At 39.1% G+C, this 122,565-nt stretch overlaps 1 protein-coding gene across 1 annotated transcript; it reads left to right on the top strand.

Annotated features, from left to right (window-relative positions):
• Nucleotides 1–42,915: 42,915 nt before the first annotated feature.
• LOC150075234 (myosin-2 essential light chain-like) lies at nucleotides 42,916–121,834 on the top strand. The gene is made up of 6 exons (XM_090388305.1): nucleotides 42,916–43,013; nucleotides 58,161–58,188; nucleotides 75,172–75,312; nucleotides 102,899–103,063; nucleotides 115,125–115,202; nucleotides 121,687–121,834. The coding sequence occupies exons 1-6, from the start codon at nucleotides 43,011–43,013 to the stop codon at nucleotides 121,713–121,715; spliced, it is 444 nt and encodes a 147-aa protein (XP_090244431.1). The 5' UTR covers nucleotides 42,916–43,010; the 3' UTR covers nucleotides 121,716–121,834.
• Nucleotides 121,835–122,565: the final 731 nt, after the last annotated feature.

Here is a 122,565-nt window from a genome sequence, read left to right as displayed (position 1 = left end):
TAGGCTAAGAGATAAGCATTTAGGACAGATTAAACTTAAAAAGGGCAATTATATTACTGTTAATTAATTTGTCAATTAAATTAAAGATGGCTACAAGAAGGGCACATAGCAGTAGGGACAGGGAAAGAACAGAAAATAATGGAAGGGAAGAATCAGTGGAAACAAGTTCTAGCATAGTGAGTAACAATAATGGATCCCTTAGATTAAGTAAGTTCTTAAAAGTTTTTAGGGGCGAACCATCGGAAAGTGTAGACTATTTCCTGCGTAAACTGATAATGATAAAAGAAAAGGAAGGGCTAACAGAATTAGAGGTAGTCACTATGGCCGAGTTTAAATTAGAAGGCGCAGCACAGAGAAAATATTTAGAAACTACGCAGTCCACAGAAGTTGAAACTCTCGAACAATTCGAGAAAATATTAAGAAAGCTATTCTCTGAGAAAATTACCTTCCTGGAAGGAATCAATAGGCTAAGCAACATAACACAAACCAGTCGCGAAACCGTGGAAGAATACTATAAGAAGTTTAGAACAATTAAACTAAACACCGAAGTTTCCGAAAATGAAAATGGAGCCTTCGATAAAATTCTAATGGACCAGTTTTTATCGGGAATTAGAGAAAGATATAGGCGAGAGATACTAAGGAGAAAGCCAAAATCCTTAGCAGAAGCGGCAGAACTAGCCGTCGAAGAGGAGAAACTAGATTTTCACGGTAGGGGGAACACTAGAAAGGATGTTAACATATTAGTATCCGAAGGGGAAACAAAACCCGAAAACAGTAGGGATAAGAAATTAGAAGGTTTAGAGAAACAGATCGCAGGGGTGGAAGCCAAATTAAACAAGTTATTAGAAGAATTTAATACCAAGAAACAAATAAAGGAAGGGAATAAGGAACAGTTAGGCGAGAATACGCGGACCTGGGGAAGACACAACCACTTAGAGGAAAACGGAGATGGAAGGGAAGGATGGAGAACTGGAGAGGCTGACAAGGGTAGAATTCGTAGGTGGTGCTATAGATGCCAAAGGACAGATCACTGGACCTGTGACTGCAAGGGAGGCGAACTAGCAGAAGGATTCGAGGGGAGGAGAGAAAAACGGGGTTATAAAAATAACTGGGGAGATTATTGGGATCGAAATAGAGACTATCGATTGAGTAGGCCAAAAAACTCAGAACAGGTAAGGGAGGAAGCGCGCACTAATTATAGAAAGGGGAGCCATTGGCAGGAATACGGTAGGGAGTGCTGGTACAGAGATAGGCATCACGAGAGCAGAAATGAATACTGTCACAACAGGGGCACAAATCAAGGGCAGCATATAAGCATAAATGCTCTGCATCTTAGACGCTGGAAAAATAATTCCTGTGAAAAAAGGAGCAATAAATCAGGCAGCACAAGGAGGAAGCCACACACACATAGAAGTGAGTTTATAAATAGAGAACCAATAGTTGTGGCCACCCTAGGACATAAATGGAATCATCCAAGTCAAGTCAAGTGTTATAGGTGTAACAGATATGGGCATATAGCTAGATTTTGCCCAGCAAGAAGAGTACATCACAGAGATGAATATAAAGCTGATGATCCAAGAAATGAATGGAAACTGAAGAGGGGTCGGTTCTATCCATGGCGACCAACAAACCTGAAATCCGGGCCAAGCGAAAACGAAAGTAGATCCCATAGGAGCGAAGTTGGTTATCAGATGAGAGAAAATGATGTTAAATGTAAGACACCGACTGCAGTGGTGGAAGCGAAAAGAAACATAAGGAAAGGCAATGAGAGGCAAGTGCAAAGAACGAGTCAAAAATTACCGCAAAAAAAAAAAGATGTTGATAAAGTTCTGATTGCGCAGGAAGAATTAAGAAGATTAAGGAGAAAGAGAAGAATTATAGAAAATGACGGAACAAGGCAACAAGCAGAAAACAAAATAGTGAATGTGGAATTAGTAGAATCAACAGAGAAGGTTAGGCAAAATTCAGGGCAAATAATATCTCAAAGGGAAGAGAAACTAGAAAATAAAAATAGCAAACCTCGAACGGAAGTAGCAAACCGCGGTAGAATCAAAGAACAGTGGAAAGAAGGACTTGCGAATCAAAGTGGAGAAAGGGCAATTAAACTGAAAGAATCAAACAGACTCCAGCAATTATATTTAGTGGGAGGATTAATTGATGAGTACATGGGATGGGAATAGTTTTAGTGAAGCCCAAAATATATATTTAATTAATGTACATAATTGTAAATATTTGGCATCAGAAGGTAGTATAAAATAAGTGGTTGTATATTAGAGAGATGTAAATAGATGTAAGGTGTTGAATTCCAGGGAAAGTGATGGAGTATGGAAAAAAAAAATTTTACACAGGTAATTTTTTTTGGGAGAGGAGCGGCAATTGTAAGATCTGAAAATCTTACAAAAATAAAATATTTTTTTTGACTTCTGAAGTTAGTTTTCCTTTTTGGATTCTTGCCGTTGGGAGAAATGTTAATAGCGTCAGTTTCAATAAACAAGAATTATCCAGTAAGGATTGTAAAACTTAAAAGGTAGGAAGAACGAAAAACAGGAAAATTAGCTTTGCATCCGTCAAAACAGAAAACTGACGGAGAATACTATGACAAACCCAGCAGGGGGTCCGGCGCTGCAAAAACAACTTAAGTTTTATGAGGGGTCACGCACCGGAAACGCATACGGCAAAACGCACACTAGTTTCTAAAAATAGATGCTATAGTAGCTAGTGTCACAATTTGTGGTTTTTCTGAAGTGCTATAGAGACAAGCTGTGATGACACAGGAGGAGGTGTTTTGATGCATTCGGCCTACATGAAAGAGCTCAACGGATGTTAACAGGTAGGAAATAAAAAAGGAGAGGGGTATTGTGAATCACGTGCCACTAGGCTGGCTGACCCGCCAACAAATGAAAGGATAAAAATGAATATAGGAAAGAGGTGATTGGAAGAAACCCACTGTGGGGAGGCGTGGAAAATTCAGGAGTAAGAGATTGTTTTTGGTCGGGTGAGTGGGAGGAGAAGTGCGGAGGGCAGGAAGAAGAGAGTGGGTCAGTGTCAGTGAGTTGGGCAGCAAGATGAGAGTGGGTGAGTGTCAGTGAGTTGGGCAGCAAGATGAGAGTGGGTGAGTGTCAGTGAGTTGGGCAGTAAGAGGAGAGTGGGTCAGTGTCAGTGAGTTGGGCAGTAAGATGAGAGGGGTTCAGTGTCAGTGAGTGGGGCAGTAAGATGAGAGTTGGAGAAGAAAAGAAAGGAATGAGTTTTTTTAGATAGAGTAGCCGGTGGAGAAAAGTGGCTAAGTTTAATGTGTAGTCAGTATGAGGGGTAGATAAGCTTTAAGTGAACAGTTAAGTCAGTGATCTAATAAGTAGTGAGAGAAGCAGTCGAGTAAGTGGAAAATGAAGTTGAGGTGCAGAAGTCGGTCAGACAGTCAGTCAAAAGTAGACTGAGTTTTGAAGTGAGAGATGAACACGTGCCATAGAAAAGAGGGAAAATTTTTCAAGATCCTTAAAGTAGATGAGAAGGAGTCAACTCCATTATGAAGGAACGAGATTGCCTGATATTCTGAGAGCAAGTACGCTGGAGCTGATGAAATCCGAAGCCGGACAAAAAGAGTACAGCCATTCTGATCAGATGAAATTAATGCGTCCATAAAGAAATACAAAGGTACCCAGGAAGGAATCCAGCATCTTATGTCGAACGCCCCCAGTGATTGTGAGATGCGACCCAGATAGAAAGGATCCCCTACTCGCTTAGAGAAGGATGTACCGTGAAGTCTGCCAAGTTATGTCAGTAAGTGATTAGTTTGTTTAAGTACTCTCACCATCACATCGATTATAGACACTTGATAACCAATTTATCAGAACTTTTGATTGAACACATATGTATAAGTAGTACTATATTATAATGAATAAGTTAGTGAATGTTATGAACTGAAGGACATTACCCAGGGCAAGTCAATATATATAGATAAATTTTGGAAGGGAATAGATATAAAATTTTTGAAGTGATTGATACTTGTTAATATTTGGTTAAATAAGTGAATGACTAAGTATGAATTTTGAAAGGGGATAGACGGATGTCAGTAACCCCCGAATGTGCAAGTAGTTAATTGTAGAAATTTGATAGTATTGATTACCTAGATTAGAGAAGGTTGTAGGCTATAATCTGTTAGAAACCAGAGTAATGATTTATACTGAAATTAAGAGTATCGGAGCTTTATCAATTTGGAGTAGGAATTGTTTTGTAATGAAAGGAGAATGTTAATAGATTCTTTTGAAAGTTAATTGAACTCAGGAGTAAGGAAGTAGAAACATTTTGTTAGTTTAAAAGAGGAGATAGTTGTTTATGATTTATGTAAAGGAAATAGCCCTCCTTGAGTTTGCTCAATAGGCAAATTACTTTGCTCATTTACATTCTGTTATAAGAAGATGAAATTAAATCTATTTGGTCATGAGTTTAATAAATTTCTTTTGTTTGATGTATCTATGTAAAAGTGTCCAATAAACTGTATTTTTATTATACAACATTTGTGTGTCTCTTTGTTATTCTGAGAAAAAGCCTATCCAAAGGGAATTAAACTCATCAAGGAGATTTTCCCCTAGAACTTGGAAATTTTCTGTGAAGTAAAATAGTCAGATTGCGCAAGTGGGGAGTTATTATAAAGGGGAGTTGTTAAAAGGGGAAATAAGAATAATATATAAAATAACATTATCATAAATACCCCCCCCCCACAATTTAAAGAAGAGGCTGGGATTTTGCTTTTTTGGAGATATTATTTCCCTAAGAATTCTTTTATATCAATTTTAGCTACTTCATTGCAGTTGTATTATAAATCATAAATCGTTTGTTTTTAACAGACGCTAGTAATGTTAGTGATATAATTAGCAGGAAATTTGACATTTGTAACTACGTACATAAAATAATTAGCATATGGTTTTAAGAACTTATATAAAAAATTATATAAGATTCAATTGTCCATAATATTTATACAAACAACTGAAGCATTAACGATATCTGTGGAGAAATTTTCAGGAAAGAGATGTAGTATAATTAAAAAGAACACTTGGAATTAAAATTTACAGCATTCACGATATTCGATACACTCTTTGGAAAGTAAAAGATAGAAAAAGGTTGTACTAATTATCGATAAACCTATGAAAAACAAAAGTCTATAGTAAAAAATAAATAGCTATAGCTGGTGTTTTGGACAATTGAATTGTCCAAATCGGTGGTTAGTAGTTCAATAAGTACTGAAATTCAACTGCTGGAAGAACACTTGGGAACATGGTATATATTGCTTCTGTCCAATCTTCAGCGAAACTGTATTTGAGATATCTGCTAATCCTTCGAACTGTCAAAATAAAATTGTATAAATTATGTACAAATAATTTAAAGATATAAATAATGAGATCACGCCCTTCAACTGCGTATCTCGCATGATGCCACCAGACTTAAGATAATTAAGGCTGAGAAAGAAAATATTCACGGTCGATAGCTTCCAAGATGTGATTTTATGAGATATCAGTTAAACCACTTATCTTGCAGATCTTAAGAGGACAATGTAAAGGATTAATGTGTTACAAGATATTTCAAATACAATTTGGGTGGCTGTTGGATAGAAGCAGTGTGAATGGATAATTTCTTGGCGCTTGTGTTTTATCATTATTTACAGATAGTTTATTGCAAAGAGAATGAAATTATTATCATAACGATATTTAATAATCAACCAATTATTTCATATTCTGTTAATCGTTGCAATAAATGAAATGGAATAGAATTTAATATGTTGTAGTCACATTTTTTTTCTAATATACTATATTTTTAAATCTCCTTTGCTCTTAATGTTTTCTGAACTATTTCAGGAAAAATAGCCCAATTGTATTGACGTCATTCAGAAAAATAAAAAGTGTTTTTGTTCATATTGCTATTTATGTATTTTAAATATTGTGCAAAGAAATCGAATCTGGGGTGAAGGATAAAACTACTAACTTCAAGGCTGCGTGGTTATTATTTAAATAGCAAGCAAGCGTGTTATTCCGTAATTTCTAAACCCAACAACACTGTCACACTGAAGGCAATTTCCAAAGAGCAGAAGCGCCATCATATGAACATCTAGGACATAAATGTATACTGCATGTAATCTCAGCGCAGATTTTTAACCTGGCAGTAGGAACTAGGAAATCCCGAAAGAATGGCAGTTCTGTAAATAAATAAACGAGTCATCGTACTTGTAACTTAAAAAATTCAGGTAGAGAACTTCGCGTTTGATTCATCTGTTCAGAAAGCTTCCAATACTGGTCATATCCATGAAGATTACTCATTTTGATATGAACCAGTACAAGTATTACGAAATTCTTAATGAATAATATCAAAGAAAATTGTGCATTAGTGTTATAAAATTTAGAATTTCTTCGTTCTTTTTAATAACCAATATTTTTATTATTATTATTATATTTTGAGACAACTTATTTCAGAACGAATACATTTAAATGTTAATTTATATATTAGTCAAGTTCGCAAAATTATCTCCCTCTGTCTCGCGTTATGAAGAAATTATTGATTTATATTTTTATATTTATATCAATAGATCGATATCACACATAACGTGCATCAAGTTTTTAAAATGTAATTTTATTATTATATAATTGGACAAAACAAGAACATCAAAGGAAGCAAACTCTTTTTTTAGATATAAGTAATAAAATTATTGTTTTATCATAATATTAGTAAGTTTTTTCATTGTATGTTGCATAAGTCAAGATTCAGCAGCGGTTCCCAAACTACTGAGATTTACGAACCCCTTCAAAAATCAAAACATGTTTGCGGACCCCCCTTCAAAAAAGAAAATCCGATATGAACACTGGGTTTTCTGAAAATAAAATTAAAAGTTTAGTGTGTGAAACAACTCAACTTTATTCTTATTTTTATACAAATACATAATAATAACTTTATTTATCAATTTATCATCAATTTGCTATACATAGAATCAGGGGCGGATTAAGAATGAAATAAGCCCCCGACCATATTTAAATTTGAGGCCCCTGTAAAAAAATATATATGTATCGTATTTTTATAATATTATGGGGAGGATTATAGTAAGATAATCATATTAAGATATATACCTAGATCTATAGAAAACGCATAGGATAATATAATGTACAAAAGTTAGTATACAAAAGGATAATATACGAAACTGATCGTTGCTTACCCACAATCTAGATAACTTCGTCAGGGGTCAACCACCCAAATTGAAAATAAAACAAACAGAGCGAAACAGAGAACCCCTAATCGCTGTTTTACTTTCAATTTGGGTGGTTAACCCCAGATGAAGTCACCTAGATTGTGGGTGGGTAAGCAACGATTAGTTTTGTATATTATCCTTTTGTATACGTAGTAGCATCAGCAGTGGAACACCTTGCTATGCATCCTAACACGTTCCTTAATCTTGGTGGAAAGTATCGAATGTGTGATACGGGGATCATCAATAGTAAGTTTTCTGTTATTCATCTAGACCCTCGTTCCCAGCCCATCTAGAGTAGATTGTAAAGTGCATATTGGTTTGAAGGAAGCTCATTCTCCTTTAGAAACTTTAGAAAACGGACTTTCTTAATAATAATAAAAAAAAAAAAAAAAAATTTATTAGCAGCAAGAAATTTACATTCCAAATTACAAGTACAGCTGATTAATGATATATAAATACTTAATAATACAATCAATAGTAAATGTACGCTATTAGCCTCCTTTCTGCATCACTTCAACAGATTCTTGAGTTGTCCATCCCCGATTCAAGCAAGCATCCTGAACGAAGCGGTTCTCAATCTAAACGTCCGTTTGAAAATCCGTAATCAACTGATGCCTAAAGGAAGAAAACAATCCGTAATTAGCGAACCGGATCCGTAGATGCGATTGCCCTTACGGAAGGACACCAGCACAAACAGATGAGTGCACCGTATACCTCCCCTCATAACGGGCAAACGTCTGCGCACTAGTGCCCCCACCCCATCGTCTGGATCCAGTTCATCCATCTTGAATAAGCCCACTCTCTCCCCTGTTCTTACAACGCAACAGTTTTTCGGTTTCTCTCCTTAACTACCCTCCCGATGAGCTCCTTTGATGGACACGTTGGGTTTCCACTACGCAGCACCCTGTGTAGGAATAATGAACGTGCCTCCATCCTCCTCACGGGCATCATCCATACAGCAAGATGCTGCTCAGTTGGAATCCAACACATCCATCAGCCACCACGTTTATACTCCCTAGACAAAAAAAAAAGAAAAAAACCAGAAAACGCATGCCACCACGTTTATACTCCCTAGACAAAAAAAAAAGAAAAAAACCAGAAAACGCATACTTACGAACCAATATTACTATATTAGGAAAAGGTTCTAATTATCATAAGAGATAATTATAATTTTATGTAATAAAAAGTTTTTAATTTGAAGTATTAGTTAATAGCTAATTATCAATAATAGCTAACAGGCAACGGAAAATTATTAAATAGTTGCACTAATACTAATAATTATAAATAATTTATTTAAATTATTTTAAAATCCGTTTTAATCCACGGGGAGATGATACAATCATCTCCCAGTTGAGTAAATATCCTCGGATGGACGGTTGCAATATTACGTTGCAGTCTTTGCTGTTTTCGACAGCAAAGCAGTGGTAACTTCCATCGGAGGATATTTGATGTTTTACCCACTTTCTACACTGCAGTTCCTCTTGGGTAAGAAGGGACACCTTGCTGATGATACTTCGTAGACCGGGTCAATGCTCCAAAGTTGTAGATCTGAAGATTTTTTAGTCAATTTGAAAGCTAATAGAGCCAGCTAAAGAAATGCCGATTACTCTGAAGTACTTTAGTGGTGTTTACCAATCAACATGGAGTTTTCATTACGATTTCACCCACAGTAGTCACAATTAGTGGATTGTTAAACGTTTCAGGTTCCTTATAAGAATGAAGAGAAACATTCGAACACTGAAGGTAAATTATATTGTTAGAAAATCAATGCCACAACGAAACTACAATGGAAGAATATTTTTAACTAAAACATAGTTTTATCGATGGTTCCACGATAAATCAAATATACTGTATAAATAAATAGCATGGTGTGTACGTGTATATTGTTTTAAGGGTGAACGTTGTTCAAATTTCTTAAATTTGATATGGAAAATATTTTCAAGCCAATTTCAGGAATTTAAATTTTGGTCAACATTCTCTGCTCATGCTTTGTTTTTTTTTAATGTTCTGTTCATTCTACAGTCCGGCATGAAATTTTTGTAAGCAGTGCAGACAGGCTGATAAGTCAGCTCATCGGGTTCTGTTAATGATATACTATAATTTTTCCAGCAGGGACAAGATGATTATCCTATTGTATGAGACGGCGGTTAGGCTGAATCCGGAGCCTCACCATCGTCATCGGTTACTGCATTTCAAGAGGGACATGGATCTGTTATTTATTTTTTGGTTTTTTAGGAGCATTAGCAACTAAGGCCATATTGCTCAGGGGATATGCGGTGGTCACTCCCTGACCTTTCCGCATCCTCCGTATTTGGTAGTCACGGGCTTGAACCCCGGTCTAATCAAGAAGCGTGTGCTACGCACTGTTGCTCCTGCCCACCTAGCTACGGAGGCGCCATGGATCTGTTTGAATGGATGCAAAGACCAGTGATGGTCTTTACACCCGCTATCTAGATGCTACCTTAAACTTTTGCATTAGACAATTTGGGAAAATAGACTGCATATTTTGAAGGGTCAAATTGATCATCCTTCAGCATATAGGAGAATCTTCAATGGATATTCCAATTGAAATTCTCCTTGAGGATCAAATGCTTTAAAAAAATTGCTTGATACGGAGTGATGAAAGTAAGGCTGTTTCTTTGAACCAATTGATTGATTACTTCAATCTATGGGCCAAGCTGTAATTCAACTGACAGACTATTCTCTTCTACTCTGGTACGGATCTACTGCCCTGCTGCTCTCGTAGAGAAAGCAGAGAGATTAGGGGAGTTAGAGAAACCACCGTGTAAACCCAGAAGGAACCACAGCATCTTGAAATTTCACACAGACATTCCATTTATGCTGGTCGTACTTTATCATCTCTAATCAGTGCTTCACATTTCCGTAGTCTTTTTTCATATGAACACAGTACGCAATAAATGGGCGTACTGTATATTCCATTGTGAAGCAAGCTTATATATTGCGCACATAGAAATACTACATAGGTTTTTAAAAAACTTGGGTTTAGATAGTTTTATTCATCCATACATGTTTTTCTGTCATCCGTAAAAACTATTATTATTAGAAATTTTTATCAAAACTTTAGGAAATATTTACACTGAAAATGAGACCCCCCCGGCTATGGCCGGTTTGGCTGTAGCGTTAACGCAGCCCTGCATAGAACAAATAATTTGAAATATGTATACAATTTCAAAACACTAATCGTATGGAAAATAAGTAATGTTCTATGACGAAGTTCGTTCTGATTCTGTTAGTATATTTTTTAAGAAAATAAACACATATTACTTGATACCTTCTGAGCATTTCGCACACCTCCTGGAACTGGTCTGGGCCCCACTTTGGGTGACACACACACACACACACACACACCAGTAACTTACTTGTATATACGGCATATATATTAAAAATAATAAAACTATAAGTCTTTCAAAAACCAGAAGGTATACGCTATTCATCTAAAAAAAATCCAGAGGGCATACGGCGTATACGCTCCTCTACAGCCCTGGTTGTGTTACTAGGCCTGTAGCGGAACTAATACCGGATACACATACTGTACTCTGCATCCAGCGTTATTGCCTATTGGCCGTTATATATTAACCCCTTCATTTAGTGAGTATGGGCTTGGCACACCCAGGATCCTCAGCTGGATATCGTCATTCTTCTCTTTCTTGGTGATCCTTGCACTTATATGGATAATAATAATAATAAAAAACCATTTTTGTCAGAAGAAAACACAAGTACACGTTGGCTCCATTTTTTCTGCATTTTCGACGCTGTATTTTAGTCATTTGAACCAACCCTCCTATTTCTGTAAATATAGGACAGTTTCCGAGGTCCTGACCAGGCCCGGAACTAGGGGGTGCACAAATGAGGCACTTGCCAACAATCTCCGCCTAAAATAAGCGTTGCTAGATGCGCTACTGCATATACACTGCCCTACCATTAATATCCGGAAACTTTACACAAAAAAGAGCTATTATTGTGTAATTTAATATTTTATGCTGAAACCTTTTGCTTTTATGACGGCCTTCAATCTTCGCGGCATGCTCTCAACCAGCTTTTTATAAATATCAGATGATATGTTCCTCCACTCGGCCTTTTATTCTTTGGGTCTTGTTCTTTGGGCGATCTCGACGTGCCCGTACCCAACGATCCAATACATCCCAAAGATGCTCGATAGGGTTCAGATCAGTACTCTGGGCTGGCCAATCCAACTTTTCCACACCCATGTCCTCCTCAAACCACTCTGTTACGACCCGAGCAGTATGGCATGGCACGTTATCTTCCTGGTACAGGTATGGGCCTTCCCCGAGGTATTGCCATAATGTTGGAAGTGCATAATTGTCCAGACTGTCCTGGTATTGCATAGCATTCATGGTTTTGTCGATAATGGCTAATGGGCCCAAGTCAAACCATGAAAGGAGCCCCATACCATGACACTGCCTCCACCAAACTTCATTATTGGGAGGATGCAATCAGGAAGGACCTGTCTAAATTTAAACACATTACCTATAAAAATTATAGATCATTATTTTTGAAAATAGAAACTTTCTATTTTCAAAAATAATAGAAACCATCACTTTTTTATACCATTAACCACCCTTTGATTTTGGGCACTCGCTTTCGAGCTTAGCTTGGATTAAGCGAACGCATATGCATTATTAGCGTAATATTTAACAATTTTGCAGCAGAAAAAAATTAATTTACATTTGGAGTTAAATAGGTAACATTATTTGTAATTAAAATTTAGCGTTTCATTGTCACTGTTGAGGTTAATTAATTGTGAATAAATCGCACAATATCACTTCTATCACTGAAAATTCAATCAAGATCAATGTTACACTGAAGTTCAGTGTAACATTGATCTTGATGGACGAGCGTTGAAAAATCATGGCTGTTATATTGTCTTTTGAAATTTAGAGACAGTCTGTCTTTACAATAAAGGGGAGGAAAAAACCCCTGTACTATTAGGACCACTTGAGAATTAGCACATATACATGTGTGTATCATGTCTATAAATTATATGTGTTCTGTATTCAGTTTGCCTATTTGATGGACGAAAACTGATAATTATTATTTGTAAATGCCTGGTGTTGTCGATTAAGTTGTTCAGTACTTTACTGAGGGACTAGGCCGATCCTGTCTGCTATCATATTATGTATTTAACTAAAATGCAAACTGAAATACCGGATATGAGTTCGATTACATTTAAATTAAAAATTTTTACAATTGTACGGTACTGTCACTTTCGCATTCTTCATAAGAATGAGAATAAGAATCAATATTGTACCACCAATATACTGAATAAATATTCCGTTAGCTTGAATATGCAGATGGCAATACTTTGACTTTGCAGTTGCCCATCGAGATGCATTGAGCAAGAAGCAATAGGCTTACCAATATAAAAGGAATAACAAAAAAAACGGAACTGATATGCTTATAAAATGACATAGGAATTCTAATCAAATCTTCATAAGTAAAGAATTGATTATCAGAGCCACCTTCGGAGTATAAAAAAAATTATAATAATATTTTATGCTCCAAACTGATACTGGTGCTGGAAACGCAATGAGAATTACATACTGCTGATATTTGGAAAGCTTACTACACTAATACAGGGCTGGCTCAAGGATATGTGGTCCCCCTAGACCATATTGACTGATGGCGCCCCCTAAATCTTGGCCAGTGTCCACTCTGCGTTACCCTAAAGCCAGCCTTGCTAATACAGTAGGATCTCATGGATCGAGCATCCACAGGATGCAGGTCATGCCGGATTTTTAAAATGTTCTTCTTAAAATTATTTAAGTAGCCTAAGTATTCGAGGATAATTCGTATTCTACGCTGTAACTTGGAATTGAATGTCCCACAAAATAATGACTTTTTTATGTTGCAAATGCATAGTAACAATGACGTGCACTGTAGAAAATATGTAAAACAGAAATAAATTGCCTGGAAATTATTAATGGAACTTTATTCGTACATCCGGAACCCGCGGTGCTTTTTTAAAACCGGTAATTTGATTTCCGCTCTGCCCTCGTGCGGGCAGAGCGGAAATCCTCGGAGAAATTTTCAAAAACACTGGGTTTTGATAATGCCCAATTTTTGAATGGGGAATTTATGAAGGTTTATTATATTTGTGTATAGGGCTAGAAATTAAGTGTTAAATACGAGGTGCTACCAAAAACTCGTGAATCAAGGAACAAAGCTACAAATTTTTCTAGTTGGGTGATTGATTATAATCAACCAATTGTAGCCGAGTGGTCAGGAGCGGGAGTGCAGTAGCACGCGCTCTTTGAGTAGACCGGGGTTCAAGCCCCTGACTGCTAAATACGATCGATCTGCCAACCCGCACTGGACCAGCGTGGCAGATTATGGTCCATTTCCCTCAGCATGAATTGTTGAGGAGGCTTCCATCCTGCAGTGGGTTGATAATGGCTGCACTTTACCTTTTTTTTTTTAACCTATAATTTTACTTTGGCGGTAGTTCTGTCTCGTCGACGATGGGAGGAATTTTTATGGGCCTTTTTTACAACGTGGCTGAGTTAGTCGGTCTCAGGGGAGGGTAGCATGATTTTTTCTCCCGGAAAATCGGGTTTTTCGTCCAGCAAACAGAAAATCGACCTCAGAACACATGCAGTTTACAGACATCATACACGGAGCAATATGGCTTTAGTCGCCGATACTCCTAAAACCCTACAACAACAAAAACATGTTAACTGAAGACGTTGTTCTACAACGTGATTTTTAAATGAGTAATTCAAAAGAACAGCATTTCCATGATATGTTACTAACAGCCTTTGGAGAAGATGCTTTATGAAAACACAAACGCTGAAAAGACAGTAACCCATCCACCCGACATATTCTGGTGAAGAACCAAATTCCCTTGGTTCTCCCAATCACTTTTACTTTCCGAACTCTGCTTCTTGTGACTTTTTGTTTCAAAGATGAATTTGAAGCTCAAAGGAAAGAGATTTAATGATGTTTTGAAGCTTCTTGTAACTTTGGGCTAGCACTTCTGTTTTTGGAAGTGGAAGAGGTGGGAGTAGGCTTTTCTCAATGTGTAATTTTAATGTAGTTCTTGTAGCCAGCCAATGAATTGCATTTTAAAAAAATGAAGGTAGGTTTCCTAGTTTCTTATTTATTCCGTTGATAAAATGTCATAAACCTACACCACACTGTATGGATTAGGCAATTCTGCAAAGTACAGCATACGACATAATTTCCTGAGTATATCACGTCCTCTTGATCACATAACAATTCTTTACGTGTGAAAAAACTCAAAATACAACGAAGCACAGAAAAAAGTAAGCTACTGTAGAATAAAATTTTGAAATAGTGTTTCAGGAACTAGACATGGTAGCTTAAATAACGCTGTTAACAGATTTATACTACTAAAATAACACACTAATAGTTGACGAATTTATACCACTATTTTTTAAAACTCTTATTAAAATAATTAAAAGAAAGTAGCAATAGGCTTGCTTACCAATATTCAATATTTGATTTGGGAAAATCAGTTTCCGATTATCCATTATATGAATAATGTGAATATAACATCATTTGAAAAGCAATAAAATGAAAATAGACATTTACACAAATTAGTCTACATGCCTTTATTTATTTATTAGATGAAAGATAAAAGGCCACATCTGAATTCAAAATGAAACACAATTTAACCAAAGCATATTCCACATATAAAACCTGTTTCTGCGCACCTGCGTAATCTTCATGACACCACAAAATGGACATTTGTTACATTTATCTAATATCAGATATATCCATCCAGTATTATAAAACCTCAGTATCCTATATATTAGGGCACGAACACATGTCCCTCGCACACCATTTTGTTAAATTTAAAAAACATCACAAAAAACGAGAGGGGCATCTTATGACAATGGGCTACATACTCAGACGTATAGGTTTCCACAGCAGACCACCCAAAAGACAACCTCTTCTCACTGCTGATCAAACTCCCTCGTCGATGGCGAATGCGGTGGTGTCAACAAGACGCCGGTTGGATACTGGAGAACTGGAAACGACTGTGCTAGCCGGATGAATCCAAATACCTGGTGCAACACGCCGACGGATGCCTTCATATGTGGCGCAAGCAACACGAGTCAATGGACCCATCGTGCACGTTTCCCACTATTCAGACAGTTGGCAATGGTTGCTTAATATGGAGCACGTTTTGCTGGCAAGAACTAGGAATTCTGGTGCATATGGACCAAAGCTTCACTAATGAGGTGAACTGGCAGCTCTTAGGAGACCATGTGCATACTGCCATGTTGCATTTTTTTTTTCAGGACAGAAAGGGATCTTCAAACACGTTAATGCGCTATGTCATCGGGCCCGCACTTGTACGAGTGGTTCGAGGAACACAGTGAAGATATCATCCATCTTGACCTCCAAATTCTCCTGGCATTAATCAAATTGAACACATATGGGATGTTTTGGTTAAGGACACGCAACTGTCATCTATTCCGACACTGTGGAAAGCCTTTCAGGAATCTAGGTGCAGATCCCTACGAACATCTTCCGACATTGTTGTTGTTGTTGTTTGTAGTTTTGTGGTGCAAAAGCTGCTTCGGCTATATTGCGCCTGTTCAAATTTTGTTATTTTCAGTTATGTTAACACTAATGCTAGAATACGTTATACGCGACTGGTAAAGTTCATTAGACTGAGGTAAGGTGTAAGGTGTAAGGTGTGTTGGGGGTCTAACGGCTCCTGGGGTTTCCCCATCTCCGCGTATTTTCTATGTTTCGGGCAAGCCTGAGATTTTTTTAAAAAATATATATGGTTCATGAGCTATGTGGCGTGTTGCGCCCTTTGTTCATCTGGCCTATTAGCTACCAGGTCCCTAGTGGGACCTGACGCTTCCACACCCTGCCACGGAGAGGCTGGCCGGGTGTACCCAATGAGGCTATTTTACTCTGCCGGGTCCTGCCACTTACTTTCCTGAGATTTCAGTGGCTAGGTTAAGTTAGGACCTTAAAAAATATATATATTAAAAAAAAAAAAAAAAATATATATATATATAAAATAACATTGGAGAAGTCGCGAGCGTAGTTTAGTTAGTTAAGGTTCTTTTAAACATCGTTTGGGGTTTACACTGAAAGTCTGTAAGGCCTAAAAGGTCGGGCATAAATTTTGGTCTGTCTTAAATTTTGATGTTGGGCTGATCACTATGTAAGATGACAGTTTTGGGTGGGGACGCAGAAGACTGGGGGTGGAAATAGGAAGCAAAGGGGTCGATAGAGAAGATGATCCCCCGTTTTTCAGTGGAGCATGCCCAAGCCCCACCAGAGGGAAAGAAGGATGGCAAGGGGAGAAGAGGGTTCTCCCCCTGCGAGGAAATGGGGTTTAAAGAGGCTCCTGCAGGTGCAGGATCTGAGAGCCAGATGGCGCTCTACTCTAGCTCTCGGACGCTTCAGTGTTGGTCTCTTTCAGGAATTTCGTCAGTGTGACGAGAATTTGTCTTGTCTGGGGTAGTTTTCCTCAAGATAGTTGTTTTCTCCTTTTCCTGTTAGCAACTTTGATTAGACTTTTAGGCATTAATGGTGCATTTTTCTGTACTGTTGAATTTTCTTCTTTGATTCTGGTTTGTTTGAGTTTCTCCGTTGTTCTGGTTCATCCATTCCTTCTAAGTTTAGGCTTTTCTATTGAGTGTTGTTGTCTTCCTGCTGGACAGGTTGTATTGCAATAATTGTTTTCCTTCTTGTAAATAGTTGAGTTGCAAAGTTGGTAAAAGCTACAAACTCTTCTTGTGCATTCAGGAGTCGCGATTCTTGGTTAATTGGATTGTACTGGATGTTTGTAATGAGGCTCGCTCTTATGTCGTCATAATTTTCACATTCATGCATGACATGAGTCCATGATTCGGGTTCTCCGCAAGTACAATTTCTATCTTCTGTTATGCCTAGATTGTTTAGTTTTTCCTTAAACGGACCATGACCCGTTAGTAGATACGTAGTGTTAAGGCCAGGGAAAAACCACGGTGGGGCTTTCGGGTGCATTTTTGTCACTAGTGGAAGAAATTTATGGGTTATTGCTCCTTTGGTGGTTTCATTCCACCTTCTTTGCCAGGTTTCTGTTAGGAATTCATCTATCCTTTTTTTGTTCCCTCTTCCAGCCACTAGTCATGTCAAGAGTTATGCCACAGGTTGTTATTGGGATCGCTTTTTTGTGATAATACACTAGTCTCGTGCGAGAAACTTAGACTGAGGTGTAAAGTAAAGTGTAAAGTGTATTGATGTCTAACAGCACCAGGGGTTTCCCCCATCTCCGCGTTGCTTTCATTGCAGGTGTACTAGTTCACTGGGAAGACCAGAGATTTAAAAGTGTATGGATTTTGTATAAGTGTAATGTTATATATCGTTGTTCATCTGGCCATTTAGCCGCTGGACCCCTACTGAGGCCCAACGTTGCCCACACTTGGCCCCGTGGAGGCAGACCAGGTACACAGTAGTATGGAGCTTTACTCTGGCAGGCCCTGCCACCTAGTTTTCTGAGATTTCAGTGGCTAGGGCCTATGTAAAAAAAAAAAAAAAAAAAAAAAAATGTAATGCAACACGCGGCGATTTTCAGGGTAAGACGCTAAGAGATTATTAGAGGCCAAAAGGGCATGAGTGACTTGATTTGAGCAATTAAAATTTTGGTAGTGTGGAGCATACGCTATGATATTTAGTCAGAGTGAGGAAGAGACTGAAGGCTGGGGGGAAAAGTCAGAAATATGGGGTCAATAGGGAAGACGGCCCCAGAGAAGGTCAGTGGGGCATGTCCATGCCCCACCAGGAGGAATGAGGTAAAGTGAAGTGTAAAGTGTAAAGTGTGTTTAGGGTCAAACGGCACCAGGGGTTTCCCCCATCTCCGCGTTGCTTTCATTGTGAGTGAACCAGTTCGCTGGGAAATGCCAGAGATTTAAAAGTGTATGGATATTGTATATGTGTAATGTCATGTACCGTTGTTCATCTGGTCGTTTAGCCGCTGGACCCCTACTGAGGCCCAACGTTGCTCCACTTTCGCCCCGTGGAGGCAGACCAGGAAACACCAGTAGACTAAGATTTACTCTGGCAGGTCCTGCCGCTTAATTTCCTGAGATTTCGGCGGCTAGGACCTAAAAAAAAAAAAAAAAAAAAAAAGAGGAAAAGAAGTTAAAAAATAAACTAAGATATAAATATATATATATATATTTTTTTAAAATTTTTTTTTTGGTAAATTCTATGGGGAATAACGCTAAATTTTTGAAACGCCGAGTGTATGGGCGAAAAACGTAATTTGGAGATGATTAAATCAATTCCGATGTGTAGGGCATTCGCTTGCGTATGTGCAGGTAGAGTGGGTGGGGAGACTGAAGTCTGGGGGGAAAAGACAGAAGTATGGAGTCGAGAGAGGAGGCAACTCCAAGTCACAGTGGGGCATGCCCATGCCCCACCAGAAGGGAAAGTGGGAATGGCGAGAAGGGGATGAGACAGTAAGACCGTCTCTCCCCCCCACCGGGGATATGGGTATTAAAGATGAAGGAGGCTAGGGTGCCCTCTTCAAGTCGCCAAATAGCGTTTGGCAGATGTGCTGCGTTAAGTCTCTTTTCTTCAATATTGAGTCGACTTCAGTCCAGTCGCTCATGGGGTAAGCTCCGTCCTTGTGTTTTTCACTCACTTGTCTCAAGGTTTTTCTCTGTAGTAACTCTGTTGATAGTATTTTATGGTCTTGTACAGTTTAACTTGTGGTGATCTTTCTTCAGACACGATTTATGGTAATTAGCAGTTTTCTCCTCTCGAAGAGGTCCTGCGCATATTGAGAAAGTGCTCTGTATTCCTCTTCTGTGTCAATGAAGTGGGATTCCAGTCCTTTCGGAAGGTAGTGTATCTTTGTGATCAGGATGCCTCTGAGATCTTCGTATTCTGGGCAGTCGTAGACCAAGTGGTTCCAGTTCTCGATCCCCCCACATGTGCAGTTGGGGTCCTCAACAAGGCAGAACCCAAGCAGCTTCTCCTTAAAGGGACCATGAGCAGTAAGGAGCGAAGTCAAATGCTTCCCCGGAAAGTACCAGGCTGGTTGCTTGGGATATATTTTGCTGAGGTTGGGAAGGAATTTTCTTGTGATTTCTCCTTTTGTTGTATCGGTCCATCTTTGTTGCCACTCCCGAAGTAGGTAAGCCTGTAATCGGACTTTTTCTGTTTTTGTACTACTCGCTGGGTCAATTATGAAATCCTGGAAGGTGGCAGCAACCCCCCTGGCATGCAGGAAGAGCAAGCCAGCTTTTACAGTCTCCAAATCGAGGGGGAGCGCTCCAGCAAGCACCTGCAACGCTGGTGTGCTTACTGTTCTGCATGCTCGTGTGGTTGTTAGTAAAATGGTCCTTTGTATCGTATCCAGAGTTCTCCTATTGACTGCAAGCGTCGTTTTGCTGTACCACACTGCAGCAGCATAAGTTATCGCAGGGATGAAGGTTGCCTTATAATACAACATTAGTGCTGTTTTTTTTAATCCCCAGTCTTTTCTCGTAACCCTCACCGCTAGTGCCGAGTAACGTCTTATCTTCGTCCTTATATATTGTAGGTGAGGTTGAAAGGATAAGTTTTTGTCTAGGATAACTCCTAGATATTTCATTTGGTTGGCAAGTTTAATGGTCACACCTTCTATTTTAATTTGGGGTGGACGCCGTATTTGCAGGGTTCCTTTTAGTAGAATAGATGTGGTTTTTGTCAGTGAAATTTTTAACTGGTTTCTTGTAGCCCAATTTTGTATTTTCTGCAGAGCTTGGTTTGCGGTAGTTTCCAGTTGGGCTCTTGAGTCAGCCTCAATGGTAAGAATAAGGTCGCCTGCAAAGGCCTGGGCTCCGATCAGCCCCAGGTCCAGGTTCAGGAGCTCGTCGAGAACCATATTCCAAAGGAGTGGCCCCAAGACCAAAAAGTCACAAGATCTGTATACAGGGGCTGCCCTGCGGGCAGCCCCTGTATACAGATCTTGTGACTTTTTGGTAGTTAGCATTTATTTCTACTTTCCTGCAAGATAGGTAGTCCTCCATTACCTTGTATAGGTTGATAGGGACTGCAGCCACCCTTAGTCTGGCTAGGACGCTCGGCCACCATAGTGAGTCGAACGCCCCAGCAAAATCAATTGAAATGACTAGTAGGTATTTTTTTCTGCATTCCTGTGCCTTCCGAAGCAAGTTTCCAAGTGCATCCACTGTGGAGGAACCCGGCTTAAATCCGAACTGATTCCTAGCCGCCAGGTTTGTCCTCTCATAGTGGTTTTTGATTCGCTTGTGCAGCAGTCTCTCATATAGTTTGCTGACCACTGAGAGCAGTGCAATAGGTCTATATGACTCTGGGCAGTCCGGTTTTTTGTTAGGATTTTTAAGTAACAACTTGGTGTTTGCAGTTTTCCATGCTGTGGGGAATTTGCCTGTTTCCAGGCACCTGTTGTAGAGAGTAAGTAGTAAGTGCGGTGCAAATTCTGCAGTTTTCTTCAAGATCTCTGGTTCGATCATGTCCAGTCCTGGGCATTTGCGATTTCTGATCTTGGTGGCAGCCTCACTGAGCTCTTCCAGGGTGAAGGGGGGTTCAATTGTCGAGGTGTTATAGATTGCGTTGTCCTTGCAAATTTCGTGTTGTTCTTGCATGGTTAATATTGCTGGTTCCTTGAAGATTTTGTCCAGTATGTTGCCCATTGACTGCTCCCAAGTGGTCGTTAGGTTTCCCTCCGGTGTCCTGGTAGTACTAATGACCTCGCCCCTGGGAAGCTTATTGGTTATCACCTTGTAGACTATGCCCCAGGGGTCGGTGTTTCCAGAAGTAGACACTAGGCGCTCCCAAGAACCCTTCTTACTTTTTTTTATGGTGTCTGTGTAACGGTTCCTAGCTTCTCTGTAATGTTGTCTCAGGACCTCCACCTCATCTTCAGGCCAGGTTCTGCGAGCTCTCTGGAAGTCTTTTCTTGTTTTTTGCATTTGTCGTCGTAGTACTGCAATTTCTGGTGTCCACCAGGGTACTGTGCCAGGTTTTGGGTTTTTTTTTTTTTTATCACTCGATCACTGATGTTTAGTAATAATTTTGTAGTTTCCCTCTGAAGGTCATCCGGGTCGCTCCGGGGGTTTATGTTTTCCAGATTGTGTCTAATTGCCGTGGTGAGCAACTCTCTATACAGTGTCCAGTCTGCATTTGCGACTGCATATCTCATTTGTGGTTGGTTTGTTTGAGTTATTCTTGTTAGTTGTCTTTCAACTGAAAAGGTTATTGCCCGGTGGTCCGAGGTGGTCCATGCTTCCTCCACCCTCCAATTAGTCACATGTCCGGCCATACTCCTGGTGGCCAGGGAGACATCAATTGTGGCCTCCCAGAGGGTGCTCGAAAATGTTGGCAGATGGTGGGGTCGATTTAGTACAGTTAGATAGGATCCTGCAAGGTAGTCTTCTAAGAGTTGTCCATTTCCTCGCCTGTCTGGGGTGAGGCTGTGCCATGCCGGGGAGCGACAGTTGACATCAGCTCCAATGATGACTCTTTGATTTGGTAGGGTGTCCTGTAGGCATCGGAGGTAGTCGATTGCAAAGCCTATATCTTGTCCCGGTCTGCAGTAGAGTGCCACGACATATAGAGATCCTAATGCTGTGCCAAGTTGTGCACAAGCAGCCCATGGAGTACACAGCTGTGTGATTTTAGTTGCGCTGATGTTGGTGTTTCTTACCAGAACGGCAGCCCATGGGGTGTCGTCATCCGTGTGGATCACTTTATAATTGTATGGGTACCCTGCGACCTGCTTTAGATGTGTATACGGTTCCTGGACTATAATGACATCCAAGTTTTCATCTTCGGCTTTGGTCCGTAACTGGTCAGCCACTGATCTGGCCCGTTGTGCGTTAATTTGGATTATTTTCAGAATATTTGTGTTATAATTCTTAATTCTCGTTCCCATAGTTGATCCTGCTTTGGTATAAGGTCTTGGTTCGTTGGTATGTAGGGCATTTCGGGTCCCTAAGTGAGTGCTTGTGGTCTAATTTCATAGTCTTGCAGTTAACGCAGGTGGGTTCCTTATCTTTGTGGGGGCAGGCGTTAAAATCGTGGCCTTTTTCAGAACAGTGGCCACATGTTGGGGTGGTTTGCGCACATGTGTGTGTCGTGTGGCCAAACTTACAGCAACGGTAGCATTTCAGTATGATTACTCGTTCGTGATAGCGGTAGCTTCCACATTCAATGAAAACCCTTGTTTGGTCTTTCAGGACCTTCCAGGCCTCCGGGGTAAGCTCAACTACCCAATTTTTATTTATTCCGTTTCTCGCTTGTATGAAGTATTTGGGTATTACTGTTTCTTGTGGGTCCTTTCCCGGGATTTTGCTCTGTAAGTTCCTGTGGTACAGCTCAGACGCTAGTTGGTTAGGTGTGACATCCTTGCCCACGTCATAAATTATTATCGCCGGACCTTTTCTTTTTGGTGGCTCAGCTGTTAGGCCCAGGGCAGCAATCTTGGGGTTTTCAATTATTTCTTGCATCTCTCGCTTTGACTCGGTTTCGATCACGAGTCCTACGCTCCTTAGTTTGCGTATTCCTCTTATTCTTGTTTGCTGGAAGTCGTCCTTCATAGTGCTTATTAGTTTGGTTTTGATTTCGTCACTTGTACCAATTTCCTCGGTGTTTTTGGGTCTTAGTATTACAAGGTTAGGCGTTGGGAGTAGCGTTTTTTTCTCTGGTTGTTCCTTAGCTGGTATATTTATTACAGTTGGTGGGTTCCTCAGCGCATTTGCGTAGGTAGGGGCGCGCTGTTGCATTTGTGTGCCCCTACATTCCAGGTAGGCCTCTAATTTGGCCGCGTTTTTTTCTGCCTCGCTGTTGACCTTGTGGAGGACTGTTTCTAGTTTAGTCCAGATTCCCACAATCTCGCCTCTGAGGGCTGCAGTGATTCTGTTCGTTGACTCTTTTAGTTTGTTTTCGAGCTCTACCCGAAGGGCCAGTACCTGGTCTAGCACAGAGCCTTCCGGCAGCCTGGGGTCAATGTTTGGGGATTCAGGCTGTTTGCTTGCTTCTTCGTTGTTTTCTGTTCGTACATCCTCTTTATCTTGTTGTTCTTTATGTTCGCCTTGAGATCTTGTCTCCCTTCCCAACTTCGGGGTGGCGTATTTCTTGTACTTCTTTTTGGGCGTTGGCTGTGGCAGTGCAACGTTGCAGTCTCCACTTTGCTCTATTATTTGCAATTCGTCGTTTTGATCTTGTTTGTGATGTCCTCTTGTTAGTTTTTCTTCGTCCATAGTTTGTTCTGTGATTTTCTGATTTGAATTGCTCATTTTGTCCCAGTTGGTGTCTGACTTCGGATCCTCGAGGCTGTTGCGGATTAACGAGTTCAGGACCTCTCCGTCCGGAAGAGCCTTTGCGATGATAGCAAATGATGCCGACCGTGAGTCCGTGGCGAAATTTGTTGCCTGACAACGTTCAGTTCAAGTTTTTAACTTCCCCCGTTACAATTTGGTGGGGGGGGAACGCCCGAGAGTGAAACTAGTCTTTGAGAGATCAAACTAATTTCTGTTGGGGTTTTCTATGACGGAGGTTATAATGGTGAACAGTTTTTACACTAATGGTGTAGTTACGATGATTTGATCCGTCCATGAGAGTCTATGGCAGATGGGGGGGGGGGAAACACTAGAATCATTGTTCCTTGCATTTAAGTCCACAATAAAGTTTCAATTTTGGGGCAGAAGCACTATTCACTGTTACTCTGATTGGGACACCTCCCCAGTCAAGTGCAAATACTCTGTAGTGCCTTTAGATGGATATTCGCAATTAGTGAAATGCGGCAGTCAAAGTCACAACTGAAGGAATACAGAGATGTGTTTACTCACTAAGTCCTGCGCCGGAGGGGAATGCTACACATTCTTGTCACACAAGGGGGTATACATTCCATTGTCACACGAGCCTCCCAAGTCAAGTGCAGGGTATTTGCGTGGCAACACAGTGTAATTGGTGCCTCTCTATAGCCCTGCTGTCAGCCGCATGGTGACCAGTACGGTCTGGCAACAAAGGATACAGATAGAAAACGCAAATAACCTGCAAAAGTTCCCAGTAAATGAGCAAAAGTTTCTCACCCTGAGATCCACTGTAGTAATTCTTCTAATTAGTACACTTTTCATTAACTAACAGGCACTGTAAACACATATTCAGAGACAAAACCCAGGAGCGCGGAAAACGTGCGTCCACACTGGACGGTGTCAACTTCTTCCCCACCGGAGGAATGAGGATGTAAAGAGTTCATTTACTTCTGAGTTTTCTCCCACAATGAGTTCAAGGCTTAATGGTTCATCTCTTCGCACGGATTCCAGTCGCTATTCGCTATGCCTAGGCGAATAGCGACTGGTATCCGTGCGAACGATGGCCCAACGATGGTATTATGTAGGTGGTCATAAATCAGTGATCACTCAGTGTAGATCACATTAGCTTCCACATATCTTTTACTTGGAGTATCAGCATTGATCATTGATGCAACTAGATTAAAATTTCAAAATCTGATATTTTAATATTTTGGGTGCTGTAATCATAAGGCAAATTTCTACAGAACTGCAACTTCACTGTGAAAGCTTTTGACATTAACTGGCGATTTGAGATTCTTAAAGATCTTTATAATCCTCAACTGCATGGAAACTTTTTATTCATCCAAAATCGATCAATTAAGTCTGTTACCAATGCCTGCCATGGAATTTTACGATAGATTCTTAGTGCCAACTTATTTGCTCTTAGAATAACTCGTACTGCCGCGCACCTGACCTAGTGGTCAGGTGCGCGGGTGCATAAGTACACGTGCCTTGAGTGACCGGGGTTCAAGCCCGTGACTGCTGAATACGGTGCTGTTTCTTGTATTCTATCTATCTTGTTAACTCCTCTGACTGTTTGGTCGTCCTGGAGTATAAACAGAAAATTTATTTATATAAGAAACGAACTCCTTAACCAGGGCGGGATTTCCCATTAGGCACCATAGGCACAGTGCCTAAGGCCTACGAAATTTTTAAGGCCAACGAAGGAAGGCAAAAATTAAAAAAAACAGTTCACTCTTTTCACTGTGACTAGCGAAAAACGGGTTCAGAAAACATGTGCTCTATAAGCTTCAATTCAATACGCATACGCTATCTAGCGACTGTTCTCGAAACTAGAAGAATCGAAGTGATGATCACTCTGTCAATTGAGGCGGTTTATCATTTATTATAGTTTAAACTTGAGTCGCGTTAATTGACATGATTCACAGTCGGTGTTAAAATAGAAGAAACATTTTACCCTTTTTTTAGCACATTTCGGAATAAAAGTGCCTAGGGCCTACGAACACCAAAATCCAGCCCTGTCCTCAACACAGTGGAAACCTACATCTATGCAGATGATTTTTCTGTTTCTTCCAATGTAAAGTTATGGGTACCATAGAGAGCAACCTCGAAACTCATTAAACAAACTTCTTTTGAGCACCGAGCATAAATATTTGGATTATCTCACCAAAAACAGCAATAATAAACTTGTATATATATCATAGACAGGATACCATTTCTTCTTGGTCATTTGTTTACACTGCATAAAACACTTCATATCTGACAGAAGCCCTCGTCGGTAGCACAATTTGTATAATTGCCGTTTCCCCCGCCCCACACTGGGTGGAAAATACCTGAGTTCGTGGCCCGTCGATGACTGGAGGAATTTTATGAATCTTTTTCACAACGTGGCAAGTTAGTCAGTCTCAGGAGAGGGTAACACGGTTTTTTTTCTCCCGGAAATTCGGATTTTTCTTCCAACAAATAGAAAATCGACTTCAGAACACAAGCAATTTACAGACAATGTATACACGGAGCAATATGTCCATAGTCGCTGATGCTCCTACTACAACAACAACAAAGAACTGCCTAGCAGATTTCCAAATTCATCAACTACATGAAGCCCATCTCCAGAATTATTCCATGCACAATTACACCGATAACAAAAAATCTACCATGAAAGTTGGTTGGAGGCTACTTTTCCAGACATTGCTATATGGACCTACCTTCCAAATGAATTCAGGAACTTTACTGCTGAATTATATGTCCTTCAATTAGTACTTGAAAACTTCAGCATTGTACCTGACTAAATTACGTAATTTTCATTGATTATTTAAATGAAATTAATATGGTACGAACAGAATCTACCAATAAATACCCCATCGTGAACCAATTCAGAACTCAGTTGAAAAACAATTTAGGAAAACTAAAAGTATGTAACCTTTAGCTGGATTCTAGCTCACCCTAGGAAATGAGTATGATAAGGAGACGGCGAAAATTCGAACAAATACCGACATAACCCATCTTCTGTGCCATTGTCGACTATTGATCCTCAATACAGAAAGCTTATCATATACAGTGGAAACAAACAATCTGCGCAGCTAGCACAGTGGTATCATCACCGTCCTCCCCACATCGAGTGGAAAAGGCCCGGATTCGAATCCCGTCGATGACGCGAGGAATTTTAATGGGCTTTTTTTCACTCCGTGGTTGAGTTAGTCGGTCTCAGGCGTAGATAGCAAGGTTTTTCACCACCGGCAGCTCTGGTTTTTCGTCCTGCAAAGCAGGCAAATCGACCGGGGAACACACTCAATTTATGGACGTAATACACAATGCACGGCAGATGAATTTAATTATTCGGGTGGCCTAAAAATAATAGTAGTGGAAACAAACATGGCATACCCTTACAAATAATAAACTAATGTAGATCAAACAATATAGGCAATTTTGAATATCCAGTTCACGCCCCAAACAGACAAAAAGTTGTTCTTGTGAGGGCATTTATTGTACAGACACATCATATACATCTTTATCTGCTAACTAGAAATGAACCCTCCTCCCTCAATGTACTTATTGTAACTCCACCATCACAGTCAAGCATGTGCTTGTTTAATGTCCACACTATTAGCAAGATAGAAATACGACTTTATTATTCACTTCAGACTTACAAGAACCTTTGACAATGTAGCATATCATTGGAGAAAAAGCCAATCTCAATAATTTCTTTCTTCGGCTTCCTGAAATGAATTAATCTATTCGCTCATTTTAATAATAACGTTGACAAGTGCAGTATGGTCTTTGCTCCCTTAACTCCATAACAACTTTGAACAACTTAACAACTCATTACAACTATGAACACTACAGGGTAATGTAAAATATTAAAAAAAAAGGGATATCCGAATTTAGGAATCCGTCTGATAATAAGCTAGTTTCCAATTTGCATGTCAGGGGATTAATATTGACCTCGAAAGGTTACGCTTTCTGGTTCAATATTAATATTGCGGTCGTAAAGTAATCATTTTTAATAATTATCTTCAAATGGAAAATGCTGTCGAGAAACACTTTTTTTAAAGGTCTTGTTGTCGTTGTTGTTTCAGACTATATACCTGTAATATATTTAGATTCGCTGCTGAAAAGACAGATACACTGGTGTTCAAAGAACACCAGTGTATCTGTCTTTTCAGCGGCGAATCTAAAAATAAGGAGGTGTGCATCACCCCCTTAAAATTGTAATTGTCGTCCGAATAACGTACGTATATGGCAATATTTCTTACAGACTGCATCAGATAAGATTGACACGCGTAAACGATGACGTAATATTGCATCAACTGTTACTTTCAGCTGTATAAGCACGCTCTGCAAGAGTTGCAGTCATTCTTTGCTTGTGTTAGGATAGCGAGTTACTTGCAGTTGGCGCCACGAAGAAAGAGTGTTATTGTTGTTTTACGTGAGGAAGGATGTTCTTTCCATCATATTGCTTATAGAGTGTATTGTAATCAGTCGACAGTGAGTAGATTTCTTTCCAAACTCAAGAATACTGGTTCTGCTGATAGGAAAAAAGGAACCGGACGCAAACGAGTCTCTACGCCAAAACAGGACCGCGTTTCGTAGTGCTTATGCCTTAAAAACCGTAAAGCTTCTTCGTCTGAGCTGAAAAGAGAATGGGAAGAACATACAGGAGTGGTAGCAAGTGCAGTAACAGTCAGAAGACGCCTCTTCAAAAATAGACTTGTACCCCGTCGTTCTAAGAAGAAGCCCCTAACACAAAAAATGAAAAAGGCGTGATGAATTTGGTGTAAAGAGCATGTCAAATGGACCCCCGAGCAGTGGAAGTCAGTTATTTTCTCGGATGAGAAGAAATTCAACCTGCATGGGCCTGATGGGAGACAAACGATTCGCCGTAGGCGTGGTGAAGAATACCATCCAGACTGTATGGTATCTACAGTGAAATTCCCTACCAGCCAAATGATATGGGGGTGCATTTCGTATCGCGGAGTAGGTCACCTGCAGTTTATAAAAGGTTCCGTAAATGCCAATGGATACCTGGCTATATTGGAAGGCAAATTGCTGGCAACCATTAGAGACCATTTCAACCTGCCAAGCAACTGCATCTTTCAAGACGACTCTGCTCCTTGTCATCGGGCGAAAAGTGTAAGCAGGCACTTCTGTAGTTACTTTAGCTTCATTTCTGCATTAGAGGTTCGACATTAATGTGTTTACATTTGTTACAGGTGAAAAAATGGTTGGAAGAACGGTCCATTACAACTCTTAGCTGGCCAGGAAACAGCCCGGACCTGAATCCTATAGAGAACTGTTGGCATCGTGTGGAATCTGCAGTTGCCAGAAACTGAAGACCTTTCGTGAATTTCAGGAAGCCATAATTCGTGTTTGGAACCAGGAACTATCAGTTGATTATCTTCAGAAATTTATCTTGTTAATGTTAATGCCTCGACGTTGTGCTGCTGTCATCGAGGCCACAGGCGGTTCAACTAAATATTAGTTTGCACCTGGTGAACTTTCCATTTTGTTTTCCATTTAAAATGTTAAACTGAAGCAAATTGGGGGCGTCTGATAATTGTCGCCATAATTGTCGTGTTTACCAAAACTGTTGTATAAAGGTTGCAAATGCTCACTTTGGAATATTTTGAGAGGGCCTGTCAAATATTCTTAGCTTTGCCTTAACTATTAATAAATCTTTTGTTTATATTTCTATTTGTGATGCTAGTCACTGCTCTAACATACCATTGCAAAAAAGGGTTAGAAATGTGAAATTCCTAGGTGACGCACTTTCTTTGAACACCAGTGTAGGACTTTTTGATTTCATCAGAAAGGAGTGCAACTGCATTAAGGACCACTGATTTAGTTATTTCCAAATGATGTTCTTTTCTTAAAACTATATCATTTTTAAAGACTTAGAGCTCTCAGATAGTAAAAATAAATTTAGTATGTTGTCATGTAGTTCACTAATATTGTTAAGACTATTTTTTTTTTTTTTTGATTCTTCGATTATTGATTTAAGAAATCGATAGTCTTTAGTTGGCTTAATGACTATTCGGTTGTAAAAGATGTAGGGCAACTATACTTGATGAATCACCTTCTTAATAGATAAAAAATTACATTTTAAGTCTGATTCTAGCAGTGCCAAAAAATTTAAAAAATTAAGCTTGTGCATACCGCTTCTTTTTATTTCATAGGAAGAAATGACCAAAAAAATGGCAGAAACAACTCCCGACAACGGGGTAGCGACGGCTCTTCTTCGGAAAGCAACGAGAGTACGAGTGAAGCCTATGGAAACTCTAGAGAAAAGAGTGGGTTCTCATCTGGAAATGTGAGAGACAGGTCTTCCAGTTCCAATAGAAGCAACAGCACTAGTGGTAGTTCGCATAGCAGTAGTGGAGAATCAAATAGACCTTCTGGCAGGACATACTGATTACTTTTTGGTTCTTGTTCTATTTTCAAAAATTTAATCTAACTGTACCTGGTACATACTAATAAATAGCAAATTTGTTGTCTCCTTTTCTCTTCTTTGGCAATGAATTCAATTTTTCATTACCTTAATGACTTGTAGAGTTATTTTATTACAGTTTGTGAATACAGACAGAAGACACATGGCCCATATTAAGAACAGTCGCCCAATATGGAGAAGGATCAAATGGTAGATGACTATGAAAGGAAGCGGAACTGCTTCTCAACCCACAGCTGCGGTCGTGAAGTAATCATTTCATTATATTCAAGTTTGGAACAAGTGTCCCAAAATTTTTGATTTCTAAATTTTCTTCCACGGACTTTATTGAAAAACGGTTTTGATAATAAAGAATGCAACTCTAAAGGCTTAAGAATGCATCTCTATTTGAGCCAAGGCCAAACAAATTACTATCAGATATAAAATTTTAAAATTTAAATTAATATTAGTATTATAATGGCTAAATAACATAAGGAAGTGGACTTTTTCGGCATCTGTCAAAAAAAGGAAAAAAATTCTCTATCACTAATAACTTTTCCTTCACCAAAAAGTGAGTATCCAGTTTCCGCTTTGAATTTTACCTAACTCTTTGCCTCAACCATTGTGGCAGACTATTCCAATGATCTACAACACACTGCCCATAAGTAAACTTCATGAGGTCCAGCCATTAAAGTCTACCTTCCTCATTCATTTTAATAATTCCCTCAGGGCCTTATTTACCTCTATCGGGTCCCTCCCTAAGATGTGTGTAATTGCTAAACTCTGCAGTCCATACCTTCTAGGCCCTTCTTCATAACATGTAAACATATATAGTGTCTTATGCAGGGTAGCTCCAGAACTTAACTTCAACACCGCTGTGGTACACTGTAATGATACAGAACTCTGCAAAAGGCCAGAAAGGTACGTAACGTTGTGTTTATTCAGTAAAGTATTGTTGTGTTGTCTTTGTTTCTGGCTAATTAGTCACCAGGAAGTCGATCACCTAGAAAGCCTGCCCAGTGTTCATCTACACCGCGGAGAGGTGGGCAACGAACAATATCCTGCACCCACTGGAGGTAGTGTAATACGAATGGGTGACAACCGTCCCGTAGTATAGACAGTACACGTCTCAACTACCAGCAAAAAAATAATAATAAAATTAAAAATAAATAAAAATAAATAAATACATATAAAATAAAAAAAAATAAGATAAATAAAATAAGAAAGAAGGGGAGAAGAAAAAGAATGGAAAAATTAGACATTATAAAATAGAAAAGCCACGCGAATCGCAGACGCAACTAAGCAGCGTTAACCTAACCAATACAGTACAATAATCAGATAAGGTCATTAAGTCTAAATCAATCAAGTGGGAATTACAGACATCGGGTTTAGACAAGTTATATACAGAGAATTAAGATATAAGGTCCGTGTCACAGCTGTCGTGTCATGTGATTTAAAGGATCAAATAATTAAGCTGTGATAATAGAATTCACAGACAAATCTCAAAAGTTTAGGTGACTTTGGTTTACAAGAGTGTTTTATAAATCACAATAATCGTACGAAGCATTGCATAAATCAAAGCTACAATTCAATTTGTAGTTTATGAAGAACAAGGTTGTAGCTTGGTTGGTAGAAATAGTGCCTTTCGTAATGAGAAACAATCAAGAGCAAGATCTTGCAGTGTTTGAAAACTATTTTTACAGGACACGAATATATTTTCTTTATCGGGTAAGACATGTCTTACCTGATAAAGAAAATATATTTGTGTCTTATCTGTTACCTATATTCGTGTCTTATCTGTGATCTTGTCTGTTACGCGAATATATTTTCTTTATATATTCATATATAAAGAAATATATTTTCTTTATATATTCATATACAAGCACTAGTCCTGTCTTATTTATCAGATAAGACAGGACTAGTGCTTGTAAATAACCATTGTGTAGACTATAGAGGATTCGTTAGCTGGAGAATAGAATAATATATGGGAGAATAGAAGCGGCCCCAGATCTATCAGCGCCCTGTGCAAGATTTTTTGGTGCGCCCTCTCCGGCTTGAAATTTACAGCAAATCAGTGAATTTTCGGGAATTTTGTGCCCCCTAAATTTTGCTGCCCTGTTCGGGGGAACCACTTTAAGCCTGTTTCCCCGAACTACTTTAAGCTGGCCCTGTGGGAGAACGTCCTCAGGAGCGCCACAAAAAACAAAACTGTGCTGTGGAAAGGTTGAAATAAAATAGCTTGGTATTAATTAAGCCATGGCCGGAAAGGAAATAACAAGGGCGTGAGCCCGGAGTAATAATAATAAATTTTTCTGTTTATACTCCGGGACGACCAAACTGTCAGAGGAGTTAACAAGATAGACAGAATACAAGAAACAGCACCATATTCAGCAATCACTGGCTTGAACCCCGGTCACTCAGGGCACGTGTACTTATGCACCCGCGCGCCTGACCACTAGGCTACGGTTGCCTTCAAATCACTGCAAAGTGATTTGAAAACTTTGCAAACTTTGATCTGAAAACGGAGACGGATGGAAAAACTTATAAGTAATTATACTTTTGGATGAGGAAAGTTTCTGCCAACGAGAAATTAAAATTTGGAAACAACGAGATTTTTCTTTAGGAGATGCTTCAGTGTAAATTAAAATGCAATCAAGTTCATAAGAACGACCTTGTCGGATATAAGAAAAAAAAAAACCTGCTGTATATCAACAGAAGATCATGGGGAAGGGCACCAGCAAGAATTTGAAGTGCGGGATTGGAAACCATGCGACAAGCAGAAGGCAAGCACGACAAGAGGAAAGATATTCTGAATAGAATTAAGCGTTTATTGAAGAGTAAGGAGCCTGACACGATGAAACTAGCTCTAGCCCCATAAGTAACAATAGGAAGACCAACGGCTTTGTACATGAGACGAAGGATTTTTGTGTAAGTCCCCACTCCTGCCTAGAAATACAAACGAGCATACCTATAAGTTTTTTTTTTTAATTTTATCCGCAAGATGAGTAATATGGGAAACAAATTATAGTAGATTCTTCATAAGGACATCGATTAGTAACTTTTACAATTTGATTTCCATTCGTTAAACCCTTTCTAGAAGCTCTATATCTTTCTTCAAGTGTGGCCGCCAATCTAAACACAATACTCTAAATTCGGTCTCACCTATTATATAAAAGGGCAATGTCATACTTTTTCCTTCGTGCGAAGGTCCTATATATCGTAGACAGGATACCATGTCTTCTTGGTCACTTGTTTACTTGTTTACACTGCATAAAAAACTTCATATCTGGCTGAAAGCACTCATGGGTAGCACAGTTGGTATAGCTGCCACTGTTTTTCTCCACCACCCAGGTAGAGGGAGGTTACCCGTGGTCGCCTGCCCCCTCGCCATCCCTCTTTTCCCTCTGGTGGGGCATGGGCCTGCTCCATTGATTTGGGAGTCATCTTCTCTATGGACCCCCTTATCTCTGTCTTTTCCCCCAGCCTTCAGTCTCCCTCCCCTTCTCTAACTTATAACCAGCATCTGAACCATCTCTAAATTGCCTGAGCCCTACACCCAAAAACTTAATAACAACATCAGTTGCATAAACAGTAATCCTTTTGGCTGACCCCTATCAGTAGCGTTTTTTTTTTTTTTTTAGATCCTAGCCACTGAAATCTCAGGAAATTAGGTGGCAGGACCTGCCAGAGTAAATAACTATAATACTGGTGTACCTGGTCTGCCTCCACGGGGCAGAGTGTTGACAACGTTGGAACCCATTAGGGGCCCAGCGGCTAAATGACCAGAGGAACAACGATACACGACACTATACATATACAAAACCAATAAACTTTTAAATCTCTGGCATTGACAGTGTTCTGTTCCACACCCACAATGTATACTAAGCGGAGATGGGGGAAACCCCTGGTGCCGTTTGACACTAAACACACTCTACACTCTGTACCCCACACCGTGGGGTACAGAGTGTAGAGTGTAGAGTGTAGTGGTAAATACTTGAGTTCGAGTCCCATCAATGACGCGAGGAAATGTTATGGGTCTTTTTCACAGTGGTGGCGTTTTTTATTTTGGGAAACTCTGCTTTTTTGTCCAGCAAACAGCAAATCGATGCAGAACACGTGGAATTTATAGAGATATTATATACGGTACAATATGCTCTAAGTTACTGACGCGCCTAAAACTCTAGAGTAACCATTCAACCAACCATCTGGCTGAGACCGAAAAACCCGAAATCTAAGTGATTTCATCATGCAGCCCAGACATCCCCTTTCAATTATAACTCTAACAAAACAACATCTTATAAATACCATCAATAGACTTCCCAATAAATCTAAAATTGGTCCTGACGGCTTCCCTCTATTCATAGTTAAAGTGTGTAATGCCTTCATTGTGAAGTCCTTTGTAATTTTTAATCAATCCCTACAGTGTGGAATCACTACAGGGTACAACCCATACCCAAAAGAAGAAACCCTCAGGAACCTAGGGACTTCAGACCGATCTCAGTGGCCTGCTCTCTATTAAAAGTGTTAAATTATCTTATCAGCACTGATCGACCAATGCTTCTCTCATAGACCTAAACATCTGCATACTGTGATCCCCAAAAGATCTACATATACAAACCTACTGGGCACCCTATTTAAAATTCAAATTTCTCTCAACAGTAGATCTCGGCTGGACGTCATCTTCCTTGATATTTCATCTGCTTATGATAAGCTCTCAATTCCCGCTCTCATCTACATTCTAGAAAAGTACTTTGGCATTACAGGAAGCCTGCTAAAAACCATCAACCTCATCCTAACACCAAGACAACTCATCATCAGCTATAAATCCTTCCAACAGGAGTGCATTATAACGAGAGGAGTACCGCAGGGAGGTGTTCAGTCCGGTCTGGTGTACTGTTCGCCACTGCCCTTGAACCTTTCCTCGCAAGGTACCCTGATTTCTCATCATATGCAGACGACCTCAAATTATACATAACATCTAAAGACGCTGAACAGACTCACCTAATAAAGCAGCGAGTCTCCGTCCTGATCGACAGCCTTGTAGCCTATCTACTGCAAATAAATCTGGAACTAAATGTATCAAAATCAGCTCAAATTACCTTTACAAAAAAGAGAATCAAAAATGACATCACAGCCTATCTCAACGGATTGCAGATAGGGAAAGTGAAGTCTCACACCGACCTCGGCATAACTTGGGACGAGGGTCTCACTTTTCAGACCCATTTTTCGACCATGAAATCGAAGACTTTCTTGGTGATGTGGGCAATTCGACTAGAGCTGACGGGGTTATTCAATGTCGATGTAGTCGGAGAATACATCCAGCGGTGCCTATAACCTATTGCACTATATGCATCACCAATCTGATCTTCTGCCCCGACGTCGTACATAAACAGATTTCTGGCCGTCGAGTACTGGGTAATGCGATGGATGAACAGGGTCACGGGCAACGCATTCACCATCTCCAGTGCTGTTTTATATACCAACTTAAATATCACTCCTTGGAGAGTTCACATAGCATCCAGGAATATTCTTCTTCTTTCTCAGATACTTATCGGTGTAATCGACGTCCCCAGTCTTCGAGGACTTATCTCTACTCCACGTGCAGGACGCGATAATGACAACCTTACTTACCCTTACATTCTATTCTGTCCAACCTGTGCTGTCTGAAGAATTTCTTCCCAAACAACGCAGTCAACCTTTTTAATTTTGGCAACAGACCCTGTGAAATACTCCGAAAGCAAGCAGTACCGATTGAAGAGCCTCTCTGACGCACACAGCTTACTTCAACTATAATGTCGTCAATAATTGCATTTTGTAAACAATACTGTAAATATTATTAATAATTGTAATTCTTGAATTTTTGTATACCCTTCTAGTCGGTCGGCTGTGTATAAGAGGTGAAAGCAAACACTTGCTACTTTAATAAACGTATTTAATTTAATTAAAACATATATTTGTATAATCCCTAAGTCTTTTTCCACCTGGACTATTTTTAATTCAACTCGCCCTAGATTGTAAGTATTTCCTGTATGTTAGATTCCTGTTCACAGGTGCGACACTTAACATTTATAAGATCTAAATGAAGTGCTAAAGATCAGTTTCCATTTTTCAGAACATTTTTGATACCGATCTAAATCATTCCGAAGCAAAGTGGCCGCTTAGTTATAGTCATTAACTCATCTTCTTACCATAATATCATCAGTGCACTATGACAATTTCCCCTGCATGCCCTCATCGGTACCATAAAGGATGACAAGAAATTGAAGTGGCCTCAGTACTGATTTCTTAAGGACCAGGGATCAGTATTTTGAGGTCATATTCTACCCAAGCACCTCATGTGAGATGCAACTATAAATATGCTCATAGACCTTCGAAGGCACAGTAAATCGTGAATGCAAGATGCCATCATCGATGGAGTTAGCAAACTTCACGCGCAGCATGGTAAAGGGTGCTACAGAACCAATCAATCTGTACGTAGCATTTCAACGGCACTAGTGATTGCTAGGTAGATGAGTGGAGATATGCGATCCGCAAATGAAGTAGAGTTATACTGAAACAGTCACGAAACGACCTGGAAAATCTTCGAAACTGACGGATCCTCGAAACTTCGAATCATTTACTCGGAACGCAGGTCGACGCAGGTACATGTTATACCAGTGTAGAGTGTGTTTAGTGTCAAACGGCAACAGGGGTTCCTCCATCTCCGCGTAGTATACATTGTGGGTGTAAAACAGAACACTGTCAATGCCAAAGGTTTAAAGGTGTATGGATCTTGTACACATATGTGTAGTGTGGTGTACCGTTCTTCCTCTGGTCATTTAGCCGCTGGGTCTCAAATGGGACTCAGCGTTGCCCCACTCCGATGTGGAGGCAGACCAGGTACACCAGTATTATAATTATTTACTCTGGCAGGTCCTGCCACCTAATTTTTGTCACATGATCCTGCCACATAGCATACCAGTATGATGGTTATGCTGGGTGTGACGAATGTTCGAAAAAGGCTACCTGCTGAAACATATCAGCATGACAATGAAGTTTGGCAGAGGCGCTGTGTTTCTCTCGAGCAGTTGTTTCATGGTTTGGCTTGTGGGCCATTGGTTTTTTTGGACTAAACCATGAATTCTGAAGTCGATGTAGACGTCCTGGACAATAATGCAAATAACGTTTACGTACGTTGTGGCAGCACATCGTGAAAGACCAAAGGACTACTTCAAGGACGTTGTTGTCACCTACGTCGTTTAAGCTATTCCTAGAAGTTATTCTAAGTCTATGGTCACAGAAGTGCAGTTCAATGGGTCAAAATAAGTACCTTTACAATCTACTGTTTACAAACGACCACATTGTGGTAGTAAAATATGATGAAGATGCAAATTACATGGGCAGAAAGTCACTAAAAGAATGTAAAACATGGGGATGACAGTCAATTCTGTGCTATGGAATAAAAATATAATTAATAAAACTAAACATCAAATATATAATGGAATATTACAAAGTATTTTATTATATGGATGTGAAAAAAAAATGAAAGATAGAAAAATAAACTACTGGCTGTTGAGATGGATTTTTGCCGAAAATCAGCAAGAAAGTTTAGGACTGAAAAGGTTAGAAATGACGTGATAAGGAATACAATGAAAGTCCAAAAAAACTATCATTGATAAAAGACACAAAAAACAGATTGGAGTGGTTTGGCCATGTGAAGAGAAATGGAGGACGACAGATTGCCCAGAAAAGCCATGGAGAAGAAAAAAGAGAGGAAGACAAAGAAGGACGTAAATAGAGGGTGTGGGAGCAGCTATGAATAGAAGAGGACTGGTGGACGGAGATTGGGAAGATAGAAAAGAGTAGAAAAAAAAAGAATAAAGAAATAACTTTTTGATGTTAGGTTGAGGTTGACAGTTGTAATAACGGAATATGTAAATCATAAGTAGAAAAAGAATAATTACTTCTAAGGAATGAATGGGTTTTGGAAATGGGTTTTATTTTTGTAATGGTGATTACAACTGTCTTAGATAGTTTTAAATTCTTTTCACTGGGGTCAGCTGATGATGTTACCAACTGCAAATTCTGAATGAGACGCGTTCACAAAATTAATTTCAGAAGCTTCTTAGTTTTAGGTTTAGACCTAAATCGATGTGAAGTGAACTGAAGAGACTTGATGAACTGATGAATTGCAATGATAGAGAACAAAAATGAAACTGATTTTTATCATGAGACAGTAACGTACAGTAAGTATGAACTATCCTGCAGTCGAGTAACTAAGGGGTTGAACAAGTTAAAGCAAAATAAGAGAAACCCTTGGATAAGACTGTAAATAAAGTTGCAAAGAATTCATTGCTTATTCCTACCCCTCAATGGAAGGAAGGGATGAATTGCATTGTTCCACTATATACGTATATGGCCTAACTATTAATAATGTTGTTCAGGTTGCTCACAAACTGAATAAATATTTTTCATCTATATTCACACGTGAAGAAGTTTTTATGGATGGGAACAATAGAGTTATACCAAATTATAACTGGGAGCTAAATAATTTTTTGTGATAACTGAGAGGGAGGTGGAAAAGAAATTGTTTAAGCCAAAGTATATAAGGCACCTGGGACAGATGGTATCTATTCAATTATATTAAGAGAGGCAGAAAAAGATATAAGTAAATCTTAACCACAGTTGTGAGGGCATTGTTGGATTCAGTGGAAGTCCCTATGGATTGGAGATGTGCAAACGTTTCCTCAGTTCATAAAGAAGGATTGATAAAATGGTGAGGTGAGTAATTAAAGACCTATAAGGTTGATTTCTTTTGCAGGGAAAATGCAGTGGTTAAAGCAGTAATGCAGGATTATCTTGCCATGAATGCAGTTATATGGAAATTATAGAATGGAGTTTTTAAGGAGAGATCTTACCTTATCAGTAACATTAGTTGCTATGGTGTAATAACGTAGTAAAAAAGGAACTAGATGAAAAAAATAAGTTTGTCATTATACACATACATTTCAGTAAGTCTTTTCATAAAGTTTCACATGAAAGACTTCTGTTCAAATTGGAAGAGTGTGGCAATAGAACATTTCAGCAGGAAGAGACAGAGTGGTAAATAATGGGCACTGCTCTTCTTGGAATAATGTTATTAGTGTAGTCTCTCAGAGTTCCTTCTGGGTCCATTTTTTTTTTTTTTTTAGTATTTATTAATGATACTCATGGTTGCATATCAAGTTTAATGTCTAAGTTTGCTAATGATACAAAGGTTGGCAGCGCGGTTAATGACAATAAAAAAGTATGTTACTTCATCAAGACCTAGATAAATTAGGTAGATGGACTGAAAAGTACCAGTTCAGGCTTACCTTCGGGTAGCAATAATCCCAAAATAACATATTATTTGGGTCTAATTACCACAGTCAGAGTAATGAGGAATGAAAATGACCTAGGGTTAATCATACAGTCGGACATGAAGTTCTCTTAGCTGTGCGACGGAATACTAGGACAGCCCATGGGGGTTCTGTCAATCATACACGGGAATTTTTTCAGTAGTGACAAGGAGGTGATTATACCATTTTATAAGGCAATGACTAGACTGCAACTTGAGTACTGTATGGAGGTTTGGAAATCCCATATTAGGAAGGACGTGGATCTGTTAGAACGGGTTAGACAAGAGAAACAAGATTAATCAGAGGTACTATTACCAAGAAAACTTCAACTCAGCAAATTGCAACTAAATGAAGTGTTTAATCCTTTAAATGGATTGAGTGTAAATTAACTGCTGATGCATTGTTACTCTTTCTTCGATAATACACATATGAAAACATAAATTTAAACTGAAGAAGGATGGACGCGCGCTTGTGTATGTGTGTTGGCTAATGGTGCATAATCTTACTTTCTGGCATCATTTTCCACTACTAATAGTAATACTAATGAAATTCGAACCAAGCCCTTTTCCTAATGATGGAGAGTTTTGTAGACTTTTCAACAATGAGAAGCTGTATCAGAAATAGATTTAGGAAGTGGCGAAAGTGCCATACCACCAGGTCAGCTACCGGAAGGGGGGGAAAGATGGCTGGTATACTATTAGTATTTACTATTAGTAAATGATGCAAGAAAAAAAAGCTTATACAGAATCAGTCAAAAAACAAAAAAAACTTCCCACGCTACTAGTCTATCTCCTCTAAGAGTTTTCTAGTTCTTTGAATTTATTCAAACTACCCACTTCCACAACACCAGATATAACCTTATTCCAACAATCAACTGCTCGCTTGCTGAAGACAAAATTCTGCAAATCTATCCTGCAAACATCCTTCCTCAATTTGATTTTACGTCCGTCCTGTGTATAGTCTGAGCAAGAGGAAGGATTCTATCAGTATTGAGCTTACTCAATCCATTCAGAGCCTTAAACATCTCAATCAGTCTCCTTGCCGGTGCCTAGTCTCCAGACACTGTGATTTGCAGAATTGAGGCCTTTCCTAGTAAGTGCGCCCTTTTGTTCCCTTCACTAATCTTTTTGCTCTTCTCTGCCTCCCCTCCAGCAGATGAACACCTTTCAGCACATGAGGCTTCCAGACCTGCATTAAGTGCTCAAGATGTGGTCTGACCATTGCCTTATGCATCGGAATAATCACATCCTTATATCTACTGGCAAAATTCCTGTATATTATTGACAAAATCCCGTAGGGTATCCTTGCACTGCTCAGATTTTGTTGTTTAAGATCGCAATTGAGAACTCTTGTTGGGGATCATAATTTGTAGTTCACTTCTGCATTTATCGCAAAGTGTAAAGTGATATGAAAAGGGGCGGATTCAAAAGACTTTAATGTGAATTTAATGTTCATTTATTCATGTATGTACATGTCTGGTTTTATCCTGAGTAGGATGTAAAATAAATAAATAATAAATTTTCTTTTTATATTCTAGAACGACCACATGGTCAGAGGAGTTCACAAGATCAAAAGAATACAAGAAACAGCACAGTATTTAGCAGTTACGAGCTTGACCCACGGTCACTCAAAGCATGTGTATCTACGCGCCATCGCGCTTAACCGCTCGGATTTCTTTATGAATATTCTGAAGATGTATGGGGTATGTTTGGGTTCTAGCGGCACCTGGGGTTTCTCCCATCTCCGCCTGTGTTCATTGTATCGGATAAGCCAGAGATTTGAAAAGTGTGTGGGATTTGTACTGTGTAGTGTGTTCTGCCCCTTGTTCTTCCGGCCTGTTAGCCGCCGGGCCGCAGATGGGACCCGACGTTACCATACCTCGCCAACGGGGAGGCCGACCAGGTGTTACCAGTATTTTGCAAAGTACTCTGGGCGGTCCTGCCACCTACTTTCCTGGGATTTCAGTGGCTAGGACCTGATTTGAAAAAAAAAAAAAAACTAGATCGCAGTTTCTTCAAAATGCGGTTATTGATTTTAGCAGTACGTGCGGTTATTCGCTAAAAACTTGTTCTAAAGGCCTAATCGGTCGGGCAATAATTTTGGTGTATTTAAATTTGGGCCTGTGGGGAAAGAAATTTACTTTGTGTAAGGAGAAAGTAGTGGGTGGGGAGGCAGACTGGGAAGTGGAAAGCAGAAGGAGGAGTTCGACAGGGAAGATGGCCTCCAGAGCGCAGCAGGGGATGCCCATGCTCTGCCAGAGGGAAGAATGGGACGGCAGGAGGGAGAGGAGACAGCAGGGCCGTCACCCCCTGAAAGGGAGGGGTAAAGAAAGCAGGCTGAGACAAGGGTATCCAGCCCAGTTCGCCATGTGGCTATTCGTCAGATCTGATGGCTCTTTAATGGATTCTTCGTTGATTCACTTTGAGGAATTAGCGGTCTTTAATGTAGTGTTCGAGTGGCACGCCTTCACATCTGGTTTTTCCCTTTTTAGTGCATTCCTTGATGGATTACTTTCAATGGGGAATCATTAGTCTTGCCAGTCTTATTCGGGTGTCATGTCCTCTCATTATCATCAATATTCTGAAGAATGGTCCGGTTAATACTAATACAGGCTAAAATTGAGGTTGTGCCTAGCGTCCCAGAATGGCTTTATTTGCCATTGAAATATATCGCTGTATAAATTATCATTTACATTAATCAAAGAATTAGAAAAAAAAAAAAGTAATTTTGTGTTGGTGGCAGTTACTTTAATTTTGTTCCACCAGCATGAGCGCCTGCAGGATATTTTGCAAGGTGGTGCATGTGGAAATGAATTTTTTGTTCACCAAATTTTCGAATACATCTTATGTTTCAATAAATGAATGAAAATAGTAAAAATTGTGTATTACTTTGAAATCCAAAGGTGATGCACTTGCACCATGTTGCCGGCGCCCATGTCCACCAGTATATGCTGTACTATGTTACTAGCATATTTCTCAGCAATATATTGTTAGCTACCACTGGATAACTAACTATTATATATATGTTTTCTTGATTTACAGAATACCAGCTAGAGAATTTAGAGAACGTTAAGCTACAGTCGCTTTGAAGGTGAAGCGGTGTTTAAATAATTTAGAACAGTGGTTCCCAACCTTTTCCAGCATGAAAACCCCTTTTAAACATAAAACACTTTCGTCGACTCCTACATGACATTAGTTGCAGTTTTGCGATGATTGAGAAAATATATAATGACAACATGCCATTATGAATTCAGTAAAGCTTTTAAATGAATTTGTATTTTGTTAATTCACGCCACATATTTTGTTGGAGCTAAATAAACATCAAAATTGAATTCCTGGTGTGCACTTTGATTCGTGCATTGCATGCAATAACTCGGCAGCTCCACAGATTGAGAACCGCTGTTTTAGAGACAAATCTTATGGTATATAAAATCCTTTTTAAATACTGTATGTATTAAATAATCTTCGTTTTAAAAAGTATTGATATTTTGGAGTGGATTTCGAAACCCCCATGCTTAGATTCTAGTTACGCGTATGATATTAACTTATTTAATCTCTGAAAAAAATAATAAAAATGGAACTATCTTTATGCATAAGTCCATTGAAGTTTTCACGTGACCTTGATTTGTCATAATAGGTGGCGATTTTGCTAAGTTTTGTGGGAAACGTTTGAATCTCTTGGGTGTGGTTGTAGTATACATCGAAAGAATGGTAGTATTTGTTTTATATTTTAGTTGTATAATGATCATTTTACCATTGTTCTAATTTATTAAAACAAGTGTCTTGCTCTTTATTTGCATTTGTCTACTGTTGTATGACGTGCGTTGTTGCTTTTGGCTATATTTGGTAATCGAGCTGTCAGCTCTTGCTCTTTAGGTATACACGTGTGGTTCCCATCCTTTTTTTCAGTTTATTAGACGTCGGTATATGAACATATTTCTTATATTTGTGACATGTTACAAAAATCATTTTAAAATTTGTAGCTGACTACTTAAAAATTCGAAGTCCTTATCTTAGTGTTGGTAATTTATTAACTGTTTGTTTTTAATTATTTATTTCAACTTTTCAGCTGAAATACTTTCACAACACATCGGTTTTTATAACGAGGGGTATACAATGCAGGAAGTTTAGTTGAAATTATAATGTGGTGCCGAGTCCTCAAACACCATTTAATTCCACCGGCTGCATAGCGCGTGTGGCCTAAGCATAATAACACCATTCACCAAAAGTAGCTGTATTTTCCAAGTGGTTTTCAAGTACATTGTTTTTGAAGAAGATACAAGTGCATTTAAGGCATCAGTTAAAGACTGGGCGTGCCTGTTTTTAGCAGTGGCCATTGGTAATACCAACTTAACCCCTATTACTACCAATATAATATGAACACATTTACAACTAATGGGTTCCAAGGATCCCCATGTTATTTTTAACCTTTTTTTGTTTTACTGTTTTTATTAATTAAATTATTATTTTTTTCTGTTGAAAAATGCTAAAATAGCCACATGTACTGTAGTTAGTTAAATAAGTTTACTTTAAATTTGTTTATAAGTTAGTAAATATAATATCAAAAATTTAAGTTACTAAACTGTTTACCTGTCATTTAGCATAATGCTAGCAGTATAGGTTTACAGAAATAAAATCGCAATCTTCGATACTATCAACATTTTATTTGCTTTAGTAAGAATAAAATATTTTGTTAAAAAAAAAAAAAAACATTATGCAACACTGTAATGGAGGCATGTGATGTAAGAAAGCAAGCATATGAGCTTATGTAGCATCAGCCAAAAAAAAAAAAAAAAAAAACTTCGCACATCCATTCACTCTAAAAGTTTTTTTTTTTTTTTTTTTATGAATCCCAAACACGAAAGGTATCAAAACCTATAGTACTTAGTACCGTGCATGGGTTGAAGGAGAAGTATGGGGGGGAGGGTGTTGCCGGAAACTTTGCTCTAGAGACTAAACATGAGTTTCACCACTTCAAGCCTCCAATAAGCAAAGCAGTGGTATTTCACTGGTTGATGAAAGTCATCTACCACCTACAGTTCTGTCCAGTTCTCTTTGAATTTATTTAAGCAATCAACTTCCACAACAACAGATGAAAAGTTTGTTTCAGCAATTGACCACCTACTGGCTAAAGGTAAATTTCCAAACATCTATTCTACAATTGTTGTTCCTCAATTTGAATTTATGCCCCCTCAGGTTAGTATCCCTATGCAGAGGTCTCTGCTTGTACTGAACAGAAATTTGGATAACAGGTACAATAAAGAATGCACTCGCCATTTATTGGAAAAAAAAAATTAGTTACAAAATTTGTCGCTATATGGCGCTGTGGCACTAAAATTGTTCACTGTGTCCTACATTTTAGTCAACAGCGGTTTCCATTCGAAGAACAGCATTTTCGACAGCAGAACGTAACATGTCAACTGGAATAGTCAGCATATGACGTCTAATGCTGTCCTTCAGATCTGCCAGAGTTTGACATCCTTCCCGATACACTTGGTTCTTCTAAAAACCCCACAACCAGAAGTCGCGTGGGGCAAGGTCCGATGGCCAAGATGTCTAGAAACAACGGCTGATGACCCGTTTGTCTGTAAAGTGTTGCCTTAATCTTTGAACACAACGGTGGATGTGAGGTGGCATACCATCTTGCATGAATGTGGTATCCTGAAGGCACCCCACGTTGTTGCAGCTCTGATATTGTGAAATTTGCCAATATTTCATAATATTGCTGTCCAGTGACGGAACAGGTGCGGGGTCCAGTCGGTGTTACCTGTTCAAAAAAATATGGTCCAATCATGAATGTGGCCGTAAATTCACACCACACTGTCACTTTTGGAGAATACAACGGGACCTCTTGAATAACTCAAGGGTTTTCTGTTGCCTAAATGTGACAGTTGTGCATATTCACTTGTCCATTTAAGCAGAAGTGGGCTTCATCGCTCCAAAGGATGTTCTATGGCCAAGTAATATCCACTGTCATTCGTGCCAGAAACTGAAGTGCGTATGTGAAATGAATATCTGCATCACCATGCTTTAGCTGCTGTAGCATGTGCATCTTGTAAGGATAGTGCCGCAACACCTGACGCATTACTAACCTTACAGTGGAATACAGCATGTCCACTTCATGAGAAACAGCAAGCAAACTTGCGCTACCACATGGAGATTGCCTTGATAAATCCACAACAACCATAGCCACATCTTCAACACGGGAGGAGTCCACTCATTTTCGACCTCTACCTGATTGAACACCAAGATGTCTTCAAATTTCGCAATCATTTTGCGGACAGCACAAACAGTCATAGGTCCATGTGGGCCTTATGCACTTCTGATGCCAGAATTCTGATAGCCACAGCTGCATTTTTGCTGTTCTGATAGTACAGCTTCACTAATAATGCCTTTTCCTGCAACGTTTTTCGCATTGCTGCTGTAGTGCATTCAAACATCTACTGTATGATTTTGAAGAGACTGCTTTGCTTTTATACAGTACAGTAGAGCTGAGTAGTGGCACTGTGGCAATAACTTACGATTATGCAAATAACGTAAGTTATTTGCATAATCGTAAGTAAGATACAATGACACAGCACCATACAGTGACAAATTTTGTAACTAATTTTTTTTTTCCAATAAAATCTGGAAGTTAGTAGCTTAAATTCAAGGGAGACCTAGACAAACTATTGGTGGGAATGAATTGGTGAAATGGGAGATGTCGTTTTTTTTTTTTTTGTTGCTGTATAAGCTTGCTTTCTTGCATTATTTGTCACTGATAATGGTAACCAGTGGTGTAACTATGCCAATGCAGTGCATTGGTGTCCACTGCCCTCTTGCCCAAAACAGAAAAAAATTTAATAAATTTTTTTCCGTTTTGCCGTACACTGTACAGCACACAAATCTCAATCTAGTTATTAAGGATGCAGTAAATGGAGTACCGGAAATATCCAACTATATCAACATTGTTCAAAGTATATACTGTATCTGTATGTTTTTTGGCTACAGTATCAACTGTTGGGGCTTATCTCAAATTATAAGTGAATGCCATATTGTATTAAAGAAATTAAATCCAACTTGTTGGTCTTGGCTTGCATCTATAATTGCTATAAAATTGATATTTCCCAATTTGCTGATGGCATTAAATAAAATTTATCAAACAGTCATCAAAAAGCGATGAAAAGTTGTAAGCTATCCGGATTAAAAATAATATTGAAAATTTTGATTTTGTATTAACCACTGTAATGATAGAAAAAATCTTATCAAGTATTAATTCAATATCGGCGATTTTGCAAACAATAAATATGGATATTGGGCATAGAAACATCATATAATCAAGTGAAAAATTAAGAAATGAATTTGAAAATATCGTCTGTTGTGCAGAAAGGGGTATACTTTGTCAATTTGCAAATGAATGAAGGCAATTTGTTAAGCAACATTTTGATTAACTGGCAGAGGACTGCCGATTTGAAAATGCAGAACTGCTCTTTAAAGTTTACATTTTTTATTGTGTAAGTGACTTTGTGACTACCCAACTGCACAAAAGGTTTCAAGGACTAAATACATTTTCTGACTTGTTTGCATTTCTTACTCCAACTCAATCCAAATGGATGAAAATTCCATTATAAAAAACTGGAGAAGGTGCAAAAGAAATTCCAAGTGACTTTTCAGAATCATTTTTCAATGCAATTACTATTTTGTGTGAAGTCAATGAAAAGTGAAATTGCAAAAATTAAAACTATTCGCGAATTTGCAAAACTGGTCGTGGTAAAATACTATATGCGTGCTAGTTTTTCAGAAGTGTGCTCCTTATTGATATTACTTTTGACAATTGCAATTACTGTACCAACCACACTAAACTTTGCATTAGGGCCCACTTTTTCTAGTTACGCCACTGAGGGCAACGCTAATTAGGTCTTAAAGGTATTTCTGAGACACGGGCCAAATAGTGGTACGTAAGTCAGCTACAGATAAAATTAGTTGATCGAAAGGATCATAATAGCGGCCTCACTACTGAGAGTTGTGGTAGTGCCAGTAGTGCTACATTCCTGTGTGCTGCCAGTAAGCAAAATAAAATTTGCTGCCCTAAATGTTGAATTCTGATAAGCGTTAACTAATCAGAAAACAGTATCGAAAAAAATTTTCAGCACCCTCCTGAACTGCCGCCTGTAAGCGATGCATAGGGGAACAGGTATCCTGTGTGTTATCAGACACTCAGCCTAAAACACTGATGGATCCAATATCTCTCTATTACAGAAGATTTAGGAGACGTCCGGTTGGCCTGCCTCCCTAAAATCCACTCATGCACACCTTCTCGATGGTAAGCCCTGTTACGTCACTTAGGTGGCAACGAACGTGTAGAGTGGTTCTCTTCAAGACGCCTGGTCAGCGTGAAGAGGAAAAGACCAAACCCTCCAGCAATGAGAGCACAACAATACAAATGGCCCTCAGTCCCCAGCAGCTTTCACTCTCCCTCTTACGGCAGCGAGAGGATCAGAGTGGAAGCAGAGGGTGCTAAGAATCTCTGGGTACGACCAGGCTGCCATGCACGGAAATTGAACTTGGCCTGTTATAACGTACGATCACTCATCGGTGAAGACAGGATATTAGAGCTGGAAAAGGAATTAGAAAATGTGAATTGGAATATCATCGGTTTGGCTGAAACAAGAAGAAGAAATGAATCACTTATAAGTTTTTATCAAGTGGAAATCTGCTGTACACCAATGGAAACAGTGAAAGGAGTGAAGGTGGAGTTGGGTTTCTGGTCCATAAAGATTTTAAAAACAACATTTTGGAATTCAAAAGTACATCACCAAGGGTGTCAAGACTAATACTCAAGATTTCTAAGAGGTACAAGCTAAAGATTATAATGATTTATGCACCAACATCGAGCCATGATGATGAAGAGGTTGAAGAAATGTACACTGAAATTGAAAGTCTTCTAGATGAGCAGAAAACCCACTACACTATTATTATGGGGGACTTCAATGCTAAGGTTGGAAAAAGGCAAAACAGTGCAGAAAGAGGAACTGTAGGAAATTTTGGAATTGGTGAAAGAAATAAAAGAGGTGAAAGACTTGTGGAATTTGCAGAATCTCAAGGAATGTCAGTAATGAACACTTTTTTCAAGAAAAGGGTGAACAGAAAGTGGACAGGGAAGAGTCCAAATGGATTAACAACTAATGAAATCGACTTCATCCTCACTAACAGAAGATATATTGTGACTGATGTTACCGTCCTGAATAAGGTAAATGTTGGAAGTGATCACAGAATGGTAAGATGTACACTTGATATAGATGTAGGAAAGGAAAGGAAAAAACTGACTCGAGTAAATAATACAAAGGTCTTTGAGATAACAGAAGAGGAGAAAAAGCAGTATGTACTGGAACTTAAGAACAAGTATGAGCTTCTGCAGACTGCTGAGGACCAAGATATCGACGAGGAATATTACAACTTTTTGAAAGTGATAAAGCCCAAGAAACCTATAGGGAAACAGAAATCCAAAGAAGAAAAAATTAGTCAAGAAACACTTGTCATGATGAACCAAAGACGACAAATGAAGAGCAAGAAAAACACTGACAGGGAGAAAATTGAGTATACTGAGTTATGCAAAGCCATTAGAAAGAGACTCAGAGAGGACATAAGAAGATTTAACACAAGAAAAGTAGAACAAGCATTAAGGGAAAACAAAGGATTTAAATCAGCAGCCATGAGCAGTAATACAGAAAGATAAATGATACTGAAACTGAAGAATAGCGATGGTGTACTTATAAACAGCAGAGAAGGCATAATTCAAATAGCAGAAGACTACTATAGAGAATTATACAAGGAGCGAGGGAATGATACCAGCAGTGGGGAAGATGGATTGCAAAGTAGCAACACATACAACATACCCGATATTCTTCCTGATGAGGCAGAACATGCATTGAAGAAAATGAAGAATCGGAAAGCCCCGGGGGAAGATGAAGTTACTGTAGAGTTGTTAAAATTGGGGGGAAGAGACATAACACAAAAACTGGCAAGGCTCTTCACAAAGTGCATTAGAAAAGGTGCGATGCCTAAGCAGTGGACTAATGCAATCATAGTTTTGCTGCATAAGAAAGGAGATAAATCAGAAATTGGAAATTATAGACCAATTAGCTTGTTATCCCATATCTACAAGTTTTTCACAAGGGTCATTACTAACGGATTAGAAAGAATACTTGATGAGAATCAACCGAAAGAGCAAGCTGGCTTTAGGACAGGATTCTCAACTATGGATCACCTTCACGTAATATCACAGCTAATGGAGAAAGCAAATGAATATAAAACACCATTATGCCTGGCATTTGTGGATTATGAAAAGGCATTTGACTCCATACAGCATAAGGCAATGTTTCGGGCACTGGAAAGACAAGGCATAGATACTCCATATATTATCATTTTGAAGAAAATATGAGAGTGCTACATCCTTTATTAGACTAGACAAAGACAGTAGCAAATTTAAAATCGAGAAAGGAGTTCGACAAGGAGACACAATATCTCTGAAGCTGTTTACTGCTGCCCTTGAGGAAGCTTTCAAAAGATTAGACTGGTCGCAGAAAGGAGTCAATGTGAATGGAGAGTACCTAAACCATTTACGATTTGCAGATGACATTGTGGTCATAAGCCACGATCCCAAAGAATTAGAGGAAAATCTTAATCAGTTATGCACAGTTAGTAAGGATTTTGGACTAAAGATGAATATGGCTAAAACAAAAGTAATGATGAACAAGTATGCCACGGAAAGGGAAATAATGATTGAAGGAGCCGTAATTGAAAAGGTGGAGTCATATACTTATCTGGGACAAGTTATTAGCTGTAATAATGATAAATGGCTGGAAGTCAAGAGAAGAATAAATTTTAGATGGATAGCATTCAGGAAATATAGTCACATACTGAAGAGCAATATCCCAGTTTGTCTGAAACGTAAAACGAAATAATGAATCAATGTATACTCCCCACCATGACTTATGGAAGTGAAACTTGGGCACTCACCAAAAGAATGGAAGAGAAGCTAAGAACTACACAGCGAAGAATGGAACGAATTATATTGGGAATCAGATTGTTAGATAAGAAGAGAAACACATGGATTAGGCAGCAAACTCAAGTAAAGGATATTCTTATCAAAACTAAAGAACTAAAATGGTCTTGGGCAGGACACATAGCTCGAAGACATGATGACAGATGGACTAAGAAAATAACAGAATGGTACCCAAGAGGAGCTAGAAGAAAACCTGGAAGACAAAGGCAGAGATGGATAGATGAAATTCATGAGTTTTTGAGTAGTAAATGGATGGCCAGTGCTCAAAACAGAAGGAACTGGAAAGTTGCTGGAAAGGCCTTCATCCTGCAGTGGATTGAAAATGGCTGATGATGATGACCTTGTCTACCCACTTGCAGCAGCCCTGGGTAGTGCATTCAATAGCATTAGCATTGGCATATGATGCAAGAAAGCAAGCTTATTCAGCATCAGCCAAAAAAACAAAAAAAAAAAAAAAACAACCACTACTCCCATTTCACCCCTCCATTCGTTCGAAATACCTGTCCAGCTGAGCCTTAAATTTGTTTAGGCTATCAACTTCAACAACAAGCGATGGAAGTCTATTCCACAAACCAACTGCCCGCTGGCTAAAGGCAAATTTCCGCACATCTATCCGACATCCGTCCTTCCTCAATTTGAATTTATGCCCTCTCAGGTGATTATTCTGAGCAAGAGGAAGAATCCCATCGGCATTGAGCATGCTCAAGCCATTCAAAGCCTTATACACCTCGCCGATGCCTAGTCTCCAGGCTCTGTAATTTGCAAAACTTAAGCCTTTCTTCATAAGAGCAACCCTTTGTTCCATTCACTAATCTTGTTGCCCTTCTCTGTACTCGTTCCAGCAGCTCTACATCCTTCTTGAAATGAGGCCTCCAGACCTGTATACAGTACTCAAGGTGTGGCCTGACCAATGCCTTATACAAGGGAATAATCACATCCCTATCCCTGCTAGAAAAATTCCTGTATATCATTGACAAGACACCATGAGCTACTCTTGCAGCTCGTCTGCACTGCTCAGAGAACTTCATATCTGCCTGCACAATTACCCCCAGGTCCTTTTCATTCTCTGCCACTGTCAGCGTAGTACCACAGAGTTGATACGTTGATCTGGGGTTACTGTTTCCCATATGTAGTACTTTACATTTGTCAATGTTAAACTTCATTTGCCACCTCTCAGCCCATCTGCTCAACCTTTCCAGATCCTGTTGCAGCAGCATAGTATCAGTAGTGTCCTTAACAACCCTGCCAACCTTTGTATCGTCTGCAAACTTGGACATTAAGCCTGATACACCATCATCAATATCATTTATAAATACAGAAAACAACAATGGACCCAACACTGAACCCTGAGGAACTCCACTAATAACATTAGTCCACGTTGAGCAGTGTCCATTGATTACCACTCTCTGTCTTCTGCCACTCAACCATCCCTTTATCCATAGCAGCAATTTGCCTCCAATGCCACACTTCTCCAATTTGTGCAGCAGTCTTCCATACGCAACAGTATCAAAAGCCTTTCTAAGATCCAAATATATAATATCAAAGTTATTCCCTGCATCCAGTTCTTTTGTGACTACATCATAGTATCCAATCAAATTGGTCAGACAAGACCTGCCCTTAACAAACCCATGCTGTGTCTGAGCTATAACTGAATTCTTGTCCAGATGATCCTGCAGTGCTTCTTTAACCAGTGCCTCCATTAATTTTCCTGGAACTGAAGTTAAACTAACAGGTCTATAATTACTTGTGTCAGCCTTTGATCCTCCTTTGTGAATTGGGGTTACATTCGCACATCTCCAGTCCATGGGTACCTCCCCCGAGTCCAAAGAAGCTCTCATAATTATGGCTAGGGGTTTGCTTACTTCCTTTTCTGCCTCCTTTAATATAACTGGATAGATCCCATCCACCCCGGGTGCCTTTTTTATGTTTATCCTCAACAATTTCTCCTCCACTTTCCTCTCAGTTATTAGAAAATCATCTAGCTCACTGCCCATGTTTACTTCACCTACGACATTCCCCTTCCTGAATAACTCCTCATGTGTGAATGTAGATGCAAAATACTCGTTTAGATTGTTAGCCACCTGAGCTGGATCCTCAACTGTTGAACCATCAACATGCAGTGGACCAATCTGATTCATCCCCTTCCTTCTAGAGTTTACATAAGTAAAGAACTCTTTGCTGTTTTTCTTTGCATCCTTTGCCAAAGATTTCTCATAATCTGCCTTTGCCTGCCTAATCTCCTTTGTGACTTGGTTACAGACCAACTTATATCTATCATAGGCTTCTTATGTCACCCATTAATTTGTATGTATCCCATGCATTTTTCTTCTCTGCCATATGTCTCATTAGTTCATCTGACAACCATTTAGGCCTGAACCTTGAATAATATTTCTTGTTCAATAAGACCAAGTAGCTGGAAAGGTTTGGTCACAATGCTGTTTATGTGAACTGATGGATGAAGATCATGATGCAAAGTAATGGCAAGATCTCTGAAGTAGCTAACAACTCTAACTTCTTCCTGATCAGTATAATAATTCAAAAGTATTAAGGGTTTAAGCCAGCATAAAGAAGCTTGCAATTACTTGTATTTAAAGACATTGTTTTCATTGAGCCAATAGGAGATAATTCTAGACAAGACTATAAAATGTGAACATTGGAGACTGAATTGATAGTCTTATGGACTTTGAAGGTCATTAGTAAACATTTTATATCAAAAGTTTGGAATGACGTTTCAAGGTTATTGAAATACATAATGAACAGAAGAGTTTTGTGGCCCTCTGTAAGAGGGGGGAAAAACAGTGAAGGAATGAAGCCCCTTTGAGAACAACCTTTGCTGATCTGTTAGTTAACATCTGAATTATACAGTCAAGTAAAGATGGTAGCACATAGTACTTTTGAATGAAGAAGCACTTTAGGCAGAGTCAAAAGCTTTAGCAATGTCTAAGAATATACAATCGATCTTATGACTGTTATCCAAATTTCACAGATGAAGTGTGAAAATAAGTCCAAATTGGAGCAGGTTATGCACTATTACTATAGAATATAAACCTGAATTTGATATTTGTCAATAAAAGGGTGGATGTATGCACTCAAATTCTTGAAGGAGAATTTCTGCGCCAAAATGTCAATAGCTGAGATAGGTCAGTAATTACAGGGGGGTCAGATTTATCTCCATGATTTTTGAAAGTAGGAAGTGTGATCTTTTGAAAGCATTAGGTTAAACACCAAAGGAAATGCAGAAATTGAATAAATTAGTAACAATGGCCACTAATGTATTTCTGGCGTTTTGAACAAGGTCTGGAGACCTCATTTTAAAAAAGTTGTGGATCTCTTAGAGTGGGTGCAGAGGAAAGCAACCAGATCACTCAAGAAAACAAAGGGGTACTTTTATCACAAGATTTCAGTTCTTCAAATTGCAGTGTCTGGGAACTAGACATTTGCAATGAGACCTGATTGATGCATTTAAGACTTAAATTGATTGAGTAAACTTAATGAGGGTGGTATTCTAACTGAGGCCCCCCCACACACAAGGCAACAAACTGAAATCGAAAATGGATGGTTGCAGGATAGATGTGCAAAAATTTGCAATCAGCTAGAGTTGACTATTGGAATAAACTACCATCAGATAGTTTGAATAAATTTAAGGAAGAGCCAGACATTTACTAGGTGGATGGACGGACGAGGTGGGTAGTGGGTTTTTTTGGCTGATGCCATATAATTTTGCATCATTTGCCAGTACTATTACTACCAATTTTTCTTAAACACTGTGGTAGTCCATGATTTGCAGCAATATAGTCTTTTACCTTAGAGATAGTAGTTAAAATATCATCAGGCTGAAGTTAAAATGAACTTCGAGAATCCTGTATGTCAACATTGGTTAAGAACACTACCACAATTCAGGAAAGAAGCTGAAAAAAAACTGACACTAAAAGATTTGCCTTTTTGGTAGAAGAGAGCAAGAAAAGCAAGTCTTCAAAAAGAGTAGGTATATATTTCGATTTAATCAGGCTTTTTACAAACATCAGAAAAGTTTGTATTGGAGTCATGTATAGCATATTCAGTGGATCTGAGATGTTGAGTAGTAGTAGTGGCATGTGATGCAAGAAAGCAAGTGTATGAGCTTATGCAGCATCAGCCAAAAAAAAAAAAAAAAAAATCACACCATTCGCTCCAAATGCCTGTCCAGTTCCTCCTTAAATTTATTTAACCTATCAACTTCCACAATGACAGATGGAAGTTTGTTCCAGCAGTTAACCATCCGCTGGCTAGAGGCAAATTTCCGCACATCTATGCTACATCTGTCCTTTCTTAATTTGAATTTATGCTCCCTTAGGTTCGTAATCTGAACAAGTGGAAGGATCCCATCAGAATTCAGTGTGCTCAATCCATTCAAGGCCTTATACACCTCAATCAGATCACCATGCAGTTCCCTAGTCTCCAGCCACTGCAATTTTCAGAACTTAAGCCTCTCTTGGTAAGGGATTCCCTTCAATTATCCTCACCAATCTTGTTGCCCTTCTCTGTACACTCTCAAGCAAATCTACATCCTTCCTAAAATGAGGCCTCCAGACCTGTACGCAGTATTCAAGGCGTGGCCTGACCATTGCCTTATGCAGAGGGACAATCACCCCCTTTTCCCTGCTAGCAAAATTCCTATATATCATTGACAAAACCCCATGACCATCCCTGGCAGTCTGTCTGCATTGCTCAGAAAACTTCATATCTGACTGCACAATTACTCCCAGGTCTTTCATTTTCTACCACCTTAAGTGTAGTACCACACAGTTGGTAAGTTTCTCTGGGGTTACTTCTACCCATATGCTGTACTTTGCATTTGTTAAGGTTAAACTTCAGTTGCCACTTCATAGCCCATCTGCCCAAATTATCTAGATCCTGTTGCAGTAGCACACTGCCATTGCTGTCATTAACAACCCTGCCAACCTTTGTATCATCTGCAATCTTCGACATTAAGCCTGATATACCTTCATCAATATCATTGATAAATATACAAAGTGAGAATTGGTTAATTTTTTTAATCTCATGTCTGATATCCAAGAAAGCTGCATGCAATAACTGATTATGATTCTTAATGAAATGCTTGTGTAAGAGATTTTTGGAATGGATCATAGTAATGAGCTGGTTATGCTTATAACACTTCCCTACTTACACTAGTCTTTTGGGGCTAGTTGCTGTGAAAGCATTATAATGTTAGTTTATATATACATACTTTTAAAAGAATTAAAGGCCTTTCAAGCAGTGTTATAGCAAGATAATACACAATCCTGCTTGCTACAGGATTTGCCATATACTTCCTATATGACATGGATATCCTGCCCTGAATTTCCATTCAGAATGTGTGGAGAACCTTGTTGGGTAAATCAGTTGGTCACCTATATGTTGAGTAAAAATTTGATAAAATATATACTGTCATTTCCATATTTCTTTCTTTGTTGTATTCATGATGCCTCTGTGCACCTTATTTGTCTCCAATAATTTTGCGGTGTTTGCAGTTTCAGTGTTTTTTTTTTTTTTTTTTTTTTTTGTTATTCCAAAACAAAAATGATTTTTAAATTGTTTTCTTTGCAGGTGTTGTCCATTCAAAAATAAACTATTCACACACTTTGTACACCCTAATAAATAATTTTAATAAACGAGCATTACATTACAAACCCTTTACCGTGTTCTTGTTCACATGCATAAAGAGTAAGCAGTTAGAGAAAGGCCAATTTATGATCATTGTTCTGACTTATGCATGTGAATCAGAACCCAGTAAAGGATTTGTAGCAAAATGCTTTTTTAATAAAATTATTTATCATGGTGCACAAAATATAGATAAAGCTATGGATAAAGGGTTGGTTGAGGGGGAGAAGACAGAGAGTGGTAATCAATGGACATTGCTCATCATGGACTAATGTTATTAGTGGAGTCCCTCAGGGCTCAGTGTTGGGTCCATTATTGTTTTCTGTATTTATAAATGATATTGATGATGGTATATCAAGCTTAATGTCCAAGTTTGCAGACGATACAAAGGTTGGCAGGGTTGTCAAGGACACTACTGACACTATGCTGCTGCAACAGGATCTGGAAAGGTTGAGCAGATGGGCTGAGAGGTGGCAAATGAAGTTTAACATTGACAAATGTAAAGTACTACACATGGGAAACAGCAACCCCAGAGCAACGTATCAACTCTGTGGTACTACACTGACAGTGGTAGAGAATGAAAGGGACTTGGGGGTGGTTGTGCAGGCAGATATGAAGTTCTCTGAGCAGTGCAGACGAGCTGCAAGAGTAGCTCATGGAGTATTGTCAATGATATACAGGAATTTTTCCAGCAGGGATAAGGAGGTGATTATTCCATTGTATAAGGCAATGGTCAGGCCACACCTAGAGTACTGTATACAGGTCTGGAGGCCTCATTTCAAGAAGGATGTAGAGCTGCTGGAACGAGTACAGAGAAGGGCAACAAGATTAGTGAATGGAACAAAGGGGTGCTCTTACGAAGAAAGGCTTAAGTTTTGCAAATTACAGTGTCTGGAGACTAGGCACCAGCGAGGTGATCTGATAGAGGTGTATAAAGCCTTGAATGGTTTAAGCATGCTCAATGCTGATGGGATTCTTCCTCTAGCTCAGAAAAATCACCTGAGAGGGCATAAATTCAAATTGAGGAAAGACAGATGTAGGATAGACATGCGGAAATTTGCCTTTTAGCCAGCGGGTGGTTGGTTGGTGGAACAGACTTCCATCCCTTGTGGTGGAGGTTGATAGCCTAAATAAGTTTAAGGCTCAGCTGGACAGGTATTTTGAACGAACAGAGGGGTGAAGTGGAAGTGGGGTTTTTTTTTTTTTTTTTTTGGCTGATGCTGCATAAGCTTGCTTTCTTGCATCAAATGCCTCTACTAATGCTAAATACATGAATAGTTTATTTCTGCACAAAAATGATTATTGTCACATTATATTTACTCTGAATTACACAAACTTTAAGGTTGTTGCAAAATTAGTTTATTAATTCCCCAAAATTATTATTATTAGCCATAAGGTGCAAGAGAGAGAGAGAGAGAGAGAGAGAGAGAGAGAGTCACCAAGAAAAAGAATGATGATATCTGGCTCAGAACCTTGGGTATGCCAAGCCCATACCCACTCCTGGATGTGAGCCCCTGGGGTTAAATGATGAAAACGGGAGGGGGGGGGATGGTTTATTTTCCCATTTTGGAGACTGCCATTTCCAAAATTTTGGGTTTTTTTTTGCTTCCTTCAAAAATTTAAAATCAAAGGTTTACTACTTATGAAAAGTATCTTTAAATTATTACTTTTATTTTGCATTTTTAACATACCTAAGACATTTAAATAATGTCTGAGGTCTGTTTTCATAGGCATTAACTATAATTGTTTAAATTTCAAATTTGAGTTTTTAATTGTTTCACTGTGTTAAACTTGGTATTGCCTTGAATTATTTAGCTGTTAAAAATATGATTTATTCTCACTCCTTATGCATATATGCCTACTTTAAAATTTAACTGTAATTTTTAAAAAATTACATTGCCCTCTAGAACTAAATTACTCTCTAGAACTACCTACCTCTATCAGCAAATATTTTTTTAAATAATATTTGCAATGTGATAAAATTAGTTATCAGTATAGTATGGAAATATGTACAAAAATCAGTATTTTTAGTAAGATGTCTACTTTTATAATTGAATGGTAGTTGGCTATAATAGAAATTTTTTTTTCTGTAATCAGTGCTGTTTTTGCTCTTTAAGTTGCACATTGCAAAGCTAAATTTTACATTACATTTGCATTATGTATTTATATTTCAGCCCGTTTTCACAGAGGACCAAACAGCAGGTAAATATAAATTTTATGTATCAATAGAAAAGAACATTATGTACTTACAAAAAATCTTTAATTTAGATACCATTTTATGATTTCTGCCCTTCATTCTTTTTATTAGGTAAATTTTACTTGTATATTGAAATTTTGGAACTAACAGGATAAATTAGGGTTATTCTAATAGGTTTTCTTTTATTAATCATGGAACCCAGGTGTTTGTGCAGTGCTTTTTTTTTTTTTTTTTTTTTTTAGTAGAGGTACAGATGTGCTTTCCATTTAAGCAGTGGTGTAAAGTATCTGCTTTATTTTTTGCTGTGTATGTATTATATAATGTTGTTGAAGAGTAACAGGCCCATATCTTCTAGTAAGGAATTCAACACTTCATACTGATAGTTTGCCTATTTATCTATTTTTTTTTTTAATGCTTTGTTATAAAATGTTTTTCCTGAATCATTCCCAGAAGAAGAATGAGAAATGACTGTCATTTTATTATGCTGTGTTTCATTGTACACTAATATTTTTCACTAAAAATTAATTTTTACTGTGGTCACTCTGAAATTATTGGGATAATTTTTTCTCTAATAAAGACAAGAGCTTAATGAAATCATTAAATTGCGAGACTAGTTCTTTTATTATACATTAGAAATTTTTAGCAAATTCAATCTGCAGTTACCTTTCACAGTGGCATTGAAGTTTTTATATGCATGCACTGCTCTCTCTCTCTCTCTCTGTGGCCGTAGTTAATTGATCTGAGATTTACAGATTATTCCAGAAGTCTGGACCCATAAGGGAAAAATACATTATATTCTTAAAGTTAAGCATATTTATAATGCTGGATTTACTATTTCAGAAAAGATCTGATAGTTTGGTATACCAATTAAGAGAAGATAGCACTAGTCTTATTACAAATTTCCAAAGTGAATATGTCAGTTATTACACTTAAAGCCAGGGCCAGGTCATCAGTTCATCAGAAGAGCATTGTAACAGGTAAAATATCTCGGAAGTTTTGTTATGAAAAAAAAAAAAAAAAAAAAAAAAAAAAACTTTGCTATAAATATCCCTACCATTTTGTAAATAAAACATGGTAGTAGCAGTAAGAAATCTCAAAAAAATCATTGAGAAACATTAGCCAAGAAGCAAGAACTAGTTGTATTTCAGTTGCAAGAGAATTTTAGAAGACAAGTAGAATAGTGTGCAGAATTTTTACTGGGTAATGTACTGACAAGGTGCAACTAACATCATTATCTGATAATCTTTAGTAATGAAACATCATTCTATATGACCAAAATAGTTAATAATTACAGTTTTTGATATTGGTATAGTGAGAATCTTAATTAGAAAACAGAAAATGACCCTAAAAGCATAAAAATCATATGCATGTCTATAAGGATGCTTTAATCCGTTTGATCTTTTTAATATGGGTATTCCTTAACTTTGTTGATCTGTACTTAAGTCCAAGAGTAGGAAACTTTGCTTTTCTTCAGCTTCAGGTCAGGCCCTTCTGGTCCCTTGCTAAAGTCATTAGCTGCGATTTCTGTAAATTAATATGTTCACTTCTATTATATTCTGAAGATTCAGGTGGCTCTTCATCTAAAGATAAAAGTTCACTTATTGGTATCTTACATACCTCTAGCCCTTGCATTGTTGATCATAGTAAACTAACTCCCTAGCATCCCTGTCTTAGGCTAAGCCCGGGGCTCATGAACCACCATAGATCTCTAGTTTCTGTTCATGACATGGGGAGTCAGGCCAGAGAGTCCTGAATTATTACTAGCTAGGCCATCACTGAGGTTCCCAGGGAGGACACAAAGGGTGTGTGTGTGTGTGTGTGGTAAGGCGGCCCCTAAAGTTTAGTTTGTTCATCTCTGCCAGGGCTAGATTAAGGATGGAATGAGCCCCAGCCACATTTAAATTTGAGGTACCTTTAATATATATATATATTATACAAATACTACATAGGTTTTTATATTTGTATTATGAATAATCTTGATAAAAATCTAAACTAAGGTCAAAAATGTTTTGTTTTTTAACTTGAAAAATAAAGTAATAATAAAAAAGTATAAGAATATAGTCGACCTCCCTATAATAAACTTCCATATAGTGAATATTTTTGCTTTTCATTGCTCATTACATTGAAAATAGTTTCCATATAACGAACTGATTTCGAGAGACCTGGGTACGCATTGTTCGCACTTCTGGCCTTTAGGTAACAAAGCTGATGCTGTAGAAAGCACGGATTAAGAGCTAAAAGGATTAAGCATTAATCCCTTTAGCTTTTAATAGCCAAAGGCTTTAATTCCACGAATTAAGAACTAAACCATTTTTTAAATGCTTGCCAAACAAGACACTGACGATTAAAGGTGATAAATGTTTAGGTGGTAAAAATAGTAAGGAGAGAATTACACTCTTGGTTGCAAATATGGCTGATAATGAAAAACTGAAGCTTTTCATTACCAGAACACTTTCATGTTTAATGTTTAATAATTTTCATTATTAAACGATCCTGATGTTTCAAAAGAGTAAAGTCGTTAGAGTTGAACTACAACAAAAAACCTTGAATGGCAAGCGAAATTTTTGAGCAATGGATTTTAAATTTCAATAGAAAGATGATGAAAGAAAACAGGAAAATCACATTGACTGTCGACAACTGCCCTGCCCACCTTCACTCGGTAATTTCGAAACTTGCAAGTTTGAGGCTTTTTTCTTCTTTCTGAATAATTCATGTTAACTGCAGCCAATGGACCAAGGCATTATCAAGAATTTGAAAATGCACTACCAAAGGCACATACTGAAAAAAAAAATTATACTGAGAATAGAAACCAACCAACCTATAGATTCTGTTATAGATTTGTGGATGTGCATATCAAATTTGGTGAAAATGTGGAGTCTAGATGTGACGGAAACAACGATTAAGAATTGTAAATAACCAAATATTTTAGACATAATTCTGAAAAGTGTACTAATAAATTGTGGGCATCATGTAAGTAGTCATTTCTTAATATGTATGTGTTAATAAATTGTTTTAAAATGTTAGGCAATATATTCAGAATATTCATCTTTTACTATATTCAGAAATATAGTAAAAGATGGGAAAGCCACCTTTTACTATATTTCTAAATTTTCAGTATTTTTCATTGTTGAAAAAGTCATATTTCTTTATAACAATTTCTGTATAATGAATTTTTTCAATGGAACAATCGATTTCGTTATATAGAGGTCCGACTATGTTATTATTATTTTCTTATTTCTCCCTGATTGGGGATTCCACCTTGTGACGGGTATTGCTACCAAGGACATCGGATGGTTTTATTATTATTATTATTATTGGAAATTTTTATCACTACTTTAGAAAATATTTACATTGAAAATGATGCCCCTCTCTTTGGGTGGACCAATGGCTGGTTTGGCCGTAGCATTAATGCTGCCCTGCTCTTCACCACGGTTCTCTGTGATATACAAAACTCTCTACAATGGCCAGAAATGTGTAGTGCTGTGTTTGCATAGTGTGTGTGTTGTGTCGTTTAGTTGTTTCTGGCTGCTTAGTTACCAGGAAGCAGAGATCACCAGGAGCACTGCTTCCCAGTACCTGTCTATGCCACTAGGAGGCAGGCCCAATTATATATGTACTAAGCTAAATGTAATATTACCAGCACCCATAGGAAGAAGCGCAAGTTGTATGGGTGCCGCAGTCTCCTAATATCATGTACAGTGGTGAAGACCATGAAGAATGTGCAAGTAGGGAAGGATAACAGAGAGAAAAGTGGGGTTATAGAAGTATCCTCCAGAGAGGAGGGTTCAGTTAACCCGGTGAGTTGGCCATTGCTGCACATGCAGGTGAAGTAGTAGTGATGGGGGACAGAGTAATAGGAGATTGTCGGGAGGAAGGTCTCCACCTCTTAGAAAGTAGGGAAAGTAAAGTCACATGGCTAGGTGCTATTTTTGGGGTTGGCATATCAGCATTTGAGTTTGCTGAGGGATTGCCTCCATTGCATCCTACCCTGTTCAAGGACAAGGTTAGCAAATCCTACCCTTAGCAAGGTCAATCCAGAGTGATCATACCAGTCAGTTGTCAAGTCAGTTACAGTGGAAGGTCAAGCCAGACACACTCAGTAAAATATCAACTTAGGTGGAAGGCTTAGTCAAAGATTTGTCTAATCCGGTAGTAGGCCAGTCACTGGTTATCTATAGGTAATCCAAGTTCTGAATAGTTTCCTAGGAGGCGTTTGATATTCAGCTTTTAAGGTATTTCTCAGCATTGCTTTTCCTTTTGTAATGATGTCTTGTGCAAATTGGGTAAGATAATTTTTCTTGTCGATGAATAAGTGTTCCTGACCACACGGCATATCATGGGTTTTGGTGATCGAAATACCAAGATCATCATGTTGGAGGCAGGTGTAGAGCAAATGCTCTGTCTTCTATTTGGCCACAACTGCAGTGGAGATCTTCAGTTAAGCCCAGTGATACCAACTTGTGTTTAATTGAGCCATGGCCAGTAAAAAGAAAACTTCCTTATTCGTTTCATGAATGTGTGTGGTCTCAGTTCTACTCTCATCGATGTCCATTTTCACTTAGTCTGCCAAACCCTGCATGCTTTTACTGAGAGAATCCTAGTTATCAGTTGATTCAACCACTGCTCAATGATTTCAATGTTGTCCGAATTATTCGGTGTATGATTCCTTTTGCTTTAAAGGTGGTACTTGTGTATATGTCTGTTCTGATATTCCTTGTCAGAGATTTAGTAATTTGGAATGTCCTCTTTTCAATCTTCTGGTTTAAAATCTCTACCACATTTGTCAAATTCATCTGTTGCCTCTATCATTCTCCCAACTCCACTAATCACTTGGAACCCTTTGACTTCCTCTCTTTGAAACTTTACTTTCTCCAGTCCAACTTTCAGTTTTCTAGTCACACGGACCCAGCTGGTCGAAATGCTCAGGCTTTTGCAATTACTAATGATTTTGCACAGATTGTTCATTTATCTACCAGACAATCCTAACCAAGCAGCCAATATGCTTGAGCTTTTCTCACAAACAACCCTTCTAAGTACATGGTCGAGGTGATGGTATCTTCTCCAGTGAAGCCAGTACCCGTCTCATGGCCTTCTCTCAACCTTGTGTTCTTTGGCTTTACAAGAATGCAAAATTGGATGATCTGCAAGATTTATTTTCTTCTTTTTCTTGGTCGGATTACTGTTTCAAATCTTCTGGTGCCAACGTTTGCTCAGATTGTGTCAGTGAATTTATTTTTATATGTCAACAAGTATCTTCTTTCCTCTTCTCAACCTTCAGCCCATGCATGGTACTAAGTACTGTAGGTTTTAATACCTCGTTTGGGGTTTTCATTTTAAAAAAAAAAAAAAAAAAATTGACATTTAGTCCTGGTGAGAACCACCAGGTCTTAGTTTTTTGAATACTTGGGTTATGTTGGGAAGAAACTTATTTATGATGGCTCCCTTTTTCTGATTCACGCTGTCTTATCTGCCAGATCTATAGGAATTTGTTATTTCCTAGGATCTTTTTCTCTTGTTTAACATCATTTGCTAGATTTATTGTGTGGTATGTTATAGTTGCTGGTAAATTTCTGGTGAGTCTGTAGTGAAAGCCATTGTGAATGACCTCCAGATCCAGGGGAAGGATGCCCACCAGAACCTGAAGGGCTGGGGTACTAACAATACAAGAAGCACACATTATAGTTAATAAAATACAACACTGGATTTTGTATTTTTTTTTTTTTTTTTTTCCTTATTGATTATACTGGGCTCTAGACTGGCTTTGACTATAATGGCTCTGGTAAACCACACTGTGGTGCAGTAAGTAATTACTAACAAGAAAATTGCTTTGTACAGGAATGTCAGAGTATGGAGTTTCACTACCCAGCCTTTATGTTGTGGCCCTGTACTGCTGCCCAGGTGAGGACATCACCTTCGCCATAAATTACCTTCACACGGTAATCAACACCTTTCCAAACTCGAGAATGATCATTGGCGCAGACGCCAACTGCAGGTCCCCGGTGTGGCACAGTCACACACCTGATCGACCGGAGCACAAGGAACGGTCAAAAACTAGAGGAGTTCCTGGCAAACGCACCAGTAATGGTATTAAACCTCCCGCACAACCTGCCGACCTTCTGCAATATGTTGTGGGAGTCAACTATAGATGTCACCGTGGCCTCCAGAAACATAGCCAGCAATATTACTGGGTGGTCGGTCCAAGATGCCTGGACCACCTCCAACCACCATGCCATAACCTTCCAGCTTACCCGCTCACTAACTAGGAACCCAGTACCAAGACAAATACAGCACAGGTACGCTATTCAGAAAACAAATTGGGACACCTTCCAGACTGAAATTTCAGTTGCCTTAGAGGAACATAATGCCGAACTCCAGACCACTAGCAACCCGGAATTCCTTCAGCGGAAGACAACAGCCCTCATCGCTCAGGCCTGTGAAGCTGCAGTACCTAGGAAATACCCAGCTCTGGGCGCAGTGCCATGGTGGAACCGGGACCTGCAGCACCTTAGACAGGAAACTCGGATCCGACGCAAGGCTTTTCAAAGGGCCAGAAGATCTTGGCAGCTGCAGAAGTGGAGGCCTCATGGCAGCGGTACAGAGAAGCGAGAAATGCCTACACTGCAGAGATACGTCACTGCAAACAGGAGACTTGGCAGCGATTGGTCACAACTACTGGAAATAACGATCCTTGGGGGGTGGTCTACAAGATCACCACAAACAAGCTCCCTCAGGGGGAGGTTGTCGCTACTACTAGAACTCCACAAGGTGCCATGACTACAAACTGGGAAGGCACCATAAACAATATTCTTGACTTGGTCTTTCAACCACCGCTGAACCACAGACAGACTATCAGAAGAAAATGTGCCAAAGATAATGCGACCTACAATAACCAAGCAATGGAAATACCTTTCACCAGGGGGGAGCTAACTGCAGCAGCATCAACCATCAGAGGAAATAAATGCCCAGGGCCAGACCTGCTAGGACCAGAAATTGTTAAAAAGACAGTGGAACATGCCCCTGACCTGATGCTAAATCTTTACAACAAATGCCTCCAGGCAGGAGCCTTTCCAACATCTTGGAAGGTTGCCAATGTCAAACTTATCCTAAAAAATTCTTCCAAGTTGCCTATCCTCCCAGACTCTTACAGGCCTATAGCCTTGCTCTCCGTGGTCAGCAAGCTCTTCAAGTGCCTATTACATGCTCGTCTCCAACATCACTACAATACTGCAGGACTAACAACGCCCAACCACTTCGGCTTTCGACAGGGTCATTCTGCCCTAGATGCCCACCAGCACCTCCTGGGGAAAGTGGAGAACTGCAACAGAAAATACTTCTTGGTGATCTCTGTGGTCTTTGCTGGGGTGTTCAACACATTTTGGTGACCTAGCATCCTGGCCAGACTTAGAGCGGCAAATCTTCCCAGCAACCTCTATCAGACCTTACAGAACTACCTATCCAACAGATTTATAGTAGTGAATGCGTCCTATCAGACCCTCTCTAGAAGCATCCACCGGGGCTGCCTGCAGGGTTCAGTCCTGGGACTATTCCTATGGAACGTCGTCTTGGACAGCTTCCTCGCCTCGGACCTCTGAGAAGTGGATGCTCAAGCATTTTCCAATCACTTGATTCTCTCTGTCTCAGCGAACTCGAGGGCAAAACTGGAAGAATCTGCGAACCTGGCCTTGGAGCTATTGCAGAACTCAGCAAAACAGAATCACCTGAGAATATCACCAGAAAAAACCAACTCAGCCTTGCTGAAAGGGAACTTGGACCTATGACGGCCTACTCAAATTAAGATAAACTAGATGACAATAAAATTCTCTAAACAACTCTAGTATCTAGGGTTCATCCTAGACCATAACCTATCCTTCAAAGACCACCTACAAAACATCCAAACCAAGATGAGGAAATATGCTGCCCTCGTTGCTAGGGTGGCTCGAAGGGACTGGGGCCTTGGCCGGCTTACGCTATATATCTTGTACAAAGCCATATTCATACCTATCATCACATTGCCTCTGGCGTATGATATCTAAGGCTACTACCGCAGTCAACCGACGTCTCATCGACTCAACCCAAAGATCGATTCTACTATTTACTTCTCGTGCCTGCAGCATGGTGAGCACCCACACTTTACAGGCCCTGACCGTCTCCCCTTGACCTGGAGATTGTGGGCAAAGGAGGCGCCTCCGTAGCCAGGTGGGAAGGAGAAGCAGTGCATAGCACACGCTTCTTGAATAGACCGGGGTTCGAGCCAGTCACCACCAAATATGGAGGATGTGGAAAGGTCAAGGAATGACCACCGCATATTCCCCGAGCAATATGGCCTCAGTTGCTAATGCTCATAAAAACCAAATGACAAAACAACAACAAAAAAAAAAAAAAAACGTGGGCAAAGGGCACCTCAAGGACTTGTCGCGGACATACAACTGACCCAGCAAATAACCACACTGCTGAAAAGAGGAGGCTCTACACTCACCTGCTGCAGGTGTGGCAAGAGAGATGGACAAACTCCCATACAGGGGAGATAACCAGAAAGGTTATACCTGACGTCGGCAGGGTCTACCCTAAGTTCCCAACGTGGTTCTCACCTGGACTCCATGCAGCATACCTTCTCACCAGACACAGCGCCATGAATGCCAAACTTTTCCTTTTGGGAATTGAAGAGGACCCTACCTGTGTTTGCGGCGGTCTGGAGAGCTGGCAACATCTAATGTATGATTGCCAGCTTTATGACGACCTCAGCATTCATCCTAATAACAAATATCCTATATTGTCCTAGAGGATGGGAGCACAACATACTGGATACAAAGCAAGAGTACCTGGCTTTCTCCTGCTATGCCCAAGAGCTCTTCGCAAGAAGACGAGTGCTTGCTGCAATGGAGCACAACTGAACCCTATACATGACAACCAGGAATAACAACTGAACCTACTTGATAAAGGACAAGAACTGACTTGACTAAACTGGACGGGACCTGGTCCCATGAGTGATATCCCAAATGGGAACACCAATACCACTGAAGACCAACTGCAGCTTGCTGCTGGCCATCTTGGCTCTCAAACCATGCTCCCTTGCATGGTCCTATCTTTTCCCCTCTCCCCTGCCAGGGGAGGGGATGGTATTTTCCATCCCCTCACCACCTTGCCACTCCTCTCTTTACTTGGTGGGGCATGTGCCTGCCCCACTGATTATCTGGGGTTGCCTTCTCTATCGTCCCCATATTTCTGTCTTTTCCCCCCAGCCTCTGTCTTTTCCCCCCAGCCTTCTGTCTCCCCCCACTCTACCTAATACACAAGTATTTACCCCACATAACTTAAAATTTAATAATGACTAAATTTGATTGCATTCACACTAAACTCAGTTGGCCTTTCTACTCAATTTTCTTAACCCCAACTGAGCGAATATTTTTATTATACATATATATATATTTATTTATTTTTTTTTTTTTTAGGTCCTGGCCACTGAAATCTCAGGAAATTAGTGTGGCAGGACCTGCCAGACTAAATATTTCAATACTAGTGTAGCTGGTCTGTCTCTACAAGGCAGTGTGGACAACGTTGGGCCCAAGCAGGGGTCTAGTGGCTAAATGGCCAGAATAACAATGATACACAACACTACACTCATACAGTATCCATACACCTTTAAATCTCTGGCCTTTACAGTGAACTGTTACACCCACAATGAAAGCAACGCGGAGATGGGGGAAATCCCTGATGCCATTAGACACGGCGATTCCTTTCTACTTCTCTCTCTCCCTCAGGGTAACTCGGAATTTTTTTTTTTTTTTTTTGCTGATGCAGCATAAGCCTTAGGCTTCCTTGCACCATATGGCTAATAATAATAACTACCTAGTCTCTCCTGCTAATCTGGGCAACAATTGCAGTGTATTTTCTGATCTTGCTGTGTAGGTAAACCAGGTTAGGATGAAAGCTTAGCTTTGTATACAGGATAATTCCTAGATGTTTTAGTTCAGGAACAAGTTGGATGGTCCTATCAGCTATCATTATTTGTGGAGGTATTCTTACCTGGAGTGTGCCTTTTATCGGAATTGACTTCATTTTGTCTGGGGATAACAGCAGCCTTGAAGGATGTGAAGAGCTTGGTTGGCAGAGTTCTCAAGGGATGCTCTGGAGTCAGTAGCTATGGTTAGTATGAGGTCATCTGTGAATGCTTGGACAGCTCCAAGATCCATATTGAGGAACTCGTTGAGAATAACAGTCTGCATGAATGGACCAAGTTTGAACCCTGCGGGCATCCTCTGTGTTACGTGACAGGTAGCTCAATGATAAATATTAGAAACCATAATTCTTCTGTTTTGGATACAGTTATGGATGTTAAAGGGTATTCCTGTTTGACATAGCCATCGCAATATTCTGAGCCACCAGAGCATGTCAAAGGCTTTGCAAAAATCAATTGTAATTACAAGGAAGTATTTGCTGTTAGTGGTAGTGGCTGCATGCATGGAAGCCATACTGTTTATCTGATTGAAGGTTTGCATTGTTATAATTTTTCTGCAGTCCGAGAAGCAGAAGTTATTCCATGAGCTTTCCAATCACAGGTAGCAGTGTGATAAATCTGTATGATTGCAGCTGCTTTTGTGATGTGGTGGTAGTTCTTGAGGATTAAGTGGGCATTTGCCCCTTTCCAATTTTTTGGGGAAATATCCATAGATGAGGCATTTATTGAATAAATCCAGTAAAAGTGGTGGGTGCAGTTGGGAAAAAATTTTAGGACCTGTACTTTGATGAGGTCCAGCCCCGGGCAGTTTCTCTTTTGTTTTATCTAGAGCTTGCTGCATTTCTTCCACTGTAAATGGACCTTTGGTTTGATCACTCAGCAACATGAAATATGTTAACAAAACTATTGTTTTGTTAACATATTTCATGTTGCTGAGCTGTTTGTGGTTCAGTGCCTTACAGAAAGATAGTCCAAGATGTTTGAGATAGACTGGTCTCGCATCACAGTCATTGTGCCTTGTATGGTGACTGTAGAATTTGACTTCCCCTCAGGGGTCAGTGCTCCCAGTTGTGGTGAGTAAGTTTTCCCACAATGCTTTTTTGCAATTCTGTATAAGAGTGGTGTATCTGTTTCTGATTCTGCAGTATTGTTCTCGCAGGGCTTCAGCTTCAATCAGAGGCCAGGTTACCCAGTCACAGTGGCAAGATTTGTGGGCAACTTGCACATCTTAATGAAGATGCTCTCGAACTCAGGGTTCCAATGACTCAGGGCAGTACTGGTACTGGCATTCTTCTTTTTAATTGCTCTGCAAGCTTGTAGGATGATATTTGTAAGGTTTTTTTTTTTTTTTTTTCAATGCTCATTTGGCATCACACATATAGTGTGAGGTATATACTTCCTGTAGGATCATTTGTAAGGTTATGGCAAAGAGATCCCAGTTTTCTTTCTTGCATAGCAGGTAATACTGTGGTGGACTAGGTTGATGCTGATAGGGCTGGTGAGATTATATGTGATAGCCCTTGGTTTGAAGTGGTCCACACCTTATTTATGTGACACAGTTATTTTGCTGGAAATGGATCTTGTTGCAGCTGTTATATCAATTGTGGTTTCTCATAGGGTATTACTAAACATAGGTAAGTTATTAGGTTGGTTGAGTACATCAGATGATGAGGTGGCCAGAAAATCATCCAGGTGCTGCCTGCTGTGGGTACCTCAGTTCTGTTATGCCAGCAGGATGATCTGCAATTTACTTCTGTGCTAAGGAGAATTTTCCCAATGAGGAGCAATGTAAGGACAAACTAGGAATCTTGTGACAAGAGAATGATGTACTGCCAGCCAGCTATATCTTTGACCAGCTGGCAGTACATTGAGATAAGGTGGGGCAAACCTTGGGTCAGAGCCAGTTGCCTGTATGCTCGCACGCACACACACACACACACACACACTTCTCTCTCTCTCTCTCTCTCACATAGAATAGCTATGTTAATTAATGATTAATCTACAATTTCATGTTTCTTAAAAACCACTCTGAATATGTGCATCAGCTAGGCAACATCCATTGACAAATTCATCTCCAAAGCAATTCTTCTGCTTAATTTACACTTTTGTCCTTTTAGGCAATCTTCCTTATGTATTTCCTGAAAATTTATAGTCTAAGGCTTTTCAGAAATTCAAGTTGCATCAACCAGTATCTCCTGTCTTCTTGACCAATACACTAAATGGCATGTTTCAATAAATGTTTGTTTGGAATTATCATTAAAAAATAATAATAATGTTGATGATTTGATATATCAGGTTAGCAACATTTTTTAGGCCTAGTAATATCCCCTGCATTTGTATGTTAGCATTAGTAGAGGCATTTGATGCAAGAAAGCAAGCTTATGCAGCATCAGCCAAAAAAAAAAAATAATAATAAAATAAATAAATAAAAAAAAATAATAACCACTTCCACTTCACCCCTCTGTTCGTTCGAAATACCTGTCCAGCTGAGCCTTAAACTTATTTAGGCTATCAACTTCCACAACAAAGGATGGAAGTCTGTTCCACCAACCAACCACCCACTGGCTAAAGGCAAATTTCCGCACGTCTATCCTATATCTGTCTTTCCTCAATTTGAATTTATGCCCTCTCAGGTGATTATTCTGAGCAAGAGTGAGAATCCCATCAGCATTGAGCATGCTCAAACCATTCAAGGCTTTATACACCTCTATCAGATCACCTCGCTGGTGCCTAGTCTCCAGACACTGTAATTTGCAAAACTTAAGCCTTTCTTCGTAAGAGCACCCCTTTGTTCCATTCACTACTCTTGTTGCCCTTCTCTGTACTCGTTCCAGCAGCTCTACATCCTTCTTGAAATGAGGCCTCCAGGCCTACATACATTACTCTAGGTGCGGTCTGACCATTGCCTTATACAAGAGAATAATCACCTCCTTATCCCTGCTAGAAAAATTCCTATATATCATTGACAATACTCCATGAGCTACTCTTGCAGCCTGTCTGCACTGCTCAGAGAACTTCATATCTGCCTGCACAACCACCCCCAGGTCCTTTTCATTCTCTACCAATGTCAGGGTTGATACGTTGCTCTGGAGTTGCTGTTTCCCATATGTAGTACTTTACATTTGTCAATGTTAAACTTCATTTGCCACCTCTTAGCCCATCTGCTCAACCTTTCCAGATCCTGTTGCAGCAGCATAGTGTCAGTAGTGTCCTTGACAACCCTGCCAACCTTCGTATCGTCTGCAAACTTGGACATTAAGCTTGATATACCATCATCAATATCATTTATAAATACAGAAAACAATAATGGACCCAATACTGAACCCTGAGGAACTCCACTAATAACATTAGTCCATGATGAACAGTGTCCATTGATTACCACTTGCTGTCTTCTCCCCCTCAACCACCCCTTTATCCATAGCAGCAATTTGTCGAGGCACCTCCGTAGCCAGGTGGGCAGGAGCAGCAGTGCGTAGCACACACTTCTTGATTAGACCGGGGTTCGAGCCCGTGACCACCAAATACAGAGGATGCGAAAAGGTCAGGGAATGACTACCGCATATCCCCAGAGCAATATGGCCTTAGTTTCTAATGCTCCTAAAAACCAAATAACAGCAATTTGCCTCCAATGCCACACTGCTCCAATTTGTGCAGCAGTCTTCCATGTGCAACAGTATCAAAAGCCTTTCTAAGATCCAAGTATATAATATCAAAGTTATTCCCTGCATCCAGTTCTTTTGTGACTGCCATCATAGTATCCAGTCAAATTGGTCAGGCAAGACTTCCCCTTAACAAAACCATGCTGTGTCCGAGCTATAACTGTAGTCTTGTCTAGATGATCCTGCAGTGCTTCTTTAACCAGTGCCTCCATTAATTTTCTTGGAACAGAAGTTAAACTCACAGGTCTATAATTACTTGTCAGCCTTTGGTCCTCCTTTGTGAATTGGGGTCACATTTGCACATCTCCAGTCTATGGGTACACCCCCCCCCACCCCATGATTTCAAGGAAGCTCTCATAATTATGGCTAATGGTTTGCTTACTTCCTTTGCTGCCTCCTTTTATATAACTGGATAGATTCCATCTACCCCAGGTGCCTTCCTTGTGTTTATCTTCAACAATATCTCCTCCACTTTACTCTCAGTTATTACATGATTATCTAGCTTACTACCAGAGTTGAATACACCTCTGGCATTCCCCTCACTGAATAACTCTTCATGTGTGACTGTCGATGCAAAATATTCATTTAGTTTGTTAGCTCTATGAGCAGGATCATCAACAGTTGAACCATCGATATCAAGTGGACCAATCTGATTCATTCCCTTCCTTCTAGAGTTTACATAAGTAAAGAACTCTTTGCTGTTTTTCTTTGCATCCCTTGCCAAAGATTTCTTATAATCTGCCTTCGCCTGCCTAAACTACTTTGTAACTTGGTTACAGATCAACTTATATCTATCATAGGCTTCTGTGTCATGTGTTAATTTATATATATATCCCATGCATTTTACTTCACTGCCATATGTCTCATTAGATCATCTGACATCCATTTAGGCCTAGTAGCTTCCAATATATGTTCTTTGAATGCTTCCCATTTTGAATTTGCTGTTGGTAACATCATCAGTTGGTCCCACTGTATAGAATTTAAATACTGTCTCAGACCATCATAGTCTCCTTTACGAAAGCAATAACCCTTCCCTTTACCCCTGATGGTAGTTACCTCTTTGAGTAAATCCCACTTCAGCACACTATAATCACTGCCACCTAGTGGTTCCTTTATCTACAGATTCTTAATGCATGAAGAATCACTACTGATAATCAAATCAAGAGTATTACTCCCTCTAGTTGCCTCCCGAACATGCTAATGTAGAAAACAATCATACAATAAATCTACAAAAGCCTTGCTAGTGTGTGAGTGACGAACCCACAAAATTCTAGTCAATATCTGAGAAATTAAAATCCCCCATTATAAGACTCTCTGATTTACTGGTCCACTATTTCCCTGTACAGTTTCTTATTATACTCATCAGAGTCATTATTCCTATACTCCTACTCTCAATTTTTGACCTCCCAATGCTTATGTCACACCAAACTGACTCGACACTGCACTGTCCAGCAATGTCGATTGGCTTTACTTCCTTGTATTTTGTTTCTTAACTAATAGCATAACCCCCTCCTCCCTTCCTATCCTGTCTATCCTTTCTGTAGACATTGTACTCCCCAAATTCAAGTTCTGCATTCCTTATATCTGTGTGACACAACATCTCTAATATCCCAACAATATCTGCCTTTGATGCTTTGAGCAATACCTCAAATTCATCAAATTTATTTACCAAACTCCTAGCATTGGTGTACACGCAAATATATATGCACCTGTTCCTATTCTTAGCTACCCGAACACAACCCATGTGTTTACTTGTACCGCAATGACTCCCAGCAGTCTCTGAAATATCCTGCATCTTGTTTTCCAGGCTTCTGCTCATTCCAATAGAAGCAGTGCAAGAATCACTTTCACCTCTGCCAGTGGCTACTGTTAATCTATTAGTCCTTGTATCCCCCCAAGCTAGCAGTTTTCCGACCCACCTAACACTGCCTCGATAGCATCAACAAATATTCTTGCACCCTTTCTATTTAAGTGTATCCCATCCCTGTAGAAGCAGTCTCTCTTGTTAACATGGAAGGCTGCCACACAAATTGGAGCAGTGTGGCATTGGAGGCTAATTGCTGCTATGGATAAAGGGACGGTTGAGTGGGAGAAGACAGAGTGGTAATCAATGGACACTGCTCTTCATGGACTAATATTATTAGTGGGGTCCCTCGGGGTTGTGTTGGGTCCATTGTTGTTTTCTGTATTTATAAATGATATTGATAATGGTATATCAAGCTTAATGTCCAAGTTTGCAGACGGTAAGAAGTTTGGCAGGGTTGTTAATGACGGTACATTGCTGCAACAGGATCTAGAAAAGTTGAGCAGATGGGCTGAAAGGTGGCAAATGAAGTGTAACATTGACAAATGTAAAGTATTACATATGGGAAGCAGTAATCCCAGATCAATTCTGTGGTATCACACTGACAGTGGTAGAGAATGAAAAGGACCTGGAGGTAATTGTGCAGGCAGATATGAAGTTTTCTGAGCAGTCCAGACAGTCTGAAAGAGTGGCTCACGGTGTCTTGTCAATGATATACAGGAATTTTTCTAGCAGGGATAAGGTGGTGATTATCCACTTGTATAAGGCAATGGTCAGGCCACACCTTGAGTACTGTATACAGGTCTGGAGGCCTCATTTTAAGAAGGATGTAGAGCTGTTTGAACGAGTACAGAGAAGGGCAATAAGGTTAGTGAATGGAACAAAGGGTTGCTCTTACGAAGAAAGGCTTAAATTTTGCAAATTACAGTGTCTGGAGACTAGCCACCTGTGAGGTGATCTGATTGAGGTGTATAAAGCCTTGAATGGTTGGAGCATGCTCAATGCGGATGGGATTCTTCCTCTTGCTGAGAATAATTGCCTGAGAGGGCATAAATTCAAATTGAGGAAAGACAGTTGTAGGATAGATGTGCAGAAATTTGCCTTTAGCCAGCAGGTGGTTGATTGCTGGAACAAATTTCCATCTGTCGTTGTAGAAGTTGATAGCTTAAATAGATTCAAGGCAGAACTTGACAAACATTTGGAGCGAGTGGATGGGTGAAATAAGTTTTTTTTTTTTTTTTTTTTTTTTTGGTTGATGCTATATAAGCTTGCTTTATTGCATCATGTGCCTATGCTAATACCATGTAATTACCAAATACAGAAATGTTCTTGTATTCTCTGTCTTGTGAACAGAAATCTTTTACTGGGATTGTTACTCTCAAAGATGTTAAACAGTTATTTGGTGTAAACTTGATTATCAATGGGAAAATTTAATTCAAATGACATTATTAGTCTGAAATGTTTAATTTTTTTCTATTCTCTAACAATTTCAATATAATATAGAATGCTTGTTTTATAAAATTGTCAGATATTCAGCATATAAACTTTATATACTCTATGTATTTGGCAGAATTCCAAGATGCATTTTCTTTATTTGATAATCGGGGAGATGGGAAAATAGCAATTTCTCAGCTAGGAGATGTACTAAGAGCACTGGGACAGAACCCAACTGAAGCAGAAGTGAAGAAATGCTGTCTACAGTTGAAACCAGGTAATGTCTGTGTTAATTTATTAAAATTATTGTGCAAATTTATGAACTAAGCTGTAATTAAAAATGGGGATGTAATTTTGGGTAATGTAATGTTTATCTAGCCAATAAATAAAAAGCAATATTTGCAGTAATCCGGTATGAATAGTGTCATATGATGTAATGGAGAGGTTAGTTTAAAAATGTATATTGACAAGGAGAGGGGAAAAGTTGTCTTGCAGTAAGAATGATAAATTTCTGTGGGGGTAGCTGGTGGTTAGCGTAAAGAGTGAATAGGCCTCTGTAGCTGAGTGGTCAAGTGCCAGGGTATAAAAGTGCTTGTACTTTGAGTGACTGTGGTTCAAGCCATGTAATTATTAAATACAGAAATGTTCTTTTATTCTCTGTCTTGTGAACTCTTGACCATATGTGGTTGTCCTGGAGTATAAACAGAAAATTTTATTTATTTATATATACAGTGGATTCCGGTTATTTGGGCCACCGGTTAATCGGGGCAGCCGTTTATTTGGGGCAAATCTTAAAAAACAAAAACCAATCGAGAAAATAGCCAGGGTTTACTTCGCTTAATTGGGACAAGATGCCGTTTAATCGGTGCAGGAGACCTCAGCACTGGAGTTACCCTACGATTGTCTCCAACCGTACCATGTAGTTCGGATTTCTGGAGGTCACAACCATAAAACAATAAAACCAATTAGCAGTCACCTGTTTATTGGGCTTTTCTGTTAGTGAAATCTATCATAAACGTACAGTAAACTCGATCTTACTGAATTTGCGATAATACCGACAGCTGGAATTCTGTGGGTTATTATGGTGAAATGTGTTTACACTTCCATGAAATCTTTAATCATATAAAAAAAATAATTTTCAGAATCTTCTCTTCATTCCTATTTTTAAAGCTTCGTAATTTGTTACTCGGTTCTCACTTTCGCGTGTTGTTTAACTTGTAATCTGTGTGTGCCGTGTTCTTTGTTATTGATTGCTTATCTTTTTACTGTTTTAAATTTTAACCCCCACCCAAAAATGTCAGTGAACAGAAATGTCAACTAGTTAGTATGTACATATTACAGTACGTATTAATTATTCCAATTATCACGTATATTCTTCCGATTTTCACGTATCATTTAATTTTTTAATTGGTAAGCTAATCAAGAGTAAATATTGTGCTTAATATATCTTTACTAATTAGAATCGCTGTTTAATAGAATTAAAATTCAGTTCACAAACGTAATTACAACGACCGGCGCTTACTACACATCGTATAGTGAACGGTATTTTACTGTGGTGAGTTCGTCGTAACGTGATTTGATTGTACAGTGAACTAATTGTAAAGGGGGGGAGGGTAAATTGTATTTTTAACTATTTATGTGAAACTTCGGATAATTGGGGCAGCCGCTTAATCGGGCCAAAATGCACTAGACCCGATGTGGCCCAAATAACCGGAATCGACTGTATATGTAATAAACCCTTGATTTTGCAGATTTTGTATTTAACAGAAAAAATTTGACTGGGACCAGAGTGTATACCGAGTGTGCTTATGAGATAGGAAAAACTGGGAACTGATGACTCTCAGTGACAAACATCCCAGTCTGTTTTTGGATTACAAATGATCTTGGTGGGGAAAAAACACCTTTAGAATACACAGGCATTTGGCAATAACCGACACTCTTCCTCCATTAGTCTCTAAAATCGAGGGCTTACTCTAATATTTTAGTATTACTGTTTGTTTAAATACTGGATGTTACTAATGAACTGAACTTGAACTAGATCATGTTATGGACCTATTATACTGATGTAAAACTTTTAATTTTGATAGGGCTACACTGTTATTTGGCTCTTCATATATGAGCAACAAATTGAAATGGGCTTGATAAAATTCTTAAATATAATAATGAAAATTATATTTAAGAATTTTCATTAATTTTTATTTGTAGAACATAGTTGATATATTTTCTTACATGAGGGAATAATTAAGCGAAAATACTTAACTTCTTTAATAAATATCATAAAATTAAATAAATTAAAATTGAGGAAAGACAGATGTAGGCTAGATGTGCGGAAATTTGCTTTTAGCCAGCAGGTAGTTGGTTGGTGGAACAGACTTCCATCCCTTGTTGTGGAAGTTGTTAGCTTAAATAAATTTAAGGCTGGACAGGTATTTCAAACGAATGGAGGGGTGAAGTGGAAGGTTTTTTTTTTTTTTTTGGCTGATGCATTAGCATTAGCAGTAGAGGCATTTGATGCAAGAAAGCAAGCTTATGCAGCATCAGCCAAAAAAAAAAAAAAAAACCCACTTCCACTTCACCCCTCTGTTTGTTCAAAATACCTGTCCAGCTGAGCCTTAAACTTATTTAGGCTATCAACCTCCACCACAAGGGATGGAAGTCTGTTCCACCAACCAACCACCCGCTGGCTAAAGGCAAATTTCCGCACGTCTATCCTACATCTGTCTTTCCTCAATTTGAATTTATGCCCTCTCAGGTGATTTTTCTGAGCTAGAGGAAGAATCCCATCAGCATTGAGCATGCTTAAACCATTCAAGGCTTTATACACCTCTATCAGATCACCTCGCTGGTGCCTAGTCTCCAGACACTGTAATTTGCAAAACTTAAGCCTTTCTTTGTGAGAGCACCCCTTTGTTCCATTCACTAATCTTGTTGCCCTTCTCTGTACTCGTTCCAGCAGCTCTACATCCTTCTTGAAATGAGGCCTCCAGACCTGTATACAGTACTCTAGGTGTGGCCTGACCATTGCCTTATACAATGGAATAATCACCTCCTTATCCCTGCTGGAAAAATTCCTGTATATCATTGACAATACTCCATGAGCTACTCTTGCAGCCCGTCTGCACTGCTCAGAGAACTTCATATCTGCCTGCACAATCACCCCCAAGTCCCTTTCATTCTCTACCACTGTCAGTGTAGTACCACAGAGTTGATACGTTGCTCTGGAGTTGCTGTTTCCCATGTGTAGTACTTTACATTTGTCAATGTTAAACTTCATTTGCCACCTCTCAGCCCATCTGCTCAACCTTTCCAGATCCTGTTGCAGCAGCATGGTGTCAGTAGTGTCCTTGACAACCCTGCCAACCTTTGTATCATCTGCAAACTTGGACATTAAGCTTGATATACCATCATCAATATCATTTATAAATACAGAAAACAATAATGGACCCAACACTGAGCCCTGAGGGACTCCACTAATAACATTAGTCCACGATGAGCAGTGTCCATTGATTACCACTCTCTGTCTTCTCCCCCTCAACCACCCCTTTATCCATAGCAGCAATTTGCCTCCAATGTCACACTGCTCCAATTTGTGTAGCAGTCTTCCATGTGCAACAGTATCAAAAGCCTTTCTAAGATCCAAGTATATAATATCAAAGTTATTCCCTGCATCCAGTTCTTTTGTGACTGCATCATAGTATCCAATCAAGTTGGTCAGGCAAGACTTCTCCTTAACAAAACCATGCTGTGTCTGAGCTATAACTGAAGTCTTGTCTAAATGATCCTGCAGTGCTTCTTTAACCAGTGCCTCCATTAATTTTCCTGGAACAGAAGTTAAGCTCACAGGTCTATAATTACTTGTGTCAGCCTTTGATTCTCCTTTGTGAATTGGGGTCACATTTGCACATTTCCAGTCTATGGGTACCTCCCCTGAGTCCAAGGAAGCTCTCATAATTATGGCTAAGGGTTTGCTTACTTCCTTTGCTGCCTCCTTTAATATAACTGGATAGATCCCATCCACCCCGGGTGCCTTTCTTGTGTTTATCTTCAACAGTTTCTCCTCCCTCCACTTTACTCCCAGTTATTTCAAGATTCTGTAGCTTACTGCTAGAGTTGAATACACCTCTGGCATTCCCCTTGCTGAATAACTCCTCATGTGTGAATGTCGATGCAAAATATTCATTTAGTTTGTTAGCTACCTGAGCAGGATCATCAACAGTTGACCCATCAACATCAAGTGGACCAATCTGATTCATCCCCTTCCTTCTAGAGTTTACATAAGTAAAGAACTCTTTGCTGTTTTTCTTTGCATCCCTTGCCAAGGATTTCTCGTAATCTGCCTTCGCCTGCCTAACCTCCTTTGTAACTTGGTTGCATATCAACTTGTATCTATCATAGGCTTCTGTGTCATGTGTTAATTTGTAAGTATCCCATGCATTTTTCTTCTCTGCCATATGCCTCATTAGTTCATCTGACATCCATTTTGGCCTAAACCTTGAACAATATTTCTTAGTTGGTATGTAAAGCCTAGTAGCTTCCAAGATAAGTTCTTTGAATGCTTCCCATTTTGAATTTGCTGTCGGTAACATCATCAGTTGGTCCCACTGTATAGAATTTAAATACTGTCTCAGCCCATCGTAGTCGCCTTTACGGAAGCAATAACCCTTCCCTTTACCCCCTAATGGTAGTTACCTCTTTGAGTAAATCTCACTTCAGCACACTGTGATCACTGCCACCTAGTGGTTCATTTATCTGCAGATTCTTAATGCATGAAGAATCACTGCTGATAATCAAATCAAGAGTATTACTCCCTCTAGTTGCCTCCTGAACATGCTGATGTAGAAAACAATCATCCAATAAATCCACAAAAGCCCTGCTAGTGTGTGAGTAACCAGCCCCCAAATTCCAGTCAATATCTGGGAAATTAAAATCTCCCATTATAAGACTCTCTGATTTACTGGCCCACTCTATTTCCCTGTACAGTTCCTTATTATACTCATCAGAGTCATTAGGCCTATAGCACACTCCTACTCTCAATTTTGATCTCCCAATGCTTATGTCACACCAAACTGACTCAACACTGCACTGTCCGGCGATGTCGACTGGCTTCACTTCCTTGGTTTTTATGTGTTTCTTAACTAATAAATGTATAGATGTATTCTGTAGCTTTATATTTGCCTTAAAAGGAGATATGGAAGAGTGGGTACATGCGTTGTAGGGATATTCGATACATGCCGTGGTGAGGGAATAACTAGTTACCCCTTTGACTAAGATTCCATCACGTGCTGACCGAGTGTCTTAAGACTTGGATCTCCCCAATGAGAATGAGTGTTGAATAATCAGTTTGGGAGAACTTGGGACATAAAAACAGTTCCTCGCGAGCCAGAGGAGAGAAGGTTAAGAGCGAGAAAAGGTGTGGTAAAGACTAAGAGTTCCGACAAGGAGATCCAGTGAGCTGCACCCGAGGAAGAATTAGACTTCTGATGAGACAACACCCAGAGTTGTCAGAATTGACTGAGGAATCAGGAATTGCTTGCTGATTGGACCAGTGCATCATCTCAAGCTGGTAGGTCAAAATTATACAAGTATGAAAGTGTCTATAAGCATGATGATAAAATGGTTTCTTTTTCATTTTCTACCACCTTAAGTGTAGTACCACACAGTTGGTACATTTCTCTGGGGTTAGTCTTGCAAGTGACATAGAATTTGTATTTTAAGTGTAAAACGCAATTTGTCTATAGATTACTTAAATATTTTGGCAAGCAGGAAGTGTCATATTATGCCTACATTAATGGAAAGAATGAAGTGTGTATGTTCTTTCTTGTAATAACTCATGTTATGTTTTGTGTTATAAATGTTTTTCCTTTCTCTTCCAAAACCTCTCATTCAACCGAAAAGCAATAGATTTAGTGTTAAAGTATGATTAAAAGTTTATTGCGCCGCTGAGTAAATTATTTGCATAATTGCTCAATGTTAATCGCAACACTAAAATCCAAACTGCGGGATGGAAAAGGGAAGTGAACTTCTCCTTCCCTATTCTAAGGGTATACGAGATTTTGTCCTATAATACCACGAGACGAAAACAGAAAATTGACACCAGACAATACCATTAGGCGAACATGTTAAGTTATAATAAGATAGCCAAAAATGTCTTAACTACACTAAGAACAAAAGGTATTAGTTACGCCTAGTCTGGCTATAGCTTTACGGCCATACCCTAGAACACCACAAACAGTAGAGGAGTTCATGGCTGACAATACACTTCAATTAGGTCACACAAGTGTTAATTTCCAAAGGTGGCAATTAACGGAACCCCAGTCTTTCTTGGTAGGAATTACTTTTCTATTGCTAATTAATCTTGTTTTTCTCTGTGCCCTTTCCAACAGATTAATGTACTTCCTACAGTGAGGCTTCTAAACTTGCATGCAGTGTTCAGATACAGCCTAATCATTGCCTTGCACAATAGGATAAATGCTACTTTGTAGCATTTATCTGACATGATGTCCCTACAACCCTCACATGATGTCCCTGCTGGCAAAGCTTCTGTATCATTAACAGAATCTCGTGGACTGTTCTAGCAGTCTCTTTGCACAGCTCAGAATTTCACATCAGATTATATAAATACCCACAGGTCTTTTTCCTTATCAATTACCTTCAGTCTGGTGCTACCCAAATTGTACATTATTCTGGGATTACTGCTAACTAAATGTACCTTGCATTTGTCACTGTTTGTTAAACCTCAATTCCTATTATCCAGCGCATCTGCTTAGTTCATCCAGATCTGTTTGAAGTAGCAAACCCTGATTACTGTCATTAACCACTAGGCTCACCTTTTTGTATTATTGTCAAACTTAGACAAACTTAATGCCTAAATCAGTATCATTAATAAATATTAAAAACAATAAGGGACTCAACACTGACCCCTGTGGAACCGCACTCATCACAAAAGTCCATGAAGGAATGTGGTGATGCTGTCTGTGATATTTAGGACCTTCGCAAATAGGGAAATAATCTTATGTATTAGTAGTGGCAAATGATGCAAGAAAGCAAGCTTATACCACATCACCCAAAAAAAAAAAAAATAATAATAACTAGGGGGCTCTGCTCGCCAACCCCTGTGCACACTTTTCTACGTAATATGTAGAGGTATGATGTATTAAGTCAAATGTTTTCTACATAAAAGACACATGTCGAAACACACTGATCGAAATCTAATCTAATATATAAAGGAAAATAGAAAGTGTAAGAAAAAACTATAAAAAGTAAATTTGTGTATGAATGAAAGTTATTATTAATTGCATGTTCTATCTTAGCCTCTTCACCGGACAGACTGATGGCTATGCAGGCCCTCAGGGGCCTCATGGTTATCCAAGCTGACACCATGCTGTAGCTTTTTCTAGCTGACATGATGTGGGATGCTGACACTGGCCATTAAGGTAACCCCCAGGCCAGTGTGGGACAGAGCTGCAAAAAGCATGCTCCATCATAGGAATCTCTTTCCCTATGTTCTTTTATTCCTACCACCTGGGGTGGTTGTCTTTCCCCTTCCCCACCTGTGGCCTCTACCCCCTTTTGCATGGTGGCTCACCCCACCACCCAATTTCAACTCCCACCCTCTGGACCAAAATGGATGTCCTTACCAGAGCCCCCTTACTGTGTCCCCTTTTAAATCAGGCGAGTGCCTGATTTAAAAGGGAAGATAGTTAGGGGACCTCAACACTACCTCCTCTGTTTCTCTACCCCTTTTATCCCACCATCTTCCTATCTCCCCATTATCTCCTTTCCAATAATTTTTTTTTTGGGCATCTCCTTGGATGCCTAGGCTACCGCAAGGTTCACCCCCACCAGAGCTTTCTTCTCTCCTAATGTGCCCTGGCCCACTTCCCCGTGGCGGCAGTAATGGAAACTTGGGTTGTTAGTAACTCTCTACAGCCCCCCCCCAGGCTAAGTGACCAGGGGAACAACACAACCCACACTTCACAGATATAATACTTTAGAAAATGCACACACTAGCACACACCCTGGCCTTATGCAGAGCATTATATTCTACACAGAGTAAAAACGCAGAGTTTGGGGAGTTCCCCAGTACCACCAGACAAAAAGAACACTGTCACTGTGATCGACATCCAATCAGGAAATGACCTATGTAATTATTTACCTGTGCATTTGTAGTGCAAGGCATTTTCAAGGTTGAATAAATATCACTATGTAATTATTTACCTGTGTTCGCATAGGTCACTTAGGAAAAGGCCTTTTGCTTTGGGTTCCCATAGTTTGAGGAATATTGTTGTATCCGAAAGAGCGGGACTGAAACATTTTAACTAAACTACAAACAATACGAATATTTAAAATATTTACAAATTACCAAAATATTTGTACAAATATACAATATTTATTAATATACAAAAAAAAAAAACAAAAACATTACAATGGAACGTCAAATGTTAGACAGTGAAGCACATGCACGAGGTTGGTGAACAGTTGTCAATAATTAATTGCATTTGTAGTGACGTAATTGCCTCGCTCTCTTCTCCCATTGGCTTTAATAAATATCACTAGGAGGAATACTTTTTTTAATATGTAGAGAGATAATAAAAATCCTATTTCACCTGTCTATTCCCTCCAGTGGTTTATCTAGTTCTTCAGTTTATTCAAACTATCCACTTCCACAACAATGTATGGAAGCTTGTTCCAGCAATCAGCCAACTGTTGGCCAAAGGCAAAATTCTGCACATGTATTCTGTAACCATCCTTCTTCAATTTGGATTTATGCCCCCCCCCCTGTGCATAGTCTGAACAAGAGAAAGAATCTCATGAGTTTACTCAAGCCATTCAAAGCTTTAAACACCTCAGTCAAGGTCACCTTGCAGGTGCTCTTGCAGTCTCCAGATGCTGCAATTTACAAAACTGAAACTCTTCCTTGGTAAGAGCACTCTTTACCAGTCTCTTATCTTCTCTGTACCCATTCCAGCAGCTCCACATCCTTCCTAAAATTAGGCCTCCAGACCAGTATACAGTACTCAAGATGTGACCTGACCACTGCCTTATACAACAGGATAATCACCTCCTTATCCCTGCTAGCAAAATTCCTGTACATCATCAAAAAAAAAAAAAAAACCCCATTAGCTGTCCTGGCAGCCTGTCTGCATTGCTCAGAAAACTTTATATCTGACTGTGTAACTACCCCCTTATAGAAGACAATGGTGAGACAATATTTAGAATATTGTGTTCAGGTCTGTAGGTCACCCTTAAGAAAGAGAAATTTTGGAATAAGTTCAAGAAGGGTTGCAACCAGATTAAGGGGGTGTGCCATTCAATGCCATTTAAAGAATGGCTTAGAAGGTGGGGACTGCAGAGCTTGGTAACTAGACATCCTAGGGAGGGATGTGATTGAAGTATATAATGCCCTGAAAATAATCAGTAAAATGAATGCGTGTGTGGGGGGGGGCACAAATACAACATTTTGGGAATCTTATGAAGTTTTAAAAAACAAATACAACATTTTGGGAATCTTATGAAGTTTTAAAAAAAAACTTGTTTATACTCTGGAACAACTACCCAGTCAGAAGAGTTTAAAATAAATAATAAATATAATTGTTAATCGTATTTACCAGTTGTGGGCTTGAACCATGATCCACTCACTTGAAGAGTGTGAGCTCTCTCGCTCCTGACCACTCGGCTACATCGGGTCCTTTCAGACAAAGTGTTGAGGGTCAGGCAGCACAGAAGATCTCCTCCAATTCTGCGTTAGTGTCGCTGCGAAGTTATACAGACTCTGTAAAGGCTGGAGATGTAAAACTGTTGCATGTGAGTTTGCATTTTGTAGTGTTCTGGCTGTTTAGCCACAGAGCCCTCTGGTGGGACCCTCCATTGCCCGTCTGTCAACCTGTGGAGGCAGGCCAGGACAGTAGAGGTTGCAAAGTACTCTGGAAGATTCCAACACCTAATCACCTCAGCTTTTAGTGAAGAAACCTAAAAGAAATGGTAGATAAGTTTAGAGTATGAGAATGTACAGAAGGACAGGGTAAAGTTAGAGTGTGGAGGATGTATGAAAAGGCATCTCCACAGGACAATGAATATACCTCCATCAGACAAAAGTGGCAAAGGGATTTGGGAGCAGAAGTCACCAATCAAGGGAGTTCGATGTGGATCGCAAGTGAGCTAGAATGGGTCATTGAGCAATGGATCCTACCTTGTCCGAGGACAGGGTCAGCATGATCCTACCCCCAGAAGGGTCAGCAGAGTTCAGTCTAGGTGAGGTATAGTTTTCTTTCAAATGTAAAGTCCAATTAGTTGTCACAGTCACGTATCAAATCCATAATGTCTGTCATGGAGAGTCTGTTGGGTATGTCTTCCAGTTGTACTTTATTTTGGAGTCACTTCAGAGTGTTTTCAGAGGATGGTCATATTGCAGTGGTCACAGAATGGGTGCATAGTCTTCATTGGATTTCTAGTGTCTTGGTTGGTCATCTAGTTGTCTTGGCAGGAGTGTGTTCCACAGAGTGAACATGCACTTTTGCAAAGTGCACGATACCTTTAATCATCTTCATTGATAAGCAGCTGATTGTGGCCTTAGGGTAAATTCTTGATTCTAGAGAACATAATTAAGCATAGGTCCTCATGTGGAGCACTCATACATGATATGGTGTTAGGTTCCTTCATCACCGGGGTCCTCAATTATGCCCATAGAGGTGAATTTTTCCTTGATTGAGCCATGGCCCGTCAGCAGAAATGTGGTTTGCAGTCCAGAGGAAAACCATGGAGAAGTCTTGGGCAATGTCACTTATGATATATACATTTGGGAGCCAATGTTGGATGATCTCCAGGTCCAGGTGGAGAGCACCTGCAAGAACTTGGAGGGTGTAGGTGCTAACCGTGAGCAATCACAGGTGATGGTCAGCGGTATATTCCTTTCACTGATTGATGGCTTCTTTTGGTTGTTACTGGTGATTGCTCTGGAGTACCAGAACCCTGCTGTGTATGTAATTACTGGTAAGAGCATGACCTTATAAAAGAGGACCAGCATGCATTGATTAAGTCTAAAAATATATATAAATTCATACACCGACCATTGAATAAAGTTTAAAATTTAATGACTACAATCTTTACACAAAAATATTTACAATAATGAATTGCGGAATGCTAAAAACTGTAATAAAAGATCATTTACAATAAAATTTGCTAAAATATAAAACATTAAAAGCGCTAAAAACCTGAAGCTTTCGGGAGCGTCAGCTCCCTTCTTCAACAGTGAAATGACTTCCTGCAACATCTCCTTAAGTAGCAGGCTCACAGTACCTCCACACATGGTATTTCTCCACGTGGTTCAATCGGCACATGGTCAGAACTGGAAGCGGAAATGTCTCGGGAATGTGGCAAAGAAAATCGTTCATCCGACCTTAATATAATTGTTTCAAAGATAGGATTAATACGTATACCTCTATCTCTATTGATGGTATTCCTACTGGATGAACTAATCTGTAAACCCTCGAGCCATTTACGCTCCCAGTATCCATGTGCACGATCCAAAATAATAGTGTCCTCCGGGGAGATTTGATGCTGCTTCTCCCAAAAATGTTCGGCCACAGCAGACTTGTTGTATTCAGCGGTTCTTATGGCATTTAAATGTTCCCCCAGACGATCCCTGAGCCGTCGTTTTGTTTCCCCCACAACGACGGCTCAGGGATCGTCTGGGGGAACATTTAAATGCCATAAGAACCGCTGAATACAAGTCTGCTGTGGCCGAACATTTTTGGGAGAAGCAGCATCAAATCTCCCCGGAGGACGCTATTATTTTGGATCGTACACATGGATACTGGGAGCGTAAATGGCTCGAGGGTTTACAGATTAGTTCATCCAGTAGGAATACCATCAATAGAGATAGAGGTATACGTATTAATCCTATCTTTGAAACAATTATATTAAGGTCAGATGAACGATTTTCTTTGCCACGTTCCCGAGACATTTCCGCTTCCAGTTCTGACCATGTGCCGATTGAACCACGTGGAGAAATACCACGTGTGGAGGTACCGTGAGCCTGCTACTTAAGGAGATGTTGCAGGAAGTCATTTCACTGTTGAAGAAGGGAGCTGACGCTCCCGAAAGCTTCAGGTTTTTAGCGCTTTTAATGTTTTATATTTTAGCAAATTTTATTGTAAATGATCTTTTATTACAGTTTTTAGCATTCCGCAATTCATTATTGTAAATATTTTTGTGTAAAGATTGTAGTCATATTAAATTTTAAACTTTATTCAATGGTCGGTGTATGAATTTATATATATTTTTAGACATGAGTTTTCCCGACCTCAGAGGCCTCTTTCAGGATATTGCATTGATTAAGGCCCAAGTCTCAATAGCTGACTCGGGCGACCAAGGCAGAGTAATTCCTGATTTTAGTTTGCAGATACTTCAAGTGCGGTAAGAAGGAAAGCTTGGAATCAAGCATCATGCCAAGGTTTTTGAGCTGGATCACTAATTATTGTTTTGCCATCAATTTTGAATCTCAGTGGCCAGTTTGGGTTGAGAAGCCTCTAATTATAGGTTTAGTTTTGTCTGCTCATATTTTCAAATTGTGCAGTGTGGCCCATTCCTGGAGGCGATCCAGAGTATCGAGTGTAGGCCTGGGTTGTGACTTCCCCAGGTCCAGTCGAAGAAATGAATTCATCAAGGAGAATATTCCACAATAGTGGGCCAAGGGAGCAGCCTCTGTATGTTTGGGAGACTTTCCTGTATGGTGTTGACTGTTGTCCTTCTATCAGATAGCTTTCGATGCATCTCTATAGGTTAGTATTAGCATTAGTAGAGGCATATGATGCAAGAAAGCAAGCTTATGCAGCATCAGCCAAAAATAAAATAAAAACAAAATTCGCCACAAAGTGCTCAATTCTTGAATATTTGAGGCACTTTGTGAAGAAATGGGCTCTCAACATACTCATGTTCTTCTTCACGCTGAGGTGAGATGGCTGTCGAGGGGCAAAGTACTAACCTGATTGTTCGACCTGCACCAAGAAGTCAAGTTATTCTTCCAGCTGTTGTTGTTGTTATTGGGTTTAAAGACACAAGGGCAACTGAAAAATAATTCTAGGTTCCATGATCTCTTGTCCGACAATGATTGGCTAGCCAAGCTTGCATACCTGGCAGATATTTTTTCTCTGTTAAACGAGCTGAACACGTCCTTGCAAGGACAGCTTACGGATGTGTTCACACTGCGAGGCAAAATGGATGCATTTAAAAGGAAGATTTGCTGTGGCAAATGCGTTTGGCTGAAGAAGATCTGCAAACGTTCCCAAATTTTGATGATTATATGAAACAGGAGGATGTCAACCGACAGGTAATAACTCTTGTTCGATTGCACTTACAATTGCTCACTGACTCTTTTGGTCGTTATTACCCAAAGGAAGAGGATCCCAGACACGGAAATACGTGGATAATAGATCCATTTTCGGTGAAAATCGAGGATAGTAATTTGAACATGAAAGAAAAAGAAAGCCTAATCAATCTATCATTCGACAGTCTCAAAGGTAAATTCCACTTGTCCCTAACAAGATCTCATTTTTGGCTTTCCGTAAAAAGTGAGTACCAAGTGCTGAGTGAAGAGGGCAAAAAAATTTTAATTCCATTTGCAACTACATATATGTGTGAAAAGACATTTTCATCAGTTACGGCAATTAAAAACAAGTACCGCTGTTGGCTAGAAATAAAAACGCTCTCCGTGTTGCAGTAACGTCATTGGAGCCAAGAATCCAACAGCTTATTTCGAACAAGCAGCAACAAATGTCACTCTGATTATTTTGCTATAATTAATCCTTTATACACCTCTATGTCGAGGTGCACTTGATTTTGATAATTGTTAATATTAATTGTTTCTGTTAATTCTTTTTTAATAAAATGAAATTTAAAATGGTTTTTTGCATTTTTCATAATGAATATATCTGCATTTATTTATTATACTTTTTTTATCATTATAAGGCCAATATATTATTAATTATATTAATATTGTTAATTATGTTAACATTAATGATATCCAATTTTTTGCAAATAACGTGGAGGGCAAAAACAAGTGTAAGTACCATTTCATATTTAGAATGTTACTTTTATGGAAAAAATCATGGTTAGTGGTCTGCGGGATTTCAAAATTTTGGGTTTAGTGGTCCATGAGGTCCGAAAGGTTGACGACCGCTGTGGTAGAGGGTATCCACTGTGGAACTTCCTGGTCTGAATCCAAACTGAAGATCAGAGACTAGGTGTGCACTGTCGTGATGTTGCTGTATTCACTGGTAGAGGGGGTGTTCATAAACTTTACTGAAAACAGGCAGAAGCATGATAGGTCTATATGACCCAGGTTGTGCCAGTGGTTTAGTAGGGTTTTCAGAATTAGCTGAATGTTGGCAGTCTTCCAGTCTGTGGAGAAATGCCCAGCCCTGAGGCAATGGTTGAACAGTTCCAGTAAGAGGGTTATGTCAGTATTTGCTACCTTTTTAACAATCTCTGGTTCCAGAATGTCAGGACCTGGACACTTCCAGTTTTGTAATTTACTCTGGGCCTGTTTCACTTCCTGAGTTGTGAATGAATTTTCCAGTTGATCGGAGTGCTGTGTCTTAGAAATGTGTCTAGAAATGTGCCAACTTTCGTCAAGTTGGTACATTTCTAGCTGTCAGTCATGTGCGGAGGCTCTGCTGGGCAGATGGTGTCCAGGATGTTATTGATGCTGGTCCCACGTGACCAGCATCGTTTCCTGTGGGGTGATGGTTGAGAGTATGACCTCTTCTCTGAGAGCTTGTTAGTGGCGACCTTATATACAATCCCCCATGTGTCATTGTTCCCATGACACCTTTTTACATTGTCAGATGAGGGCGGTGTAAGAATTCCTGGCCAGTCTGTAGTCTTGTTGAAGGGCCTCTACCTCTGGTGGGGGCTAGGATCTGCAGGCACGCTGGAAAGCTTTCCTTTTTGCATGTACCTGTCTTTGTAGTTGTTGGAGCTCTGGGCAGCACCATGGGACAGCACCTGGGGTGGGGTTTTTCTGCTTCATAGTATGTTTGCAGGCATTGGTGATCATGTTGGTGACCTGATCATCCAGTCATTGGGGACTATCAGTTTCAGTGTCTTGTATGGAGGTTTGCAGTGTTACTTCAAAGGGGTCCCAATTATCTTTATGGCAGATATGTTGATAGCATGTCTGGTGACAGGTGCTGGTTCAAGTGATCTGGAGAGCTGGGAAGTAATGGCCCTGTGGTCAGAGGTAGTCCATGCATCATGGACCCTGCCAACTAGTGACTACTGGAGACCTATCTGGTGGCAAGAGTTATGTCAGTGGTTGTCTCCCACAGTGTATTCTGTAGAACGTAGGGAGGTTGTTAGGCTGGTTGTGTATGGTGAATCGTGAGTTTGCTAGGAATTCTTCCAGGTGCTGCTCATTGCTCATTGTGGGTTCCTTGGCAGTCCTCTGTTCTACTGCACCAGGCCGGGGAAGAGCAGTTTGTCTGCTCCAGGGATTTTTTTATTTGGTAGGACAGTGAAAACTGTAGTGAGGTATCTGACCACTGGTAGAATATCTTCTCCTGGTCTACTGTGAATAGGGATTGCATAGAAGGATCCCTGTGGAATAGGTAGGCGCACACCACCCAGGTAGAGCAGCGACTGGAATCCCTGGTCACTAAAGTTGTCTGACAGCACCAGGGGTTCCCCCCCATCTCTGCATTGTGTGACATAACTTTGTGGAGTGTGGGCAACGGTGGGTCTCTATTAGGACCCACCATTCCCACACTTTGCCATGAGGAGGCAGGTCAGGTTATTTAAGTAGATTATTTAAGTACTCTAGCAGGCCCTGCCACCTAATTTCCGAGGATTTCAGTGGCAAGGCCGATATAATAAAAAAAAGGTGGGGGGTGAACACTAGAATTTGTAAAGTCCAAAAGAGATACTAGAAAGCAACTGAATTTCGATTATTAGAGTTTGGCAGCATTGTTAGGAGCATACTCGTTCGGTTTAGTTAGAGTGGGGTGGAGACTGAATACTGGGGGGGACAGGAGGAAGGATGGGGACGATAGAGTAGGCATCTCCAAGGTCAGTGGGGACAAGCCCCATCAGATGAAGTATGGGGGGGCAGGGAGGGAGGAGACAGACTTGTCTTCTCATCCCCCCCTACCTGTGGGATGGGACTTAAAGGGAACTGGGTTTGAGTACCCAGTTCAAATGGCAAGTTGGCAGCAGTGCTGCAGTATGTCTCTGTCGGTGATCGTTGTCAGATCCATGTAAGTATTGAATCCGGTAAGAAGCTCAAGCTGCCCATTCTGCGTTGGGGTGGGATATGTTAGCTGGTAGAGGGGAATCCACCAGGCAAAGGGGAGGAGACATTTCATAATCTGCATTCTCACTCTACTTGGATTCTATTTGTTATATATATATATATATATATATATATATATATATATATATATATATATAAAAAACCTAAGTATGTGTGTACGAATAGATATATTAGATAAAGTATGCATAGATGGAGGTGAAATTTACACGTAGTGCCAGACTGGAAGGCTAAGGATAGTAGAAAAAGAAGTATAGTAGATATGTAAAAGAATGTTAATATCCAAAAAGTTATGATGAATTAAGAAAATTACAATCTGAATTACAAAGTCAGTAGAAGGTGAGTGAACTGTAAAGTAAAATTATTAATAATCAGGTAAAATATAATATAAATAAAATAAAAAGCGGTAGAGCTTTCTTCAGATAAGGGGGGGGGGAAATATTTAGATAAAAGTTGAATACAGGTAAGGCAAATATGCAGAATTTGATGTCAGCTAAAGTAAATATTGATACATGGTCAGATATTTCGTCAGGGGACTACACCTGACCATGTATCAGGAACTGAGTTACTATACTTGCCCATAGTAGTAGAAGAAAGATGAAAGGCCGAAAAGCGCAAAAAAAAAAAAAAAAAAAAAATGAAATTAGCACATTCTTATACAGTATGGACAAGGTAGAAATAAGAATCAAGTTAGAATAAAACATAGTTGTTTTCAGGATGGTAAAAGGTGTTATTAATAAAAATATGTAGAGTTTGGTGTAGGATTTAAATGTAGTAATTTTGTGGAAATTAGATAATTTAGAACAAGAACTACCTTGTCCATACTGTATAAGAATGTGCTAATTTATTTTATTTATTTTTTTTTTTTTTGCTTTTTGGCCTTTCACCTTTCTTCTACTACTATGGACAAGTATAGTAACTCAGTTCCTGATACATGGTCAGGTGTAGTCCTCTGATGAAATACCTGACCATGTATCAATATTTACTTTAGCTGACATCAGATTCTGCATATTTGCCTTACCTGTATTTGACTTTTATCTAAATATGTTCCTCTATATCTGATGACAGCTCTACCACTTTTTATTTTATTTTGTATTATATTTTACCTTATTATTAATAATTTTACTTTACAGTTCACTCACCCCCTATTGGCTTTGTAATTCAGCCTGTAATTTTCTTAATTCATCATAACTCTTAGGATTTTAACATTCTTTTACATATCTACTATACTTCTTTTTCTACTATCCTTCCCTTCTAATCTCTGGCACTATGTGTAAATTTCACCTCCATCTATGCATACTTTATCTAATATATATATTCATACATACTTGTATATACTTTTGCATCCTTTAATGTTGCTTTGTGCTTTTAGGTGCATCTGTCATACCTGACTTATTAATTTTTCATCAACTGAAACTTTTATTTTAAAATTACAGTGTGTACATGTGTGTGTCCACAAGTCCATCTGTTTTGTAGGTTAGGGGATATCCCTATACCTGTTAGTGTGAATAGGGTTCCTGTATGAATATTGTCTGTATTCGCCTCATCAGCTTTTATCCTAATTTGGTCCTGAGGCATTACTTACATTTGTGAGCAAGTACTTGTATTGATTATTATAGATGGTATCTGTAAAAGTAAAAATTGAGAAACTAAATTTGGTACATTTTATCATGACTGTTTAATGTATGCTGTCTTGAAGTTCTTGACTTTTAGCTGTTGCTTTTGGTTGGGTAACGATTTTCCGAACAAATTGCGACTTGTGCTGCTATTAAATTATCAAAATCCATAATTCTCAGATTTTTTTTTTATTTTATTTTTTTTTATTATTATTATTATTATTATTAGCCAAATGCACATAAGTACAAGAGTATTATAGTAAAATTCATTGGTTTTTGCATGTATTATTTGCTTTTTTTTTTTTTTTTTATGTAAACCCCAAACAGGAGAGGTATTAGAACCTATAGTACTTAGTACCGTGCTTGGGTTGGAGGTTGAGAAGACGAAAGAAGATATTTGTTGATAATTGGTATTGAACTTCTGTAGATTGTAATTTTCAGGAAATACGTATGAAGGAAGATGAAAAGTTGGTTCTGTGAGTTTGAAGTTGGACAATAAATGGATGTTGGCTGGTGGCTGCACTTGTTCGGACTGTTTTGAAGGAGAGAGCGGGAATTATAGAAACCAATTCAGAAGAACACTCCCATGGAAATATCTGTAGAAGAGGCGCGCAGCAGAAACAGTACGTCTGTGAGACAGCGAGTGGAGATTCTGTTAGAGATGAGTCGTTAATTAACCTAACTGCCCTCTTCTGAATGGAATCAAGAAACCTGAGAGAGGTTTTGGGGGCACCACCCCAAATGTGGGAACAATATTCCATGCTAGAACGGATTTGCGATTTATACAGAGTGAGCAGCTGTTTGGAAGAAAAGTAATGCCAAGAGCGAAAGAGAAAACCAAGTTTTTTAGATGCAGAGGAAGCAATATTTCTAATGTGCTTGTGCCCAGAGATTAGAAGTCAGGGTAATCCCCAAAAGAGATATATCATTTTGCCTAGAAATCGGAGTGTCACCAAAGATAAGCATAGGAGCAGAAGAATCCTTTTTGCAAGATATAAGACAAGACTGAGTTTTAGAAGGATTGAAATCAACTAAATTGTTTTTGCCCCACTGGAGAATTACATGAAAATTGACATTTAAGGAATTAGTAGCAGATTTTCGAGAAGTTGAAGCTGATTGAGCAGGGTAAGGTTTCTCAAAATGGAAAGTGGAAGGCAATGTGCTATCATTGGCAAAACTATGGATAGGATTTCCAGTCAATGGAAGAAGGTCATTAATATACAAGAGGAAAAGAGTGAGGGAAAGAACTGAACCTTGGGGGACACCGGCAGTAGTGGAGAAGTTAGAAGACAGAGAGCCATCTACCATCACCCTCAGTGAGCGATCAGAGAGAAAACTGGATAACCAATTACAAAAAACAGTTGGCAAACCATAAGATGGAAGTTTGTTTAGAAGACCTTTATGCCAAACACGATCGAAAGCCTTTGACATGTCAAGAGCAACTACTTGTGTTTCACCGAACCTTTCCATTGAATTAGTCCATAAATGGGTAATATAAGCCATAATATCACCAGTGGATCAACACTGACGGAATGCATAGTGGCAATCGTTGATCAGACGGAAGGTTTCTAGATAGTTTGAGTTGGTGGTTAATTGATTTCTTAATTACTTTAGAAAGAGTAGAAGTAATTGCAATGGGACGATAATTGGATAGAAGAAATTTGTCACCCTTTTTAGGAACTGGCTGGATATGAGCAAATTTCCAAGCAGAAGGAAAACCACCTTTGGAATAAGAAAGTGAAAAAAGGCTGCAAAGAATAGGAGTAAGTTCAGGACCACAGGTTTCGAGAACAAGTGGAGAAATACCATCGGGACCTGGAGCTTTCTTAGCATCAAGATTCGTCAAACTCCTTCTGACATCCTTTTGATGGAAGACCACAGGAGGCATTGAATGGAGCTTGTTGGGAATGGTGGGAGGTGTTTTACCAAGATCATTAATACACAAGTTGGAAGAAAAATGGGATGGTAGCGGGTCAGCTTTATCCTTGGCCTGAAGTGACAACAGAACCATCCGGTTTGGACAGAGGTGGGAGCAGAGATGGGCAAAAGTTGTGGCCAATAACTTTGGCAAGAGACCAGAATGCTAGGCTACCATTAGGGCAAGAAGCAAGTTTTCTACTCTTAGCCTGTTCAAACTCTAGTTTGGACTGATTAATAACTGCTTTACAATGGTTGCGAGCTTTGGTGTAGACAGAAAATGAAATTGAAGAGTTAGAAACAAGCCAATTACGATATGCAACGTTCTTCTCTTGAACAGCCTTAGTATATTTATTGGAAAACCTAGGTTTAAATAAAGGACGAGATTTTAAAGTGGAGTGTGGGATAAAGGATTCCATTCCTGCAAGAATAGTTTCACTGACACGATCTGAGCAAATGTTGACATCAGAAGTTTTGAAACAGTAATCCGACCAAGTTAAAGAAAAAAAAGAAATCTCACAGGTCATCCCATTTTGCATTCTTGTAATGCCAAATAACCTGAGGTTGGGAATAGCCATGAGATAAAGGCTCCATTGGAGAAGAGACAATCACCAAGTTGTGATCTGAAGTGCTGAAAGGACCTCTCACTTCAACCATGTACTTAGAAGTGTTGTTTGTGAGAAAAAGATCAAGCGTGTTGGCTCTATGATTAGGATTGTCCGGTATTCTTGTAGGTAAATGAACAATCATTTTGGGTTCGAGGGTAGCCTGTGCGGCCGCAGCTATTTTGCAGCTCCTGGAGAAGAGAAGTTTTTTCTGATTTATTTTGTGTTTTTTTAGCTTAAATTGGCATATTTACTTATTTTCTAGAGCAGTTTTATATTCATAGTTACGATACTTGGTTTAAAGTTTAACTTGATAGAGATTTTGTGGGTATTACTTAGTATCGGTAACGGTATCAAATCCACGTGTTACAAATTGCAGCTCCGTTGAACGAGAGGTTTTTAACCATATTTAGCCGATTTATTAATCAATTGTTATATCAAATTATTATCTATAAGTAGCTATAGACCTAGTCAGGATCCTTAGTTCATTCTAAATTGAGACAGCGAGATTTGGAAGTTAATCAATACTTAAGAGTCCGTAGAAGTACCGTTCGTAATTACCGCCATTGTAACACGATACAGCATATCCGGAATTCGATAGCATTAGCTTTGTATAGTATAGTGCTTAATATAATATTGTCAATTAATCAGTAAATCTATTAATCTTGTTAAACTTCATTGTCAATTAAATTGTACTTTTAACTATATATATGTATAACGACTTAGAGTACAAACGTAACAAATAATTAATACATAACTTGATACGGAAGTTATATAAAGGGAACTCGTAGATAACACTCGATACTGAAAAATAAATATAGCGTTATAACTGTGTTAGGATACAAGTTTAAGGTTTTAATTTTGTTCTGAAATTGTAATTTTATTGACATTAAATCGAAATCATGACTCAAACCAGAGCAGCAAAGCAAAAGGCTCAAGCTAATGGGGGTGCTGTGGCTCAGGGGAGAACTGAGGGGGGGCAGTTGCCCTCTGAATCACAGCCTTTTAAGATGCACTGTATGCTTGATGTTTGCCTAGCAATTGGGTATGGGACATGATACTGCCATGGGGGATGTCTTTGTGTGTGCACGATGCAAGGAGTGCAAGGAAATTAGGCGACAACTCAGCGTTGTTATGGGCCTATATGAGACCTTGAAGGACGGGGTGGATGCCCTCGAAGGAAATAAATTGAGGGGCCCATCAAGCTCTCAGCTGCCCACATCAACGCCAGAGCTTGTACTTGGTCATCTTGCAACACAGAGGCAGCCCCCAAGGCAGAATGCGCTGGTCCCACAGGAACTAGTAGTTGTTGGTGAGGCCGACCGGGCTAGCCGAGTGGGTAAAGTACCTGCCCGGCAACCCAAAGGTCGCGGGTTCGATTCCCGCCTCGGGCTTGGATCAAAGTACTGCAAAAACCTTGGGAGGTGCAATATGGCCACAGAAGCCGATGCGCCAACAACTACCAAATCAAAAAAAAAAAAAAAAAAAAAAAAAGTTGTTGGTGACTCTATTGTCAGGGAAACGGGGAACGTGCTTTGTAAAAAGGATAGGTGGAACAGGACCAGGGTATGTCTGCCAGGGGCAAAGGTTGATGAGGTTGTAGAGCGGATATCATCTTTTAAGGGCACAAAAGGTGATATAGTTGTACACGTTGGCACTAATGATATTAAGAGTAGGAGACCAGCGGAATTACTTAACAAGTACAGGTCACTGTTGAAAAAAAAAAATGAAGTAGGGTTGAATTTGAAGGTGTCTGCAATTCTGCCCAGACACGATAGGAGGGAGTATATGATGAGAGCCTTGTCGATCAGTTCAGCCTTGGAAAGATTCTGCAAGGCTCAAGGGGTAGAATTTTTTTCAGCCTGGACTGTACTTGTTAACAGGAGAGATAGCTTCTACAGGGATGGGATACACTTAAATAGAAAGGGTGCAAGAATATTTGCTGATGCTATCATGGCAGTGTTAGGTGGGTCGGAAAACTGCTAGCTTGGGGGGAGACAAAGACAGATAGATTAACAATAGCCACTGGCAGAGGTGAAAGAGATTCTTGCACTGCTTCCATTGGAATGAGCAGAAGCCTGAAAAACAAGATGCAGGATATTTCAGAGACTGCCGGGAGTCATTGCGGTACAAGTAAACACATGGGTTGTGTTCGGGTAGCTAAGAATAGAAACAGGTGCATGTATACTTGCGTGTACACCAATGCTAGGAGTTTAGTAAATAAATTTGATTAATTTGAGGTTTTGCTCAAAACGTCAAAGGCAGATATTGTTGGGATATCAGAGACATGGTGTCACACAGATATAAGTAATGCAGAATTGGAATTTGGGGAGTACAACGTCTACAGAAAGGATAGACAGGATAGGAAGGGAGGAGGGGTTATGCTATTAGTTAAAAAACACATAAAATCCAAGGAAGTGAAGCCAGTCGACATTGATGGACAGGGCAGTGTCGAGTCAGTTTGGTGTGACATAAGCATGGGTAAATCAAAATTGAGAGTAGGAGTGTGCTATAGGCCTAATGACTCTGATGAGTATAATAAGATACTGTACAGGGAAATAGAATGGGCCAGTAAATCAGTCTTATAATGGGGGATTTTAATTTCCCAGATATTGACTGGAATTTGTGGGTTGGTCACTCACACACTAGCAAGGCTTTTGTGGATTTGTTGGATGATTGTTTTCTACACCAGCATGTTTGGGAGGCAACTAGAGGGAGTAATACTCTTGATCTGATTATCAGTAGTGATTCTTCATGCATTAAGAATCTGCAGATAAAGGAACCACGGTGGCAGTGATCACAGTGTGCTGAAGTGGGATTTACTCAAGGAGGTAACTACCATCAGAGGAAAAGGGAAGGGTTTTTGCTTTCGTAAAGGCGACTATGATGGGCTGAGACAGTATTTAAATTCTATACAGTGGGACCAACTGATGATGTTACCAACAGCAAATTCAAAATGGGAAGCATTCAAGGAACTAACCTTGGAAGCTACCAGGCTTTACATACCAACCAAGAAATATTGTTCAAGGTTCAGGCCTAAATGGTTGTCAGATGAACTAATGAGACATATGGCAGAGAAGAAAAATGCATGGGATACATACAAATTAATGGGTGACATAAGAAGCCTATGATAGATATAAGTTGGTCTGTAACCAAGTCACAAAGGAGATTAGGCAGGCAAAGGCAGATTATGAGAAATCTTTGGCAAAGGATGCAAAGAAAAACAGAAAAGAGTTCTTTACCTATTTAAACTCAAGAAGGAAAGGGATGAATCAGATTGGTCCACTGGATGTTGATGGTTCAACAGTTGAGGATCCTGCTCAGATGGCTAACAATCTAAACGAGTATTTTGCATCTACATTCACACATGAGGATTTATTCAGCAAGGGGAATGTCGTAGGTGAAGTAAACATCGGCAGTGAGCTAGATGATTTTCTAATAACTGAGAGGAAAGTGGAGGAGAAATTGCTGATGATAAACATAAAAAAGGCACCCAGGGTGGATGGGATCTATCCAGTTATACAAATTTGTATTAAAGGAGGCAGCAAAGGAAGTAAGCAAACCTCTGGCCATAATTATGAGAGCTTCTTGACTCAGGGGAGGTACCCATAGACTGGAAATGTGCAAATGTAACCCCAATTCACAAAGGAGGATCAAAGGCTGACACAAGTAATTATAGACCTGTTAGTTTAACTTCGTTTCCAGGAAAATTAATGGAGGCATTGGTTAAAGAAGCACTGCAGGATCATCTGGACAAGAATTCAGTTATAGCTCAGACACAGCATGGTTTTGTTAAGGGCAGGTCTTGTCTGACCAATTTGATTGGATTCTATGATGTAGTCACAAAAGAACTGGATGCAGGGAATAACTTTGATATTATATACTTGGATCTTAGAAAGGCTTTTGATACTGTTGCACATGGAAGACTGCTGCACAAATTGGAGCAGTGTGACATTGGAAGCAAATTGGTGCTGTGGATAAAGGGGTGGCTGAGGGGGAGCAGACCGTGAGTGGTAATCAGTGGACACTGCTTGTCGTGGACTAATGTTATTAGTGGAGTCCCTCAGGGCTCAGTGTTGGGTCCATTATTGTTTTCTGTATTTATTTACAAATGATATAGATGATGGTATATCAAGCTTAATGTCCAAGTTTGCAGACGATACAAAGGTTGGCAGGGTTGTTAAGGACAATACTGATGCTATGCTGCTACAACAGGATCTGGTAAGGTTGAGCAGATGGGCTGAGAGGTGGCAAATGAAGTTTAACATTGACAAATGTAAAGTACTACATATGGGAAACAGTAACCCCAGATCAGCATATCAACTCTGTGGTACTACGTTGACAGTGGTAGAGAATGAAAAGGACCTGGGGGTAATTGTGCAAGCAGATATGAAGTTCTCTGAGCAGTGCAGATGAGCTGCAAGAGTAGCTCATGGTGTCTTGTCAATGATATACAGGAATTTTTCTAGCAGGGATAGGGATGTGATTATTCCCTTGTATAAGGCATTGGTCAGGCCACGCCTTGAGTACTGTATACAGGTCTGGAAGCCTCATTTCAAGAAGGATGTAGAGCTGCTGGAACGAGTACAGAGAAGGGCAACAAGATTAGTGAATGGAACAAAGGGTTGCTCTTACGAAGAAAGGCTTAAGTTTTGCAAATTACAGAGTCTGGAGACTAGGCATCGGCGAGGTGATCTGATAGAGGTGTACAAGGCTTTGAATGGCTTGAGCATGCTCAATGCCGATGGGATTCTTCCTCTTGCTCAGAATAATCACCTGAGAGGGCATAAATTCAAATTGAGGAAGGACGGATGTCAGATAAATGTGCGGAAATTTGCCTTTAGCCAGCAGCCAGTTGGTTTGTGGAATAGACTTCCATCACTTGTTGTTGAAGTTGATAGCCTAAACAAATTTAAGGCTCAGCTGGACGGGTATTTCGAACGAACGGAGGGGTGAAATGGGAGTAGTGGTTGTGCTTTTTTTTTTTTGGCTGATGCTGAATAAGCTTGCTTTCTTGCATCATATGCCTCTACTAATACTAATACTAATCTGTGCAAGGTCATTAGTAATTGCAAAAGCCTCGGCATCTCGACCAGCTGGGTTGGTGTGACTAGAAAACAGAAGCCAGCTGGAGTTGTGAACATTAAAATCACCAAGGAAAATTATCTCACTGTTAGGAAAGTTGGATTGGAGAAAGTCAAGTTGCAAAGAGAGGAAGTCAAAGAGCTCCAAGTGATTAGTGGAGTTGGGAGAATGGTAGAGACAACAGATGAATTTGACACAATGTGAGGTAGAGAGATTTTAAGCCAGAGAACATCGAAGAGAGGAGATTCCAGATTACCAAGTCTCTGACAGGGAATATCAGAATAGACATAACCACAAGTACCACCTTTGAGGCGAAAGGAATCGTACAGTGAATAATTTGGGCATCTGAGGTGAGCAGTAGTTGAATCAACTGATATTCTGTCAGAAAAAGTACATGGGGTTTGGCAGACTGCAAGTGGAAATGGACATCGTTGAGATTAGAATTGAGACCACGTATATTTGTAAAATGAATTAGGGAGTGTTTGGGAGGTTTAAATCTTTTCGCAGATAAGCTTGCTCTATTAGTTTGACAATTCGTGGTGTATTCAAAGTGGGTGGGACATGGTGTATAAAGTAGCAAAATTTTTGGATATGGCGTACACATGGTAAGAATATACCCAGATCCTTGACATAACGTGGCCTCGACAGTGCCCTCCGCATACACTTTACTCGGACTCCCTCCAGTCACTATTTGGCAGAGTTGAGGTATCAAGATTATACACTAGATGATCTGGAAGTGCCCTAGAGAGTTACCGGCGCCTCCGTAGCCAGGTGGGCAGGAGCAGCAGTGCATGGCACATGCTTCTTGATTAGACCGGGTTTGAGCCCGTGACCACCAAATACGGAGGATGCAGAAAGGTCAGGGAATGACCACCGCATATCCCCCCGGAGCAATATGGTCTTCGTTGCTAATGCTCCTAAAAACCAAACAAACAAACCAGAGAGTTACCAATAGGTTCGGTCTGGTGTACTAACTAGCGGCCGGCCTGCGAACACCGTTTTAGAGCTGTACCCTCGAAATGTAAGGAATAATGGATCTCGCCACGATGTTCATCATAACCTCAAGTCATCAATCATACTGCGTGATGGAAGAGATGGGGAAGATTTTCTGGTATGATTGTATTTTTTTGTAATAAGAAACCAATGCAGAATTGAAGTATATTCAAATAACATGCCAATTAGGGAGTCCTGACCACAAATCAGTACAGTGGACTCCACTTTATGATGGACTCTCCATAATAAAATACTTTTTACTATATGATATGTGGTAAGCACTGGTCATTGTGATCACGTTTGTAAATTGAATTTAAATTATATTAAATGGCTATTCTAATAAGTGAAAATAGGAGCAATGTTATCCACAGGCTATAAAAGCAAAGATTGTGAATTTACATTTTATTACATTGCCAATTAACAAAATTAAAATTAGAAGAATATTTTCCACAGGTTGGCAAAATAAAAATAAATTTATGTTTACGTGCATAGCTTAATTAATACTGTAATATGTAAATACTAATTGATATTTCTGTTCACTGCCATTTTTGGAAGGGAGTTATAAAATTTTAAATGGTAAAGAGATAAGCAATCAATAACAGAGAACATGGCATGCACAAATTGCAACTAACACTATGTGCAAATGAGATGTGGAGTAACAAGTTTATGAAGCTTAAAAAATAGGAATGAAGAGATTCTGAAAATTGTTTTTTATGTGATTGAAGACTTCAGTGAAAGGGGAAACATTTTGCCATAACGTAGATTAGACGTTATGGCAAAATGAATTTCACAGAATTTCAGTTATTGGTATTATCGCAAATGCAATAAGATAGTTTACTACCCATTTATAGTAAATTGCACTAACAGAAAATCCCATGAATTCTATCCTTTTGGTGTATATTAGTTTTAATCAATATTTTAAATCATTATGTACAATTTCATTATAAAAATCATGTTTTAGAGAGATAAATAGCTTAGTTATATATCAAATTTTTTAACTTCCTGAGGTCTTGGAACGAATTACCAAAAAACAATGTGTTATTGGGTTCATATTATGATATTTTTGTGATACAATGGTGTTTCTGGAATGGATTAATATCCTAAAGCAGAGATCCATTGTATTTGTAAAGAATTCCATCTTATCAATGTACATAAAGGAATGTGCCATTGTGAATGGTACATACCCCACGATATACAACTAAAGTTCATTGTATAGATGTATTGTTGGAGTTAAACTTAGCGAATTCCTTACATTTGTGAGCTAAAATAAATTTGGTTTTTGGAAACAGATCTTTGCTTGAAGCTTTCTTTTCTAAAATTAACAAGCTTTAAATTTCTTTGCAGATGATCGCATCAGTTTTGAAGTATTCTTGCCTATTCTTCAGACTATTAGTAAAAATCGAAGCACTGATACTGCTGAGGACTTCATAGAGGGCTTGCGACATTTTGATAAGGATGGTAATGGCTATATCAGCTCAGCTGAATTGCGTCACTTACTTACAACTCTAGGTAAGAAATTTTTTATATCTCCTCACTTGCTCCTACTCAATGTATTTTTAATGATTCCTCACTTCAGTTACAAATAAGGGTGTAGTGTGGCTATATAACACTGCCAGTGGGACTTTTTTTTTTTTTTTTTTGTAATGGCTTAGAATACAAATATCTTAGGGTCAGTCTGTTTAATTATTTAATATATCATACAGTACTTAAGCCATTTTTTATCTACACTGAGTAACTAGTTTATAAGTCCTCGAGTAGTTGGAGCATGGGGCAAAAAGTGATTGCTCTGAGTCTGTCTATGGATGCTGGCCATGCAGACTCAATTACATCCAGTGGTGGGAATCAAAAATTTTAAAAACCAGTTCTCTGTCACCTTACTTTCCCATTTTCGAGGTAAAAAATAAAGACCAAATATAGACCAAAAGTAGCGTAGCTCACATGGCATTTGGTGTGAAACAGCCTTTAGGGACCAGTTTGGTGAACTTGGGAAATTCTAGGAACAGGTTCGCAAGAACCAGTGCAAATTGGCTGAATCCCTACAGTGAGCAGCTCATTCCACCTCATCTCACAGATTCTCACTCAAGTTAAGACCCAGTGATTGACCTGACTAATGAAGTATAGTGACATCACTAATTGCTTCTGGACCCGTACCCAAATAATCCACACCTAGTGATATGGTCAACATTATCCTACTAAAAATGACTGCTACCAGATGGAAATACTGAGTATATTTGTATGGAAATAATGAAAATATATATACTGTGCATAATTAAGGACCTTCATTCACCTCCTGGTAGTAATGTCATCTTCTGGACTCCATTGGTCAGCAAAAATGTAATTAGGCTGTGGCATTCAGACATTGATCTATTGGTATTAGAGGACCTAATGTGCACCATAAAAGCACTCCTCACACTTTCTTTACCTGTAGTGTTCACAGCTGGTACAATTGGTCCACTTATTTATGCTGCTGTCAGCTTGGAACAATCTTTTCTTCATCTCAGATATCCAGCATTGGTATTCCTGTGCACACAGTTAGTTACTTATTTTTAGCTGACGATTGGAATATGGTAAGGTTCCCTAGTGTTATGACATCTGTCATAGAGTACCATTGTGCATTCTGAGATACCTCTTTGCACATCACTGTTGTACTGTACTTTTATTTGACCAGTTGTGATCCATCTGTTAGAGTGCAAAAAAAAATTTTTTTTTTTTTTTTTTTTTTTTGTTTACTGTGTCAGCTGGGTGTTAGCATTAGTAGAGGCATATGATGCAAGAAAGCAAGCTTATTCAGCATCAGCCAATAAAAAAAAAAACAACCACTACTCCCATTTCACCCCTCAATTCGTTCGAAATACCTGTCCAGCTGAGCCTTAAATTTGTTTAGGCTATCAACTTCAACAACAAGCGATGGAAGTCTATTCCACAAACCAACTGCCCGCTGGCTAAAGGCGAATTTCCACATCTATCCGACATCCGTCCTTCCTCAATTTGAATTTATGCCCTCTCAGGTGATTATTCTGAGCAAGAGGAAGAATCCCATCGGCATTGAGCATGCTCAAGCCATTCAAAGCCTTGTACACCTCTATCAGATCACCTCGGCGATGCCTAGTCTCCAGGCTCTGTAATTTGCAAAACTTAAGCCTTTCTTCGTAAGAGCAACCCTTTGTTCCATTCACTAATCTTGTTGCCCTTCTCTGTACTCGTTCCAGCAGCTCTACATGTGTTTTCTGGTTGCTGGACCATTCTTTGTACACTCTAGATACTGTGGCACTAAATGAGCACACCAGTAGGATGACAAGTTATATAATACTTTAACTGGCACCTACATCTCATTCTCACTGTTATGCTGCACTTGGTATCACTTAGATCAGTGTATTTTCTTATAGTGTGTGTGTGCATGCTCACATGCACAGAGTTCCTCGGTATGTGAACCTTGCTTTATATAGCCTGGTATACATGACTGCTTTGAAGTAGTCGTCATTTCCTTTTATGGTATGGGAGAGTGGGAAATGTACTGGCTGTATAAAATGCAAAGCATTTTATCCATTAAACAAAATAGAATTTAGACCAAAACATTAGGTATCTACTGTATATACAGTGGTTACAAACTATAGTTAGAACTGCTATAGTACTTTTATTGTATCATTATCAATAGATTTGTATGGAAATAATGAAAATATATATACTGTGCATAATTAAGGACCTTCATTCACCTCCTGGTAGTAATGTCATCTTCTGGACTCCATGAGATTGACAGTAATGTTTCTTTAGTACAGAGATGGCAAATTGGTAGCATATGACATTGGTTTATAAATCTATCAACTGTGTCTAGCTACACAAACTAAGTGTAATGTGTGCAAAATTATAAAGCTACAAGAGTTCTCATGAGAAACTTTCAAGTATTGTAATCACTTATAATATCAAACTATTTACTAATTTTAATCTCTTTCTCTCTCCCCCCCTCCATTTTTCCTCCATTGTACACAAATGAGAAATAAATTATTCTAGAGAGCTATACACACATGGAGAACATGTAGTAAAGGAAATTGATAGCTTTGTGTATTTAGGCAGTATTATACATAAAGTAGGAATAATAGATACAGAATAAATAGAAGAAAGGGGATAACCTCCAGAATTTTTATTAGATTAAATAAAATATAGAAAACAAAGTAAACGCATCTTAAAACAAAAATAAAAGTGTTTAATATTTAAAACAATACCTATCTATGCAGGAGAAACATGGCTGATGAGAAAAGAAGAGAGGACAGATTAGACCAGTAGGAGAATAGAAATTTAAGAAAAATAACACTAGCCAACACTAATTTTACCTCCAAGAATTTAAATGCTGTTTTTGATGCATAGATTTCAAAAATCACTATGATAGTTTCACATCACAGTTATTAAATATAGAAGGAGTTATGTTTTACCAAAATATGCCAATTTTGCATAATCTAGCCAGTAATATATGACATTCTGATTTATTTTAACAGATATAAGCTAATTCTCTTAACTTTAGCAATCAATTCTGGCCTTGGTTTTCTTGGAATAAACATAATCGGACTTCTACCTATGGTTCTTAGGTTCAAATTCGGATGCAACAATTTACAATTTGAAGATAGCACACTTAGCATTTTTGGTAAGAATTTTTGTAGGCTGTGCCAAGGTTTTCCAAGTATTAACTGATTGTGACATGTTCTCAGGGTTTTAAATCTAAAGTTAAATGAGTTATAGAGAATATATTATATTTTTTTAAACTTGTATTACAAACTTGAATTATATTTATTTATTTTAACATTAAACGTTGGTACATCTTTTAATGTAGATGTGATAGACTTTTTATGGTGGTTTTCGGAATCGGCTCGTTTATTTCCTCCAGAATCGCATATCTTCATTGTGGAAGTGTGACAAAAAATATTTTTTGTTGGTTAATTTAATGGGAGTACAGCAAACAGAAAAAATAAAAATAAGACAGATAACAGGCTAAGTCTTACACTTTATAAAACAGAAAAGATCAATGTTTAGGACACATTAAGAAGATATAAGGTCAGTATGTAAGAATAACACAGAGCTGGAGAAAAATAGGTAGATTTAAGACCACATTGCAGAAATGATTAAAAAGGAGTGCAGACCTGGGAGGATATAAGATCTGGCAGTGGACAAACAGGTATGGCAGCAGCAGCATGTTGAGGCCCTAGGTGAAAGTTGGCACAACAGGTGGATAAGTACAACATATTGTAATATTTTTGTTTCAGTTTACATATGTCATGCTGGTCAGAAAAGTCATTGCTGCTCTAATGTATTTGGCCATGTAGACTTAGTGGGTCTGTGCTGACTAGAAAAGTAGGAAGTGGTTACTGACATGTTTCTGGAATCACTTTTGCATTGATGGTGTAAACCAACACAACACATGTCATTAGTAGCTCTCATCAGGAGGGTAGAGTCATGGTGGTCTGGTTTGCAATTGTGCTTAAGTAGTATCTACTGTTCAAGCATTGGTCTATAAGTATCTGTAGTGACTCTGGGTATTATGGGATTGATTTCATTTCAGTACATCCTCTTATTACCTGCTTGATGTCTGAAACAAATTTGTAAGACCAGACAGCATGCTTTCAGCCATCCAGTACAGTCTGTTGCAAACACTTCATTCCAAATGATAGTGATACTGTGTGCACAGTTGAGATTTCTGTCTCTGTATCTTGGCTGGATGGTGCATCATTGCATTCTGGTTAACTATTTCCTGAGGTATTATATTGGGCCAATGTGATATATTCGAGATTCAGAGATGATTTGCTCAGTTTTTACGAATGCTTTCTGCAGGACGAATATCGAAATCTACATTTTGTATGAGTTTATTCGAAGTTGCAATTTAATCTTATTTTACGATCGTTATTAAAGAAGTTCAAGTGCTTGTTTCATTTAATGAATTATGCTCATGTCAATTTTGGGGTTGTATGCTTCAAGTTATAACAGATTTAACAAATTTTACCCTTGGGCATTGTTTCTATACAGGTTGTTTGGCAGAATTACTACCAATAAAACGTATATACCATTCATAAATTAATAATGATAGCGTAATAGGTTTTTTTTTTTTTGCAGGTGCAGAAACCTGCTAAATTTGTGTAACCAGAAGAACAATTGATCATGCCCACTGTGTTGCGCATATGAGCACTTAGCATCAAAATGGTGCCATTTACTTTGTAACAGAAAGTTCACTGTTGCTTTTGGTTTTAACTGGAATTAAAGTGTCCAGTTACTGTGCAAAGGAAATTCAGGCAGGAATATGGACAGAATCCACTTGAACATTATAGCATAGTAAAATGGCATAAACAGTTGTTGGAAACAGGTTCTTTGCTGTGAAGCAAAATGGAAATGGCAACCAGGCAGTGGACACGGATGAAATTGAAGTGGTCCAGGAAGCTTTTCAGCATAGCCCTGTAAATCCATTCAATGGGTAGTTGCAAAATGCATACTCCACAATCTACTGTATACAATATTGTGCACAAAAGACTGCTGCTTAGAGCTTACAAGATCCAGTTGGTACAGAAGATACAAGCAGATGACATACCTAAATGGAGCACATTTGCTCATGAAATATTATCATGGATAGATGATGACAGTGCAGTTCTCCATTGCATTGCCTTCTCTGATGTAGCCACCTTTCACATCTCTGGTCGGGTAAACCAACACAACTGTTGAAGCTGGGGAAGTGAAAACCCACATATGGTAATGTAACATGAGTGCAATAGCCCAAAAGTAAATGTGCAGTGTGCCATGAATTTGGATTCTGTGATTGGGCCATACTTTGCAGAAACCACAGTAACAGGGGCAACATTAGCATTAGCAAAGGCACATGATGCAAGAAAGCAAGCTTATATAGCATCAGCCAAAAAAAAAAAAAAAAAACTCCCTTATTTCACCCATCCACTCGCTCCAAATGTTTGTCAAGTTCTGCCTTGAATAAACCTTGAACATACCTCAACATGCTTTGAAATTATACAATTCCTCTGATACCACAAGGATACCCTTTTAAACAAGATGGATCCCCCTCTACTTTATGCCAATCCAGTGAAAGCCTACTTGAACAAACAGTTTCCAGAGAGTTGGATTGGAAGAGTAAGTCCCATCACATGACATCTTAGGTCACCAGATTTGACCCCTTTAGATTTCTGTTTATGGGGGTATGTAAAAGGCCATGTGTACCAAACACCAGTGCAGGGTGTAGCTGAGCTGTGTTAGTGAATAATTGTTTGTGAATCTGTCATGTCACAGATGCTGCAAAGCATCTGGCAAGAGGTAGAATACTGGCTTGGTATCTGTTGGGCTACCAAAGGTGCATATGTGGATATCTACTGACATGTGCATATTTTGGAAGTTTGTGCATCTGTGAGTTAAAAATAAATAATTGTGATTCTATCACGATTGGTTTATGGAATATATACATATTTTTTTATTGGTAGTAATTCTGCTGGACGTGTTGTATGTAACAATCATATAGAGTAGAACAAATTTTACATAAAATGACTTCCTTACAGTGCATCTCATCATCAAATCCTTCACAAGTCACCTACTATTGCACCTTGAATAAGCAACACTTCCAAAGTAGAGAAAATATACTGTCTCTTCTTTGGTCAGTGGACAGGTATCCAGAGTGTGAAAACGGACAGCTCAGTTGTGAATTCTTTTCCACAACATGAGAGATGTCAGGTAAGATTTCGGTCATGTAAATTTAGAGCTGTAAACCTCAAGCAATAAAATATTTAACATAATTTTTATAGGTAGCTAAATATAAAGCAAAACAAAGTTTGTATAAAAAGGAATCTCTTACACTTTGGGTACCTATTCACCAACTGATGAGAAGACATCTCCAAAACAGTGCTGTCTAGGTAGTGGTACTCAACTTAGAATAAGTAACAGTATACTTCTCCACCTGGGAGGTATTAGTATTAGTGATACAATGAAAGGAAGCCCTATGCTTTTGCTGCGCCAGGAAAAAAATAATAATAGTAATTCAAAATAATAAACTACCTATTTGATTCCTCCTCGCATAGGAGCCTGTCTGTCCAGCTGACCTTTAAATTTCCTCAAGCCATCAGCCTCACCCACCCATGGGGGTAACTTATACCAGTAATTAATAACCCATTGGCTAAAGAAAGCTTCCTACAATCCAGTTTAAACCTCTTCCCTTGTAATATGAATTTATGGCTTCTGGCTCTAGAATCATGTATAAAAGTGAAAATGTCATTGCCATTCATTTTACTTTCTCCTCTAAGGTGCCTAGATCTGTAGCTCACATATTCAGTCTTTCCTCTTATGAGTGCCTTTCTTGCTGATTTCACCAGGCAAATTGCCCCATCATCTTGGGACAATCTCAAGAAGTTTTCTTTTTTAAGGTGCAGTCTCCATACTTGAACAGAGTATTCCAAGTTTGGTCTTACCATTGCTTTATACAGTGAGATTATGACCTCCCTATCTCAAAAAGCAAATGTTTGATAAATCATCAATAGAACACTATGGACCTAAGGAAGTACAGCTCAAAACAAAGTATAATACAGTTATATCATAATATACGAGGAAGATCTAGATGGAAACAAATAATTTTATATACATAATGAGGTAGTAAGTTCATCATTGGTCACTGTAATGTTGATAAGTTAGTAAGCCATCTTCAAATCAGATGGTGTCGTTGGCTTGCATCATTCAGATAAGCTTCGAGGACCTAACAATCAGGAACAGGAAAGTACAATTCAAGGATGCGGCGTCTGTATTCCCCACAAGCAAACTTATTAGGGTCAGCATCCAATGACTGGACACATGAAAGTAGCTGAAAAGGTAAAAACCTATCAGATAGATGGAGACTGCTGAGATGTGGGCACAGAGTTGGAGTCGCTCTGAGGGAAGGCTCAGGGACTCTCCAAGAGCATGTTCCAGAATGACGGTGCTGAAATCTTACCAATGATCATTTTAATAGTCATGGTAAGGCATTTCATCCTGTGAATTTGTATCAGGCTTGCCATTTCAGTTACCCTTGCCAAAACTCATCAAAAAGAAGTGGCCTAATTGTGTTAGGGGCTGCAGATGCATATACTTCTGCAACATATAAAAGCAGAGGGTATACCTTGGTTTTTATATATTTTCTGCTTTGTCACTATTGATGAAAATAATCACCCACTAAGAGCGTCTCGAAGAATCCTGGCAGATTTCCCTCACACCAGCACCCCCCAGCCCTTATAGAAATCAGAACAAACATCCCATTAGTAACTTCTTTTCCCCCCTAAATGGAACTTCAGTAAGGCAAACTGGGGTGCTTTCTCAGGAGACCTTGATAGGTGTTTGGGATGGATTCACCCCTCTCCTGAAAACTACAAGAGATTTGTGGGTGCAGTGATAAGCATGGCTAAAGAGCACATTACCAGAGGGTACTGAAAGGAATACATTCCAGTATAGAATGAGACTAGTGAGAATCTGTATAGGGACTTTCTTGAAAGTGATGATCAAGAGATAGCAGATGAGCTGCTACACAGCCTTGATGCCACCTGCCGAGAAAAATGGATACAGATCATTGAAACCATTTGATTTTAAGAAGTCCAGCAGGAAAGCATGGTCTCTCCTACGGAAGCTGGGAAACAGCAACCCTATGGCTCGTGATAATATTCCAGTTACATCAAATGCCATTGCAACACTTATTGTATCCACCTCTAGAGCTCCAAACAACCGAGAATGCACAATCCAAGTGAAACAGGAACTCAAGACCCTTAAACATGTAAGTGCTCCAGAAACAGAATACTCCAGACCGTTTTCTGATGATGAGATCACAGCTGCACTTAAGGATATGAGAGCGGGCAAAGCCCCAGGTTTTGATGGCATCCATCCAGAATTTCTAATTCACTTTGGAAAATACGCAAGATTATGGTTAGCACACTTCCTCTCTAGCATACTACAAACAGGTGATATTCCAAAACATCTCAAACATGCGAAAATTATTGCCACCCCGAAGCCAGGAAAACCAGCACACCTCCCTCAGTTACTGTCCTGTTGCTTTACTTATAAACATGACTGAGCATGACTTAAAAACTACTTGAAAGGCTACTCTACAACAAGATCAGCTCCAAAATACTTGAAAAAATTCCCATTGAGCAAGCAGGATTCCGCCCAAACCAAAGCTGTGTAGATAAAGTCCTCACCTTAACAACACCCATCAAGGCAGTTGCAAAAACAACTGAAAACCTCTGTGGTCTTCATTGATCTAACTGCAGCTTATGACACTGTTTGGAGACAGCTTAATATATAAAATACTACAAAACAACTGCCTGACTTATTGATAACATGCTCACAAATAGAAATTTCCAGGTGATAATGGGACACACAATGAGCAATAAAAAGAAACTCAGCACTGGCCTACCCCAAGACTGCGGCATCTTGCTTCCATCTCAATAATAAGATGGCAACTAGAGAGCTGAATATACTATTCGAGAACGCCCGTCTTAACCACAACAAATATCTGAAATACTTGGGTGTCACACTAGACAGAACATTATCTGGCAAGGGCTGCGGTAAAACTGAAAACAAGGAATAACATTCTGCAAAAGCTATGTGGTACCACATGGGGCTCCTCTGCCTCAACCTTATGTTTGTCAGCTCTCGGTCTTGTCTATGCAGCTTCAGAGTACTGTGCTCCAGTTTGGCTTAACAGTAACTACATAAAAAAGCGAATGTACAGCTAAATAACACCATGTGCATCATAACCAGAACAGTCAGGCCCACCCCTGCCTTTTGGCTACCCGTCTTGAGCCACATCCTGCCAATAGACCTCCGAAGAAAATGTGCACTTATCAGAGAATACAGAAAAATAGACAATTTTGAACTACCACCAAACTCGGACATTCGAGACCCCATGCTTCTTGATTAGACCGGGGTTCGAGCCCGTGACCATTAAATACGGAGGATGTGGAAAGGTCAGGGAATGACCACCGCATATCCCCGGAGCAATATGGCCTTAGTTGCTAATGTTCCAAATAACAACAACAACATTCGAGACCTAGGAATAAATGGGCTCCGTTCCAGACATCCACCAATCCTGATGGCTAAAACATTGCAGCAAGCCAATTTCAACCTTCTGGACACCTGGATGCAAGAGTGGCTACAAAACTCCCCTCCTCGATGTTGTACCATGCCTTGTATCTCTGAAACACCACCTGGTTTTGACCAGCCTCGTAGGATATGGCTAGCATTAAACAGGGCATGAACGTGCCACGGTAGATGTGTAGACCTTCTCTATAAGTGGGGCAAAATTCCTTCCCTAACGTGTGACTGCAGAGCCAATAGACAGACCATCCAACACATAATAGAGGACGGTGCCTTGTGAGCCTGCAAAGGAAACCCTGAAGACTTTCTGTTGGTGGCCGATGCAGAAATTGACTATTTAAATAAGTTAAATGTTCATCTGTGATTCTTGTGATATTTAATTTTATACCTAATTTTTTATCTATCTTTCTTGAGTCATGTAATTTGATTCCATGTGTACTGTACAAGCCATACGATAAATAAATAAATATATATTTTCTGGTAGTTGTGATTTCATTAATGTAATGTAAGTGCTGTTTGGCAATCCATTGGAGTCAAGTTGCCAGGGTGAGCAGCTTGTCCAAGTGGTTCCTGAAGCAGAGCTTAGAATCAAAAACCCAAGATCAGTGTGCTTATTGATGATGGGGTTAGGAGAATTACAAGTGTTGGCAGAATGTAAGAAGGTGTTTTCTTTAAGAATATCATAAATTCAGACTTTGCTGGGTTTATTTTTAATCCAAACTGGTTGAGGCAGTTTGCAAATTCCAGGAGTGTATTATTGATTGATGCTGTTATCATAAGACGATCATTGTGTGGAGAAATCAGTGTGAGGAGTTGCATATCATCTGCATAGCATAAAGTGTCATGTCTGAATGCAACTAGTGGGGAGATAAGTGCTGTAAACAAGAGCCCAGATATGACACGACCTTGTGGCATGCCTGAAGAGATAGTGTCATATATTTTCCCATGGACAGTAAGCCAGATTATTCTATTTTGAAGAAGTGACAGTCAGGAACTGTAGAGTTCTCCCTTGATTTGATAATGGTCTGAACGCGGCTTCTAGGTCTACATAGGCTACTGCAAACTCTGCTTGAGATTCAAACACAGAGGATGGAGCTGGTGGTGGCTGAGATTAGTCACAGTGGATCTATTACTCTTCTGATCTTTGCATCAGCTGCAAATTTTAACATAACACCTTCATCCCTTTGTCAATATTATTTAAGAAAATTTTGGGTGTGGTTGTCCCAGTACTGATCCATGGAGGAACCCCATTTCTTAGATTAATCACAATCCTCTGCCTCTTGTCCTATAGTCATCTTACAATCCATCTGAGGATTTTTTTCCTGTGATTCCAATATAATACAGCTTATATACATGACTGAAACTAGATTTTCCCTTTACAAAACCATCCTGTTTCCTTCAGAATTTCATTTTTATCTGAATGATCCTGTATTGCCTCCATAATTTTCCCCTACTGCCGAAGTCAGACTAACTGGTTGGTAGTTGTCCACTTCATTCTTAGAATTACCTTTATTTATTGTGATGCATTTGCACTTCTCCAATCCATGGAAATAACTCCGGGCGCCTCCGTAGCCAGGTGGGAAGGAGCAGCAGTGCGTAGCACATGCTTCTTGATTAGACCGGGGTTCGAGCCCGTCACCACCAAATACGGAGTATGCGGAAAGGTCAAGGAATGACCACCGCATATCCCGGAGCAATATGGCCTTAGTTGCTAATGCTCCTAAAAACCAAATAACGAACGGAAATAACTCCTAAGTCTAGTGACAATCTCATGATTGAGTTTAATGATTCACTGACTCTTGCTGCCTCCCTCAAAATTACAGGGTATATGCCATCAACTCTCTGGAGCCTTACTCACCTCTCCGTAGCCAGGTGGGTAGGAGCAGCAGTGCGTAGCACACGCTTCTTGATTAGACCGGGGTTTGAGCCCGTGACCACCAAATACGGAGGATGCGGAAAGGTCAGGGAATGACCACCGCATAACCCCGGAGTAATGTGGCCTTAGTTGCTAATGCTCCTAAAAACCAAATAGCAACGACCTTACTCACCTTTAGGCTCAACTTTTTCTAATCAGCTAATTTTTCATGTTTTCTAGCTTCACTTGCACAGCTTCTCCTCACCATTAAAGGTCTTCTGTAAATATTGATGAAAGTACCTAGTCAATTCATTTGCAACGTGAGCTGAAAGTGTTCTTATTAGGCATGCAAGAATAGGCAACTTGTTTTGAGGATTTTCACAATGAGATGTATTGTAAAAATGCTTATTTTATGAAAATTTTGTTTTTGCTTTATATAATTTAGAAATGATACTTAAACACTAACTTAACTTATGTATTAAGCACTAACTTAAACTTATATTAGTTTCTTGCACAAGAAAATATTATTTTACAGATAAAAATTCTATTATATGCGAGAACTTTGTCAAGTTAAAAGTTCATTTCATATTAAACGTTTCTTGAAACAATGAAACTTAGTTTTTTTTTTTTAAGGGGAAAAGTTAACAGATGATGAAGTAGAACAGTTGTTGACTGGTCAGGAGGATTCTCAAGGCAATGTGCATTATGAAGGTATGATGAAATATTTTTTTTTAGAAATTTTTGGTAGTTTTAAGATGTGTTTAATTTAAATAAATTTGAAATTCATATACTGTTGGATCTCAAATTGTGCGAACACATAGTATGTAACCCCATTCGTACATGACTGACCCATGATCGATACTTGTGTTTGTCACTCATAGCTTGTCGATTTTATGATGGAAATTGGCAATGCAAGAGAGAAGGGGGAAGGTTTATGGCGTGGTATATGAGCAGTAGTAGTGGCTTCTTGTTCAGATTAGTTAAATTCCATACTTGAATCAAGTGACACCTTATGGATTGATAAGGACAATGTGTCTTTAGCCTAAATGTGATGTTCCCCAAAGGGACTTTGTCTAGGCTATTTTATTTAAGATTTATGTACTTTCAATCTATACAAATAAAGCATATATTCATGCATATAGGTTTATAGGAGAATCCTAACTTACATGAATAAAAATGTATGCATTGATACTAAGAACCTATCCCTTGCATATGCTTGGAAACCATAGTGTACTTGGGGGTGATGCATAGTGATATTGATATTTGTCTTAATATCAGTAATGCAGCCTTTACCTGAATACATTTGCATAGGCTGCTTCTTTGGATAAATGAACATGGGATAGTTGCATTTTATTGATTTTATTCATATATTGATTTGTAAAGTATCTCAAAAAATAAAGCTAAATATTATGTAGTAAGTCATTGCAGAGAGTGAGAGAGTGCACAAGCTGCATGTAGGTGATCATTGGGTAATGGGTTGTGCCTAAAAGTTACCAATACTTGAATTTTTTATTGAAAACTTTCATTATTTTTTCTTAATACATTAAATTGTAATTTTTTTTATATATAAAACTGCTTTATTGATTTCTACAAAGATAAGTAAACAGAATGGAAATGATTTGAAATTAAAGCAGCAATATGGTTTGCAACTTCCACATTTATAAAAAAAGTTTTTTGTGAAATAAGTTCTTGAAAGGATCTTAGTTCAAAATTTTGGTTATGCACACTACCTTCTGAAGAAGTATCCCAGCACAACTATTTTCCTGATCCTGGATAAACATGTCTCTTCCTCCAGTATATAAAGAAGGCATGTGATGCAAGAAAGCAAGCATATGAGCTTATGTAGCATCAGCCAAAAAAAAAAAAAATTCACACCACCATTCCCTCTAAATGTTTGTCCAGTTCCTCCTTAAATTTATTTAACCTATCAATTTCCACAACAGATGGAAGTTTGTTCCAGCAATTAACCACCTGCTGGCTAAAGGCAAATTTCTGCACATCTATTCTACAGCTGTCTTTCCTCAGTTTGAATTTATGCCCCCTTAGGTTTGTAATCTGAACAATTCGAAGAATCCCATCAGAATTCAGCGTGCTCAACACATACAAGGCCTTATATATCTCAATCAGATCACCTCGCTGGTGCCTAGTCTCTAGCCACTGCAATTTGCAGAACTTAAGCCTCTTTTGGTAAGAGGATCCCTTCATTCCCCTCACCAATCGTGTTGCCCTTCTCTGTAGATGCTCAAGCAAATCTACATCCTTCCTAAAATGAGGCCTCCAGACCTGTACGCAGTACTGAAGGCATGGCCTGACCATTGCCTTATACAGAGGGACAATCACCTCCTTTTCCCTGCCAGCACAATTCCTATATATCATTGACAAAACCCAATGACCTGCCCTGGCAGCCTGTCTGCATTGCTCAGAAAACTTGATATCTGACTGCACAATTAATCCCAGGTCTTTTTCATTTTCTACCACCCTAAGTGTAGTACCACACAGTTGGTACGTTCCTCTGGGGGTTACTTCTACCTATATGCAGTACTTTGCATTTGTCGATGTTAAACTTCAGTTGCCACTTCCCAGCCCATCTTCCCAAATTTTCTAGATCCTGTTGCAGTAGCACACTGCCATTACTGTCATTAAAAACCCTGCCAACCTTTGTATCATCTGCAAACTTTGACACTAAGCCTGATATACCTTCATCAATATCATTGATAAATACACAAAACAACAGTGGACCCAACACCGAACCCTATGGGACTCCACTAATAACATTAGTCCACGAAGAGCAGTGCCCATTAATTACCACCCTCTGTCTTCTCCCACTCAGCCACCCTTTAATCCATTGTAGCAACTTACCCTTAATACCATTCTGCTCCATTTTGTACAATAGTCTTTCATGCGCAACAGTGTCAAAAGCTTTCCTGAAATCCAAATAGATGATATCAAAATTATTTTTTGCATCTAGTTCCTTTGTAACCACATCATAATATCCTATAAGATTTGTCAGACAAGACTTTCCCTTAACAAACCCATGCTGTGTCTGAATTATTGCTGCAGTCTTGTCTAGATGATCCTGCAATTTCATCTTTAACCAGTGACTCCATTATTTTCCCTGGAACTGAAGTTAAATTAACTGGTCTGTAATTACTCGTGTCACACTTTGATTCCCCTTTGTGAATTGGGGACACATTTGCACATCTTCAGTGCGTGGGACCTCCCTTGAGTCAAAAGATGCTCTCATAATTATGGCTAAGGGTTTGCTTAGTTCTTTTTTTTTTTTTTTTTCCTCTTTTCTTTTGTTAGTTGTTGGCACATCAGCTTCTATGGCCATATTGTACCTCCCAAAGTTTTTGCATTTTACTCTGATCCAAGCCCTAGGTAGGATTCGAACTCACGACCTTTGGGTTGCCAGTTAGTTCCTTTGCTGCCTCCTTTAATTAACTGGATAGATCCCATCCACCACAGGTGCCTTTCTTATGTTTAACTCTTACATTAATTATTACAAAATCATTAAGCACCATGCTACAATTTTATAACCTTCTGGCATTTTCAATCCTTAATAACTCCTCATACGTGAATGTAGATGCAAAATACTCATTCAGTTTGTTTGCTATATGAGCAGGATCATCAACAGGAACTATCGATATCAAGTGAATCAATCTGAGTCACCCCCTTCCTTTCACAGTTTATATAAGTAAAGAAATCCTTGCTGTTTTTCCTAGCATCCTTTGTCAAAGATTTCTCGTAATCTGCCTTCGTCTGCCTGATCTCCTTTGTGACTTGGTTGCAGACTAGCTTATACCTGCCGTAGGCTTCTGTGTCACCTGATAATTTATATGCATCCATGCGTTTTTCTTCTCTGCCACGAGTCTCATTAGTTCATTTGACAACCATTTAGAATTTGATGTTGGTAACATCATCAGTTGGTCCCACTGTACAGAATTTAAAAACTATCTGAGACCACTGTACTCACCTTTATGGAAGCAAGAACCCTTTCCTTTACCCCTGATGGTAATTATATCTTTAAGTCAATCTCGCATCAGTACACTGTAATCGCCATTTGCAGATAGCGGTTCCGTTATCTGCAAATTCTTAATACACAAATGATCACTGCTGATAACCAGATCAAGAGCATTATCCTCTCTGGTTGCCTCTCGAATATGTTGATGCAGAAAACAGTCATCCAATAAATCCATAAGAGTCTTACTAGTGTGCGAGTGACCAACCACAAGTTCCAGTCAATATCTGGGAAATTAAAATCCCCCATTATAAGACATTCTGATGTACTAGCCCACTCTATTTCTCTGTACAATTGTTTGTTGTACTCATTCAAGTCATTAGGCCTATAACACACTCCTACTCTTATTTTTGCTTTCGCAGTGCTTTAGTCTCACCAAGCTGACTCAGCAGTGCACTGTCCATCTATATCAACTAGATGCACTTCTTTTAATTTTGTTTTTCTTAATTAACAGCATAACCCCTCCTCCCTTCCTATCCTGTCTATCCTTTCTGTACACATTGTACTCCCCAAATTCCAATTCTGCATTCATAATATCTGTGTGACACCACGTCACTGATATTTTTTTTTTTTTTTTTTTTTTTTTTTTTATTATTAGCCATATGGTACAAGGAAGCCTGGGGCTTATGCTGCACCAGCCAAAAAAAAATTTCTGAATTACCCTGAGAGAGAGAAGTAGAAGGGAATCACCAAGAAAGAGAATGATGATGATATCCAGCTCAGGACCCTGGGTGTGCCAAGCCCATACTCACCAGATGTGAGCCCCTGGGGAAATAATATGCCTTTGATGTCTTGACCAACACTTCAAATTCATCAAATGTATTTACTATACTTCTAGCAATGGTATACATGCAAGTATACGTGCACCTATTCTTATTCTTAGTTATCCGAACACATCCCATATACCCACCTGTTTCACGATGACTGCCATCACTCCTTGAAACCCCCAGCACCCCTTGCTCCAGGCTGCTGCTTATCCTAATAAAGTCATGCAAGAATCACCTTCATCTCTGCCTGCGGCTTCTTTTAGTCTGGAAATCCCCCCCAAGCTAGCAGTTTTCCGACCCACCTAACACTGCTGCAATGGCATTAGCGAATATTCTTGCACCCTTTCTATTTAAGTGTATCCCATCCCTATAGAAGCAGTCTCTCCTGTTAACAAGCACAGACCACGCTGAAAAGAATTCTACCCCATGAGCCTTGCACATTTCCTCCAGGGCCGAATTGATTGACAAGGCTCTCATCATGTACTCCCTCCTATCGTATCTGGGCAGAATTGCAGACGTTTTCAAAGTTAACCCTAACTCACGACTTTTTTGCAACATTGACCTGTACTTGTTAAGTAAATCTGCAGATCTCCTACTCTTAATGTCATTGGTGCTAACGTGTACAACAATATCACCCTTTGTGCCCTTAAAAGATATGTGCTTCACAACAACTTTTTCCCCTGGCAGATGTACCCAGGTCCTATTCCATCTATCCTTCTTACGCAATATATTACCCGTCTCTCTGACAATAGTTGCCAACAATAACTAGTTCCTTTGGGACCAGCGCATTCTGCCTTGAAGATTGCCGCTGTGTTGCCTGATGCCCAATAGTGAGCTCTGGCATTGAGTTGGGCAGATTAATTTATTCTTCATATTAATTTCTTTGAGGGCATCCACCCTACACCTCAAGCTCTTATAGACGCCCATTAGAAAACTAAGTTTGCGCCTAATTTCTAGACACACTCTCTGCATCTGGCACACACAAAGACATCCTCCTTGGCTAGATCATGTTCTGTTCCAGAGAGTTCGGCAAACATTTCACAAGTTGCACATTTTTTTTTTAGGCTGTGATGCATTGAAGAATCAGTTTAAATAATTGTCAATACTACACTATCTAATAGAATCCTAAATGCAGTGATGCATATTATGCTATATAATTTTATGTTAGAGCTACGTAGTTACCACAATTAAAAATTTGAATTCTCTACCACTCTATACAAAAACAATGGCTGCAAGATTCGAACGAAACAATGGTTTTATGTATATTAAGTAGAATCTACAAAAACTCTTATCTAAAATAAAAATAACCAGCGTAACTAGAACTAAATGCTACTTATAAAGTACAATATAAAATAACAGTTAGGTAACTAAAACAGCAAACACTTATCACTTTTTCAGAGCCTGTAATTCACAGCTGTAATTTTTAAAGAGAGTCAGCACCCTCTGAGTGTGTTGTGGCAAGAACAGCTTGGAATCATTCAGCTCATAGAGCTGGGCTGAATGATTCCAAGGGGAATGCTGTTGTCAGTTTTCTTTTTAATCTTGCTATTCATGTATCCCATGTTATTGAAGGTGGAAATTGAACATGGCCTATTAGTTCCAAAAGATTGCCATCCCCAAGCTATTCTTGGTTCCATTCTCCCTTGCTATTAGCATAGTTACGTTTTTCAATTTAATGATTATTTCTGGATTCAAATTTCTTAGTTCTGTTAGTACAATGTAATAGATTAGTCCTTTTCTACTGATTTATTTTTTAATGGTCTGAGCATTTCTGCATTTTACCAGAATTTACTTTTCTTACAAGTTTTGATAAGGTTTGTTTTTTTTGTCTTTCAAATGCCAACCTATTGAATTTATAGATAGGAACTTCAAAGTCATTAGCTAACTCTTCTCATCTTTATCAACAGACAAGCATGTGATTACTGTGGTTTTGTTTCAGTACTGTATAATAGAAACATTCTGTATTTACTTTGATTTCTACCCTTGTACTCTGTCTAGTTTTTAAAAAATGTTTCAGATTAATTCTTAAGTTTGTTTTTAAGTTGATTTTGTATACCACTACACAAAGTCTCATTCTGCACCTCGAGGACCATTACGGTATATTATTTACATTTCTACTGATTATAGTTGTACCCTTCTGGAAGTATCCTGTTTACTGTTAAACATATCATTCTTGATAATCTCATTAGCATAAAACTTAACACTTAAAAGCATTTAGATATTCATGTTTAATTCAAATTTCATAATGCATTTCTGACTGTTGGACCTACAATGATTATGTTGTGTGGATACTTAGTAAAACCTTAAATCTATTTTTTAGATTTAAGGTTTTACTAAATTTTTTTTTAATGTTCGGTTGGATATTTTTACTATATAAATAAAAATAAATATATATTCTGTCTTACAGATTTTGTAAGAATGGTAATGAATGGATGAAGGTCTGCTACCATGATCACTGCTGCATTTAAAGCAGAGGAATCTAAGAAAGGCATTAATTTTTTTGTACTCAAGAACTGTTAAGATTTTGTAATTATTTTATCTTGATTTTGATGTATAGCAGCATTTGAACAAGAAATTTTATGCTTGTTTCCTGTTGTACTTTATTAAAAAAAAAAAAAATTATTGATAAGAGCTTCAGTGAATAATAAAAAATAATTATACATCATTCACTTGCTTCTTCACATAAACCTTTTTTGGGATCTAATCAATAAAAAAAAATGCATTGTTTCTATATTTGGGCCAGTAATGAAGTAGAAATAACCATAAAAGATCTGTTCAAACACCATCCAGATTATGCTCATTGTTCAAGGTTGAGACAACAGAATGCACTGCAACAAAGCCATTATATTTAAACATGTAGTAGTGGCATGTGATGCAAGAAAGCAAGTGTATGAGCTTATGCAGCATCAGCCAAAAAAAAAAAAAAAAAAATCACACCATTCCCTCCAAATGCCTGTCCAGTTCCTCCTTAAATTTATTTAACCTGTCACTTCCACAATGACAGATGGAAGTTTGTTCCAGCAATTAATCACCCGCTGGCTAAAGGCAAATTTCCGCACATCTATTCTACCTCTGTCTTTTCTTAATTTGAATTTATGCCCCCTTAGGTTCATAATCTAAACAAGTGGAATGATCCCATCAGAATTCAGCGTGCTCAACCCATTCAAGGCCTTATATACCTCAATCAGATGACTGTGCAGGTGCCTAGTCTCCAGCCACTGCAATTTGCAGAACTTAAGCCTCTCTTGGTAAGAGGAACCCTTCATTCCCCTCACCAATCGTGTTG

The sequence above is a fragment of the Mastigoproctus giganteus genome, chromosome 14 (genome assembly GCF_048544385.1).
Source record: "Mastigoproctus giganteus isolate SK-2022 chromosome 14, ASM4854438v1, whole genome shotgun sequence".
Taxonomy (NCBI): domain Eukaryota; kingdom Metazoa; phylum Arthropoda; class Arachnida; order Uropygi; family Thelyphonidae; genus Mastigoproctus; species Mastigoproctus giganteus.
This window is presented reverse-complemented; position numbering and strand designations above follow the sequence as displayed.

Coding starts and splice junctions, on each gene's coding strand:
- LOC150075234 (XM_090388305.1), top strand. Junction 103,064..115,124: donor TCACTTACTTACAACTCTAG/GTAAGAAATTTT, acceptor TTTTTTTTTAAG/GGGAAAAGTTAACAGATGAT. Junction 115,203..121,686: donor AGGCAATGTGCATTATGAAG/GTATGATGAAAT, acceptor TCTGTCTTACAG/ATTTTGTAAGAATGGTAATG.